At 41.3% G+C, this 130,243-nt stretch overlaps 4 protein-coding genes across 6 annotated transcripts; 2 read left to right on the plus strand and 2 right to left on the minus strand.

Annotated features, from left to right (window-relative positions):
* Positions 1 to 15,600: 15,600 nt before the first annotated feature.
* USP44 (ubiquitin specific peptidase 44) lies at positions 15,601 to 33,146 on the plus strand. The gene is made up of 6 exons (XM_075274460.1): positions 15,601 to 15,752; positions 18,285 to 19,785; positions 29,131 to 29,329; positions 30,161 to 30,269; positions 30,463 to 30,668; positions 32,565 to 33,146. Exons 2-6 carry the CDS (start codon positions 18,355 to 18,357, stop codon positions 32,741 to 32,743), a joined length of 2,124 nt encoding a protein of 707 aa, XP_075130561.1. The 5' UTR covers positions 15,601 to 15,752; positions 18,285 to 18,354; the 3' UTR covers positions 32,744 to 33,146.
* A 3,461-nt stretch (positions 33,147 to 36,607) lies between these two features.
* Positions 36,608 to 43,875, minus strand: METAP2 (methionyl aminopeptidase 2). Its single transcript, XM_075274461.1, has 11 exons — positions 43,691 to 43,875; positions 42,735 to 42,839; positions 42,487 to 42,552; positions 41,383 to 41,485; positions 40,473 to 40,634; positions 39,321 to 39,502; positions 39,141 to 39,235; positions 38,746 to 38,842; positions 38,496 to 38,599; positions 38,298 to 38,413; positions 36,608 to 36,873 (listed from the first exon to the last, which is right to left on the minus strand). The coding sequence occupies exons 1-11, from the start codon at positions 43,839 to 43,841 to the stop codon at positions 36,621 to 36,623; spliced, it is 1,434 nt and encodes a 477-aa protein (XP_075130562.1). The 5' UTR covers positions 43,842 to 43,875; the 3' UTR covers positions 36,608 to 36,620.
* A 2,237-nt stretch (positions 43,876 to 46,112) lies between these two features.
* LOC142204979 (uncharacterized protein C3orf20-like) lies at positions 46,113 to 82,223 on the plus strand. The gene is made up of 20 exons (XM_075276322.1): positions 46,113 to 46,181; positions 47,245 to 47,299; positions 48,692 to 48,736; positions 49,653 to 49,715; positions 52,821 to 52,924; positions 53,127 to 53,683; positions 54,831 to 54,905; positions 55,568 to 55,667; positions 60,611 to 60,835; positions 61,376 to 61,519; positions 62,089 to 62,209; positions 62,852 to 62,983; positions 63,072 to 63,182; positions 66,720 to 66,873; positions 67,400 to 67,646; positions 71,163 to 71,252; positions 75,475 to 75,799; positions 76,856 to 76,972; positions 80,041 to 80,183; positions 82,165 to 82,223. The coding sequence occupies exons 4-20, from the start codon at positions 49,668 to 49,670 to the stop codon at positions 82,175 to 82,177; spliced, it is 2,706 nt and encodes a 901-aa protein (XP_075132423.1). The 5' UTR covers positions 46,113 to 46,181; positions 47,245 to 47,299; positions 48,692 to 48,736; positions 49,653 to 49,667; the 3' UTR covers positions 82,178 to 82,223.
* A 4,660-nt stretch (positions 82,224 to 86,883) lies between these two features.
* Positions 86,884 to 121,232, minus strand: VEZT (vezatin, adherens junctions transmembrane protein). Of its 3 annotated transcripts, none has more exons than XM_075274465.1 (12): positions 121,150 to 121,232; positions 113,771 to 113,899; positions 106,785 to 106,870; positions 103,059 to 103,234; positions 102,043 to 102,324; positions 97,092 to 97,241; positions 95,115 to 95,262; positions 92,871 to 93,202; positions 91,905 to 92,098; positions 91,100 to 91,200; positions 90,758 to 90,965; positions 86,884 to 87,989 (listed from the first exon to the last, which is right to left on the minus strand). In XM_075274465.1, the coding sequence occupies exons 2-12, from the start codon at positions 113,844 to 113,846 to the stop codon at positions 87,469 to 87,471; spliced, it is 2,274 nt and encodes a 757-aa protein (XP_075130566.1). In that variant the 5' UTR covers positions 113,847 to 113,899; positions 121,150 to 121,232; the 3' UTR covers positions 86,884 to 87,468. The 3 variants fall into 3 exon arrangements, with proteins under 3 accessions (XP_075130566.1, XP_075130565.1, XP_075130564.1); XM_075274464.1 differs by having other exon boundaries at positions 97,092 to 97,229; positions 106,785 to 106,874; positions 121,150 to 121,207; XM_075274463.1 differs by having other exon boundaries at positions 106,785 to 106,874; positions 121,150 to 121,207.
* Between the last annotated feature and the right edge of the window lie 9,011 nt (positions 121,233 to 130,243).

Raw genomic sequence — 130,243 nt, forward strand, 5'->3', positions numbered from 1 at the left:
CGTACTCTTTGTAGTGGCTGAGCCAAGTCACTGCAGCTTCCCTCCCAATCAGATGAATGGAAGCTGACTTGCAGTAACCTGGTCTGTCCACTAAACCGGGAATAGAGCTGTCTGCTTCCTACTCCATTTTCTGTGTATCATGTGACATTGTAATAATGTTTTAGATTGCCTATACTATTACGGGACCTGACTGGAGATTGTTATCTCAAATAGTGGATGGAAGAGTGTATAGGATTTGCACTTCATAAAGACCCCTGTAAGGGTTGATATGTGGTGTTTTTTGGAATCCATTAAAGAACCTCCATTTGTTTTTCAAGATGTTGGCGGAGTGGTGTCTTTGTTTTGTATACATGCCCTGGGAGGATATTGTGCTATATGCAATTGTTGGTGCTGTCACAATTTCTCCAATTTCTCTGGATACTGACCAATCTACCTGTCTAAACAGGTGTAAACAGATGTGATGCTCCTGCAGTAGCTGAGGTTCTAGAGCTATATCACTTGCCTTAATATACTAACGATAACTTAGAAATCTTATTGTCCTATGAATACTGTATGTGAAGAAACAATATGAGTACTTAATAGCCATCAAGGCATTTCCTGCCAGGAAAATCAGTTTTCTTACAGGATGGAAATTATCATCCTTTAACTGTAGCTGCACTATGGACGTGGTCCCTATAAATCTAAACCCTGTCTGATATGATAACAGTTAATAGAAAACTGGCATATTATGGCAGATAAACTAATATTGTCCATGATTTAGACTTAAACGGGGCCAGATTTTTCTAATGCCTGTGTCTGATGCTGTTCGATAAATTTGGTGTACTTTTACACTGTCTAGTCTCTCTTCATATCACTTATTAGTGGGTTTGGTTCCCACCAAAAAAATACACCAAACATCTGGAACATTTTTTGGTATATTTAAAAAAAAACAAAACACCACAAATCCTCCTTTTGACAAGACGAGCCCCTTTCCTGGTTAGCTCCATCCACTTGTCAGACAAGGTACTGTATATAAACTGTTATAAAGTGCCTAAAACAAATGAAGTGTAAAGCATGTAACCAGTTTTATGGCGCAAATTATGGCAGAATTCTGGGCACTCTCATTAATTTATCTGCCCTTTGTATATAGTTGGATGCTAAATAAAATCCCTGATGTCATAGATTTCCTGGATCCCAATCTTCAGAAAAATTAGAGTCTGTACAAGTGTCTGGCTACTGCTTATCATCACACCCCAGTATCATTTCATATAATAATGGAATGTATTTGGGTGATAAATGCTGGGTGTATACGGCTGCTTTTCGTTATCGGAAGTGGAATACAACTTTATATACAGGCTGAACTGCACAAATACTGGAGGCGTACAACATATGCAATTGCACCAAAACCTCTCAACTAAGCATGCAATAAGAACAGTATACACATACAATAACAACAGTATACACATACCATAACTACAGTATACTCATACTGTATCTGGCTGTCAGGAGGAACCATAATGTGCCCTAAGGCCAAAGAAGATAAAATATTTTCTCAAAAATAAGATAAGTAGGGGCCACACGGTGGCTCAGTGGTTAGCACTGCAGCCTTGCAGCACTGGAGTCCTGGTGTTCAAATCCCGCCAAGGGCATAAAACCATCTGCAAGGAGTTTGTATGTTCTCCCTGTGTTTGCGTGGATTTCCATCCCATATTCCAAAAAAAGACATGCTGATAGGAAAAAATGTACATTGTGAGCTCTATGTGGGGCTCACAATCTACATTTAAAAAAAAAAAAATAAATAAATAAGATAAGTAAAGTAATAAAATGTGTCCTAAAGAAAACTAATATAGCATGAATCTCAAGGCTCATCTGGTTGCCAAAACTCATCTCGGTTTTGAGAGAGTTAAAGAAGACAACTTGACAGGTTTTTAATAGGGTCAGAGTAGCCTCCTTCTCCACCTGTAAGGAGCCGTGGCAGGAATGTTGTAAGCAGAAGTCAATACAAGGTGGCGATAACTGTCTGCTGCTTGTTCTTCTGCAATTTCACATGGTCCTTGAGCTCACAGTGTCTTCTTTCATAGGTTACTTGCTGTAACAAGCTGCACATTCTATAGCTTTTTGTATGTGAGCCCTTCTAAATCTGCCGTCCTAAAACTCCTATCAGTATTTCTATGTATTCCATCGTTCCTGTAAACCATCCTTGTTAGAATTGCCCTGGTGATTGGATTTCACTGTAGCAGACACTGGAAATGTGACATTATCCACTTTCTATATTTAGCCTTTAAATTGAATTAATTCCACTTTAACAAGAAACATGCATCTACTTTCCTGTAATACTGAGAGCTAATACCATCTCTTTATGAATCAGAAGGTAAAAAATATACAGTATAGTATAGTCTCTATTAGATTTCATGATATAATAAGCATTGTTCTTGCAAATATATAGGATTTCATTAATTAATTACTACCTGAACTTCCAAGATAGAGAGGTGTTTTCCTGTCTATGCCAACAATGGAGACCCATTCTTTCTTTTTTTATGAAAATATCTCATATTGTACAGTTTATTCAGATGGATGTATTTCACATCCATGTGCAGTCCATGCGTATTTCACAGACATATGCATAGACTAGACTCCATTATAGTGAAGGGCCATTTCTTTCTGCATTCCTCAATAGCCTATGTCAGTGTGAGATTTCCTCCGACTACACACTGACAAGAAATAATGCTCATCTTTTTATTGTACTTTGTTTTGCACACATCACATACATTATAGAAAAACATGCATCTTAATGTATCCTCAGGCCCAGAAACAGAGCCAAAATAATAGAACAGAAAATCCTGCCTCAGGACAAATGACTTAGTGGAGATGACAAGTTGCCGTTTATTTGTTGGATCTCACTTCTGAAACTTCTACACAATGGGTGAGTCCCCAAAGCAAGTTAGCAAGTAAAAGTGACAAAATCCAGAGGGATGCTAAATGGAGAGATAACTATATACAGGGGCGTAACTACTGGGGTAAAAGTGGTAGTGGCTGCCACAGTGCTCGGGAGATTAGATGGCATGGCCACAGCTGCTACTGCCACGTTTTTTTTTTTTTATTAGGCTGTTATCTGCTGGAGTAACTATTTACCTATTTATTTACCAATCCTGAGCAGGAGCCAGGATCGGTAAGTGAGGCCGCAGGCCCCACAAACACTATTATTATACTCGGGGGTCTTTTCAGACCCCCAAGTATAATGATCAGAGGACCAGGGAAGATGAGGGAACATAAAAAACACTGTTACTTACCTCTCCGGCTCCAGGCAGGCTTCAGGCCTACTTGTGTGATGTCCCTGAAGTCACATGGGCTGGGCTTGCGTCTTTATGAATCACGATGCAAGCTTGGGCTCAAGTGATGTCCCATACATCATTCAAGATGGCCGACATCACCAGGGAGTGCATCAGAGCCCAGGTGGAGGTAAGTAATTGTGTTTTTTATGTTTGCCCTGGCGCTCCGATTATTATACTCTGAGGTCTGAAAAGACACCAGACTATAATAATTGTTCATGGGTGTCCACAATGGGGCATAATACTGTGTGCAGGAGACACTATGGGATGTAGATGTGTTGGTCTAGAATCACTTCACCAGTCAGGACAAGGGTGGGACTGATATCTCGCTGTTGACAATGGACAATATGAATACATTGTACCTGCAGCATACACATCATTGTAATACATGCCATAGAGGTAAACAGCAAAACTGCTATGGGTGGTTAGAAAGAGACCTGTCACTGGATTGCCTCCAATCCAATCTAAATCCCATGCTTTGTGACATGCCATGTGTCGAGTCACCACAAGAGGGAGAAAACTGAACCCAGATTTTTTAATTTATGTCCAACCCCTATAAAAATATAGTTTGAAATTATGGTGGACAATAATTTTATTAAAACCTGATCCTAGCTATGGGGCCCATTGAACTCTATGTACTCTCCTGACTTGTAAACTTCAATGATCACAATAACATTATACTTTGACTACTAGTATACAGCTATTCATCTAATTCTACTTACACACCAGTTTTAGATAGCGAATAAGTTTTTTGTTTTTTTTTTGCTGGATGAAACAATACATTGATCTGTGGAATCTTTTTTTTATGAAAAAAAAGAATTATTTTTTACTGGATGGAAAATAGCGATTTTCCTGATATTTACATAATTTAATACATTTACAGAGAAAACTGAAGTTTAATGATTGCTATGTAATAACTAGATGTGTATATTCAGAGCAATGATACAACAGTATACAAGTAATGGAGATAATAATGTCCAGAGTTATTATATCTTAGTACATTTTTAAGTCATAATGTTTGCTAACACTTTGTAATTGTGTGACATTGTTGACTATAAACAAATTATAAAACCAATAGCCCCTAACTACTGTATATTAGCGAAACATATTACACATATCTGAAGCGTCTTACAAGTTTATAGTAATTTGAAAAATATTCATTGCTCTAAGGTAAGCATGTGCATTGTAAGAATAATTGTGAAGTGCAACTCATCTGTCAGATTAGGGTATTGTGCCACCTAGTGTTTAATAGTGGTAATAGTGTCAATAATAGTGCCACCTGGTGTTTAATAGCGGTTTTCAATAAATCAGAATGCTTATGTATTATGTGATTTATAAAATATACAAAATGGGAATGTTACTACATTAAAATAAACAAAAGATGTTATATTAATATGTTGTTCCATAAATAGTAAGCTTGTCAAATATTTTTCTTTAGCAGAATATGAAAAAAGAAACATCACAAAACTGGAACAGAGATGTTGGGAAAAAAACCCACAATAATAACTGTCTGATAATACAGTCATTCCGGCTCACGGAAAAAAGAAACAAGCTGTCCTTTCTTCAGGCGGATTCCGCGGCTGAGTCAGCCCCGGCGTCTGCCTCATGACAGCACCCTCCGGCCCATTCATTTGAGCCTACTCCAGAGCGGGAAGCCGCGACTGTCGGGAGCTTCCCGCATCAGAATCAAGACCAAAATATGCTATTCTGTGCCCCGTGTGAACTAGCCCTTACATTACATAACATTATAAGGACTGTACAGTAGATTTTGTTTTCATAAAAGTAAAATTATGAGACATATATTAACCCCTTCCCCATCTTTCAAAAGCTACTTGCAAATGCAATTTTTTACTTTTCAGTTCACATAGCTGTATAATGTAATGGCACTATTGAATATTCTGTATGCTGTACGGGGAAGCTTGTAAATAAGTGTGAACAGGTGACATGTAGATATGTTATCTTTTTTTGTGGGTCACTAGGATTACAGTGATACTAAATTTAGATTTTCTTTAATACTTAAAAAAAAAAAGATAAAGGAAGTCTGTCAGCAGCACATACCCTGTTAATCTATAAGGACAGTCAGATAGTTTGTGCTCATGTGAATAAAATGCATTTGTCTGCTTACCTTTCAATTTTCCATTCTGAGCATTGGATTAGTTTTCATTCTGATCTGCTAATGAGCTGTTTTGTGCAATGAAGGCATCACCATTGTTCACGTTGGACCAGTGATCAAACTCCCTACTATGAATGACAGAGACGGGCAGTGTATATGGAAAGCATGGTACTTTGGTGCAATATGAGCAACAAAGACATCTCTATCTACATCTACCATATATGTACAGCAGATTCGGGTCGGGTCTGGTCCTTACGCTCTGGCATCTTCTCAAAGTGAAACTGTAAACTGTGACATCCTGGATCCCTTCCGCTGATGTCATGTGACCTCTGAGGCCTAAGGAAGAGACCGCGGGACATTAAGGTAGTGACATGCCGTACCCTTTGCTGAGGTCGCTAATTTTTCCTCAGCAGTAATTTGTGGTGGGGACTGCCACCAGAAGACAACAACAGACCATAAGGACTGCACCACACTGTGAGGCACTGATGCACTGGTGAAAGGCAAGTATGGTTCTTTTTTTTGTTTCTTTTTACCACCCCCAGCTGATTTAAAAAATTATTTTTGAGTCCATTTTTACCTGGACAACCCCTATAAGCTGTCCTCTTGGTTCACAAGTTGTATTTTAATAGGGATAACACAACTTGGAGCCAGATCATCAAAATATTCCTAGTTGTTCTGGTGGCACACTGGATGAAGGGACCGAAGCCTCATATAAGTTCTCCATTCCTAAAAAGAAACTTTAACTCACAACATTATCTTCTTGTAATTCAATGCCAGGCTCTGGGAACTGTTTTATGCCATATGAAATTGAAATGTAAAATTTATGACCAAGGGTATCACTTTATTGTTTGGTGGCTAAGCTGGACCAAGAACAATCAGATTAGGGTATATCATAGTGATAGCTCATCACTTACTATAGTGGGAAAAACCCTTTACTATTCTTAGCTGTCAAATTCATCACCATTCTTGCACTGCTGTCTGCCAAAGCCCACTAATCATATTGAGGAATCTCTACTTACTTTCATTCAGAGCAGATGAAATAACTTTATAAAGAAAAGTCAAGGAGTCATATACATTTCTTCTGCCCAAAAAACATGTATGATGAAAGATATGTGAAAACAAAATAAAGGTTTACCTTACCAAGATCAGCATGGCTATCATGCTCAAGTAAACCAAGGATTTTCAGCCTGTTGCCCGAGAACCATATACTATCTTCAATACCATTCTGTGCATCCTACAGACCAATAGTTCAGAATGAATGATTAGTCATAACATTAAAGGATTTATCCCATTTTTAATATTGGTGGCCTATCCTCAGGATAGGCCATCAATATTAGATCTGTGAGGGTCCAACAGTCAGGACCCCCACAAATCACTAGTACCAAGACAGCGTATTGTTTGCTGCTCACTAACCATGCAAACTGTATCAGCGAGTGTGGGTGCTGCAGTGCTGCCCCATGGATATCAATACTATGGGGCTCGTGGTATATAAACAATACTGGTTCTTGGGTCTAACACCTGGAACCCTAGCAGATGGAATTTTCTCTCTAGCCCCCACCATTCCTGAGCAACAATCACAGTTAGGGTGAATTCACACTGAGTAAACGCTAGCTTATTTTGTAGAGTAAAATTACACTTGTAAATTTTGCTATCCCATTGACTTCAATGACATTTTACAGGCGTATTTTTACAGGCGTATTTTTTACAGGCGTATTTTTTACAGGCGTATTTTTACACTTGTAAAAAAATATCATTGAAGTCAATGAGATAGCAAAATTTACAAGTGTAATTTTACTCTACAAAATAAGCTAGCGTTTACTCAGTGTGAATGCACCCTTAGATTTATGCTATTTAAGCTCTGTAATGTCAGGCTACGTTCACACCTGTGCCTGCTCTCCACTCTGGGATTCTGTTCCCTATTTGGGTGGACATCGAGCAGAAACCCGGCAGACCTCATTGTAGTTTATGATGTCTGCAGATTAGAAGGGTAACCACTTTTTTTAAGAAGATTAGGTTTCTGTTCGTGGAGTCCTCAAGCGGACCCCCCTCCCCCATGAACGGAAACCTGAGCGCAGGTGTGAACTTAGCATCAGAAGAGCCGTGACAGGCAGGGGGTTTGATTAAGAGTCCAATCAGAGGCAGCCGCTGTCAGAGCTCAGAATCACACGCCCTGCCTAACATCAAAATCCTGACAGTACAGAGACTGAATAGCAGATCAGGCACCAAGCTAACAGCATTCATTTCTAGAGAAAAAAATACTGCTATTGTAGCACATGGAGCACAGGGGTACTTCAAAGGTAGATTTTCCCCTTTTATGTGCTCTTAATACAGTTTGCATTGCCTTTGGGACACTGTGGGAGCCCTGAAGATGGCAAATCTTATAGAGAGCAGATCCTGATGGGTTTGGCAGTCTCTGTCATTGTGTTACTCTGATATTTTGGTGAGTTTTTGCTTTAATGCTCTGATGGATATGGCTGTCTTTTAGTCCTAATCGCATTGATATGTCTAGACTAATAAATATTGTAGTCTTCTTATTCTTCTTATGGTAGAGTTGGAAGGGACCTCAAGGGCCATCGGGTCCAACCCCCTGCGAGTGCAGGTTTTCCTAAATCATCCCAGCTATATGTTTATCCAGATTCCGCTTGAAGATTTCCATTGATGGAGCGCCCACCACCTCCCGTGGCAACCTATTCCACTCTCTCACTACCCTCACTGTCAGAAAGTCAGGTGGTCTTGGACCCCCTTTAAGGTACTGTATGTTCACACAGAGTTTCTTGCAAGTGGATTTTGATCTGCCTGCAAAAAAGGCTCCCATTCATTTCAACGGGAGTTGCTCGCTTTTTCTTTCTCCAGCTAGCGGGAAAAAGAAGCACCATGCCCTATCTTCCTACGAATTCCGGCGTGTGCGACTCAAGACTCCCCCCCCCCCCCCCCCCGATTAGGCCCATTCATTCAGATCTAATCAGGAGTGGAATACCGCGATGGGATGCCGATGCACTGTATCCCGTTGTGGCTAGCTGCGCGGAGAACTCACACGGCAGAAAATGTTTCCACCATGTGAATGGTCCCTTAGATGTCAGTAGCACCACAAGGACTCCTGCCTCCCTCCCTAGATGCCTGCAGTACCCTGAGGAACCCCCCCTCCTTATACGCCTGAAGCACACCAAGGTCACATGCCCCTATATTTAGATGGCACACCAGGGACCTATGCCCCTCCCCCCCCCCCATTTACAGTAGATGTCAAAAGAACTCCAAGGTTCCCTGCCTCCCTTACATTCCAGAATCCATACGACTTCTGTCCCCCCTCCTCCCTTTAGATCCAAAAGGACCCCTCCTACCTTTAGATTCCAGCAGCAACCCAAGGACTTGGGGACCTCCCCCTTGATGTCAGCAGCACCTCCCTTATTTGCCAGCTGTACAGCAAGGACCCCTAACTCCCTTTAGATGTCAGAAGCACCCCTAGGATGCATGCCCCCATATTTAGATGCCAATGGCACCCCAGGGACCTGTATCACCCTATGCATACCAGCAGCCCCCCATGGACAACTGTTCCTCTTTAGATGCCAGCTGCACCCCAGGGATCCCTGCCCTCTTTTAGATGCCAGCAGAACCCATAGGACCAGTGGTGTAACTAGGAATGGCGGGGCCCCGTGGCGAACTTTTGACATGGAGCCCCCCCCCCATCTGACGCCGAAGACCTCGACCGACCCCCTCCTCCGCACTCTATTATATCCCTTAGTAAGCCCTGCACACAGTATTTTTTTCCCTTAGTGGCCCCTGCACACAGTATTATGTCCCTTACTGGCCCCTGCACACAGTATTATGTCCCTTACTGGCCCCTGCACACAGTATTATGTCCCTTACTGGCCCCTGCACACAGTATTATCCCCCATAGTGGCCCCTGCACACAGTATTATCCCCCATAGTGGCCACTGAACACAGTATTATGTCCCTTACTGGGCCCTGCACACAGTATTATACCCAATAGTGTCCTCTGCAAACAGTATTATCCCCAATAGTGTCCCCTGCACACAGTATTATGTCCCATAGTGGCCCCTGCACACAGTATTATCCCCCATAGTGACCCCTAAACACAGTATTATCCCCCATAGTGGCCCCTGCATACAGTATTATGTCCCTTACTGGGCCCTGCACACAGTATTATACCCAATAGTGTCCCCTGCAAACAGTATTATCCCCAATAGTGTCTCCTGCACACAGTATTATCCCCAATAGTGTCCCCTGCACACAGTATTATGTCCCTTACTGGCCCCTGCACACAGTATTATCCCCAATAGTGTCCCCTGTACACAGTATTATCCCCCATAGTGGCCCCTGCACACAGTACTATCCCCAATAGTGTCCCCTGCACACAGTATTATCCCCAATAGTGTCCCCTGCACACAGTATTATCCCCAATAGTGTCCCCTGCACACAGTATTATGTCCCTTACTGGCCCCTGCACACAGTATTATGTCCCTTACTGGCCCCTGCACACAGTATTATGTCCCTTACTGGCCCCTGCACACAGTATTATCCCCCATAGTGGCCCCTGCACACAGTATTATCCCCAATAGTGTCCCCTGCACACAGTATTAACCCCAATAGTGACCCCTGCACACAGTATTAACCCCAATAGTGTTCCCTGCATACAGTATTATCCCCCATAGTGTCCCCTGCACACAGTATTAACCCCAATAGTGTCCCCTGCACACAGTATTAACCCCAATAGTGTCCCCTGCACACACTATTATCCCCTATAGTGTCCCCTGCACACACTATTATGTCCCTCTGTGGACACCCATAAACAATCATTATACTCTAGGGTCTTTTCAGACCCCAGAGTATAATAATCGGAGACCCGGGGAATAAAAACATTAAAAAACCCACTGTTTCTTACCTGTCCCCCGGCTCCTATGCTGTCGACCGCCGCTTACGTCCTTCTTTAATGACGTCGGACGTCACATGACCCGGGAAGCATGCCGAGTTCATGTGACTTCAGAGACGTCAGACAAAGTAGGACGGAGGCCTGGCAGGATCGTGGAGAGGTAAGTAACAGTTTTTTATGTTTCTTACCTCTCCGGTCCGCCAATCATTATACTCGGGGGTCTGCAAAGACCCCCGAGTATAATGATAGTCTTTGTGGGGCCCGCGGTGTCACTTGCCGATCCAGCCAGGATCGGAAAGTGAATAGGGCCCGTAACGGCCTATTTAAAAAAAAACACAGCGATAGCGGCTGTCACCGGGCCCCCTAATGGCCCGGGCCCTGTGGCAGCTGTCTCCGCTGCCTCTACGATAGTTACGCCCCTGCATAGGACCCTTGATGCCAACAGCACTCTAGGGACTCCTATCCCTCAAACATAAATCCAATTCTAGAGACCCACCAGGATATAGTTCCATGTAAAACATTACTCCCTCCCCTCAGCCTCCTCCAATATACAATACTTTCACTCCCATTGCATTATACAGTTCTCAATGCTTTCTGTTCTCTGTCTACACATGCTCTGCTCTACAGAGCACCGAGCTGTGTTACAAGACCTCGCCCTCCTCAGAGAGGCTCTGTCCCTTCATGCGACATCTTACCTACCAGAAGCAACTCCATTCTAGACACTGCTGCTCAATCTCCAACTCTGCAATGATCGCTAGCACCAAACTGTTGCTCATTGCTGAATAAAGAGGTTACCCACATTGCAGGATCTACTTCAGAACTCTAACAAATGCTAGTGTCTCTATACTGTCCCTGTATAGCAGGTGCAGCCCTAAGGAACATTAGGGTTGCTATACTTCTATAGCAGACTCTCTGTTTCCCCCACCTCCATATTCATTAAAGGGACTCTTATCAGCAAAATCATTCTGATAGAGCCCCACATATGCGTGCCTTTAAAAAGGCTATTCAGGCACCGCTAAAGTTATATTAAACTACCCCCCAAATAATACCCTAAAACAGAATGTGATCTACTTACCCATCGTGCACGGTGGGCGGGCATTCAGGGTCCGCCGTCTTCTTCATCCACGCCTCCTCTTCCTGTGATGTCCTTGGGTCCCGTCTTCCTCCGGCGCTCGCGAACTGACATTGCTAAAAAAAATGGCCTGGGCGCATGCGCAGTAGCATGCTGCTTCTACTACGGCTACTGCGCATGCGCCCAGGCCATTTTTTTTAGTGTGCTGAATTCAGTGCACTGTCAGCTTTCCAGCAGTATATAAAACTGCATGTGCCCGATCTGATGAAAGGTCCTCTTTAAGAAAGGCTATTCGTCTCCTACCTTTCTTTGTCTTCTCTGCGCCACCGTTCACCTGAAATCCCGCTTTTTCTCAGTATGCAAGTGAGTTCTCTCTCGCAGCACTGGGGGCAGGCCCCAGCGCTCAAACAGCACTGGGGGCGTCCCCAGTGCTGCCAGAGAACTCTCTCCAGCACCGCCTCCATCTTTGTCAGCATTGGCCTCTTCACCTTCTTCTTCCAGCGCACGGTGGGTCAAAATTAAACACATGCGCAAGTCGGCTTTGCCAGCGGGCCTCGGACAGAGCTGACTTCACATGTGGGCGGGCATTTTTTTGTGGCCGCTTAACCGAGCATGCGCAGAACGCTCCTGTAGTTCTATGGCCGCTTGCATGTGAAGTCAGCTGGGTGGTGTGCTTTCTTTCAATAAAACTTTTATTTTTAAAAAAATTTCCATGTCTTATTAATATTGCTGTATGTGGGTCTTATTGTTAGCCATAGACCCTATGCAGACCAGTGCCCTCAGTTAAAGGGGCTCTATCACTGGGAAAAGTCATTTTTAACTAATCACATCCTTGCATAGCCTTTAGAAAGTCTATTCCACACCTACCTTTAGTATGTAGATTGCCTCAGTGGTGTCTGAATAAGTCCGTTTTTATTCATATGCTAATGAGCCTCCAGCCAGCTCAGGAAGTTCCCAGCAGCCTCCTCTCTTCTATTATCTCCTATGTGTGGGACGCAAACAGGAAGCTGAGTCATCATCATCAGCCTCCCATAGGAAACAACAGGAGAGGAGTGCATGATGTATCGTGCACCAGTCTAATTAGCATATGAATAAAATCGGACTTATTCAGAAACCACTGAGGCAAACCACATACTAAAGGTAGGTGTGGAATAGATTTTCTAAAGGCTATTCAAAGGTGTGATTAGTTAAAAATGAGTTTTCCTAGTGATAGAGCCCCTTTAACAATTAAACGAGGAACTCTTTTAGCTTTAATTGGACAAACTACGCCCTTGGTGGTCAAAGGACATCAATCCAATGGGTGGTTATGATAGAATTAATTTTATTGGTGGATAAAAGCACAACGTGTTTCAGGATTTACATTCCCATTCTCAAGTGCAATAAATCAATGGTATGCCGCGTATACAGTCATAAAGCTCCCGGAATAAGCAGACTCTGCCTCAAAATCCGCCTCCCATTCCTTTCAGTGGGAGTCACTTTTTTTTTCCCCACTAGCGATTTTTTTTTTTTGTAGCTAGTGGGTAAAAGAAGCGACATGCCCTATCTTCACGCAGATTCAGCCGCGGCTCGAGACTCACTCCTGATTAGGCCCATTAATTTGGGCCTAATCAGGAGCAGGATGCAGTGTTGCGGCTACCTGCGCAGGAAGTCACACGCTGGAAAAGGTTTCCGTCATGTGAACCTACCCTAAAGGGGTTATGCCATGAAAAGTATTTATCCTCTAATCATAGGATAGAAACTTTGGGTTTGCAATATTTTCTTTTAATTTAATGGGCAATTAAAGATTCCACAGCTGATCAATTTTGTTTTTTTTTCTCTTTTCCCTATCAGTATGTTTTTGGAGTGTGTGAGGAAACCCACACAAACACAGGGAGAATATCTAACTTCTTGCAGGTGTTGCCCTAGGCAGGATTCAAACCTAGGACTCCAATGCTGCAAGGCTGCAGTGCTAACCAGTCATGCTGATCAGTGTTCATGTCAGTGATGCAGCCTCTTGAATTTTTAACCAGCACAGTGCCATACATGTGTACAATGGCTGTGCTTGATTTCATAACTTAGCTCATTTATTTGAATTTATTTAATGAGCTGAGATCAGGTCATGTGACTTACATCATAAGGCCTGTAAAATAGAAGCCTCTCCCAGTGAGCGCAACTGCAGCTTCAAACTGCTGATCCAAGCCCCAGGGATCTTACAGAGGACCTTTCATGTCCTCTGGTCACATGCAGTGTAATACACCACTGGAAAGCCGCCGACAGTGAGCTAAATTCAGACTTTCACGTTCTGTGCCCCCGGTTAAGAGCTATCGGTGCCAGTACCGTAGCTCTTCACTGTCAGAAGGGCCTTTCTGACAGTCCGTCAGGAACACCCCTCCTCACAGTAGCGTCTATTGCGCTGTAGTGTGAGAGGAGGCGATCCTTACTGCCCAGTCATGACGCTGAGCAGTGAGAAATGCCCCCCAGTACTCGTCTATGGATGAGTACTATCAGGAGTAGGGGAGGCGTTCCTCACCACTGACTGTCAGAAACACCCTTCTGACACTGAAGAGCTACGGTAACACAGAACGGGAAAACCCTTAGTACACTGAATTCAGCGCACTGTCAATTTTCTCTCGGTGTACTACACTGCATGTGCCCAGAGGACATGAAAGGTCCTCTTTAAATTGATCAATAAAAAGGAGTTAGATACCGAAACTGCTTTGGAATATGTTGGCGATATCCTATCCTACTAATATTAAATGTGAAAGTTTGTGTGTTTGGATGTTTGTTCCTGAATCATGTAAAAACAGCTGAACGGATTTGCATGAAATTTGCCACATACATAGATAGGAACCCTGATTAAAACATAGGCTACTTTTTATCGCGGTAAATGACATCACTACACGACCGCAATGAAGGAATGTAGGTTCACACAACAGTAAAGGACCTGTGATGATGTCATCACAGGTCCTTGAGCCATTCTCGGATAGGATCATCCTAGACAGTGGGCAGAGCTACAGGCTATTTTGTGGGCGGAGCTATAACGGATGAAGCTGGATAGTGTGAAAGCTGAAGAAAATGGAGTCTCATAGAAGATCAGGAGACTACAGAACATGCAGGCTGTGTGTGGGCAAGAGGAGTATATCGGGTGTAGAGTTTCAGTGAGTACTACAGGGAATGTGTTGTTCTGCCTCTAATGGGGGAGAACTTTGGCACATTTCAGCAACATTTGTTCAGCCCTTTGTAACACAGAAGGTGCTCAGACAGTCACATAACTAAACCCCTGTAATCACAATTGCTCGATATAGCAGGGTTTAGACAGCACTGTAGCATACCTCTATAGGCTCTCCATATGCAAACATGTACATACAGCTGGGTATCCTATGCATATGCATCAATGTAGCAGAGCCAAGATGCGGGAGCAGGCTGATCGAAATGTCGCGAATTTCTGCAACATCCGTTTCCAACACAAAAGCAGCTCAGACACTGACATAAGAACACCCCTATAATCCAAATGGCCAGATGTAGCAGAGCTTAGACAGCGCAGTAGCACAGATGAGTACGCTCTCCATATGCAGAGATGTACATACAACTGAGTATGCTGCGCATATGCAGCGATGTAGCAGAGTCGAGACGCGGGAGCAGGCTGATCATCCACAACAGCAATTGGCTAAATATAAGTGGCTCAGCGCCAACACCAACCCGCAGATAAAGTCACGGGCAGATGCTAGTATAATTATAAATATACCATTATGATGATTAAAAAAACAACAACAAACAAAAACACCATTCGACCTCTACATACATTACATATCATTTAGCCTAATGGGATTTAGTTTTCTCCTATACAGCAGGTTAAATCCTAGTGATCAGAGGCGCCTGGTCGTTTAGCCCACTAGGGTTTGGGCTCTACCATGTAACCAGTCCTGCAGCATCTGTCATACATCTGCTTTCTAATTAGAAGCCCATAGACCAATCGATGTAATCTGGTCGCTCGCCCCACTACACCCGTCTCCGCTGAGCTGTGTTGTGTTCCATAAGGACAATACACGTTACACAAGGACACGACTCCTGGTGAGCTCTTCAGCACCGCATGGCAGCCGGTGCCCTCACTGAATATGGCGGCGAGTCTTGTCACTTACAACGCCCCTACAGTTCACTGTACCAATAAGAAAGCCATGGTGTTGTTGCTCAGACTCAGGCCACGCCCACCCCCGGCGGCAGCGCTGCTGTGTGCCCGGATTCCCCCTTCTCGGCCGTCCCCAGACGTCATCTTCTTCGTCACCGTCGAGAAACAGCGAGCAGAGCGGCGGGCTGAGTGAAAAGCCCACTTTGTTGTTATTGTTGTCCCTACTCCGCTTCTCCCTCCCCGGGGAGCAGCAACACGTCTGCGCGGTGAGTGCTTCTTCTGTACCGGCTGTAAGGCAGCGGCTCCAGCGGACAATGGGACAGACGTCTTCCCGACTAGTGCGGCCGAGCCGGGCACATGTCACCGGCTGCCGGTTGGCTTGGGTTAGAGGTTGCCATTCTGCTGGACAAAGCCCCTCGCAGGGCACATGTCCGGGGTCTCCCCTCATACTGAGGCAGGGGAGCCTTGGTAGTCCCCACAGACATGGCTATAGCTCTGGGAGAATAAAGTTACTGGTAACACAGCAGTGGGGGTCCTTACATTCTGCAGCCATTGTCCCATAGCAGAGGAGACCTGCTAGCTGGTGGTCATGTACAGGGGTCTTCTGGTCACAGTGCAGCTCAGTGTGCTCTGACGTCATCATACTGTACATGACATCACTAAGGTATGTTAGCATTTTTACATGAGACTGGTTGTGGGGTGACTTCATCTGTGTCTATAAGGGCAGTGCTTATAGAAAAGCTGATTTCAGGGACTGAGATTACAGGGGGGGGGGGGGGGGGGGATCGGTTAGTCACATTAGTTATGTCCGTAATTGAATCACGTGTATTTTGCACATAGTCATGTAGTGATGTCCATACTTCCCTGTAGGTAAGGTATGCCAGTGACCTGTATATCATCTGCATGCCTTGTGAGGGTTAAAGTTAAGTCTAGGGCAAAATAAGTGTAAGGCAAAACTTTCTTCTGTTATCTCTGCGGTATTTTTTTTTTTTTAGACTCTATACTGCCAGTGTATGGAAAGTTTTTGGTTTATATCTCATACAATACAGTAAAGCCTCAGCTCTTAGCACGATCAGTCTTGTAGGAGGTTTCCGTCTTTAGATGTATGTTTGTGTTCAGTGACGGTAAGAGAAGAACTGAAAACTGTAAGGAACAGAAGTACACCGCCAAATTTCAATATAGTTCATCTTCCTTGTTGTTGTTCTTACAAATTTCTGGCTTTCCAAGTATCTTCCAGGGTCTGTGCTGCAGCTTTCTGTTAGTCCATTAACATCTGTTATTCCTAATGGATGCTTGTTTCACGCATCACCATATTGAATAAGGCTCTATTCACACAATCAGAATTCACAGCTGTGTGCCCATGACCTGTGAAAAAACAAGTGCGTGTTTCACTTCATGGTTCAGAAACACGGCTCCATTTTTGCAAACATAACCTGAAAGTTAATAGAGCTGTAAAAAAAAAAAAAAAAAAAAACTCCACTGGAATGGTCCAACTGTGTGAATATAGCTGAAGGAAGCTTTAGTTCGTTCACATGCCTCAGTTGTGGATTTTATGTCACATTTAGCAGAAAAAAAATGGCATGCTTCTTCCTAGGGTCCTTTGGGTGCTGTGTGCCTAAGCCATGACGCATCTGACCTTGTATTGTGCGGTTTCTGTTATCTATCTCTCTGTCTCTAGATTTACAGCTTACACTAGATTCACACTAGCGGTTTGGTTTCTGTTCTTCGAGTCCGCTTGGGGACCTGAAAAACAAAAACCCTATCTGCTTAAAAAGTGATTGCCTGCGGATCCTATAGACTATAATGGGATCCGTCTGGTTTTGCCTATTTTAAACGGAATGGGGGTCTGTAGTCCCAAAATGCTAGTGTGAACTGACCCTTACGCTGCATACAGCATGGACCCTAGAGGTACAGCAATAATATCTATGCACATAAGAGGAAGAATTTAAAACAAGCTTAGTGTGTACTAGGTCTCTTTCAGACTCTTGATGGTTTTCAGTACAGGAATAGTACGTATCACACTATTCATGAGAAGACCCTAAGGCCCCATGCACAAAACCGAGTGAGACATCTAAGGGGGCCTCCAATCCTCCATTCCGTTCCAATGATTATTGAGCAGATCATTTCCTATTGTGTTCATGAGGCTTTATTATCAAGAGAAGTAAAAACCCCGGAGTTGTTGGAGGTGGTAAACGGTTCTCATTATTATTATTAGTTATTTATTATAATATTCATTTCACAATATATGATATTTTGTAGGCACAGATTGTATGGTTAATTTTACTGAGCATTAAAGAGCACTTTTCACCCCTCCAACAACTCCAATTCTTTGCATCACCTAATAGGTCGCACTCCACCGTTTCTAGCACAGTAGGGAGTTTTTTCCCTTGGACCATAAACTCATATTGAACAATGGGAAGTACATTAGGACAGTGCAAACTGAATTTTAGTATATCCTAGAGTGGGAGCATGGTTACCGATATTGAACACAAGAAAATGAGTCCTTATATAAAAATAGCGATAGGGACTTGTTTACGTGAGTGGATAATCCTCTAGTAACAGCTGTACATTTCATCAGGGATCATCGTCATAAAGTAGTCATGTGTTATTCAGTTATGGCCTAGGACATATGGACAGTCTATCGGACACCTGCCAGTGGCTCTTTGTGTTTATAGGTAAAACACCCCTAAAATAAGTAGCCAATACTGTAGTATGAATCTAGTAATTTTATTCTACAGTAATGTATTGCCTGTGTACATCATTTTAACTTTTTTTTTTTTTTTTTTTTTGGTTTGTAGGCCAGAATGTACAAGCAAATAGCCACAGACCAGTTGCAGCGGAGCTGACCCGTAAATCTCAAAAATCAAGATGGATAAATGTAGGCATGTGGGCCGGTTACGGCTCGCTCAGGACCATTCAATATTGAATCCTCAAAAGTGGCATTGTGTGGATTGTAACACTACAGAATCTGTGTGGGCCTGCCTGAGCTGTGCACACGTGGCATGTGGTCGATACATTGAAGAGCATGCACTGCGACACTTTCAGGAAAGCAAACATCCTATGGCACTGGAGGTGAATGAACTTTATGTATTCTGTTACCTTTGTGATGATTATGTTCTCAATGACAATGCCACTGGTGACCTTAAACTTCTAAGAAGCACATTAAGTGCGATAAAAAGTCAAAATTATGACTGCACAACACGTAGTGGTCGGACTTTGCGGTCAATGGTAGCCGTTGATGACTCGTATAGTTCCCATCAATGTGCTAAAGCACTTCTCCAAACTGAAGACCTCACATTTACTGCGCTTTGGCATCGAAGACACGCTCTCTTAGGGAAAGTGTTTAGATCCTGGTTGGCTTTGACACCAAGAGGTAAAGACAGGTTAGAAAAGGAACGCCTCAGGGAGGAGGCTGAAAGAAAGAGGGAGGAAGCAAGAAAAAGGCGCCAGCTGCAAAAGCACAAATTAAAAGAAGAGATGGAAAGTACCCCTCCAAGAAAGAGTTCCCGATTGCAACAGCAGATGCAAACCCCTCCTAAGATGGTGACCCCTACAATGCATAAAACCTACCAAAAAACTGTACCTACCACAAAACGAGCAACATCACAACCTACCTCTAATGATGTACGTAAAAAAAAATTGGGTGAATCTCCCATAAAAAGGAAACCCACTGTGACCCCTGGGGTAACGGGACTGAGGAACTTGGGGAACACTTGCTATATGAACTCTATTCTTCAGATCTTGAGTCACTTGCACGTGTTCAGGGAGTGTTTCTTACAGCTTGATCTCACTCAAACTCAGGAGTTATTGGCAGCTGCAGCCAATGGTAAAACCCGAACCTCCAGCCAAATCCCTCCTGCTGCAGACAGCACTAGAATAGCAAAAAAGCACACAAAAGTGGAGAGGTCTTTGGTAAAGCGCCAAAACTCTTCATCTGGCCTTAGTGGCGGAGCATCAAAGAGTCGAAACATGGAACTCATTCAACCTAAACCTAGCTCAACTCACATTTCTCTTTGCCATGAGTTGCATACTCTCTTCCAAGTCATGTGGTCGGGCAAGTGGGCACTGGTCTCCCCCTTTGCTATGCTACATTCTGTCTGGAGGCTGATACCAGCCTTTCGTGGCTACGCACAGCAAGATGCTCAGGAATTCCTTTGTGAACTTTTGGATAAAGTACAACAAGAACTGGAGACGACTGGGACCAGGTACCCAACCCTGATTCCCAGCTCTCAGAGGAAACTCATTAAACAAGTCCTGAATGTGGTCAACAACATTTTTCATGGACAGCTTCTCAGTCAGGTATGTCAATTAGCAGGAACCTAATTAGTAATTGTTCATGTGACCTGGTGTAGGCAGTAGCTGTACAGTCATATATTGTTTCTTATGACTGTCACAGACATGGCTTTAGTGCGTGTGATTTTTCACAATCCTAACGGGGTACCTTGTTTTCAGCAATTAGTTTATTCTCCTACACAATGTGTATCAGTTTCACAGTTCTCAGGATCTCTGCTTGCGGTTCTTTAGTAGGAAACTTCATTATTTACTTTCGGATGGAGAAAATTTGTCCTGGTTGTGGGATAGACACGGGTACACAGTGTCAGCTATTCTCTGTGTGATCATAACCGACTGTCTTCATGTAATGGAAGTAAACCTTATTTCATTGGCTGGAAGGGGAGATCTCTTCAAAACTGCCAGGGTATGCTACACAATGTATATTGGAAAATCGTTTAACTCTTCACATAAGAACCTTATTGCAGCCAGAATACCCTTAACGCTAGGTTCACATCTGTGTTGGGGGGTCCGCTTGGGGACACCCCTCAAACGGAAGCCTAATTTGCTTAAAGTGGTTACCCATAGACTATAATTCAGTCTGCTGGGTTTCTGCCAGAAAAGTGAAAGCGAAAAAAATGGAGAGAAAAGGGCTGCTTGCAGGACTCTTCTCTCCACGTTTTTAAAGTAAAATGGTGAACGGATTCCCCCAGCAGAGAGCCAGAGCAGTTGTGAATCTAGCCTTAGGCTGAAGCCCCACATTGAAAAAATACACTACCTGCAAAATGGATGGGATTCTGGCTAATCACATCTACAGATTGCAAGAAAAAATCTGCCGCGGAAAAGCCACGATTTCAAAACTCTTGCGTGTGAAGGTCTTAGCATTTCAATTATACCTGTAGAAACGCTGGCGGTTTTCGTATTGGTATAACATGGACAGAAAGTCTGCAGAGGAAAACTCTGAAAATGCAATGAAAACTGCTGTGGGGGAAAAAAACATGTGCTTTGTTTTTTTCCTCTACACTTGGCCTGTAACCTCTCCCTTTTTAGCATGTTAGTCCTGTCCTTCTGCTTACCCTGTGCAGTTCTTCTGAACTAACCCTAGATCACCTAAAAGGTTGAGACCCGTAAAACAGGGGGTTAACCACTACAAAATATGTGGAGCAGGACTTTGTAAACAATAGGAAACATGAGCATGGACCTTGTAGTCAACTGAGTAACTACAAGGAGTCGCCCTCACCAATCTGTCGTTGTTGGAAACCATGTTAAAGGAAAATGCAGTCAGCAATATGTCACCAGACCTTGCCTTGTCTTATGTATGGAGTCAACGGCCATTCTGCTGCTAGTTCTCCCACTGAGATGCCTTTCTTTCTATTTATCTCAGTGCTGACATATTGGAATGTGCTACCTCCTTTGTGGACAGGTTATCTTTTGTCTGTTGTGTGAGGTCAATTTCTCCCTTCCTTTCCTGTAAGACATCAGCACATGTAACAGTGGCTGGGTTCTTGTATAGCACTGCATCCATGTAAGGCTGGCTCCCATGTATGTAGCATATCCTATCTATATTCTCATGTTTCAATAATGTAGTATCATTACTTTAGTGTTTCATAAATTAGACCCCTCCACACGCCGAACTCTAAAGGATGTTCTATCCATTTGTATGTGCTAATCCTGTTTTCTATATTGTTCCTGGCCTTGCTTTTGCTGATCCCCCATTGGCTGTGGATTTTAATTGTTTAACCTTTTCTTTAACAAAAGGCTCAGAGGAGCCTTTTCTTGTGTCTGTGGTCATTGGGAAGAAACCTTTTCACTTGCTTCGAAGCATAACAATGGAATCCCACCAAGGGCAGGCTGCATCAATGCAAGTTTCTGAACATTTTACCAGTGATCTTTGGACTCCTCCTTTACTTTGTGCCTTGTGATTGAAGTCTTACTGGAGGGATGTGAAAGCCGCTTTGATTCTTAATCCTTAGAACTGCGGCATAGGTTCATGTAGGATGTATATATTGCACTGGACAGACTGTAGCATTATCGACTAAATAGTATTAATGTTCTCAAGCATCAAAAACAGAGTTAGGATAGGCCAGAGCAACAGTGTAGTCGTCTATATGTGTTTTGTAACATGTCTTATATGATCATAGTGTATGCAAAGCTTTACAATTGATGCTTGCAGGGCTAATTCACACGGGGGGCAGTATGGCGTATTTTGGTCCTGATTGTGACGTGCGAAGCCGCGTCACAATAGGGCCAAATTGCGACTGTCACTGCAAATGAATGGGGCTAGTCTGGAGGGTGCTGCCATGAGGCGGAAGCCAGGGCTGAATCAGCCGCGGAATCCGCCTGAAGAAAGGGCAACTTGCTGCTATTGTCTGTGAGCGGCAACATGCCGATCACAGAAAAAAGTAAGCTAGTGGTCTACATAGACCTCCATTGTGAGGGGGCAGATTCTGACGTGGATTCAGCGCCAAAATCCGCCCCCTCCTGCTTTTATCAGACTACTCCAAGTGGGGAGGAGGGTGTTGAAATCAGGGCTGTGGAGTCTGCTACTGCTGCCTGTTATTTTAATACAGTCCACCTCAGACTATTTCATAACTGTCTGACCACCATGGGCATCCAGAAGTCGTAAAAATCTTCCTAATTCCTAAAAAAGCCAGCGATTGAATTCCTTTGACAGTAAATACACATCTAGTGTATTTTAGTCTATGGTGTCTGTGTGTTTCTGCTGTAAGTATTTTTTTTAAGCGGATTGAGTTTCCATTTTTCAGGTACTGAAGCGGACCCGAAGAACAGAAACCCAAGTGAAAGTGTGAACCTAGAGTAAATCTGCATCTGATTAATCATGTGATTTATTTGGAAGCGGAAGTAATTGACTCCACAGTCACAGTCCTGGTTTAAATATGGGGAAAAAATGTACATGCAGATTATTCTAGGCTTCCACTTGGGGGGAGGAAACCTGTGGACTAGCTATCATCTTGTACAGATCCATTCGTACAGCTGCTGCAGATATCAGATATCGGCCTCGATGCTTACCCTCTTGTGAATACACAATGAATTTTCATAGGCAAATTGTTGGCTTGTGAATATAGTGTAATGTGGAATATTTACTTTGACACTTGTAATTTTAATGTCATGATACTAAAATAAGGGAGGAGGACTGTAATAAACAAAAATCTTACAAGATTGGTTATACCAGTGTAAAGATGCATATAGCAGGAGACAGGATTCTGTTTAGAAGACATGTGCTTCCCCAAAAATTCAGAATTGTTCATCACAAACAGAAAATAATTTTTGTGAACTCTTCAATGAGTTGGTTATAAAGAGGTTGTCACAGGTCAAAGCTTCTGCAAACACATAATACTCTACAGGACGTAGACGTAATGTAGTATTTTCAGGTTTAGAAATTCAGTGTCAGGTTCTGTTTTTGTTCTTTGTGCTTTTTCTTTGTGGGTTTTTTTTTCCCCTCTCTCTCTCTAGATTAGCAGGGATTTCTGAACCTTTCCTAGGGAAAGACTCTTCCCCCCCCCCCCCCCCATGTCATCCTACCCTCTGATTGGAGCCTTTAAGACCCCAGAAGACTTGTCTCTGCAATATACTATCTCCTCCTGCGGAGAAGGATACCCGAACAGAGATTGACATGCAAAAACAAGACATGTTTGGGGTCTATGGTGAGTCTCCCAGTTTCTGAATTACAACCCCCCCCCCCCCCATCCACAATTCCAATGTAGTTTACGCCACAGATTCTGTGGGTGGGGGGAAAGGAAGAAAACCTGATATATGACGTGGAAAGGAAGTCAATCAACTTCAGTATTTTTGAGCTATTGCTCATTTCAAATTCTTATTTGCATATAAATGAACTGCCATTCTCTTTAATGAATTTATAACTCGATTTGTATTTTGCAGTGCAAATTATTGTAGTATACAGTTATGAGAAAAAACAAATACACCCTCTTTTGAGTTGTATGGTTTTGCATACTAGAACAAAAATCTGGTTATTAGAAGGTGAGCAGATTGATAGATTTTGTGGTCAAACCATTCAGTATAACTTGTAGTTATTCAATTAGATCTCTGCTCTTAAGAGTCCACTGAGATGTCCTATGTAGTAACTGACAGCTCCCCTTGTGTGACTGCTTAGGCTTAGTTTACATGTGGCGTAATTTGGTCCGGAAAAAAAAAACACTTCCTAATTAGGAAAAAAGAAAAAGAAGCCTGGCGGTCTCCATAGACCACCATTGTGAGGGGGTGGATTATGACTTGTATTATGTGCCATAATCTGCCCCCTCTGTGCCCGTGTGAACGGGCCCTTACAGAGATGGCTAACACACTGTGTAGGACTGCCCACTGGACTCCTAAGCATATAAAGGGTAGGAACAATGACAGGTCTTGTCATGTGGTGGTCATCAGAGTTTGTAGTCGCCTAATTTTAAGACCTTTTGAGGACCAGACTTCTCACTGATACTTGAGCTTCCGATGTGAACTTAATTTCTGCGACTTGTATTCAGAAGTAGATAAATACAGATGAAATGTACTGCAGGAGAATATATATTAGCCCCTTATTTCCTATGATGCTGGGCATGTTGGAATAGGACTAGCATATTATACAGATTGTACAAGAGCAGGTAATGAGACTACATTGCCTTATATAACTCATATGTGCATTGTAGATATCCAGGGGTCTGACGCGTCTGTAAAACTTATCATGTTATCTGCATGGTATATGGAGAGTCGCAGGCGAATGTGACTGTGCCCTCTTAGTGGATCACAGATGTTTGTCAGTCCAAAAGAGGAGATCTTGTTCCATGTGCCCCCTGTATGTATGGCCAAAGCTAAAATTTAGCTTTTACTGTCCTGATAACGTCAAGTCTGAAATGACTAGTGAGAAGAAAATCTGCCATAAGTATCTAAAAGAAATGTTATTACACCATGTTTCTTTGTGTTCCTCGTAGTGTCTGGTGTGTGTCACAAGTACTCATTGAATATTTATAGAGATATGACTATTAATATGGATAATCCGTGCTGTACAGTGGTCTTGGATCTGGGCCTGGGGAACGCTGGCAGAGTTGAAGTCTTCTACCTTACAAAGTTCATTGAGTATGGTCGTGTAATAGTTTATTGATCTGAAACCTTCACATAATATACTCTTTAGCGGTATGGGAATATTATTACTAAACAGATCAAAGTCCCTGCTTAACTATGTAATAGAAGCCTGGAATATTATTCCTAAAGTTATTTACGAACTAGATTTATTTACTAACATCAGCATCCTGTTGCAGCATTCCGCTCCGGGTTAGGCCCAAAGAATGGGCCTAATCGGGAGGGAGCCTCACGCCGTGGACGCCGCAGCTGAGTCGACTGTGGAATCCGTGGCAAGATAGGGCAGCTCGCTTCCTTCTTACCACTACTAGCTAGCAGAAAAAAGAAGCGAGCGGTTTCCACTGAAACACAATGGGAGCCATTTTTGGAGCCAGATTTTGATGGGGGTTCCGAGTCGAAATCCGCTCCAAAAAACTCCATGTCACCATACCCTTAGTTTGCATGTTTCTAGCCCCTGTGCACACTATTTAGCTGTAAGTATGAGAATATCACCTGTCCATCTGCTCTTCTTCCATCACCTCTCTGATACTGGTCAGTTGTCAGGAAACATTCAGGGTGCCAGTATATATTTATGGAGTTGTGCCCAAAAACCTAAGTCTGAGTCAAGATCAATTTTAACAGGAGTCACAGTTGGAAAAAGTTACAGACTCTGCATTAGGTACATGGTAATGTGATACGGTCTGTGGTCATGTGATGGACACACAGGTGCACGGCTTGTTACAGGACAGATGATTTTTGCTATGACTGTAACATGCTGACAGAACACAAATGGATGCAACAGTCATGGCTGATGAAAACTTGGACAATCTGTGCTCCACATATGAAGGGGATTTTCCAAGCTTTGTAGATGGACCCTCCCCACAATAATCCAATCCATTACTATTAGGACCAGTTTTTTGTTACCAGTTTCTTGCTCTTTAGCTGGTTGTATGCTGGAATATTCAGTGTCGCCTTCCCCATGTCGGCATGTGACATTTTATGTTCTGTCATCAGAGGTGTCCTTTTTCCTTAAAGTCTCTTCTTGGTAATCTACTTGGAAAGCAGCAGCTGGTGTTATGCAAGTCCGATAAGACTGAAGTGGCTCCCTGTGAAAGTGCTTTGGGTCAGCAGTTGTGAGGGTGCCTTGTCTCCATGTTGTGCTTGGATATGAAGCATGATAAGTTCTTTTTGCTTAAAGGGGTTGGCCACTTTCAGACCAATATTGACAATCAAATGTACAATAAAAAGATATACAATTTTGCATTATACTTTCTGTATCAATTCCTCACGGTTTTCTAGATCTCTGCTTGCTGTCACTCATTCTGTTACATCTAGAGGATAAAACTCTGACCATGGTCATGTGATTTACAGTCCATGGTCATGTGATGAGCGGATCGGACCACAGCAGTCTCCATTGTGGTCTGATCTTAGACTCTGCCTCCTCACAGACGAGCCTCCAACAGAACCAGCGTTGATTGGCCGAATGCTGTACACTGGCCAATCAACGTTGGTCAATGCATTCCTATGACAAAAAAAGTAAGCTCCCTTGTAACAGCAAGCTGTCAGCTCTCCTGACTAGCAAGGACGAGCCTGCTGCAAAACCAGCGTTGATTTACCGCAGGCTTGTCTTTGCTAGACGGGAGCTTGCGGTTACGAGGGAGCTTACTTTTTATCAGCGCAACTGTAAGCGCTGTGCAGTTAAAGCGTACGGACCCCATAGACTATAAGGGTCAGTTCACACGTGAACTGCCCGCACGGGTTTTGACACCATCGCGGTCGCGGCTTTCCCCTCCGTTGTTGGCTCAAATGAATGAGCCGACATAGGAGGGAGCTGCCGGGGGCAGAAGCCGCGCGGCTTCCTCCTGAAGATAGGGCAGGTCGCTTCTTTTCTCTGCTAGCGGCAGCCCGCCGCTAGCGGAAAAAAAAAGCCCGGTGGTCTACATAGACCACCGTTGTAAAGGGGCAGATTTTGAAGCGAAATCCACTGTCAAAATCCGCCTCTTTGCCCACGTGTGAACTAGCCCTAATGGGGTCCGTGCGCTTTAACTGCACAGCGCTCCTCCTAAACACTCTCCTCCTGCTACTCGTGGACTTGGTGACTCTACTTTAGTCGAATAGCGGATTCCCCTGAAACGAGCATTTTTTTTCCCATAGACTATAATGGGATTCAATATTCGATCGAATAGTCGAATATTGAGGCTCTACTCAAAACGAATATCGAATCTTGAATATTTCACTATTCGCTCATCTCTGGTTGTAAGTAAAGGTATTTTTCAATCAGTCATCAAATCCTCCAATGTGGCTGAATGAAAACCATTCTGCAAAGAGTGGCTCAGTGAAAGGCTCCTTGCCAGTTATCATAAATGCTTGGCACAACCAGTTTTCACATGGGGCCAGGTTGGTTTGGATCACTTTTTGTCCCTTAATAAATGAAATCCTTATTGAATAAACTGCATTTTATATTCACTCAGGTTATCTTTTTCTGATCTTGAAATTTATTTGATAATCTGAAAAATGTATGCATGTCAAAAAAAGAGGTATGGCTTGCATTCGCTGACTTTCACAATGTGACACAAACTTCAAAGTATCCCAGTGTCTTGTAAGGTGAAGCTTGTGGTTTGTGTTTGGTTATGTCTTCTACTAGAGTGCCCCCACACACACACATTTCTCCCCCTTTCCACATCTTGAGAATTTGGAAAAATTCTGGTTTTATCAGCATGTTGTAAAGATGTGTATCCCACAGATGGCCATGAGGTCACTAGCTGGTCACACTCTTGTAGTTGTGTCTGCCTAGTTTGGTTACAAACAACCAGTCATAAAGCAATGAAATATATATTATGATTCCGTAACTATACTGTACATACACAAATGGGCTCCTTTTCTTACACTATAGCACGCCTGGATGGTGAACAAGAAAACTTAAGAGCTGACTGTGGTTATCAGCTGATCAAATGATCCTCTCTACTGCTGGTCTGCCTGGGCCCTCCAGGGGTTGTTAAACATGAGTGCATGCCCTCTCACAACCACTGCTCCAAAAACTGCCTAAATGGTTTCTCTCAGTTCAGTGATGTGACCCATCTCAGTCAATGATCACTCATCAAGAGGTACACTACCCAAACACAGCCTCCGAGAGCCTTTTTTGTAGGGACCGCAGGTTAAACCCTTCTGCACCCTCTGGCAAGATCCAGTGTCTATTTAGACCATCCCTGTAAGGATTTACACTTCTGATGGAGACTGAATGCTTTGTTTAGCAGCAATCTGACATTTTGATCTGGGTGAATTGTTCCCATTATTCTGGGAGTTTTAAGGTTTGTCCTACTGATCACCCTAAAGAATCAGAACAATGAAGTGTGAAAGTAGCCAAGGCCTGGATTTAGCAGAAGAATTTGGAAGTCCTAATCTGTATTGGATCCTAAAGAGTGTTGAATTGAAAAGATTTATACTTCTTTTCCTTAGCTTGTAGATACTGCAAAAGACTGTCCAAATCTGCAGTGTGTAAGGCTAGGTTCTCATAAGCACCCGGGTTTTTGTTCGGGGGTCCTAATACGCTTAATAAGTGATTACTTGCAGAAACCCACAGACCCCATAGACTATAATTGGATCTGCATAGTTTCCAGCGGAAAAGGGCGAAAAAGTAGCAGCACTTTTCTCTCTGCATTTTTCATGTGGAGAGGGGAACTGAATCCCCGTACAGCATACAAGCGCAGATGTGAACACAGCGTAAGCGAGGCCTTAGCAACGTCAATCTGACAGTAAAACCTGGAGAGAGAGAGGCTCTAGTCATTTTTGTTCCTGTCTATATGTGTACATGTACAATCTGTGTATTGTTGTGAGTCCATGTCCTGATAGCTTTGTATGCAGAAACACTTCTACCTTTCCTTTGTAGAAAACCCTTTCTATCCCTGCCCCACCACCTGACTGTCTCACTCTCCAGGCTGCTTTCATGTATACTGCCCTCATATACCTACAGTTATCAGACACCATCTTGACTTTTATATTTCTCTGTGCTCTATCAATCAGTACAGCACCACATAGACTGCTGTACACGGCATTATATATACCTGATGTGGGGCAGTGGCTAATGAATTAGTAGCAGTAAAATCATCTATCTATAGCCATTACTGACAGCCGGAGCAGGACTCTGGCTGTGGATAGAGAGGAATCAATGGTTTGGCCTCCGGACTGTAGCAACACTGTAGTTTCTTTGGGGGACGAGTGTGTCTCTATGCAGTGTTACCACTCACTTGGTTACTAAACCCTAATTTATATAAACCAAACTTTTTTCTTTTCTCTCTTCGTATATAGGTCACTTGTCTTGCTTGTGATAACAAGTCCAATACAATAGAACCCTTCTGGGACTTGTCACTGGAGTTTCCTGAGAGGTATCACTGCAATAGCAAGGAGACGGCCTCTCAGCGACCTTGCCTGTTGACTGAGATGTTGGCAAAGTTCACCGAGACAGAGGCATTAGAAGGAAAGATCTACGCCTGTGACCAGTGCAACAGTGAGTAAATGCAGTATGTATTCACAAGGATATTTTGTTCTAAATATTCTCCAAGGAATACTATAATGTCCTTCCTGGGTCTTTTCCCCACTCTGACTTTGTTTCATATTCCATACTATGACTAAATCAAGAAAGGGGGTTTCCATGTTCTCTGTATGGTGATGACTTAGTACGTAGTGTATCGGCTGTACACGGTGCAGAGCTGATAAGTGAATCAGATGAGGGGGTGCAATGCCTTGGAGATTGGTCCTCCACCAATCAAACATTAATGGGCTAGTTCCTTTTGGCTAGAGTTCGATGGCTTTGACAATCATTGCATGTAATGTGACATTGCAGTCTTGATGTCACACAACCAAAGTGGTTATATTGTCACTGTCGCCATAAATCCAAACCAGATGGATTTTTGCCAACAGCCAAATCGCAACTCTAAAATGGCACAAGAGCAAATCCCAGCCAAATCACTAACTTTTGTGTCATGCAATTGTCTAAAACTTCATGTCCTAAATCCAGAGACTATATGTCCTAGCCTGCCTTAATAACATATGCTAATCCTATATAATATGGTGGGGGGAGTGAGAAGTGCTGAAAGGGGGGTTAAGTACAAAACGCTCATAAGTAAATGTTCAGCACACTCTAAACTACTTTTTGTTAGTGTAAGCTATCTGTGTGACCCAGCACTGAGATTATTGGTGTTTATTGTACAGCAGGTCACTGTATATTTAATGCCGTATCCCTGCATCTGGCCGCTACCAGCGATTCATAGTTGCTGCCTCACCAAGGAATGAGATGAAGGCAATGTAAAATGGTGAACATACTTTATGTATATTACAGCAAAACGCAGGAAATTTTCATCCAAACCGGTTGTCCTTACAGAAGCTCAGAAACAGCTGATGGTGTGTGGGCTACCTCAAGTTCTGAGACTGCATCTCAAGAGGTTCAGGTAATCGCATATATTATGTGACAATTTACCTTATATGTTTGTCTTACTACCTTGACTCTGTCATGTTTTTGGGTTTATAATGATTTTAGTCTTTGTCATTTATAAATTTTCAGTTTTGCATATGATAGTACATTTTATGTATGAAGAGCAATACAAATCGCAAATACAAAATTTTTATTTTTTTCCCACTTAGGTGGTCTGGCCGCAATCATCGTGAGAAAATTGGGGTGCATGTCCAGTTTGATCAGATGCTAAACATGGAGCCATATTGTTGTAGAGAATCTACTGCAAGCCTAAAGCCAGATTCTTTCATTTATGACTTGTCTGCTGTAGTGATGCACCATGGGAAAGGATTTGGTTCAGGGCATTACACGGCCTTCTGCTACAACCCAGAAGGAGGTAATGAATGTGTTTTTTCATACATCAGTCATTATGCTTCATATATTTCATGGTTTTAGAAAACCAAGTCTGCTCCAGCAAGCCAAATGTAAGGACTTTAGAAACCGTTGTACAAAGTAAAATTTGGACAGTCCCAAACACTGAAAATTTCCCAGACCAACTCTGGTACTGGTACTCAATGGGGCAAATTCACTAAGAATCTATGCCATTTTTTTGCCGCAAAATATGTTGAAAACCAGAAGTTTGTGATATCTTAATGCTACTTGCAGCTTAAATAGTTTCAAGTGGAGTTTTAAGGCCGCCCTCATCACTTTCCATTCTGAAAACAGACAGGCCACTTCAGCATCGTAAGTTACACCAACTCCTAGAGTTTAGCTAAGTTGCAGGCACTTCCGGAGAATGCACTTAACTCATGAAGAGGCTTCCGCATTGTTATGATTTAAGTACATCCTCCACATACCCACAGGATAGAAGAAAAAGATGACTGGGGATCTGACTGTTGAGGAGAATGTGATTGAAGCACTAGGTTGCTTGCATGGCTGATGCTCTATATTCGCGTTTGTGAGGCTTCCAGAGATTCTGGTTCCAGCATCGTCTTAAAGTTAATGGAGCACCAGTCAAGCACAGCGGTGCTTCTTTCACATGGAACATACAAAGGGGACTATCGTTCATAGTTCTCCTGACCTCAGTGGGTCCCAGTGGTCAGACCCCCAAGTTGATCTGACTTACCCCAACTTAATTTTGACAGTAAACATGTCATAGTTGGGTAGTTGGTGCATAATACATAAAGATATATCTGCTGAATTTGTTGTTACTATCCAGTTTAATGGGTCCTGTAACAGTCCATGTGCTTGCTGTTAAAACATCCACTCTAGGCTAAGGCCCCCCACTGCTGCCTTCTGCTCATTACACTTTAGGCTTGGGTTTAGAAGGCGGCATAAAAAAGTAGGTTTTCTACAAGGTGGGGGCCTTAGCCTAAAAGTGAGACTCCTTGTATCACTGTTATTTACATGCAGTGAATCAACTACATTTCCATGATGCATCTTCCTGCTCTCATTTTGTCCTCCCCTCCAATGAAATCACAGGTAAGAAATCCCTCCCACAACTGAGGTCACATGATGCTGTGATGTTTTGTTTGCATCCTCACTCTCCCCTGTGAGCTGTAAACACAGAGTGAGAGCAGGGAGATGCATCATGGTAAATGTAGTGGGCTATAACAGCATAATACGACTTAAAACTTGTTTTTCTCCAAATCTACAAAACCTACATAACAAAGGTATATTTACCAATGTAATATGCTCTGTAATGGTGGTAGACTCCCTTAGAGATTAATGGAACAGCTTGTCAGTCGCAGAAACTTTTTGCAACAAGTCTGTTGACTATCATTAAAGCAAACATTTGTGATTTCATGTTTCTTTCATGTGAGCCTTTAAATACAGACCCTATAGAAATGTTTCAATTTTTCCAAAACATTGTACACCTTAAAATACACATTCCTTGTGCTTATAATGCATATCCAAATTGGGACACCATGATTTCACTAAATGGAAGATATTTTCCCTGAATTATAGTAAATTTCACCTGGATACTAAAATCCAGGACACTGGAGATCGATTACAGCAATGCTAAATTGACTTATTCCTATCCACTGGATGTTACAGGACTGACAGAATATTGCATTCTGTGATCTGCACCAGTCCCTTAACCACGTATGCACATCACTTACTGTATTCACTTGGGGGACTCAAGGACCCCCTTTCACTGGGTATCAGTAGTCAAACCCCAAATAGTCACTAATACTATATCCTGTGTGAAACTCTTTTTGGTATGCATGTATAGACTAGAGATGATCTCTGTTGTACCGTTAATACCTTTATTTTTTTTTGTTTCTATTAGGATTCTGGGTACATTGTAATGACTCCAAGTTGCATACTTGCACAGTTGAAGAGGTCTGTAAGGCACAAGCTTATATTATATTCTACAGCCAGCGTGTCACTCAGGAGAATGGACACTTGTCTAATAGACCTTTGGGGCATGGTACCCCACCAAGCAGTCCACCGTCCACACCATGCTGAGATAATAAATGCCTACAGGAAACGGAACATAATGGCAGCTTACAGTCTGTGTTGGTGTGAGTGTTTTTCTGCATACAATGGACTTTGATACCCAGTTACGTGGAGAAACAAAGTTCTAACAAGTGAACAACATTGTCCTGTATGATCTGGGCAGAACAAACTTGTATGAACTTTGTTTTTAAGCAGGTTGCATATAGTAAATGTCATAAAACCACCTCACCAGAAGGTGTCAGCACCACAAACTTTATGAATGTGATATTTCTCATGTACATGTTTATACAGTTTTGTATGGTATTAAGCACTCTAAAATAGAATAAAGTGATTTTAACATTTGTATATTGGCAATGTATAACTTTTTATCAAACTTTTTTACTGTTCTCGTGTAAATTTTATAGTTCATACCTCAGGATGTGTTTTTTCACTTTGTGATTTCTGAATGTCATTTTCTGGTTTTAGAAATTTTATTTCTCCTTTTCATTTTAATACATCATACATTGTATTTTCACAATTCTGTGCTCTTGTCTGTTCTTGCCGGATGCAATCCAGTCTGGTTATTCATCATCGGTTGTTTCACAGAAATAATTCTACTCGCAATCTTCTTCCAGCTAAGAAATTGTTCGACTTTGAATTCTTATTTCAGATAGCACTTTTCAATGCTTTAGCCTAATGCACACGGCTGGGTTAGGTATTTACAGTATGGCACACTTAGCCTGCTATTAGCCTATATGAAAGATGCAAGCAGAAGACATATCGTACTGTAGAGTTATTCCTCTAGATCAACATAGTAGGGTTATAGGTTGAACTTGATAGATCCGTGTCTTTGTCCAACCTAAACTACTATGTAAATGAAAAACTGCTAAAGTAGTAACAATCTTGTTCTGTAAGACAACTTGTGCCATTGGACTTCTAGGTGTACAGTGCTTGGTTAAAGCAAGGAATGAGGCTGGAGCCAGGTCTTCACATAGCAGTTTCAGGCTTCAGATGATGGGTAGTACTTGTACCGTAGGTTCTTTTGGGTGACTCCCAGAAGAATACACTGACAGAAAATTTGCAAGGTGTTCACCCTGTGTGGCTCTAGCCTTAGAGAACCACACATGGGAGCTTAAAGTTGTCTGAGCCATAGGCAGCATGAACTCCTGCCAGGCTTATTTTGCTACCAACTGTTTGAGTTTAATCAAGCTGGGCATGGGGAGAATATCCCTCAAGACAGAACCCCCTAAAGCATCTCCACACAAACTAGCAGACTTTTTCCTATTGCGACCTGACAAACTAAGCCAGTTCTTCCTGATTGGTGACTTTTTTCTCCTGATGTGCTAATGAGCAGTTTGTCATAACGCTATGCTTTCCAACACACCCAGTCTTTCCATCCCTGGCACTGATCAGGAAGAAAAGAAAAAAAAAAGTGACTGTCACCTGCTTACCTGAAAGGGGGCACAGTGAAGGTAGGGGGGCACAGTGAAGGTAAGGGGGCACAGTGAAGGTAGGGGGGCACCAGCCCTGCCACATTTATGATCTTTTACCCCAGCTATGAGCTAGTGTAGATCTTCATGTAGGTGCACAGCCCTCTGCAGGCTATGTCTGATTTATGAATTCATCATATGAGGCGTACCTTCTGCCAGTGAAGGCGATATGAAGACTGGTGTTAGACACAATAGGGGACATTTATGAAGACTAGTGTTTAATAGTATGGCACATGACATGTACAACAACTCACATGTTCTATGCGGAAACTTTTAAATAATAAAAATGCCTGCTTGTAAACAGGAAATCTGTATCAAGCGGCATGAAATTAGTACTGTTTGAGCTGAAAATCCCATCCTGCCTATTAAAGGGAATTATTGATGCTTAAAGTTGTTTGTTCCTATACTAAATGGCTGTAGTTCTTAAACACAGCATAATAGTTATACATTAGTTACTTAAAAAGGACCTTTTTCCACATCATCCATAGCTGCTCCTCCAATTCAACTGTAATTCTGTAGCCCCTGCCACTCCTGAATAATCATTTGTTAGTTTAACCCCTAAGTACTATCATGGTGTCTATCATAATGTGTATGATAGACACTATGATAGTACTTAAGGGTTAAGCACCCAATATGTTAATTAGCTGTCAGGTGGGCAGGCCCTGTCTGTCTGCTTCAGCTTAGGACCACCCACCTAAGAGCCTAATTAACATACTGGGTTCTGAATATAGCAGTGGAGGCTAAAGAAATAACTTCAGTTCTACTGGAATCATTGAAGTGGCAAATACTGAAGGATGCTAAAAAAATCTTGAGTTGGTGGAGACGGTAAAAAGTCCCGTTCAGAAGGGCTTATTCCAAAACCTACCATTTTTCTTTTAATAATCCCTAAAACTACTTAATAGTTCAAGTAAATGGGTTTGAAAAGTAAGCACCTGTAAGCGTTTTGTACCTGTCCGCAGCAAAACAGGTTGTTTTTTTTAACCAGGCACAGTGTCTGACATGCAGGACTGTGTCTGGTTAAAAAAAAACAACCTGGGGGTGTCTCTTCTTCTCTGGCTCCCAACTCTTCTCTCGCTCTCCTATTCAAAAATCACTAACTGCGCATGCCTGTCGGTCATTTTTCCTGATGCCGAATGGGAGAAGCCACAGGAAAATGGCCGATAGACATGTGAAGTCGGTGCTTTTTGAAGAAGAGGAGGAGAAGACGACAGTAGCCATCACTGTAGAGCTTTCACAAAGCAATGGGGACACCCCCAGTACTGCAAGAAAACTCAATTGCATAAGGAAGATAGATTTTTTTTTTTTTTTTCAGGAACAGTGGCACGGATCAGAGTAATAAAGATAAGAGAAGAATAGTTTCTTAGGCCGGGGCCCCACGGGACGTAAATGCTGCAATTTGCCCGCAGCAGAGATGCTGCAGGAAAAATCGCGGCATTTTACAGTGCAAGCAAAGGGGATGGGATTCATCAGAATTCCATGCCCACTTTGCGGAAGAAATCGCAGCACAGACACGCTGCGATTTGCAAAGCAGTTGCGGCTTTGCAAATCGCAGCATGTCAATTATATCTACGGAAACGCCGGCGGCTTTCCCGTAGATATAATGTTAAGGGAAAGTCCGCAGAGGAAAACTCTGAACTTTCTCTTAAAAGCGCTGCGCAAAGAACCGCAATGCGTTCACACAGCGGTTCTTTCCGCAGTGCTTTAGCGCTGTGATTACAGCCCGTGGGGCCTTATCCTTAAGGCTATTACTACAGGTATTCTAGTGATATAACATGCCTTAAAGGGATTCTATGCCAAAATGGGATGACCTTTAGGGTATAACAACTATAGGCCTCACTCACTAAAATCTTTGCATATATATGTGTTTAGTTACAGAAGTATAATATTCTAACCATTAAAACCTTGAGAAATGTCAGAAAATATGGTTTTACACACTTGAATGAGTAGTTTGTGTTCTGCAACTGAAATAAATGTCACCAACCATCTAAAATCAGCGTCTTGAGGAATAGATGGTTCTGATCCGAAAATTCAACTTTATTCTTTTTTACAAAATTGTTTCCAGGGAATTAAAATGCAATGCTAGTATTTGCAGAATCAAGTTTTAAGAAACTTGCAGTAATTGAATATAAATATTTCAAAAGCTTCTTAAATGCAAAATAGTTTTAAAAGTAAAAGGTAACATCACATATTCCCCTAAACCAATAAGCTAAAGAATGAGACATGTATTTCTCCTTAAGAAAGGTCAGAAATTGAGCCTTGTCAGATAGTTAGTAAAGCTATACCTTTAACCATGTTCAATCCATTTCCATAATGACATCTGTTAAAGCCTTTTTTTTGTCTTCCGAATTAATATTACATAATGGGCTTCAACAGAAGCAGTATTTTAGGGACAGACCGCACCAAGTTCTACAATAGTTTTAATAATCATCTCCTCTGCTCACAACTTCCTTGCAGGTTGGGCGCAATAGTATGGTGTGCTCAAATTGTGCTGTGTAAGAGCCTTTGATGTCACAGAGTGGTGGGTAGGGGTCTACTATACCCAAATCACACAGGTTCTTTAGTGCCATTAGGTATTTACTCTCTCCAAGACGATCTAGCCATCTGCGGCAGAAAGCAAGGGTGCCAAAATTCTCGTTGACGACATTCAACAAGTGCTTTGCCCGTGGAAGCCTGGGGAAAAAGAGGGAATGTCAGCAACAAGACTAAAGTATGAACACTCAGGAGCCTTTTACACCAAGTAATAGGGTTAGGCAATTATATCAGGCATTTTACCTCAATTACGATTAATGGTGATTATTTAGCTCATGTCACTCACACCACTTTTACAATATGATTAAGTGTTGGGCAAATCCTGCGAGGTTTTTATCAAACAGAAAGTGTTATTATACTGTGGGGTCTCTTCAGTCCTCAGAATATAATAAGCAGAGGGCCAGAGGAGGTGAAGAAACATAAAAAACAGTGTTACCTCTGTTGCCTGTCTCCCTGCTGTCTTCAGTGTTTCTGGTTGACATCAGGGACCGCTGATTGGGCCTCAGTGTCACATGGCATCATGATTCTTAGTCACAAGCGTCACAACACTACATGACGTCAGCCAGAAGCACTGAGGACTGCAGCAACACTGTTTTTTATGTGTCTTAACTTCCCCTGGCCCACCACTTACGGGGTCTATACTCTAGAGACAAAAGTATAATAATAGCAGTCTCGGTTCAGCCATGTTTGGGTCGAACGAAAAAAACAACTATTGTAATAAACAAAGTGAACAAAATCATGTTGGTTATCCTGGTTGATGTTTGGTTTTGGTGGTTTTTCGATAAATCGCCTAGCCCTACTAGGTGATTATCATATACAATATTGAGCTAACAATTGTGTACCCTGAGCTCTAAGCTTTCAGATGTTACCTCACTCTCAAAATATCTAAACACTGTAAGGTTATTTCCATGTGCTGGAAAATGAAGAGGAATTAGTCTTCATTTTACGCCGCTGTATATTCGGACGTGATCTAGCCGCGACAGGACCCAACTCTGATTGTATCCTGATGAACCTAATCATCAGGGAGTCTCAAGACGTGGAATCTGCAGCAAGATCAAGCAGGACGCTTATTGTTTCAGGGTCCTGCTCAGATCTCTGCTTCTGATTGAAAACAATGAGAGGAGATTAAACTGTGTGAACATACCCTAAGTAGACACAATGTTTCTGTATTAAAACAGTTTACATACAGCAAAAAAATACAATGCAAGCTAAGGATACATTCACACCTGTGTATGCCTGTTTGTCTGGGCCACTGGATGACCAGAAAAATGAAAAACTGAGCCCCATTAGATTCATTCTATGACTGATCCAAATGGAGCCCAAGGGACCCCCCATTGACTATACTTTCCATCAAGTGTTTTGAGGTTTTTTCGTTTTAAATAATTAAACTGCTGGACTTTAATCATGTATACTGAGACGGAATCTCTGCATAGAGAATGTGATGCAGATATAAACCCAGCCTCAGAGGCACGGAAAGGGAAAAAAAATTTAAGTGAAATGAAAATCATCTTTATTGAGCCATAATATCAATCAATCTACAAAAAAATTAAAAAATACAGTCATACCTGATTGGCACATGTCCAACATCAAAGTTCTTCATGTAGTGAGAACATTCCATGTCATCGTGAACAACTCCCTTTCCAGTACTGCCGAAAGTTTCTATTGCGTATACCTCACCTTCCTGCAAGACAAAACGCCACACTATAGATACTGGGATATAGTACGGTAAATAATGGGAGACGTTTATTCCACCAGCAATGTACCTCCATTCTTGTTGCTTCACCACCTTTCACAATGGGCACTGTTTTTCCACCATGAATTCTATAAGGTCCAATAGAATGGCCATTCAAATTCCGTATGGGTTTCACTGAAAAAACATTTACAGAAAAAAATACAATGAAATATATGTGAATTAAGCTATTAACCTGTATTAATGTTACATTGTTTATGTATTTTTGTCTTGATGTGATAGCAGTAGGCCGTACAGATTGCAACGTATAATAACCCACTCACCTTGATAAGTCTTTCCATCAATTTCAACCTCATATGACTCCATAACTTCTTGGACTGCTTCACCAACATCACATAAACGCACATCAATACCAGAACACTAAAAAACAAAAACATTCTTATATCTATCCTTAATATTATGGTAGCCTAGATGGAATGTAAGACGGCTAAAAGTGGTTGAGATTCTCTAGAAGAAATCTTCAAACAATGCAGATCTAAAGAAACCAGTTGAGACAATGTTCTCCTCACTAAGGGAATCCCTAGTGTCCTTTTCAGCTGGATGCCAGACATATATAATGAATATATACACATTGGTAAATCTCTGTATTATGCAGCTAGGGCCTTTTCTCTTGCCAAAGTTCTATAAACAGAAATTTTCCAACTGTTCATCTTTATACCTTTATTCCAGTGTTTGTTGCATCTTTGACAGCTTCTAGCAACTTGTCGTACTTTGGATTGAATGTTACAGTAAAAGCACAGTCAATTATGCGACCTGTAAAGATGGAACAGATGAAAAACTTTAGAAAACACTTTCCAAGCTACATTTTAGTAGATATTAGTTGTTCCGCAATATTTACCATTGATATGGGTTCCAAAATCAATTTTGCACACATCATCATACTGCAGGACTGTGGTATCGCCAGCATTAGGAGTGTAGTGGGCTGCACAGTTGTTTAAGGAGCAGCCTGTGGGGAACGCAAGACCGGCATACAGACCATTCTCCTTAATAAGCTTGCGGGAGCAATCTTCCAGCTTTTCACTGAAAGACACACATCAAAAACAGCAGTGTTTCAATGTTGTATATCATGGTTTTCATGTACATGCCAGACACACCTAGTAATGCTACTTCTTAAAACTGATGGGTTGTTCCCTAAGATAGGCCATTCACATGAGTCCTGCTGCTCTAAGTATTGCAGTGTTGTCCCATTCACTTGGGCTTTGCACTACCCAGAACAGCAGTAATGATATGTACTAAGTACAAAGCAATGTAAAACAATAAGGAAGCTGCAGAACTAGCACAGACTCTGCAGCCCCTTCAAATGACTGATCACTGGGGTGCAAATTGGTAGAATCCACCGAGTAATATAAGCATTATTTCATATAAAATAGACTATAGCAACAAAACAAGTCAACCACACAATTGTACAAAAATATAAAAGATAACTTTTATTAAATACTACTAAAATAGTATAACAACATGACACATGTAAATAATACAGGGATTACAGAGAGGTAGACAAGACTACATGTACTAATATGTTAACATAAGGATATGGAATGGATGGCTCCATGAACAGGACTATATATCAGGCAAACATACCATGAGGTTAAACCTCATGGTTTAACCATGTTGTTATACTATTTTAGTAGTATTTAATAAAAGTTATCTTTTATATTTTTGTACAATTGTGTGGTTGACTTGTTTTGTTGCTATGGTTATATACCCACACATAGGTTTCTATATATGCCTCAGCTGTTGTTTATATAAAATAGACTATCAATTATAAACTGTTGGACATCCACGTTAACCTTTTACTGCTTGAAATCCTGAAAGGGGCAACAGTGAAAATAAAGTAATATTTGAAAGCGTTCCACTTTTTGGGTAGCTTGTCAAAAGTTACACAATATCTACGTAATATCAATGTCACAGTACCTTAAAGAACCACTAACTAACAAACAAACAAACAAACCATAGACAAATATACCACCGCACAAGAAAGAGAACTTACCAAATTTCAATCATGGTCATGCCTGGCTTGATCCAACTCATGACATATTTCCTCACTTGTCTATGGGCTTCAGCAGCTTGTCTAAAATCTGCCCATATTTCCTCACTGGCCTGATCCATAGCTTTCTTTTCATCGCTGGTTGTCCTCCATGCAGCAGATCGACTACAAAAGGCAATACAGGAGATCTTTACAGGTCATACTCTATTAGCCCCCAAAATACCCCAAGAGCATCATTCACAAACATGTTAAACATCTGCAAACTATTCCTGTGGTGTGAATGACAAATCAGCAGGATCACACATGCAGTAGTGTGGCAGTGGATCATGAGTAAAAGGATAGACCTAGAATTTGCTTCCTGCTGGGTTGGCTTTTCAAAAAAAAAAAAAAAAAAAAAAAACTGCATATGTGATTCCAGAGTCAGACACAAAAGTTACAGGTGTATCGGTGCAGTATGACCACCACCATACAAGCCACATGTTTAGGCTGCTTTCACACAACTGTGATACAACCAATAAATACAGTCCTTTTTTTCAGTTAAACCACAGCTAAATGATTAGGAACAAATTACAGCACATGTAGTGCACAGAATTCACATGAGACTATTTTATTTATTTTGCTTACTTGTATAGCGCAGACATATTTTGCAGCATTTAATAGACATTGTTGGTCACAGTATCAAATAGGGCTCACAATCTAGACTCCCTATGGGGATATCCTGGGAATGTGGGATTAAACCCATACAAACTCCTTGCAGATGATGTCCTTTGTCAGAGTCAAGCTCAGGACTTCACCACTGCAAGGTAACAGTACTAACCACTGAGCCACCATGCTGCCCCATCACACAAAACTGGTGTCACAGATCAAACAGAACACAAAAATACTACACCACTTACACATATCACATACATACCCATCCTGAGATGGAGGATACTCGCATTCCTGTCCTTTTGGAAACACACCATTTGAATAGAGATCACAGATTGGAATAGATGGTGGGTCAGTCTGACATTTGGCTAGAAAGAAAAACATAGTTCCGGGATATTCATCAGCATCTGAATTTAACAGCTTCATTAAGATCTCTTAATAGTGAAATAACATATATAGCATCCTGTTTGTTATTCACTTGACCTCAGTAGTCACATGTGCATGAATATTGTAAGACCACTTAAAGGGGTTGTCAGGGATAACTTATTTTTATTTATTTTTTTTAAATATGAGGAAGCCCCCGCTGCATGTGACCACTGAGCGATCTAAGAAAGACCCAGGATGTCACTACCTGTGACATCCAATGTCCTTTGCTGATGCCGCCGATAGGCCTTTGCGGTCATATACAGTGGGAACTAGCGAGTATCGGTTGTTGTTTTTTTCCCCGGCTTCATTATAATTTAAAAAAAAAAAAGAAAAAGTTATCCAGGACAACCCCTTTACTGAACAGGACCAGCAGGACATTTAAAAGACAAATACAGGTTACTTCATGGGGCTGAACAATAAGTCATCTCTTATACGGTTTCTAGATGGATCATGACAATTGCTGTCCAACAGCATACATGCAGGCTAAAAAGCTAAAGAAAAAAACCTGTGTATCTGACCAAAGTATAACTGTGAGGCTGAGACAACAAGTTGCAGAAAAGCCATATTTTTTTGGAGCCAAAGCCAGAAGTGGATTTAGCAGAATGAAGAAGTACAAGTACATCCTTTCCCATTCCTTCTGAAGCTATGCTTGGATTCATAGCTAAAAAATAAATCTAGGAATTGCTAGGAATTGGACCAACAATCTGCTTAGGCTACATGCCCACAACAAAATATGGAATGGATGGCATCCGTGTATCATTTGTACTTTTCACAGACCTATACACCTGAATAAATGACCTGGGACTGCAAAATGGAATGGAATAGAACCTGTCCTGAGTTTTACAGCCCAGGTTCACGGTCCCCACACCCAAATGATTGGGTCACTGTGCTACCCAGTATAAAACAGCTCATGCAGTGTCATATGCCTGATAGGAATACATACCTCCCTTCTTCTTCTTCTTTTTCTTCTTCTTCTTTCCACCTGCACCATCTCCTTCACCATCTCCATCTAGTATAGAATAGAGGAATATTAAAATTACTTTCACAAAATAAGTTGTGTAAAGAGATACAGGACAATCCCATAGCAGTAACCGAGCCCTGCAAAGACTGGATATGGATGTTGTATTAATGCACCCACCAGATGCCAGCCCCGTGTACTGATAATTTACAGTCATTAGAGGAAAATCTTACCATCTTCCTCCTCGTCTTTGTTCTCCAAGGTTTGCTTGTCCAGCTGTTTAGTCACCTCATCAATGACAGGGGCGGCAGCTCCGGCTTCTTTCTCAGCCTCTTGCCCTGTAGTAAACACATGAAACGTATGTAAGTTTCCACATAATATCTGTATACTGGAGCTTATCACCGGCCCTAGGGTCTACCCTACTATATAAAAAGATATGGCAAACATTTGTAATTCAATTTTCTTACACAAAGAACTCAAAGCTCAGGAAGCATTCAGGAATAGGGGAGTTACTACCCTTGCACACGACTGAGGCCCATCCTTGGAAACCACTCTGTGTTGGGCCATAGTACCTGGACTGTACTCAGCTGTGTGTATAGGAGTCACTGTATCACAGTCAGCTCCATAATGGTCGACTGTACGTGACTATAGTGCAGTGACTCCTATACACACAGCGGTGTGCAATGCAAATGGAGGAAGAACATACAAACACGCAGATTCCAACCCAGGACGGCAGCGATCCAAGGTAACAGTGCAAGCCACAGTGGAGCGGAATAGGACATTATAGTCTGTACTCAGCAGTACCATAAGCAACAACTAGAAGTGACAGCGGTAACAATATACTACTGAGGAGGTCTACGGCCATTAAGCCCAAGAGAACCCGCACCAGTCTGCACAGAAAAAGCTCCATCAGTGCCAGCTTGCTGATGGTCTCCATGGGACACTTCTGATCTATTCCCAGAGACCATCAGCCTATGAGGAGCAGAACTTTATTCCAGACGCCCCTCTTTTGGCCGCTGGTGACACCACTGTAATGGCCGCTCACAGGCGGTCCTGATGAGCCATCTATGAGGAGAGAAGCGGCAGTATGGAGGCAGATCCACCGCACACACGAGGAGGCGCTATCACCAGCCATGACACCGCCGCCACCATGCCGTGTAGACATGCTGAGGCCAGCAGCTTCTCCTACCGGCTTTACTCTTCTTCTTCTTCTTTTTCTTCTTCTTCCCAGCACTGCTGTCCCCTGCAGCCGTCACATCCTCCTCCTCCACCTCTCCGTTCACGTGCACATCCCCGTTCTCTACCCCGGGAATCTCCGGTTTCAGCACGACGCTCGCCATCTTACCAGAGAAGGAAAGAGCGTCAGCTGCGCATGTACAAGCAGCTCCGTAATGCAGCAGGGTCGGCGCGGTGCAGTCTGGGATATTGCTGGAGGACTGCACTTTCCAGGGTCGATACAGCTTATGGGATCGTCAGTAGAGGGCGCTGTTACTATGAAGAAGAAATTCTTAAGTGTTGAGAAATGTGATGTAAACACAACGTATGGGCGCTGCTGCTTGTAGCCAATCTAGTCAGGGCATAAGGCAGAAGGGTCTTACTGCGAAAGAATACAAATCTGACCGAGGCCGACCGAGGCCAGAAGGCTGGGCTTCAATGGCGTGCTAGACAGAACCCTGCCATGTGTATAATGCATGTTCTAGCTTGGCACTGTGGTGTCATTTTAACCCCTTCCTGCCACAGCCATTTTTGTCTTTTATTTATTTATTTTTTAAAACTAAAACAGCAGAAAAAAACACAGGGGTGACTAGTGTGCGGGGATATTTATTCTAGAGAGTCCAGGATTGTTCATACATGCTCGTTTGAGGTCTAAAACATTGTTATTATTACCGTATTTTGCTCAGGTTATTAAAATCATTTTTCCATCTTTTTTTCAGGGACACAAAGCACGTCATTATTTCGTTATTATTTTTGAATATTTTATTTTAAATATATATATATATATATATATATACTGGAAAATATATGCACAAAGGGAAAATGTGTCTATTTTTCGAAAAAAATTTAATTGCACAAAGTGATCCTTAAAAAACTATTTAATGCTAAGGCCCCATGTAAGCGGGCCACAGCAAAAAGGGCTGCGGGACAAATGCGGTAGCACCGGCGGTTCCATTATACCTATAGGAAAACCACTAGCGTTTCCATAGGTATAATTGGTGTGAACGCAATCCGCTCTAAGTATAACTCTATTGATGTCTGAATTAATAAAGGTAATGTATAAGCCAGTTTAGAGAAACACGCATGACTATTATGTATGTAGTGGGTTCTGCTTTAAAGGGGTATTCCCATGACGCTTGTTCACCAACCTGCAGACTGTTGTGCTCTCTTCACTTCCTGCTTCTCTCGACACATAGGTGGGCAGGGTTTCACTTGCACGGGATTGGTTGTAAATGAATTAGCGCAGTGTGAAGCTGATGTAGCAGAGCTGGATTTGAGTAAATTTGCATTACATACAGAGGTAACTCCCTATCTCAGCCCTTATCAGCCAAATTCAATTAAACCGACTGATAAGAGCTCAGAAATCCCGGAGCTTCTCAAGCTCCGCTACTTATCAGACACAAACAGCTCAAGAGCTGCTCCCATCCCCTCCCACCCTGAGAGCAGGCAGCTACATCACTTGACAAATGAGCAGATAATCCCAAGGGCCATAGAAATGAGTGTAAACAATTAAGTGAATAAATTAAGATAGTGGCCAAACAAAGCAGTTTTGATAAAGCAGTGTATTTAGGAAAAGTCTTAAATCCACATAAACTGGCAGTATAGATAGGATCCTTGTGATGGGACAACCCCTTTAATGGAGAAAAAGAGGTAGTTTAAGTACAGTTTGTAGACAAAGAACAGGTTGGACTAGTATAATTAGCATATCATGATTAGTGGCAAAGTTGTAAAATAGTTCTGGCAAAAGGCTATTGGATAAGAAGCTGGAGAGGATTCGCATTCCATTAAGGATGAGGAGTGATGAGCTCTCCAAACAAAGAGGAATGTAAATTGGCTGCAGGCATGGCCCTGGAATCCAAAATGGAGGATAAAAAGGCTGACATCCTCCACATTGGTATACTATGATTTCCAAAACCGTAATGCTGCAGATATTTTTCTGCAATGTAACTTTGCTGTGACTGTAAAACACCACGGTTTTTGCTGTGATGTTTCCACCGCAGTCAAACTACAGTATTTACGCCACGTGGGGCCCTGTCCTAGAATTATTTTCTACGGTAATTTTTTTGTTACCTGGGGCAGGGCTAAAACACGTGATGTGGGTGTAATTTTAACTTTAACTTCTTTTTTATTATTATTTTATTAATTTTTTTTATTTGCCATTAACTTTTTTTTTAACATTCTGCCCCTCATAATGTCCTAATAGACCTTTGGGGGAATCTTAACTGTACTGCAGCCACTCCAAGCACTGTGGTAACAGGGGCCTCCTCAACCACCCCAGATCAAGCGGGACAGTCCCACATTTCGGGAGCTGTCCTGCTGTTCTCAGAAGATAAATACAATAGCAGAGAACGGAGCTATCATTATTCAGTCTTCGGCAGATGATGTCTGCAGCAGGGAAGCGCAATGAGCTCCAAACTGTACATATCATTACAGCCAAGCCTTCAGGTTCGTGGGAACACAGTCTGGTGAGAATTCTTTTTTTTTTTTTTTTTTTTTGGGGGGGGGGGGTTTGTGTAACATTGGTGGTTGAGCTTTGGCAGGGGAGATGAATTCATATGGAGGGGGCCACTTACAAAGAGTTTGAATAGGGCCCCATAATCTATTAAGGGTTCTTTAACTGGGGCTGATCCATTTAGCCCCAGTTACTGGAGGTATGTATCCTCCTGATCATAACTGCTGAGATGATCTGCGTCTTCTAAGGCAGTCTTTGGTTCCCTGTGCCACTTCACTGAAGCTCCCATAGCTGAGTATACAGTGCTCATTGGTAGTAACCATCCTTTCCTTCTCTAGAGGAGTTCTGGCTGCAGTAACAGCCGGCTCCCCAGTTCTGCAGCTGCACGATATTGTGTAGCTCCTTAACCCTGCAAGGATATATGAGTATATCTTTGCAGAGTTAAGAGCGGACTGCCCAGACATATATAGTCGGTCTGGAACTGGTTAAAGGGGTATTCCCACGTCGCATACTCACCCGTCTTCGTTTCTGTGAAATCTTCTGTCTTCCGGCTTTGTTGCGTCATTGGTGGGCGGGGTCACATATGCAAAGCCAAGCGGTGAGATGCCGCCGGCCCTGCGTGCGCGCTCATAGACCAGTCTAGCCTTCACAATGCGAATACAGTCCCGACTGCTCTATGAGCGTGCACGCAGGGCCGGCGGCATCTCGCCGCTTGGCTTTGCATATGTGACCGCGGAGCGGAATAACAGCATCGCTTCTGCCGTTGCTAGCTTCATGCAGGGCAGAAACATAGCGATGTTGCTGGCTTCACCTGTGCCGGCGTCTAACCCTGTATTGGCGGCCCCTTCCCCCCAAAGCGTAAACTACCCCCCCCCCCCCCTCCAGGCTCGCTCCCTTGCACTTAGCCCCTCCTCCCTCCCCCCTGAGAGCAGGCTGATACATCACTTGACTCATGAGCAGCTAGGTCAGGGCTGTGGCCACAAAAAAATGAATAAAGTAATATAGTGGACAAACAAAGCATTTTCATGAAAATCAGTGTTTAATTCTTATGCAAATTAACTGAAAATTATTTGTAGAATGGCAGTCCTCTGGTCCGTCTTGCCTGGGAATGCGGGTGTCAATATTGGAGAGGTAAGTGCGCATGTGTGCCTCTTTCTGTTTACTTCTATGAGAGTCCTAAAAACAACTGATCACTTAGGGGGCGTTCACACTTCCGTCGGTGTCCGACATGTAGTGTCCGCTCCTAGTGTCCGCTCAAAATCTGGCACGGACACTAGGAGCGGACACTAATTGTGTCTGTGACACCTGTCATTCATCTCAATGGGCATCGGGTGCGTTCTTTTGCACTCCGTGCCTGTCCTTCCCTGTCCGCAAGTGAAGATGTCCGACTTCTCAAGCGGACAGAAGAACCATGCAGGGTTTTTCTGTCCGCTTGTGAAGTCGGATATCTTCACTTGCAGACAGGGAAGGACGGGCACGGAGTGCAAAAGAACGCACCCGATGCCCATTGAGATGAATGACAGGTGTCACAGACACAGCTAGTGTCCGCTCCTAGTGTCCGTGACAGATTTTGAGCGGACACTAGGAGCGGACACTACATGTCGGACACCGACGGTAGTGTGAACGCTCCCTTAGGCTCGACTATTTTGGGGGAAACTCCCATAAAAGTGTGTATAGATAGCTACTTCTCTGTTCACTGTGTCACCAAGCAGGACACAAGCCTGGGAACACTCGGTCTAGAGGTAAATGTAATGAAAATACCCTCTTAAGGGGTCATATAAACAACTAGAAGAAAATGACAAAACTTCAGGATAGTGAATACATTCTGTGTACATCGCTGTAGGCAATCTCTATGTTATAGAAATAAAACAAGAAAGTGCAGAACATATCTAGGTTAGATGTACTGTATACACCAAGATGTTCTTTTGGTATATGCTTGGCTGGTACACATCACTATAACTTTGCATACAATAAAAAAATTACTTGACTTTGCTTTTTAATACAGATGAATGGAAAAAATATATATGTTTGTTTATATTTGTCCTTTTATTTTCCATGAAGAAAGTCTCCAAGACATAAGTCACTTGTTAACTCACATAGTCAGAACATAATGTAGAAACTAAATCCACAGACAGGTCGAATGTAACTAAGCAACCACCCTCCAAACTTTGCAGGGCCAGGCACTGTGTAACAGTAAATGCTCTCCTGCTATCACACAAAGATCACGTCATTGTTAATATTCAGAAAGTTCTAACAGGTTGATCTTCACAAGGTAAGTCATATATTTTTCGTATAAAGTGTCTTATATTTGCTAAGCATTGTGCATTGTAGCAGAAAGCAAAATAGAGAATTGCAAGAAGTACTGTGTGTGTAGTTGTTTGCATACCAACAGTTATATTTGTAGGGATACAGGAGTACACATGCGCAAAATGTCATTCTATAATGCCTAATATATTTTTTACGTTTCAAGTCGTGTATTATTGAAGTATATTAATCCAATTGTATTGCTTGTATTTTCATTAGACTTCAATCATATCTCTAGGATCCTACACTGTACAATAATACTAGGTATGTTTAAAGCTCCATCAATAGATAAACCTTAGGTCTCAGCTTATACCGGGTTCACATCTGCGTTTGGTAATCCAGTTGGGGAGTCTGCATGGGGACCACCCGAATGGACTACTGAACGCCCTGGCAAGCGGTGTGCAATGAAAGTGCATGGACCCATAGACTATAATGGGGTCCGTGTGCTTTCTGCGTGCTGCCCACACAAATCAAGTGGACATGAAAGTAGATCACAAAGTACTTTTCTGGCTATATGTTCCGTGCGTACACTTCGCGGAGAGCACACAGACCCCATTATAGTCTATGGGGTCCGTGTGCTTTCACTGCAAACCGCTTGCCAATGTGTTTGGAATTCCATTAGCGGGGGTCCCCATGCGGACTCCCCGAATCGATTACCAAACACAGATGTGAAATAACCCTTAAGAAATAATTGATGCATTGTAAATAATACATGCATTTTCTATTATACACGTGAAGACAATAGTGCACATAGTGGCGGCTTTAAAAACTGCTGCAAAATTCTGGATTTGATGAAATGCCTGTTTAATACCTAGAACCACTTACAGGCTCTAATAGCATAAGTAAAAGAATACGTAATTTAAAGTGAACTATGAGTTGTTGGTTTTTTCACCTCCCCCAGCCAATTTAAAAAAATATTTTTTCACTTAGACAACCCTTTAAACCTTAGAGAAAATCTTTAAATCTCTGCAAAATTGTTATATTTTAAACACATTTAAATATGGTTAGGTTTGTAATACACCCCTTTAATTTCAATATTAACTCATTCCAAACCATTTTTATTTTAAAACTCAGGGATAGTAGCAGATCGATATACCATATACAGTATATCATAGGTATTGTAAGTATCGTCTACGCATCTTGTATTTAAAAAAGCTTCTATTATTTAATTCTTTTCTAGTGTGGTATAGAAATAATGTCATCCATGATGCTGAAAACAGGACCTCTGTATTTCTACGACCAGGTACATCTCATGCTCACCTCACCAGTTCCTCTAGTTCTTAGCAAATTTAAATATATCTGAACTTGCTAAAAATATTGTTAGACAAGTTTGTGTGTGCCACATTGTTAAAGGGGTATTCCCACATCGCATACTCACCAGTCTTCGTTGCTGTAAATTCTTCTTTCTTCCGGCTTTGTTGCGTCATTGGTGGGCGGGGTTACATATGCAAAGCCAAGCGGCGAGATGCCGCTGGCCCTGTGTGCACGCTCATAGACCAGTCTAGCCTTCACAATGCAAATACAGACCCGGCATCCGCCTCTCTCTATTACAGCGGATGCCGGGTCTGTATTCGCATTGTGAAGGCTACACTGGTCTATGAGCGTGCATGCAGGGCCAGCGGCATCTCGCCGCTTGGCTTTGCATATGTGAATACAGACCTGGCATCCGCTGTAATAGAGAGGCGGATGCCGGGGAGTGTAGACGCCGGCACAGATGCCGGCACAGATACCTGCAACATCGCTATGCTCCTGCCCTGCATGAAGCCAGCAGCGGCAGAAGCGATGCTGTTATTCCGCTCCTCCGCCTTCCCGGAATAGCAGCATTGCTCCTGCTGCTGCTGGCTTCATGCAGGGCAGGAGCATAGAGATGTTGCAGGCATCTGTGCCGGCGTCTACACTCCCCAGCATCCACCTCTCTATTACAGCGGATGCCGGGTCTGTATTGGCGGTCCCTTCCCCCCAAAGGATAAACTACCCCCCCCTCCAGGCTCTCTCCCGTGCACTTAGCCCCTCCTCCCTCCCCCCTCAGAGCAACAGATACATCACTTGACTTATGACCAGATAAGTCAAGGGATGTGTAAAAAAAAAAAAAGAATAAAGTAATATAGTAGACAAACAAAGCAGTTTTGCTGAAGCAATGTATTTAGGAAAAGTCTTACATTCACATTAACAAGCATTATAGATAGGATCCTTGTGATGGGACAACCCCTTTAATTCTATGCTCTGCTTGGCATTTTTTGTTATAGTGGGCAGAGACAAAGGAATATCAACAAATTTACTATACTTCACCCTATGATACTGCAATGAGCTGTACTAGAAATTTACTCCAATTCAGTGGTTCTTAACCTTGTTTGAGGTACCGAACCCACCAGTTTCATATGCATATTCACCAAACCCTTCTTTAGTGATAAATCAAATATGTTTTTTTTCCAAATTCAAGACATAGGTATATGTGTTTTTACTGGTAAACGAGATGAACCGTGCATATGGACTAGGGTTTGATCGTACCCTGGTTAAGAACCACTGCTCCAATCCCTGAATGGCATAGATCTCAATTCTGGTGCAGCCTCTTAATAATTGGTAGAGTCTCTAAGGCCAAGGCCCGACGTTGCAGAAATGTTTCTTTTTTTTTTTGCAGATTTTGCTGCATTTTTTTTTAGTCAAAGCTAGGAATGGATTGAGCAAAAGGTACAAGTATAAGTACTTCTTATATACTTCTCATTCCTTCTGCAGTCATTTTCGGCTTTGGCTCAAAAAATAACATAATAACATAATAAAATCTGCAGCAAAAAAGCTGTGTTTCGGGGGCAACATGGTGACTCAGTGGTTAGCACTGCAGCCTCGTAGCACTGGAGTCCTGGGTTCGAATCCTGCCAGGAGCAACATCTGCAAGGAGTTTGTGTGTTCTCCCCGTGTTTGCGTGGATTTCCTTCCATTCTACAAAAGACACACTGATAGGAAATTTTTTTTTAAAAAAATGTACATTGTGATCCCTATATAGGGCTCACAATCTACATTACAAAAAAAAAAAAGCTGTGTTTCTGCGATAAATATACAAAAAACCAAAAACATATACATTGTAACAGGGTCTGAGAAAGCACGTTAGGACAAGTGCTTTTAGGATTTACCTAGCCACATACTGGATTTTCAAAGATCTAGATTAAACCTGTTTGCTCATAAATTGTAGTAACATTCTATTGAATTTTTCAGCACTATTTGATGTGCGGATTTAGCGTAATAAACTTGTCCCATGAGAAAATTATATGTTTACATATCAAACAGGTTTTCTTTATTACCTGTATAACAGAAATGGTTTGCTTGGGATTGTATACAGTCTTTGATAGAACAACTAATACAGGAGTGTCCTTTCATTTCATACCACCACATTGTTTGTCACAGCTGGAAATATTATTTTATCAGCAGAGTAAATTGTCCTCGGTCGGATATTATATGATATGTAAGAATTATCAGTGAAACTCAATTTTTTATTTCAAAATTACTGTTATTGAAAGATAAGATCTTGCAGTATGACATCCTGAGATTTGACTATTCATGATTGTCATCACTTAACTAGTGAGAACCTTTCACCATCTCCACTAATTCAAGATCTTAGCATCTACTAATAGGTGCTGCTCCACTGATTCCAGCATAGTTGGATTTTTTTTTTTTTTGCTAACCCTCACCATTCCTGAGCAACAAGTGCTAGTTAGTTTTGGTGCCCAATTTGCTATTTAAGCTCTCTAATGCCAGAAGGGCAGTGTCAGGCAGGCAATAAGGCAGCCACTGTCAGAGTTTAGAGTCAAATTGCTTGTCTGCTCCTGCCTGACACTGCCCTCCTGACAGTAAAGAGACTTAATAGCATCAGGCACCAAAACTAACAGCATTGGTTGCTCAGAAATGGCGGGGGCTAGAGAACATTCCAACTGTGCCAGATTCAGTGAAGCAGCAGCTATTAAATGATACAAAAGACTGGACTTGTTGGAGTTGGTGAGAGGTCCTCTTTAACGGGCATTCTATCCTATGTACAAGAACAGAGGGTCAACCAGCCTGGATGCGATTTGTCTATATACATTTGGATGAACAAGTTCCTCCTTTTTTAATTGGAGCAGAGGTAGACGCCTGCTGCAGTTCTGTTCTATTCTATTCAAACATATGGGACTCTTGAAGATAAGCTGAGTAAAGTGTTCAGTGTATGTATATTTATACATATATATCTGTAAAATTGGTGGAGGTTGCATTCCACAAGACAAAAATCACCTACCCTGTGGCTAGGTGATATTATTGGTGCTGCAGTATGTATATTAGTGATCAATTAGCATTTTCTTCAATTGTTTGAGTTATATTTCAGCTGAAAACAAGGACAGTTAAGAGAACTAAGAAAGTGCCTGAGGAGTTACCATCAGATATGAAGTACATGAACATCAATCCACGTCTTGCAAGCTTTATTAACAGGTAGGCTTCTTAGCTTTTTGTTGTTCTGTTAGCTGCCTATTGCTGCTATGTGCACACGATTCATGTGCCTTTTATTACGTGGTACGTATACTTATATGTGAATCGAATTCATAAGCATTTTTCTTTGGTTAATACAATGTTACTGTAATACTTCTGAAATATCTGTTAGATGGAACTGTTGATATTCTGTGTTTTACACCAGCCTGAACAAAAACAAAAAAGGGGTTTCTTCTGAAAAGAAGCAAGTGACTTCACCAAAAGAAGACAAGCTGCATAAAGATAAGTATGCCGTGCTACCAGAGATTGGTGCACCAAGCTTTGTGAAGAGCAGCGGAGACAACCATAACCAGAAGATCAGTCAGGGCATCAATGATGAGGACCAATTTATGAATCCATTTGAAGACTATAAATATGTTGCTCCAACCTTACTTTATGAGCTTGGGAAGCTACTGCATTTCTTCTCACAATATGAGATTTTTTTCCCTCAAGGTGTGGTGAATGTGCTGAACTATAGTTGGCAAGAGCTTATTGAAGGAGCAGTGTACCCCAAAAAGCTGTGTCATTCACCAACTTCCAAGAAGGTAGCAGACACAAGTGTTCAAATAGCTGCAGAAGAGAATGACTACAAAACACCTGCCAATATGGAAAATGTAGACAATATCAAGAATCATAAAAATAAAGCCAATGCTACACTGATGGAGGGCAACAAGGATAAAGCAGGCCAAGATATCAACCATGCCAAGCATACAGGAAACAAATGTAGGTTTTCACTAGTCAATATTAGTATCAACACAGGAAGTTCTATGATTCAACAAACTCTTTCCACACTGGAAACTATTATAAGCAGGGAATAGACAATGGTAAGGTTAATTCTATGATGTTCTAACATAGGTAAAGCAAGGCCAACTGAGTACTCACTGAAATTAGTGAAGCTCCATTAATTTCTTTGTAACCATGTGGTTATCTAGCATGGCTCTTGGCTGCACTTAATAATGGACCCCATACTGTTAGCAAAGCTTTCTGCTTTAAAGGGATTTTCTGGCCTCAAACTGATTTTCCATACGGATGACCTACAGGATAGGTCATCAGTATGTGATCTGTTGGGGTCTGACACCGCATATATCAATTGTTCTAGCAGTCTATGGAGGCTGGAAGCTGCTAGTGGAAAGGGAATAAGTGCAACATCGTTCCAATTCAAGTAATAAGAGTGCCACTGCAATGCCCCAGAAGCACAACTATGCAGTGGATGAGGCTGTTGTACCACTTTTATTTGAATGGGAATAGTGCTGCATACATGGCTTGTCTACTAGCACCTTACAGCTCCCAGAGGCTGCTAGAACACCTGATCTGGTGGGGTCCAGGTACTGCACCCAGACAGATCATATATGTTGTGGATAGGTCATCTATATCAGCAATCAGTATGGAGTATGAAAAACCCCTCTACGCCGGGGTCCCACTTAGCAAAAAAGTTACAATTTGGCCACGCAGAAACATATTTTACAATATCTACAGAATGAATGGGATTCTGGCACATTACAAAATTATATGCAATGTGCTTCCACCACCGTGTTTTCCGCAGTGCCTTTTTGTCGTGGCTCGCTATGTGAGGCCTTAGCCTTAAGAAGTCAAAATTCTGTTTAGCCATTCTTAGATATATCTGTCTCAGGGAAAGCTGGATAGCAAATGATTTCAACATAATTAGAGCTGACACAGTTTTTCCAAGGCTCCTGGGCAGTAAATGTGCCTATACCATTTGGTATTTTATGGGAATGCTTTATATCCAATATCCGAGCAATGTCTTGTTTTATTGATATATATATATATATATATATATATATATATATATATATATATTACACATTTTTACATACATACTAACTTTTTCTTTTCTTTTTTTTTTGTCTAGCCCCTCAAAATGTTGTAGCCCATTTACCAGTTACTATCAGTTTCTCAATGTCATCGAGAACTTGTGAAGATAAAGGTAGACCTTTAACCGTACATGGATCTTGATAATAATTATACTACTACTAATAAGTTAGGCTATTTTCACATTGCCATTGCAGTGTTGATTGTTCTTATCCATCAGAGGATAAGAACAACAGACAGTAAAGCTATCAGATTAACAGATTCAGTAGTAAGACTTTCTATTTGTATTCATTATCATTGATGGCAATGGAAAAAAAGCACAGAATAACTAATGATCAGAAAAACAGACTTTGATGGCAGTGAAACAAGGTTAATATGACTATGGCAAAGCAGTGCATTTTGCAAGTTTCTTTATCGGTAATTTTGAAGAAAAAAAAAATTGTCATCAAGGGGTAAATAATACCATTCACAAATGGAATGACAAGTATAATGTGCATTGTTTCTGCTTTGTCTAGACTTGGCCTTCCCATGCACTAGCATATTAAAAAGTTAGTCTTATGACACAAACCCCTACCAATATGTCCAGTCCATTACTGTCACATTCATAGAGTTGATCCCAAACTGGATAGGCTAATGTATGTGCTGGAAAATAGAGCATATATATATATATATATATATATATATATATATATATATATATATATATATACACACACATACACACACCACATAGTATGAATACTTTTAAAACTAACTAACTAAATGTATTTGGTTCAGGGTGGATTTCACAAACAAATGAATCTAAATCTAAGGATTTGGAGTGGCAAGGACTGATTTCATGGGCCCTGGAGAGACTGCAGCTTATACAGATCCAAATGTAAGTAACACAGTTTAATACATTATATGGCTACTGTGGAGAAATAATGTTCTTTTGGTGGCATCTTCCAAGTATGACTATATTGGTGAAATGATTAAAAGTGTCTCGATAGGCCAAAAGTTGTGTTTTTAAGGTTAAGATATGAGGAATAAACGCAAACAATCTGACTTTATCCAAAGTAGGACCTGAGTGTATGAATGTGTCCTGTGTGGTGTATGGGTTAACTTAGTAAAACTACAGTTGTGGCCAAAAGTTGTGAGAGTGATACAAAGTTTGATTTTCACAGTTTGCTGCTTTATTGTTTTTAGATCTTTTAGCCAGTATGTTATATATATATATATATATATATATATATATATATATATATATATATATATTTTATACTAAAATTAGCATTGAATATTTATTGACAAATGTATAAAGTTTATACAAAGGCTTAATATTTACAATATTCACACTTATTTTTCAAGACTTCTGAAATTTGCCTTGGCATGTTGGATATCAGCTTCTGTGCTAAATCCTGACAGATGACCTCCCATTGTTACCCAGTCAGTGCTTGGAGTTTCTTTGTCCACTGCTTTTTGAGGATTGACCACAGGTTCTCAATGGGATTGACATATGAGGAGATTCTTGACCATTTACCTAAAATTTCAATGTTATCACTTTTGCCTTGCTACATGGTGTTTCGGCATATTGGAAATAGCATTGCTGTTGCTCTTGGATCATTGGGAGAGATTGCTCTTAGAAGATTATAGGATACCATTCTTTATTCATGGCACTGAGTGAATGAGCCCACTGCCCTAGAACAAAAGAATGGATTGCCATTTGTCCCAGAAGTTGATATCCAGCATGCCAGGGTGAATTTCATTCAGTCTTTAAAAATAAGTATCAGCACTGTAAATATTGAGTCTTTGCATAAACTTGATGTTTTTGTCCATAAAAGTGTAAACGGTAATAAAATTCTTGGAATTGTACTTCAGTATACCATAGAAGCATCAGACTGAAAGATCTAAAAACACTGAAGCAGCAAATATTGTGAAAACCACAATTTGTGTCAGTCTCAAAACTTTTGACATTGGTTATGTGAATCTCAGGCATGGGATATGTGCAGTAAGCAGGAACGGGGATTGGTGAGTAATTACGCCATGAGCATGTTGCTTCTGTTTCCGGGAGCCGGAACAAATGGCTCCCTGAAAAAAAGAACTGACCGGCTCCCATTGCTGAGAGCCGTCTTTTTGGCTCAGGATTTTGAGGCGGATTCAGCCTCAAAATCCTGACCAAAATACCCTGTGTGAACTCAGCCTAAGGCTTTCAACTGGCTCTAAAAGACTAGGCTCGACTATAGTCTGCCCCGCACATGTTCCAGGCATGGGGTTGCAACTCCATAGGTCCTTGTAGCCACTACGCCACTATTACTTTAGAATTACCAACATTTAAGAAAAAGTATTTTAACATCAAAATGTAATTTAAACAATACGTCATTTTCTCATGGTACATTCACTTGAAGCAAATGGGATAACTATGAAATTGCCTCCTGTACCTCCCTTGCTCATCATTAATAGGATTGCCAGCAGCTCAGATACAGTGCTCAATTGTTTATACAAAGAAATGTAAATGCAGAGTACTGTGTAAGAAAAAGAAAAAAACTAATTCTGTACTCCCTTTAGGGTATATTCACATTTACATTAAAAGAAAACTAAGCATCCTATTGTTTTCAAACCTAATGTCATGCTGTGGCTTTCTGCCTCAGGTTCTACAGCCAAAATACTGTTCATATTTTTCTGCCAAGTATTTTGGCCTTGTGAATACATCTATAATACCTTTTCCTCATAACCATCTTCTTATCCTTGAGGTCAGATGAGCGGTTGAAATTTGTCTTAGGTTAGATTCACATCTGTGCTTGGGTTTCTGTTCAGTGGGTCCGCTTGATGAACACCCAAATGGAAACCTAATCCACATCTAAAAGCAGTTACCTTAGGAAACCCGCGGACCCCATAGACTATCATGGGGTCCATGTGGTTTCCATTTGGTTTCTGCCCATAGAAGGGCAAAAAATGTGGAAAGAAAAGCGCAAAAAATACATCTGCACATTTATGGACTGTCACATATGAAATTTCATGCATATTTTTGCATGCTTGTTTAGGCTATTTCTCATATATATATATATATATATATATATATATATATATATATCTATAGTAGCTGGTACCCGCGACTTCGTCTGCGGTGATTGTAGAAGTGGGTATATACAGGCGCGGGTAAGGTTTTCGTACTGTGTATAAGGTATGGGATATGAAATGTAAGTTTGTATCTTGTTTTTGCTGTAATTCAGAGAATACGTGAGACTTTTGTGTTGAAGTTCATTTGTATTAGAGCTGCTATACGGTGTTGTGAGAAACTGTACATAGTGACTTTGGGACAGAAGTATTTGAAGTTAACCCTTTCCCGCCGATGGCATTTTTTGATTTTTGTTTTTGACTCCCCTCCTTCTAAACCCCATAACTTTTTTATTTCTCCGCTCCCAGAGCCATATGAGGTCTTAATTTTTCCTGGGACAAATTTTTCTTTATGATGCCACCATTATTTATTCTATATAATGTACTGGGAAGCAGGGAAAAAATTCAGAATGGGGTGGATTTGAAGAAAAAATGCATTTCTGAGACTTTCTTACGGGCTTTGGTTTTACGGCGTTTACTGTGCAACCAAAATGACATGTCCCCTGTATTCTGTGTTTCATTACGATTCCGGGGATACCAAATTTATATGGTTTTATTTACATTTTGACCCCTTAAAAAAATCCAAAACTGTGTTAAAAAATTATTTTTTGAAAAGTCGCCATATTCCGACAGCCGTAACTTTTTTATACGTCCGTGTACGGGGATGTATAGGGTGTCTTTTTTTGCGCGACTGGGTGTACTTTGTAGTTCTACCATTTTCGGGAAATGTTATTGCTTTGATCACTTTTTATTCAAATTTTTATCAGAATCAAAACAGTGAAAAAACAGCGGTTTGGCACTTTTGACCATTTTTCCCGCTACAGCGTTTACCGTACAGGAAAAATATTTGTATAGCTTTGTAGAGCGGGTGATTTCGGGCGCGGGGATACCTAACATGTATGTGTTTCACAGTTTTTAACTACTTTTATATGTGTTCTAGGGAAAGGGGGTGATTTGAATTTTTAATCCTTTTTATTTATTTTTTTATATTTTTTTCCTTTTTTTTAAAACTTTTTTTTTGCATTTATTAGAGCGCCTAGGGGTATTGTCATGGGTGGGCGGTGTCACGGATTGTCAGAGCGGTGGGGTCGGCAAACATGGCTGCACCGGAGCGTTAAAGAGAGCCTCCTGGAGTAGCGTTAAGGTGAGGGGCAAAGTGGTAAAGTATATGTATATGAGATTGTGTGGGCTTTAGGGGTGAGGCTGTAGAGGGCAATATGAATTTTGGGACTTGCTATGGTCCAAAGTGTGTGAGATTGCAGAGATGGTGGTGTGAGTTTGGGTTTTGTGGGGGTCCTGGCACAAACGTATGTGTGCTATTGTGACGAAAAGTAGCCTATTGCGCAATCGGGTGTATTAACTATGTTTGTGGAAAATTTTAGCCAAATCGGTCGAGCGGTTTTCCCGTGATTGAGGAACAAACATCCGAACATCCAAACTCACAAACCCACAAACTTTCACATTTATAATATTAATAGGATATATATATATATATATATATATATATATATATATATATATATATATATACTAGCTTTTACCCGCGACTTCGTCTGCGGTGATTTGAGAATTGGGCGGACACAGACGTGTGAAACTGTAAAAGTGCTTTAAAAAGTTTGGTGGGATAGCAAATGTGATGTGTTATATTGTGTATGTAGTGATACAGACAATGTGATGTGTTATATTGTGTATGTAGTGATACAGACAATGTGATGTGTTATATTGTGTATGTAGTGATACAGACAATGTGATGTGTTATATTGTGTTTGTAGTGATACAGACAATGTGATGTGTTATATTGTGTATGTAGTGATACAGACAATGTGATGTGTTATATTGTATATGTAGTGATACAGACAATGTGAGCTATATGTAAATGTGAGTGAGTAGAGTGAGGGCTACTCCTGAGGTGACAGTAAGGAGTGTGCAGGCAGGTTGAGGCAGGAAATGCTAGGCAGTGTGTGTGTCTATAGCTGGGGCTAGGAGTCCTGCTTTTGTGAGTCTCCTGCTAGGAAGCCATGTTGTTTAGTGGCACCAAAAGTAGCCTATAACTCAATCCTAAGGGAAAACTATGTTTGTGGAAAATTGCACGCAAATCCGTCCAGGTGTTTTAGCGTGATTGAGGGACAAACATCCAAACTCACAAACATCCAAACACACAAAATATTAGTAGGATATATATATATATATATATATATATATATATATATATATATATATATATATAATATAATATGTAACAAAATGAAAATATTGAGAAAGTATTTTCATAAATATACATATTTGTGACAGAATATGCCATAAATGTCCTATAAATGTTATATATTCCCACCCTTGGAACCTGTATCCATCTACTGTCTCATAACTGGAATAAGCAGAGAATATACTGCATATGCTTGGCTCTCTCCATTGACTTCTGTGGGACTTACAAAAATAGCTGAGCCTTCCCTGCTCCACTATTCTCAGAAGCCCTATAGACAGGAATGAAGTGAATCGGGCATGTGCAGCATATTCTCTACTCACTGCAGCTATGAGATGGGGGTTGGGTACCCCCATTCTTGAGGTAAATAAGGGTCCCATAGGTGGGATCTGCATGTTCTAGACATGTTCTAGACATCCTGAGGATGTTCCATGAATATTCCCTTAAATATTGGCCAAACTGGTTATATAATGTTATTTTCCAGATCGTGATTTATTCTTATAAGACCCACATTTTTCTTTTCACAGAAACAAAGAGTTGACATTGTTAAACGAGAAAGGATTCTGCAAACCAATCATCCTGCGACACTATGAAAATACTAAAAAAGATTTAACAATAAAACAAAAGAAGCACACAAAGCCTCCAGTATTTGTGCTGACCAATGGAAAACCACGGATCCCAGACATCATACGAGAAAATGCTTCTATGCGCAAGCTCCATTATGCTCTCATTGATGGCTCTGCAATGGTTTAATATCCTCTTAGTGTAAACACTTGGTTCTCATGAACAATGTGCAGTATTTCATTCCCAATAATACTGTTAAAAATATAGACGAAGTAGCGATACACTGCTGAAGGTTACTACATCGCAGCAGAGATTGTGGTACAATGTAAGGTCGATGTTCTATTATAGGTTACAATAGCAAAAACAAACATAAAAATCCCATTGGTGCAGTGAATGATACAGACAACAGTAATATTCATATAGGCAGAGTTTAGTTATATCACACATTCACTACAGTCATAATAGAGGCTAGCATGGCACAAATACCAAAACTATATAGTGGCTCTGGCACACAAACACCACAATGCAAAGATTGTTTGGTAAGTCCATATTTACCTTCTAGATATACTGTATTATTGACTGGTCCATCTACACGCTGAAAAGATATTATAGACAAGTCTAGCCACATATATACCATGAGTATATTATAAATCATCCTCGTACATATGGCATGTATTATATGAGTATATCAACGTTTTTATAACATTTTTCCTTAACTCGCAATCTATTTATCCTTCTGGACATCTGGCTGTGTGTCAGAGCTATTCTGGCTTGTCATGTGGAGGATTTTATACCAATATATTTTCCCCAGATCAGGGCATGCTGGGCACATTCACACCATTTGGACACGGTAGCATTTTTTCTCCTGAGAGGTTAGTATTGGAGAATGTTTCTTTAGATGGTAATTTTACCAAACTACATATAGCACATGTATTGGTCTTCAGTTCTACAAGTAGCAGTTATATAACCTTTAGAGTACATCCACACTGAAAGCAAATTGAGCAGAAAAAATCCACTCTGTATCCATCCCATGTGAATATATCCTAAGGCCACATGCACACGACCATAGTTGTTTTACGTATAGTGACCACAATTATGGATAGTATACAGACCTGTTAATTTCTATGGGGTTATACACACATCTGAAGTCTTTACTGATCAGTGTCCGGGTATCTGCAAGTTTTTGAGCACATCCTATTCTTGTTTGTATTTGTTGCACAGACCAACAGATACAAGTGTAGAGTCTGCATTGTGGATGACATAATCACACAATATGGAAATGTCTTTGTGAGTTGCATTTGCAGACAGTAAAAATCACTAGGAACGTGTACATGTGGCCTTAGACCTGACTTTTTGAGTTAATGTAACATATAGCTAAAATGACTGCATCAGTGTACTGTAATGTTTTATATGGTGACATGTTGGTTCTGATATTTTGTAGTCATGGCTTTCTACTGCAATACAACCAAGTTGGAGGAGTGCTGAATAATAATGAGGGAGACATAATAAATGAATGGGACTGGCCCAAAAAAGGAAAACTGTCTGATCCCTTTACAGTGCAGGTAATATGATCATTGAATGCAAAGATAAATAAGGTGATCATAGAATGCATTGTGTGTAATGGTGTTTGTATTCCATTGGGAGTTGAGATTCATTGATGCTGCCTGGCCACTATGCGGGACATGGAGCCAACTTCTTCAGTGCTGTGTATAGTACGTGCGTTGAAAGCAGCGCTGTACAGGTGATTCTTGTTGGTCCTACACCGATCATATGTTTATGGCCTATTCTAATGATAAAGAAAAATCCATGACGACAAGTATAAATAAGTAAACTATACTGAATCTTTACCAGAAAATTATATATCAATCTCTTCAGCACATCCTGCTCTGTAACCTTCTGCTGGTAGATTAGACTCTATATTTAATATGTGACAATTTCCCTTTAACACTTCCAGGTTTCTTCATAGATATCATCTGATTTGGGGGAATATTTTGACATTGAACACAATTTGATTAGATTAACATTGGGGTAGCCTTGTATCACAAAATTATTGTTCAATGTAGATATCCATTTTAAAATCCATAGCCTTAGAATCCTATAAAGTGTACCCAACTATAAATGGTGTATAAGTTATGTGCATAGACATATACAAAAGCAATATAATGTATTTACAGAATACTAAAGTATTTTACCTTCATATGTAGATTAACGAACACATCTCTGTAAAAATTGCTGGCCAGTATGCCATCAGCCTAATCTTCAGATGCCAGCATGAGACTGTACGTTTATCTCTCTCACCGATCCTAGATGTCCCTCCTCCACAGACTGAAGATTTGGTAAGTTTATATGACTATAGGAAGAAACTCTTTAGAATCATTTTGGTCACAACGCTTGATATTTTATATATTACACCCTTTATTAAAGGGCCAACTTTTGACTAGTGAGAATTTTTCCTCTAAAACCGCAAGAGAAATGCTCAAAGCAATCAAAAAGAAAACAAAGGAAAAGGATACAAAGAGGAGTCCAAAGAAAACGGTGAGTAAAATTACAGTTTATTATGTAGCCTGCAGATTTCCAGCTCATGGCATTGACATTTGTTAGATTATTTTTATTTGTTGATCTAGGTATCATATATTAATGGCACCACATTTTTACCTATCCACCAACAAGGATTTATTCACTGACCCCCATAAAATACATCATTGTCCTCCATACAATGTAATGGCCACCGTCGCTGCCTATGTACAGTATAATGGTCCCCATTAGTGTCCCCATACAGTATAATGTTCCCATCAGTGCCCACATACAGTACAAATCCCCCATCACTGTCTCCATACATTATAATGGCCCCATCATTGTCCTTTTACAGTATAATGCACACCATCGCTGCCCCTGTACAGTATAATAGCTCTCATTAGTGTTCAAATAAAATATAATAGTTCCCATCACTGTTGCTAAAAATATAATGATCTCCATTGTTGTCCTTGTCAGGGGCGAAACTAACAAAAACTGGGCCCCACAGCAAACTTTTGACTAGAGGTCCCACCACAGCATAGCGCCCCCTTTCCTTGCCCCCATATAGTATAATGCCCCATTTAGAAACACTATAATATCCCAAAGTGGCCTTTACACAGTATAATGTCCAAAAGCGGCCCCTACATCTACACACATTATAATTAGAGATGAGCGAACACTGTTCGGATCAGCCGATCCGAACAGCACGCACCCATATAAATGAATGGAAGCACCTGTGACGCCGGCCGGCCGCCGGCAAAGTCAGCGTCACAGATGCTTCCATTCATTTCTATGGGTGCGTGCTGTTCGGATCGGCTGATCCGAACAGTGTTCGCTCATCTCTAATTATAATGTCTTATAGTGGCCCCTCCACATAGTTGAATGTGATATAGCAGACCCTCCACACAGTATAATGTTCCTTAGCGGCCCCTCTACACAGTATTATGTCCCATAGTGGCCCCTCGACACAGTATAATCTTCCATAGCAGCCTCCAGCAGGTAATGGCCTATAAAAACAAAAAAAATAGCAGCAGAGGCCCATCAGTAAACTAAGTTCACAGGCCCTGTGCAGCCTCTACGACTGCTACGTAGGTATTTGCACCATTGGTCCCTTTACAGTACAATGGCCCTAAACATTGTCCCCATTCAGTATTATGGCCACCCCACACAGAGGTGAGTGCTAGATCAGCACTCTGATCCCCAGCCCTGCTCTGCCTCTGCTTAGGGTACATTGCTGTGACATGCAACCCTAGCCCCTCCAGAACAGGAGGAGCTGGGGAACTGAGAGGTGAGTATTGCACTGACACTTACATCTTGCTCCCCACAGCTTGTAGACTGAAGGCCTAATATTTAGTGATCCGACTGTATTTTTAACAAGTAAATAGGCAGAACGTGGTAGAACTGATTTAGCTGCTTGCCACGGTTGGTTACGAGTAGAGATGAGCAAGTAGTATTTGATCGAATACCTCCCCTTCATAGTTATTGGTGTAAAATAAGCACCAGGGAAGGTGGGAGTGGAATCAAATTTTTACTGCATTTACCACGTGGTATTCGACCGAGTACACCAATAACTATGCAGGGGAGGTATTTGATCGATTGCTACTCGCTCATCTCTAGTTACGACTCGTCACAATATCAAATACTGGGGCGGCATGGTGGATTAGTGGTTAGCACTGTAACCTTGCAGTGTTGGAGTCCTGGGTTTGAATCCAACCAAAGACAACATCTACAAGGAGTTTGTATGTTTTCCCCGTGTTTGCGTGGATTTCCTCCTACACTCCAAAGACATACTGATAGGGAAAAAAAAGAATACCAGATACTGTGGAATTGTATTTCTTTTTATATTATGCATGAGTAGAATCTTGGTAGCTGATGTTAGTTTACAAAACAGAGAGGGATCCAACACATTACATTTATATCTATTGCATAACTATAATGCTATAATGCCAACTGGCTTTATGTGTAGGTTAAGGAACATCTAAAGTTATCCTTGTGTCACCTTCCTTTTTATCAGATGTATGTCTTTGTTTTCACTGTGGATACTATTACTGACCCCCTGATCTTGTTTGATACATTATTGATGACAGCTTTGTTGTTTGTTGAATTGTTGTCATATAGAACAATTCATCTTCATGATACACGCTAACTTTGAAAGTTCAACTTTGCTACTGACATCCTTTTGCAGACCACTCTCTTAGGTGTCATAGCTACGAACAATGTCACGAACATAATCCTCTAAAGATGCGACACGGTTGACGGCTTACAGATAGGGGACACACTTGAGGACCATTTCTTCATTTACATTTCTCTTTCAGTAATGGTCTTAAAGGGAATGTGACATTTTATATTTTTTAATTCTAATATATTTTTAAGAATGATGATTTTATTTTTAATTTTCCATGTCTCTACCTTTATTTTAAAAATGTACTATATCCTGCAGTTTATTTTTTTTCCACTAAGCCTTATAAAAGACTGACATTTGCCAATTCGTTGTGGCATTCATTTTATTTATATCATAGACAGGATTACAATAACGCATCTATAGATAACCGTACTGAGCCAACATTACATCCACTACTGACAATAGATGATGTTACAGCTTATCTACTCCCTCTCCCTGCACAGAAAACTCATAGACCCATAGACCTCAGACGACTGCTGCCTATGGCCATGACTCTGCTGTAAAGCATATCATTAAATGCTGTGCAGTGATGGCAAACCTTTTGGAGAACGAGTCCCCAAACTGCAACCCAAAACCCATTAATTTAATTAAATTAATTTAATAAATTTTTTGTAAAGTGCCAACATGGCAATTTAACTTTAATACTGTACGAATCCAAAATTGCAGACAGTTACGGACCCACAAAATACAGTCGTGTGAATGGGGCTTTAGAGAGCTTTCAATAATACAACAACTTTGTACTGAAAGGTAATAGTTTGCATTTGGCATAATTTTGAAAAATTATTATTCACTATTTACATCGCACAAGACAATGTGCAATGTTATTACGGCCTGTGTTACAAATACTATGTAACATAAATAGTGAAAGGCCCCCACTCAGAACAATCTGCTCTACAGTAGCCCACAGCCAGAACAATCTGCTCCACTGTGGCCCCCAGCCTGTACAAGAATAAAGATGGCCGCCGAGCATGCGCAGAGCTGACAGCACATGCTTGGCAGCCATCTTTGTTCTAATCCTACATGAGCTAGGAGGACCAGGACATTGCAGGGGGCAGGAGGCAGCATTCAAGTCATGAGGAAGCTGGGCTTGGAGCTCAGGGCAACGCCCCCTGTGCTTTCTGAGCCTCATTTGCATAAATGGAAAAAGCGATTTATTTAAAAAATGGAAACATTGAGGACTGAACCACTGTAGAGGTAGAATAGCCTTTCTAAAGGCTTTCCAATGTGTCCTTAGTTTAAAATGCATATCCCCAATGATGGAGCCCTTTTAAGTTCTTTAGATATGCAATTTCTACATAATAGATCATTGAAAAGGCGGTATATGAACTTAAGAGGTCAATGATTTCTAACAAATATTTATTCATTTTCTAAACAAGACAATTTTGTCAGAGTTGGCAAAGACACTTGTAATTCCAGAGGATCATATTAGTCCTTCAAATGACTTCAATGCAGCTATAGAGCTCAGAAGACTTCATAGGAAAATCAGAAATATTGTAGATGACTGGATGGAGCATTATCGATTAGCCTCAGGTAAGTCTTTTATTGAGAACTTCTGAAGGAAAGAACTTTTTGTATGATCTAAAGTATTGCTGTGTCAGCTGAATTGTCAATCAAGTTTGGGGGTAGGCCATTTCAATCTTACTTTGTAAAGTTAGAAATGTATTTGCACCCTAGGCAGCTACCTGTAATTCCTACTTGGTTTTCTTGCTGATATCAGCTGATCTCTCGGTTCCTAGCAGTAGGACATCCTATGATCCTGTGTTTGTCCCTGGGATACCATGTCACCTTTTACACCAAAGTCTTAACATCAGAAACTTGATGCTTTGCTCCCTTGCGACCATATTTTAAAAAAATGGACTAGTAGTTTTTAATTCACAAAGTCTATTAGTTTTTAATTTGGGGAGCTTCAGGATGTCTACAAGTATTTTTAGGCCATTGTCCTATTGTACCTGTATATTACTATGCATTGTGGCGGTATTGTCCGTGTATATAAATAATGTGACATTGTAGAAATAATGTGAAGTTGATGTTAAGGCCTGTAATGTGATTTTTACAGGCATTGATTCACCGCATATACAGAAGATGTCTGAGGCACCTCCAAAATTGTCAAGAAAACGTAAAGTCCAGTCTGCTGCTCCTTTTCCAGTTTCGTCACCCGTTGTACACTCCCAGCCTGCCACGGAGCCAGATGTAGAACGTGCACTTCAGAAAGAAAGTGCTCTTTTACATGGCCGCTTTCTATCCGCCCCTGCGCATCCTTATAATATGAGATGGGATAGTTCACTGAGCTCTGCCTCGCCTAGGTATGGAAACCATTTCAATCTTATGAAAAGATTAAAGGGGTTGCCTGACATTTTAAAAAATGGAGCTAAATCAATTGTATAAAATGAAAGGAGCATTCTTTATGCTGGCCATACATAATAGATTTTGGACGGTCAATCATACAGATGATCCCATCATAAACAAGAACAGGTTCATAAAAATAAAGTGCAGTGAGTTGCGTGACCAATATTCTTTTGGTTGTGAACAAACACTCGCAGCATTTATATATCCAATAGTCTATATCAGCCATATAAGACTGTTGAAAATCTATGTATGGAAAGTTTTACTGAATCCTCCACAATTGAAGCCAATGATTAGCTATAGCAGACGCATGTTGTCAATGTGATGTCCCAGTAAAAATAAACAAAACTGACCAACAGGGGGCAGGATTCCTGCACTAGGAGGCATTCAAGTGGCAAGTAATCCTTTTTTTTTTGTTATTTTGTATCTTTAAAAGAACCTGTTAAGAAGTTGTTGTAGATTTTAAATATCGTTCAGACTACTTTCTGGAGTCAATTATAGCAAATTTGCCAGGCTGTAACATTTTAAAAATGCCATCTAAACCTCACAAAGAACTTGTCTGTGAATCCAGCCTAATGTTTAGGAAAATGTCCATTAAAGGAAACATGTATATCTCTCTGTTTTGCTCTACGTGAAATGCATCTTTTTAGTTTGCTTTCTTATTTTTTATTATATACTGTTTTTTTGCACACACAGGCAGAACACTGAAATAACAATTCCTATTTACCATAGAGCAGCGTTTCCCAAACTTTGCTCCGTGAACCATCTACAGGTGCTCTGCGATATGGCGATAATAAATGGTTAACAATAAAAAACAGCTAAACGTGAAGAGTTTCAAAATTAAAATACTGGTTCACATGCACTCCTAATATTCTACTGGCGTAGCACTATGGTCTGTTTGGCGAATATACAAGGTCCGCGGACTAACGCTTCACGGTCGGACGGTACTTCCAAACTGGTCTCATACCACCCTTTCCAGCTTAATACGCTGGTCTCGTATAGTCGCCAAACAAACTCTACCTACGGACGGAAGTGCTTTAGTCATCTTTCACGCTTGTATTGTGCGGTCACTCGATCCTTGCTGTGTCGGCTTAGTTCGTGCAGTATTTGCAGTTATTCGCCACATGCTATTTGAAAAACATTCCTAATTTGGTTGTTCAGCAATAGAAATACTATGATTCCTACTTGGAAATTGGATTCGCAGAAACCAGTGACAACAAACCACAGTTAAGTTAAGTTCCTTATTAGAGATGAGTGAGTAGTATTCGATCGAATAGGTATTCGATCAAATACTACGTATTCTAAATACTTGTACTCAATCGAATACTACTAGCTATTCGAATGGAAAAATTTGATGCAGAACCAATTTTGATTGGCCGAATGCTATACAGTTGCCCAATCAATGCTGGTTCTTCTCCTACCTTTAGAAGTCTTCTCCGCGCAGCTTCCCCGCGGCGTCTTCTGGCTCTGAATTCACTCTGCCAGGCATCGGGCCTGGGCAGAGCTGACTGCGCATGCCCGCGGAACAAGAAAATGGCCGCTTTGACTGTAAGCGGCCATTTTCTTGTAGTGCGGGCATACGCAGTCGTCTCTGGACAGACCGGATGCCTAGCAGAGTGAATTCATTGGCGGAAGACAACGTGGGGATGCTGCGCGGAGAAGACTTCTAAAGGTAGGAGAAGAACCAGCATTGATTGGGCAACTGTATAGCTTTCGTCCAATCAAAATTCTCGGAGAATCCAGCTTGACCCTCACTCGTGGACTTGGTAAGTTCAATGTGATCGAATGTTGCCTACCCCTGAAATGAGCATTTTTCCCCCATAGAGTATAATAGGATTTGATATTCGATTCGAGTAGTCGAATATTGAGAGGCTACTTGTAACGAATATCGAGTATTTAACTACTCGCTCATCTCTATTCCTTATTTTTTAACTGTGACTGAGAATGAAAAAAATTTTAATAAAGGTAATAGAAAATATAATATCTAATATCAATTCGTTAGAAATCCCCCTCCCATCATTAATCTTGCTCGTTATGTTTGGCAGCTATGTAGGTTTTAGGTAAAATATGTTAAGTGCTCCCTACAGAATTTCTGTCCCGCATAGTGCTCCTCGGATCAAAAAGTTTGGGAATCGTTGCCATGGAGCAATGCATTGTGCGAGTTCAGATTACAGTTACATCTAAGCAGTAAAAGCTTTAGGATATCCAGTTGATGGGAACCCCATAGATCAGCCTCACTTTGTCAGGGTACCTTGCAACTAATGTGCAATTTTCATACAGTATCAGGCAGACGTAGGCTGCGTTCACACAGAGTTTTTTGGTCAGAATTTTGCGGTGGAATCCGCCTCAAAATCCTTACCAAAAAAACCAGCTCCCATTGAAATCAATGAGAGTCGGTTATTTCTTTTTTCCATGAGCGGTCTGTTCCGGCTCCCGGATAAAAGAAGCGACATGCAAATTCTTCAGGCAGATGCCGCAGCCAGTTCAGCCTCGGACGTCCGCCTGAAAACACTCCCTCCCAACTAGGCCCATTCATTTGGGCCTAATCCTGAGCAGAGTGTCGCGACTGGATGCCGGTGCACTGCACCAGCATCCAGTTGCAGCCACCGTTTTTCGGTCCGGAATCTGAGGCAGCCTCCGCCTCAAATTCTGGACCAAATATACTCTGTCTGAACTCAGCCTTAAAGGGAGTCCGTTACCAGGGTGAAGCATATTAATCCAGCGACACACTTAGATAGCACAGGCTCACCTGATTGTAATGCCTTTTTGGCCGTGTAAACTCCTGCCTCCATTGCTGAGATATTAATTTATTCCACAATATGTAAATGAACAATCTTCAGCAGTGAGGGCGGCTCACTTGCTCCAAACTGCTATGCCCCACACTGCTTTAATATACCAGTATGAACACACTGTCACTCAAAGAAGTGAGGAGGAAAGGGCGCTGTATTAGAGCAGTGCGGGGCATAGCAGTTTGGAGCAATGAGCTACCCTTGGCATATTGTGAAATAAATTAATTTATTGGCAACAAAGGTTCAGATGGGGAACAGGGCATCTTATTCAGGTGAGTCTGACCTATCTAACCGACATCTAATATGCTTCACCCTGGTGACAGATGCCTTAAGGCTGAGGCCCCACGTTGCAGAATTGCAGTTTTTTTTTTGCAGATTTTGTTGCGGGGTTTTTTTTTTTTTGTTTTTTTTTAGCAAAAGCCAGGAGTAGCTACAAAAGGAATAGGAAATATATAGGGAGCTCTTTCTTATGTTTCCCTTTTGCCTAATTCACTTCTGGCTTTGGTTCAAAAAACTGCAACTTCAACTGTCCTGGTTTTTCCCAAATAAGTAGCACCATAGTGTGTGACATTCACTTATCTCACTCTCTATGGTAGTTAGAAATTGGACTTGATACCACAAAACAGCTAAATGATGCCTTTATTTCATTGCATTTTATTCATTTGTATTACTTGTTACATGTTGTAGACCTTCATCTTTTTCAAGCATGAAGAGGGAACAGACTGCTGATCCAAATTCAAGTAAAAATGTAAATGAATTAAGCGTTAATAAATCAGGGTAAGAATCTTAAGGTTCACATAAGTTTACATTTTGACTTTAGCATGTAGAAGGAATAATTTATATTTCTAATGAATAGCATGTTGTAATGGTAAGAATGTACTGTATGTGTAGAGGTCTACATAGTACCATTTCTGTATCGTAAATATATAGATACTAAAACATGGGTTATTGAGCGGCCGTGTGACCTATGCCCTTCCCCTCAAGGGGGGATTCCCATTCATTGGTGGCCCGGGGAGGGGAGCCGGGTCACCCACAGGATTATCCAGGGCAGCGCTGGGCGGGGAAATTCCTTTGAATCCCTGCCAGCGCTGACAAAGCAACTCCCCATCCACCCACCCCTAAGCCAAGCCGCTAAGTCATTTCTTTTCATTTATGATTGTACCCCTCTTTTCAATAGGGTCTTGGATGCCTTTCTTGAAGAGTAAAAATATAACAGGTTATGGACAGGTTATAGAATTTTAAGGACACGTTGATCCAGGGTTTTCATACTGACTGCCAGATTTGGAGTCGGGAAGGAATTTTCCCCCTGACGTAGGGCAAATTGGCATGAGCCTCATGGGGTTTTTCGCCTTCCTCTGGATCAACACTGTAGCGTTTGTAGGGAATAATGTCCTTATCCAACCTGATTAACTATGTAACTATGTACCGTGCAGATAAAAGTTTTGTTTTCTTTCTTTCTGTTAGCAAATGATATGCTGTAAATATATATTTGCATTAAATTGTTGTCACAGCAGGCATAGTAGCAGGACCTTGGCCCCCTTTCTCAGCGATGAAGAGTACCAGCGACATGCCCCACCGGAAACAAGTCCAACGCGTGCCCACCAGGAGGTGGGGCACTCCGGGGGGCACACACCACAACGTTCGCTGAGGAGGAGGGGAACAGGGTTACTGCTTATGTCAGATAGATAGATATATATATATATACATTTGCCATATATATGTAATAAAGCTGTGGCTGACCCCACCCATTCAAAGGTAACGTGGTCCGTATTTATGTGAAGATCACACACAAGGGGTTTGGTGGAGGGGAAGGGGTTTTCAGATAAATGCTCAAATACGGCCGGTCTTGATTTGTTCCAGGGGCGATCAAGAGGCCAATCAATATCCAATACAGTTTTGAAACGTGAAATGAAAATTCAGTACTGGGCTGTGCCCTGGCAGGCCCCAACAACGGAGATCCTGTCTGCTAAAACAGTGGTTCTCCACGGACCCCTGCAGACCTCATAGACTACAATGAGTCAGCCGCGTGTCTATAGGGTTTGTGCCATTTTTATACTGAAACTGGGAGAGAGAAAACTCTTCTGTGCAGGACTTTTCTCTCTCTGCTGATTTTTGGCAGTTTCTGTAGTGGATTCTCCAACGAGACTGCAGTGTAGATGTGAAACTAGTCTAACCTTCCACTGCACTTAGTTTTTGGGTTGTCATCCTTCTTCAAGATTTATGATTGAAAACTTTCATATATTCCCAAAAAGCATAAAATGCAATGGGGATGATTAACGAAAAATGAAGCAGTGGTCTGTAGCAACCAATCCGATGTCTGCTGTCATCTTATCAAGGCCCCTTTGGAAATAAAAGTTCTAATGTGATTGGTTGGTATAGGTGACCACTCCACTGTATCTTGAAATGTGGGATTATGTTATATATATTATATCTCTGAATACAGCAGTCCCTCAACTTACAATGGCTTCCGTACCAAATATTTCAACATACAGTCCTATGAAAAAGTTTGGGCACCCCTATTAATCTTAATCATTTTTAGTTCTAAATATTTTGGTGTTTGCAACAGCCATTTCAGTTTGATATATCTAATAACTGATGGACACAGTAATATTTCAGGATTGAAATGAGGTTTATTGTACTAACAGAAAACGTGCAATATGCATTAAACCAAAATTTGACCAGTGCAAAAGTATGGGCACCTCAACAGAAAAGTGACATTAATATTTAGTAGATCCTCCTTTTGCAAAGATAACAGCCTCTAGTTGCTTCCTGTAGCTTTTAATCAGTTCCTGGATCCTGGATAAAGGTATTTTGGACAAACAATTCAAGTTCAGTTAAGTTAGATGGTCGCCGAGCATGGACAGCCCGCTTCAAATCATCCCACAGATGTTCAATGATATTCAGGTCTGGGGACTGGGATGGCCATTCCAGAACATTGTAATTGTTCCTCTGCATGAATGCCTGAGTTGATTTGGAGCAGTGTTTTGGATCATTGTCTTGCTGAAATATCCATCCCCGGCGTAACTTCAACTTCGTCACTGATTCTTGAACATTATTCTCAAGAATCTGCTGATACTGAGTGGAATCCATGCGACCCTCAACTTTAACAAGATTCCCGGTGCTGGCATTGGCTACACAGCCCCAAAGCATGATGGAACCTCCACCAAATTTTACAGTGGGTAGCAAGTGTTTTTCTTGGAATGCTGTTTCTTTTTGGACGCCATGCATAACGCCTTTTTTTATAACCAAACAACTCAATCTTTGTTTCCAAAATGAAGTTGGCTTCTCCAAATGTGCTTTTGCATACCTCAGGCAACTCTATTTGTGGCGTACGTGCAGAAACGGCTTCTTTCTCATCACTCTCCCATACAGCTTCTCCTTGTGCAAAGTGCGCTGTATTGCTGACTGATGCACAGTGACACCATCTGCAGCAAGATGATGCTGCAGCTCTTTGGAGGTGGTCTGTGGATTGTCCTTGACTGTTCTCACCATTCTTCTTCTCTGCCTTTCTGATATTTTTCTTGGCCTGCCACTTCTGGGCTTAACAAGAATTGTCCCTGTGGTCTTCCATTTCCTTACTATGTTCCTCACAGTGGAAACTGACAGGTTAAATCTCTGACACAACATTTTGTATCCTTCCCCTGAACAACTATGTTGAACAATCTTTGTTTTCAGATCATTTGAGAGCGGGCTGTCCATGTTCGGCGACCATCTAACTTAACTGAACTTGAATTGTTTTGTAGAAAGAAATGGTCCAAAATACCTTCATCCAGGATCCAGGAACTGATTAAAAGCTACAGGAAGCGACTAGAGGCTGTTATCTCTGCAAAAGGAGGATGTACTAAATATTAATGTCACTTTTCTGTTGAGGTGCCCATATTTTTGCACCGGTCAAATTTTGGTTTAATGCATATTGCGCATTTTCTGTTAGTACAATAAACCTCATTTCAATCCTGAAATATTACTGTGTCCATCAGTTATTAGATATATCAAAATGAAATGGCTGCTGCAAACACCAAAATATTTAGAACTAAAAATGATTAAAATTAATAGGGGTGCCCAAACTTTTTCATAGGACTGTACATGCATAATGGTCTTTTCTGGGCCATTATAACCTGAAACCAGATTCAACATACAGTGCTGCAAGGTCCAACAGATTGTCATGGTCATTTAACTGGTAAAACCAATGTATTACTGAAGTATATGCACTGGATAACTGACCAGATACTAGTTTCCCATAGAGTTATAGTCTCAGGTTACAATGGTTGCAACCAGATTTCAATGGTCATCCCGGAACCAATTAGTATTGTAAGGTGAGGGATCACAGTGTATCTACAATCCTCTGATGACATCTGATAATGGACAACAACAGTAATAAGGACTAAATTGTCATGGTTGCGGTCACATCGGTGAGTCTCCATTGCAGAAATGGACAAAAATCGTTGGAGAGAAAATTCCTGTACTTCAGTCAAAACTGAAGGCAACAGACACCACTATTATAGTCAATGGGGTCCGCTGACGTATGGATTTAACCGCTCTTTTAGTGGTCTAGCTTTCCATCATTTGGGTCCACCATTGGGCATGAATGACGGAAAGCACAGTACTAGTGTGAAACTAGCGTCAGCTCACATGCTGGTGGGGCAGTTGATAAAACTGAGAGGGCAGAACATGAAGATATTGTAACTAGTTGGAGACTGTGTCATGGCCTGGTGACATACAGCATGGTTGTGACCTTTATGAACATCTTCCTGGCCACTCAATTTACCAGTGTGCCAAATTTGGGGTTAAATGGTTAGAACTTTTGGATACCTATAGAGACCAGATAGACATTTGCTTTTATAACATAGATATTTTCATTTATTAGTTTAGTTGGGTATAGTTTTTGATATTTCTTATGTCACATGACTTGCCAGTTCTATAATATTGCATAGTAGCCAAATTCTTTTTTTATGTTTATACTCCATCTAAACTTCGCTTTACACTTCTAACATTCCTATAGGATCCATGCAAGCCTTTCAGGTCCTCTACTATCTTTAGAACAAGAACCAGAGAAGCTTTGGCACACATCACATCATACCTGTCCCGTCGTCTTACAAAAAATGTTGCTGGGTAAAGAGAGCAATATATGTCGGTGTAGTAATCACCAGATTCCCTATGTGACAGACCTGGAGTTTGACCTGCTGATAGACAAGACCTCATCCTTGGAGCAGGTCATTGTAGTGTGCATTGTGTCATCCCTGGGCTCTGCAACAAATGACAGTAAGGATTTGCTAGACCAACTATATGAAAAAAAGAACAGATATAGAAGTATGCCATGTATACAGGTAGGTAACACAAAGAAAATGATATCTGATAACAGCTTTGACTACAGAGTCAGGTGAACTGCATAGTAACAGGACTTCATGCAAATTCTGAATATGAGAAGCAGTAATAACATTTTACTGCTGGGTCAGGACTCAAAAATAGCTTAGTCTCCAGACTAATAGTTCTGTAGCTTTCTAAATTATCAGTTCCTTAGCCAAGATTTTGGGCAGCCTTCTGTATGAATGTGTATGTTTGCTTACTGCATGTGCAGCTCTGCCACTCAATAGCAGACATATGTGCTATCTGTGCAGATCCACATGTATGCAAGGCAGGACCCATCTACCTTCAAGGAAAAATAATATTGTTAATTTTATTTATTTATTCTCATGTATACCTTTTAAAAACTGAGACTCGACATACTATTGAGAGATGCAGACAGGGCCTTGTAGCGCAATAAATTCATCCAATTAGCATTTGGAAACAAAGACTTCGTGCGCGGTTACTGTATAGAGTTTCTCTCTCGTCCCTAATGTCACTATAGTCTGGGGGATTTGCTAAATAAATCTTACTTCCTATATTGGTACAAATTTATATTTAAAGGGGTTGTCCGGGCAAAAGGACAATCATTTTAACATTAAATAAGCTCGGGAAGTGAAAAATATATATAAAAAAAATGTATACTCACCTGTCCATGCTGCTCCAGAGTCTTTCCGTGCCTCCCTTTTTATCTGCTCTGGCAGGTCTCTTCTGAAGTTGTGCTGAAGTCACTGATTGGCCTCAGCGGTCATGTGACCACTGAGGCCACTGAGCGACCTCAGCATGCCTCAGGAAGAGGACACGTGATGTCACAGGTAGTGACATTCAGGCCCTTCGCTGACTAGCCTCAGTGGTCACAGGGCCGTAGTGGACTCTCCTGCTCCCCTTTGGGTCAGTCCTTTTAAATATATCAACTTGGACATAAAGAAACAAAATCCTCTTGTGAATACTATTTGAATAATTCTGATGCCATAGAGATTACAGATTAGATTAGATTGCCATTGTGATGATTGTATTCCTTAAATGTATCTTTGTTACAGTGCCGAGTGGATTCATTCCGTCTATTAAAGTATGACATCAACACGTCTCATACTGTCACAGGTCATAAACAACCTTTACTGGTACAGCGACACAATGTAGCTCCAGGAATGATTCTGGTAAGAATATATGATATACTGGTGCGTATAACACATAGAGTACCGAGGATTTAGGTAGTTGTGGAATAAGTGCTGCGAAGGGGTTTCAACTTGTATTACAAATATGTGTGTATATACGCAGCATAGTCCAGACAGCCACAGACCCCAGTCTCAGAGACTGAAATGAGACATAATGTAAATTACCCTACAAAACATATCAGCATATATAGTAAACTAGCCTTTGCCCACAACTTTGTCTGCGTGTTGTTGACATCGATGATCTGCCTATATTCAGCAAATTGCTGCCGTCGATGGTTTGCCTGCTCCGGCATTTCGGCAGCTCTCAAGCTGTCCTGCTGCTGAACTAGTTCCTCACACCGTGCCTATGATTGTTCCGGCACGTCAGCAGCTAGCTGGGATGCCATATAATGAGCGTGTTGTTGGTGTTGATGATCCACCTGCTTCGGCATTTCGACAGATGTTTAGCTGGCCTGCCACTGAACTCGTTCCTCACGCTGTGCCTATGATTGTTTTGGCATGTCAGCAGCTTGCTGGAAAGCCATATAATGAGCGTGTTGTTGGCGCTGATGATCCGCATGCTCTGGCGTTTTGGCAGCTCTCAAGCTGGCCTGCCGCTAAACTTGTTTCTTGCGTTGTGCCCATGATTGTTCCAGCATGTCAGCAGCTTGCTGGGACGCCGTATAATGAGTGTGTTGTTGGCATCGATGATCCCCCTCAGCTGCGCTTGAGGAGAACTGTGCGTCTTCTGGCTTCCTTCATAGCTGTCGTTGTTTGCGACAAATTAGATTTTTCTTATTCCAGGCAAGTTTAAAATTGACATACTGCCAATATGGATTAAAGGTGTTTGCCCATGTTTGGGTGTCAGCACTGCAGCAGATCAGATAATATGCAAATATCTATACACACTGAGAGTTAGCGTGTGTTTACACAGAGAGATAACAGCCCTGGCTGAGATAAGGTGCTGCTAATAGCTATTTAACATAGTATGTGAACATAACTTCATAACAGTCATGAAGCCATGTCATTTACCTGAATAAAAAGTAGCCTATATTTTAATCGAGGTTAAAATCTATCTGTGTGCCGAATTTCATTCAATTCCGTTCAGCCACTTTTGCTTGATTGAGGAACAAACACACAAACATCCAAACTTTCATATTAAGTAGGTTAACACTTCTTACTGTGTCCACATGGTGGCAGTGTAATCCTTCATCAGTCACTGCTCACAACACACATATTATTATTAATATATTATTTTCTTTATGTATTTTAGGCATTGAAGTGCATTTCTGTTGTTTCTTTAACACTCTTTTCTATGTTCAGTTCAGAATCTCATTGTTTCTCTCATACATTAGATATTTGTACATCATTTATCATCAATGATGTTTCATTTAATATATCATTACTATTTTTATAATTCTGTACAGATTCCATCTTTGTATATGGAATATATACGCTTTATATACAGCCATAAATCCATAGGCTCCTCACATAGAATGGACATATTTTCATGAACATTTCTAAATGCATTCTTCTGTCAAGGATCTAATGTTTGGCAGCAATTCAGCAGAAATTGTCATGAAAACACTGTTTACTGTAGACAGAGGAATGAGACTTAGATGTACTGACCTCATTTCAGTCCCATTGTGCACTGTTTAGACCTCGGTCACAGAAGGATACACAGAAAACATAGTTATTTTTTATGCTATGTCTGAACACTACTGCTGCCTGCAGATACTTGGAGATATATTCAATTACATGCAACAATATCGCTAAATACATCTATTGTGAACAGGATTTTATCCTTTCCATCTATGAAATTTCTGTATTTTTCTTAGTAATTGTTGGTCCACACTTTTCAGCTGCTACTTCAGACCGAACAGAGTATAGTAAGAAGTCATTGGGAGAATGTGTGGCAAAACTCACGTAAAAAAAACGATGACCGTGTTTTATTTCTTGTGCAAACTAAATACATAAATGAAGTTTGCTGTTCTGCACCCTGTATGGGTGGGGCAGGTCTTATTAAGGTGGGTGACGGCCTGATGGATAGACTTAATTTGTGCTAGAGATGAATAGTTACACGGTCTGGCAGCTTGTATGATAAATCTGGCACATAGGGGGAGATTTATTATGTAAGTTTTCTGGCATACAAGTCATGAAAGTCTCAATTTTTTGTGCAAATCCATGTTTGACTTTCTTTCTCTTTTATGTTGCCCTTGCTCTTTTCTGACATGGGGCATGGCAAGGTGTCTGGCCACATCAGATTATGGCTGGTCTTACACGACCTTATTTAATGTACGGTCCGCAAGTTGCTGATCAGGAACACTAGTTGCTGATCGGCATCATAGGCTCCGCAGATATCCGTGTTCTGCCGCACTCGCCCATAGAGTTCTATCGGCGAGTCCATGCAGTGCCGCAATTCACGGCCATTACGGACATGTCCTATAAATTGCGGACCACGGTTGCGGCCCGGCCACACCACAGACAAAATATCCGGTGGTGTAAGAGGCTGCATTGAATACAATGTGTCACAATTGAATACCCTCAATTGCGGACCATTTGCGGTCCATTATGGTCATGTAAAACCAGCCTTAGGATAATGTATGCCATTTTAATGGTTTAGAATTCAGTGTGGGCGAAGGTCCCATTGGGGGATGCACCTGATATATGACATGGCATGTGCCACTTGATAAATGAGGCACATCCTCTTAGTGGCACAGGAAATATCAAGAGTGATGCACTCAACGCTAAGCTTGATAAATCTACCCCATAGACTTCTACAAGGTCCATTGGTGTCCATCATGAGACTGATCTAGCACTGAACACATCTGGAATGAACAGCACACTGACAATCCCATGAGTGTGGATTTCCTATGCTGGCAGTAGACGACTGTGCTGTAACCGACTGGATATGAATTAAAAGCGCGGACTGCACATGGGGGACACAGGGATGGGAACACGGCCACGGTCGTCTGCAACCAGCCTTATAGTGATATCACTTTTCAGCTCTTATGAAAATGAGGGGATTAGTAGTAATGAAGTGTTCTACATTTTCTGGTCTTTTTTCCCAGATGTATGTTTGTGGAAGGTTGGTGTTTGCAAACTACATTTTTAATGGATATAGCAGATCAATAAAAGATCTTCAGAAACAGATAATAAGAAGCAGGAGTGACTACCAAACAGGATACCACTTGCCCAAGGATTTCAAATTTAGGTATTTATTCCTTCCTTCATATCAAGCAATGTCATACATACAAGTTTCTGTTAAAATTTTTTGTCAAGGGCATATGCTATGAGTTGTTATATTTGCTAATTTTTTAACTGGTAGAATTAAGCATCGACTGGGGTTCTTCTTTACATGGGGTCCTGCAATTTTTTGTAGTTCCCCTAACACTTTGATACATGCTGGCTGCCTAAGGCATTGTACGGGAAGCCCAGAGATCAGAGAGCTAGGACTGTGACTTGGAGATACCTATTACTGCCCACTGCAGAGTCACAGTGTGACTCAAGCCAGGAACCAGCGGGTGGCACATTACTCAAAGTCTAATCTACAGACTGCAGAAATGACATTGTAACTGCTCCACAGTCAGAATTTACGCCACTTATGTGGAGTAAATGGCAGCAAATATCTAGAGTAGCAGCGAGCGCGCACAGATTTTCATCTCAGCGCAAACTTTTCCAAAGGATTTGCCTGACTTATGACAAGGCGCCAGCCTCATCATGAATAAAGTGCTTCATCTACTGGCTTAGAGGACATAAAGACTGGCATACAATACGGCAATCTTTATCAATCGCCCATTGTTGTGGCTGGAATCCTGAGTCCTAAATACCTGCCAGATGTTTAGTGTAGGCTGCGCTGTGAAACCCTACAAGTATGCTCACGCTGCTTAGTTAAGAATCACATACAAACAAGACTTGTAGCTCTGTTCTAGTTCGCCACCCACATCATATGTTTTCCTCTTCTCTGTACTTGTGCACACTTTCCATTTGCATGTCTGTAAATGACACAAGTGTGATACAAACAATACATAATGAATGTGTCTACTCCAACACTAGGATGTGTTCTCTGAGACTTTGAACAGATGTGCCAGTTGGTACTTGTAAGACTGTGTTCACAGTGTGTCTCCAAATATATGTCAAAGGATAATCTGCCTAAACACTTTATTGGTACAGGTCAGTGTGCGAAATACCTTTTATCACTGTATTCAATTACAAGACTTGTGGACTATCCAGAAAGTAGAAGAACTGGGAGGAATATTAATCATTCCAAAATGCAGTCAGGTGACCGACGGCTATGGTGGAGCTGCACCTCTATTGATCGAATGTGGTGTGAACCTAACCTTGGACCGCATTGAGGAATCCATAATACATTAAACAGGAACTGTAGATTTAGGTCCATGAATGACATCTGGTTGAATCATGACAAAGCAGAGAAATCATACCCAATCGTTACCTTTGAGGTTTTCTTCAATGGATGACACACCACTCTTGTTGAGAAGGTTGTGCAGTAGATTGTGAATTTCTTGTCAATGCTTCTATGTAATGAATCATTATACAGTCTGCAAAGCCAACATTTGTACAGTAGCAACTACTGAATGTCGTATAAGGCCAGTCATATAGCTAGGAAAAACCGAGGGTCTCTTTACAGTCTCGACAATGGGGCATTCAGCTAACGCTTAGAGAAAGATGTCATTGTGTTCACCACTCCATGGACCTAAATCAGCCTATCAATTTATGGGTCACGTTACATAAACAACTTAATAAATGTAATATTGACTTTCATAGCTATGAAGGACACATGGAATATTCCTCTCTTGATATAAGGCGGACAGATACGACTAATGAGCTAGTGCATTCCAGGTATGATAAATCACCATAGACAATATTGTGCATCTCTCTTATTTCTATTTTTCATCTAATATCTATTTATGTATCTAATCTACCTATCTCATATTTCTATATATCTCTCCATCTACTCACAATTTATTGGCCTTATTGCCACTGACTGTAATTTTACGTGACTGGCCACTTTTCCTCTTACTGGAACAAGCTGGCTGAGGAATAAGTATTTTTAGCATCTGTATTTTAGACTGCTCAAGTGACAGCACTAAGGATCTTCAGAAGAACAACGTGTGGTCACCAGAGACTGAATCATGAGGCACGAGGGTAACTTCTGCTTTGTCATCTCACCACAGGTTGCTCCATTAAATCAGCAGACATAGTAGAGAAGAGGATCATGAGCGCATGAAAGCACCAACCTTATTGGACAATAGAAGTAGAGCAGTTTTCTGAAACATCACAAGCTACTTTTGGACCCAAGTTATCACAATATTCTGAGTTTTGGTTTATACTTTTCCAATGTACAAATCATATCTAGTTTATGTGTCATGTCTTGTGCATGATGTCATTTAATGGATTGACCACAGGCCCAATGCTGTTATTCGCACCTAAGCTGAGCATAGGACTATTATTTCTATAAGAGCAGAAATCATGTATCATTATATAACCATTAAGTCTCACATCTTTGTTATGCCTTGTAATTCCTGACAGAGAGCAGCAAGAACTCTGACCTCCTTGCACATAGATGAAGATTAGCCAAATAAAGTTTTTTTTCCAATATGTGTTTGTCTAGTTTGTGTCACAAAATCTGTCTTCTAGAATGTATGAGTCGACACCTCTGATCACATAGAACCGTGGTGGCGAACTTTTGGCACTATGGCAGAGGTGGCACCCAGAGCCCTCTGCGGGCACCATCTGTGAAACAGATTATTCTGTGTGGGGGCTATTTTACATCAGATTGGACCATGTGGGGGCCACTTTAGAGCAGATTGGACTTCATGGGGCCACTTCACTATTTATGTCACACAGTATCTGTTTTACAGCAGACGTGATATTAATACAGGCTGTAATAACATTGCATGGTCACCATACACTGTAAAACAGATCTGTGCAATGTAAATAGTGAACATTAATTGTTCAAAATTATACCAAATGCCAAAACTACCTTTCAGTACAAAGTTGTTTTGTATTATTGAAAGCTCTGTAAAGCCGCATTCAGAAAATGGTGTTTTGCGGGTCCATCACTGTTCACAATTGTGGATCCGGTCAGTATTAAGGTTAAATTGTCATGTTGGCATTTTACGATAAATTAGTAAGTTTTAGGTTGTAGTTTGGACACTCAGTCTCTAAAAGGTTCGCCATCACTAGCATAGAATAATGAAGGTCAGGGCTTTATCATGCTGCACTACTACATGAAGGGAAAAGTTACAAGTTTTTTCTCCACTAAGAAACATGAGGTCATACAAATTGGACAGTGGTGCCATAGTCTAATAGAAAATAAATATTACATTTCTGTGTATATCCCATGAAGAAAGGTTGCACATTTTTCAATAGAATATTTAGAGAAACTTTGCCGTCTAAATCCACTTGTTACTTGTTTTAACAAGAAAAAAAAAAAAAAACTTATCATGCCTGCGTAGGGTTATATAGCTGAGTTCATCATTCCGAGTGTATGCAGGAAGTATTTTAGGTGCTTGTCAGCCAGGCGAACATGTACGTCAGCTATGACCTATAGAATGGTTACTCAATATTAGCTCCCACTTCCTTCTATAGTCAAAGATCATCTGAGGTTAGTGTTTACTACGTAATGTACTGTAATGTTGGTATATTGTGCTAGTACCAACATGATATCAGTATCTATATTCCACAATGACTCCAGGACCCTTGTAGAGATCTAATACAAATCACAATGTGAAGGATTCTATCTGCCCAATTATTTCATTCATGCACAATGGACAGATCACTCTGAAAAGATGGAGAATATGCTGTTATCAACCACTCATGCCTGTAAAAACTGAACATTCTTCTGTGTGCCAGAATGAAGATCTACGGCAGTGAGGAACTGTTGTAGATTCCTAGTGTTAGGCTAATTTCACATGACTGTGTCATCTATGTGCCTCCCATGCTTCCACAGCCCCATTCATTCAATGAATAGGAGTTGCAGAAGAACAGCTGCCAAACTGGACCTGTCCTGAGTTTTGCGACCCAGACTTTAGGCCCAAATAGAGAACTGTATAATACACAGTCAAGTGCGTGGACCAACAGAAATGTACAGGTCAGTGTGCTATCTGGGAAAAAAAACTTGGATAGTACACTGAACTAGCACATTGTCCTGTACAAGGGGCCTAACTCATGCCAAGAAACACATTTGTGCTGCCAGTATGTAGAGTAGCTTTTTCCAAAGGGGGAATGGTCACTTCAAATGGCTATATCTCTGATTTTATACAATGTATAAAAAAACAGAGATTCACAGCTTTCATATGGTTCAGTACTAGCTTTAAAATTACCTGAGATATCACTAGTTAAAAACACAGTCGGGAATTTGAGCTTTATATACAGCAGTTCATGTTTCTACCCAGTGATATCTCCCTTTTACGTATAGCTAATAACACAATCTGAAAATCTCAGCTTTCAAATCCATTTTTTTAGGGAGTATAAAACTGGAGATACAGCCAATTGAAATGACCATCCATTTTTGGCAAATGCTACAGCTATACATATTGTATTGAGGACAGGTGTACAGGATAGACTCTCTCTATCAATGCTTAGAGCATTGCTAGTGGGAACTTTACAGCGTGTCTTCTATTAAAAGGAAGTTATATAGGTTAACTAAGTATATTACAAAAATGTTAACCACTCGCACCTCCCCAACACAATAGAGAGAAAGAAAAAAAAAAAACGTTTTTTTTTAAAAAAAACAAAAACATGGACAACATGGCACATTTTTTTGGGTTCGAAACAGCCACTCCCAATTAACATCATATTGTAGTGGTAATATTCCCAATTATGTAACAATAAAGGGACACTCTGTGTATACAATGGGAGGAATATTCTAACATAGCAGACAAACAAATCAGCATAGCTAAAGCAGTGTATTTCGGAGTACTCTTGAATTTACATAGGCTAGCAGTATAGATCGGATCCTTGAGATGGAATACCCCTTTAATGCTTATTCGGCACAGTAAACGGAATCTTCTGAGCTTCTGGCACTACATCACTTATTTGATACAGATGTCTGTGACTTATTTCTCCTTCACAGAACATTGTGAAAAGTTTTAATCGCTAAAAACGTTATATAGGTCCCTGGTTATTTATTCAGTTCTGTTTACAAGGCTTTAGCTGGCACAGGAAGTTTCAGTTTTCTCAGGACAGCGCAAGTTGTTTTTGTCTTCTTCATCGCCTAGGAAGAATAATTTAGGCCATGTGACAACAAGAGACTATTAATTCTCTTTACTAAATGAATTCACCTCACACAACCTCAGCGTAAAGATTTCCTTTCATTCCGGTCACGTCCTGCATTTTACTTTTCTTAAATAAGATGGTAGGAAAAAAAGGGTGTTTACAAAAATGCTGTTTTTCGTGATCCAATATGTCTAGCCCAGTGTGTCTATGTGCCCATACAGCTCCTAGCTTCAGAATTACAATAACAAAAGCTTCTCATTCCTGGCAGTCGATAAGAGAAAACTGTGCTAAAGTCTGTAAACAGAAACAATACTGAATGCCACAAAAATAGGCCGGAAACCCTTTTTATTTGTATCTCTCTAGGTTTGTAAGTCTAAATAAACAAGGATATATTTGTGCCCAATTTTTACCTAAAGCGTACTGCCGACTGTAAAACCACTTCTGTTAAGTGAAACAGGAGAGATGAATAGAAGAAACTTTTAAATATCGTATATACTCGAGTATAAGCCGAGGCCCCTAATTTTACCACAAAAAACTGGGAAAACTTACTGACTCAAGTATAAGCCGGGGGGGGGGGGGGGGAATGCACTATCCTATGGATAGGGGATAAATACTTGGAAAATCACTCTTATTACCATTATCACTATTTTTATGAAGCACGTCGAGTGCAGGCCTCAGCTTATGTGGCGTGTAGTAGAGCAGTCAGAGTGGGGGGGGGATTAGGAGGCAGGGAGCCCTGCTGACTGTCTAGAATAGGGGGCGGCCGCTAGAGCAGCACTGCTGCCGAGAGGTGAATGGTGAAGCAGTGCTGTCTCCATATGGCCGCCCCAAGCCATCTCTCTCCTCCCCTGCCGAAAACGCAAAGCCAGCCCAGGACAGATCGCATGCAGCTTTTTTTTTTTTTTTTTTTTTTTTTTTTTAAAGCGGCCTGACTTGGGCTGGCTTAGGTCAGTAAAAATGAGCCCACCACCACCACCACTGCTGAAATGCTAGCGCCTCATTAGAGGTGTGGCACTGACCCACATAGACCAGAGAACCGGACCCTAACTCGAGTATAAGCTGAAGGGGGCTTTTTCAGCATAAAAACTGTGCTGAAAAAGGTTGCCTTATACTCGAGAATATACGGTATATCTTATTTAAAAAATAGGTTTCCTTCTCCGCTTATTAAAGAAATAGGTTTGCTTCTCCACTTATTAAATTGCTCTCCTCCTCATCTTCACTTAGACTTCTTACAGCTGGTGAAATAAGTATTGAACCCTCACACCAAGTAAATATACAGTATTTCTGAAGGTGCTACTGAAGACATTCTCACAAGATGTGTATTAGCAGTATGTACAGTTGTAGCAGTGGCAAAGTGGGGAAAGGTGTGTGTGTGTGTGGGTGTCAATTCAAATAGCGGTATCTCAGTTTTATGTAATCTAGACCCTCAGCTTTCATATGCCATCAGGATGACAGATCTAGCTGCAATATTACTAGTTGCTGACCCAGTCAAGAATGTGATTTTACATGCAGCATAAAGATATCAGAAATGTTCACCAAATACCCCCCTCCATACGCAATATTAAAAAGAAAAGTCAACCAAGACTTTGAAAGACAGATTGTTATCTGAAAATACATGGTCATCTATCATAATGATAAAAAAAAAAAAATCAAATAAACAATTTAAGTTAAGGTTTCTTGTGTTGTTTTTTTATTATAAAAATTACATTCTAAGCTTAGAGAAGTGGAATAATTTAAGAAATATAGTATAGTCACAAAGGAACAATGTCTTCAGCCAGTGCACACTGGACAGACAGCCAACGTGGCATGGATACCACACGCGGTAAAACAATTCAATCAGCCTGTCTAGAAAGCAAGACCGCCAAAGAGGAGGACACCATATTAACACCTGAAACAAACTGGGTCTTGGTTTTAATAAATAACGTTAAATATTAAAATAACCCGAAAGACAGGCAGCTGCATTGGTTTACAATTACCACATACTGTAGATTGCCTGCATTGAACCTGTCTGGAGCTAGAGGCGTCTCCAGCAGTCGTCAGATCCTTGTAAGACACACATAGTGTAACATGGAGGAGGGTTCACTGAAACACTGCAGAGCTGAAGGCTGCAAACTTTCCAGGCACAGAGGATACTAAATCACCATGTGTTATTTCAAGAGTAAATGTTTACCTCTAGCCTGCCCTTACATAGTGAACAGGCTAACCAGTTTTATGTTCTTCAAGAGTTCAATGGCTTGTCCTTTCTTAGCTCAGTTTGGTCATTCTTTATTTTCTGAAGATCTGTCTTCATTCCCTTCATCTCCAATATAAGCATCACTGTTTTCCGTATCATCTTCATCATCATCATTGCCCCACTCATCGCCAAAAGTCTGTTCTTGCAGGAAGGTAAATGTTAGTGACCGGGCAGCTGCTTGTGCCGCTAACCCGGAGGTGAAGTGTAAATCTGATGCCTGATGGATTCGAGCAAGTCTCTCTTTGATGGAGGCAGGTAAGACAGTCCTGGGTGCAGGACATGGAGGCTCAACCTTCTCATTGTCGGTAGTTTGCTCAGGTCTGTCCAATAGCCGAAATGTTTCTGTCTCTGCTTGATCCTGATCATGGACAGGTACCTCTGAGGTTTCATCAATAGTGGCTTCTTTATGGAAGGCTTCTGTCCCATTTACCTCCCTGGGGACATCTTCATCATTCATTTGTGTTTTGTTTTTGTAGTCCAGGTTGGAGGCTGGAGGAGACAAAGGATTATCCACGATTTCCATATGTGTGAAAGGTTTAATTACGGCTTTTGGGGGAGAAAAAGAGACCAAAACAACAGTTACTGACTTTATACTTTTCATGTAGTAAATGACAGTAGAGTAGAATAGATAAGTAAATCATTCTGCAAAACAAAGGGCAATTCACCCAGAAGTATATGGAGTACTGGTCACGTGTGCATTCATATGGCATGTTTATGGCAACTTCTGGGTCTTTGTTCTCTTGATCACTGGGGGTCCCCACATCTGCTCCCCAATAATCACACACTTATCTCCTATCCTATGGTCACAAATGTCCATTAAGCAGCTCAAGCCTGATCTGTCATTTGGGTGATGCTCGCCTGCTATCTATTTCCTTCTGATCTGTTTGTTTGTAGCTCGGCTCCATTAGTGCAGCACTGTAAACTGTGACTACAATTCGGGTACATTGCCTACAGGGAGTCGGAGATCTACCTCTTATTTAGTCATTGGTTGACTGCTGCTGTATACTGTATAAGCACAAGTCTATTGAAGTCAATGCATGGAGAGCTGAATTCTATTACACGTGATTTCTAAATCAACTGCTAAACCAGCAGTGAGGAAAAGAAGAATATCGGGATAGGGGATACCTTGCAGATAAGTAAGAACTCAACCGCTCAGACGGTCACCAATCTGCAAATTATCCTTTACTCCGTTAAAAGGCCATAGCTTTCCCAGATAGGAAAATCCCTTTAAGGTTGTATTAAAATTATTAGCCTAAATTCCCATAGTGGCCGCATTATTAGAGACAGGCGGTTATATTTTCTAATATGGGGAAACACATCAAACATTTAAAGACATAATATTTGGTTTCTTCAAGCTCTGATGACCTGGCCAATATCATTTCATCAACTTGGAGAGACCTATCTTTCCATAAATTTCCATATTTTCCACTATAAAGCAGATAGAGAGAACATATTTATCCCAATATATTACCAAATTAACTGCAGCCTAGAGTTTAGTGAGCCACAAAGAATGGAGTACTGGCTGCAAATATGTAGAAAACATACAATATTACCTTTCATAGGGAACGACACAAATGATTTTAAAGGGGCTCTATCAGCAAAATCATGCTGATCGAGCCCCACATATGCGTGAATAGCCTTTAAAAAGGCTATTCAGGCACTGTAAATGTTATATTATATTACACCCCCCCCCCCCCCCCCGTTTTAAAATAATACCCTAAAAAAGAATGTGATTCAGGGTGTGTCTTCTTCTTCATCCACGCCTCCTCTTCCTCCGATGTCCTCCGGTCCCGTCCTCCTCCAGCGCTCGCGAATTCACATTGCTAAAAAAAAAATAGCCTGGGCGCATGCGCAGTAGCATGCGGCTTATACTACGGCTACTGCGCATGCGCCCAGGCCATTTTTTTTTATCAATGTCAGTTCGCGAGCGCCGGAGGAGGACGGGACCTGAGGACATCGGAGGAAGAGGAGGCGTGGATGAAGAAGAAGACACACCCTGAATGCCCGCCCATCGTGCATGATGCGTAAGTAGAGCACATTCATTTTTAGGGTTTTATTTTAAAATGGGGGGTAGTTTAATATAACATTTACGGTGTCTGAATAGCCTTTTTAAAGGCTATTCACGCATATGTGGGGCTGTATCAGCATGATTTTGCTGATAGAGCCCCTTTAAAAACACTGCATAAAGTCTAATACATTATATGTATTTATAGGGGATAAATCACCAGATATCACAATACAAACTGCATACATTATTAGGACAGAACTCATAGACCAAGGGTAGGAAACCTCGGCTCTCCAGCTGTTGCAAAACTACAACTCCCAGCATGCATACTTGCTCTGCTTTTCTTGGAACTCCCATGGAACAGAATGGAGCATGTTGGGAGTTGTAGTTTCACAGCAGCTGGAGAGCCAAGGTTCCCTACCCCTGTCATAGACATTCTGGGGTTTATGTCCTTTGCGATCACATCTGTCTCAAGTTCTAGATGGATTCATGTCCCTTAGTCTGAGACTGACCAATATCAAGATTATACAGTCATTCTGACACAGATTTTCACCAGAGTCATTGGGTCTAAGAGATGTACCCATAATGTATTCAGACTGAAATGTGTAACCCTTATCTTTATATAGAGGATTAATGGCTTTTATTTTTAACCCATTTGTGGGTCACTGACACCAATTATTAACCCGTTTAATAACATTGGATGAGAATAAACAGACATATTTGAGAAACACCTATCAAATACTACAGCTGGACTAGACACGGCTGATGCTACAGGTGTCAACATAGTTTAGTAAAGCTGAAAGGGCAACAATGGGAATTTTTAATCCTTGCAGAAACCAGCTTCATAGTGCAGAGAACTGATCTAAGGCTAGGTTCACACTTGCACCTGCTCTACGTTCAGGGTTTCCATCTCCGAATCCCCTCCGCATTTTTTCACTTTTTTTAGGTGGAAACCCAGTAAGCCCCATTATAGCTGGATTAGGTTTCTGTTCATGAGGTCCCCAAGCGGACTCCAAAAACGGAAAGCCAAACGCAGGTGTGAACCTAGCTTAACTGAGACAGACTATTATCAGGAATTTGCTAAAAGACGACCTCCTAATACTTAGTGAAATTTAGCCTGGTTAGCAGAGAGGTCCTTTTATGAGGAGACTAATAAAATGAGACAAACCATTATTTGACATTTAGGAAAATTCATGCTCTGAAAAAGAAATGTTAATAAATCATGAATTGCACTTATTTCTGACATAAAAAACACATTAGAAAGAAGACGGTATCCAGCAGTATAACCGAGAGGATTGGGATAACACACCATGTTCACTAAACAGCAACTGCTTCCATTTCTGTCTTTCAGCTTCAGATGCCTTTAAGCCTAGGACAGCCTTCAGCTCCTGCAATACTCTCTTAGATTCCTCCCGTTCTCGCTTCTGTCTCTCTCTCTCCTCTGGAGAAAATAAATACACATCATCTCTGCTAAATTCGTCATCTGGAGCTATGTCTTCAACATAGGCCTCAAATTCCTGAAAATAAAAATGGTTGTCATTCCATTGACTGCTATGCTTTGTGGAAGTACTGCTGAAGAGAACCAGAGACTTTGCCATGTGGAGGAAAGAACCAGTCCTGGGACTCTTGAGGACACAAAAGTGGCCATTACCTGCTCCTCTGGGACGGGGTCTTTATCCTCAATGCGTAGTGCAGGAGGCACAATGGGGATTACAGGGCAATGTGAATTTTCACATGTTGGGTTAGATGTATCTAGAAATGGAGACAAGAGAAGTATTTACACAGGCGCTGGATGTAATTGTATGATAGTCATATTACCACTACAAAGATTAAATTTCCTGTTGAAATAGTATTGAAGGTCTGTGGTTGCCGCAAAGCACCTAATGGTCTAAACCAAGCAAGCATCTAAATGTTTGCTTCACATACTTAGTTTCTTTCTTAAAGGGAAAGGAAGCAAATCCTTAAAATCCTGCAGTTCTGACTCTGGCTACTAGGCAAAATAATATGCAGAATCTTCCTGTTTTTCACAGCAGCTGTCTCACTTATCAGCACACTGATGACCACAGCTTTCATGTATATGTAGATAAAATACAGAATCCAACAATCACAATAGGTGATTCACAGCTCACACAACATGTCTAAAAAACTCTTTGATAGAAGTTAATAGGGTCTGCTCCAGAACACTGTATTTATGGCCAATGGTCTACCTCGGGGAGACAGGAAGTCACTAACTATTTTAGGCTTATTGGTAAGAGGTGGAATTGCAAGTTTTTTTTTAAATTATAAGAGAATAACATGGAAAATAATAACAGCTAAAAATCAGTGCACAATTTTACCAAAAAAATGTAATTCAAACAATCGGTAATGTTCTTGGTGTCACTTTCCCTTTAAATCCTTTATATACCTCAGATCAGAAAAAGTCCTTCTAAATGTGAATATTAAGAAGTTGGTTGTACCTCTCCTTCCTGGAGGTTTCCGAACCATTCTTTCCACCTGGCACAAGGCCTCCTCCCAACATGTGTTACTGGCCTGTACATGTGGTTGTATCATCTTTATCTTTTCTTCCAGTATAACAGAAGCTTCAGGTGTCATGCCCTGGGATTCCTTAAGGGCAGTAAGTTTTTCCAGCTCATCCTCAAGTATAATTACCCTATGCAAAGAAGATGGAAATTGTTAACTTTTAACACTGTATCTCCCTGTAGCTTTCTGGATACCTGCAGTCACTGCAACAATGATATAATTCTTAATAATAATAATAATAATAATAATAATAATTATTAGTATTATTATTATCTGCTGCTAGAAGGAAGTATTAAAATATTTTGTTTTCAATTTAATTTTCTGCTCTTTTAGTATTTCTAATAAATAATCGTCCAATCATTATGCAATGGAAAGCTTAAGAGAATACAGAAGAGCGAGCTTCTTATTCCATTCAGTGTCAGCAGCCAGCTAGGTGCAATAATCCTGTTAGACACTTCCTATGATAATCCTTGAACATAAACAAAGAAGTGCTTTATCTCTGCGCTGCAGTTTTTATATGCATTAGATTCCTGCTGACAAAATAATACAGACTTCAAAACTGTTTTATCCATCTGGACAGAACCGCAAATCTGTGTTACTGATAGCTGAACACATCACTTCCACTCTGAATAAAATATGTTCAGGCTTATCTTAAGAAGAAACTCACTACAAGGGATGGCTAATAGGGAATTTAGGATTTGCATTCAATGGGTTTAAAGGGGGTCTAGGATTAACGAAACTGGGTTATTTAAAAATACTCAATACACCACTGTCCAGACTAACCCATACACTGTACACATGGCCGATTGCTTGTGCTTGTAGTATGTAGCAGGGAAGCTAATACAGAGTGACAATGAGTCTTATGGTGGTATTATATGATAGAGCTGCGGTTCCACACTTACTCATTGAGTAGCGCCTTTAGATGTAGTTGCAGACTGCGGACAGCTCCATGAAGGCTGTTCAGCTCTCCGGTCTCTTTCTTCTTCCTCGATAAGCGGTCAGAGCCGGATTGGTGTTGCGTTTCAAAGTAACGGTAAAATTCATAGCTGCGCTTCAGTTCTGCTAAACAGGCAGCTTGAGTATGAGGTAGATCCTGTGCCACATCACACCAAATGTAGTGTGGAAGCATCTCCGGGCCAGTAAGTGGTCCTACGCAGGCATTCTCGGGAGAAAGCAGAAGGGCTAGGCGTCGAAAGAACTCTGAACTTTGCCCGATCCAAAGCTGGAACAGAACCTGCCAAAGCAGACAATTACGGAAAAGCATATTAGACAATATTAGGTCAAAACAGTGGACATTTGTCATACATGCGCTGTCTATGACAAACTATATAGTGGCACACCCTTATGACAATGTGAATGGTAACATCCAGTTTTAAGTTCATTCAAAAATGTCTAAGTGGAATAACAGAGGAATTATTGAAATATCCAGACAACCGGAGATAGCCCTTCACTAAGAAACATAGAGGTTTTGTTTCAAATATCTGCTGCATCAGTGGAGCACACATAGTGTGAACAGGGCCTTACAAATGTCGTCGATTTCATAATCACTGTAATAAGTTATACCTGTAGCTAATACAATTTTGGTTTAGTTTCTTGTGGTTTTAAAGATCTTTGTTTTTAATGATTGATAACATTCTTACGCTAGGTTCACACTAGCGTTCGGCACTCCGTTCTCAGGTTTCCATCTTCTACATGCATAAGACGGAAACCTGTCAGACCTGTTCCGGCCGTGAGCGTTTTATGCTCTCCGCCGTGAAACCGTTTTTTAAAAATCGGACACAGAGTACTGCATGTCCGACTCTGTGTCCGGTTTAAAAAAACGGTTTCGCGGTGGAGAGCATAAAACGCTCACCGCCGCTCACGGCCTGACATCTTTCAAACCCATTCAAATGAATGGGCTTGAAACATGCCAGCAGGTTTCCGTCTCCTGCCTCTGTTTTGTGCAGGAAAAGGAAACCTGCAGAACGGAGACCGGGCGCAGATGTGAACGAGCCCTTATAGGTAAAGCCCACTCTCATCGTGTTCAGCAGACTCAGATACATCTTGTTACATCACTCTGGTACATTTTTTGGCTCCTCTGTGTGTAGAGTAAAGTTAATGAATATGTACAGACAGCTTTATAATGAAGTTACGTGCACCCTTCCAGAGGAGTAACCTCTGCTCTGCCTTGTACCCATTCCTGTATCAACAGGAGGTCAAATGCAGGCCTATGGGAGTCAGAGAGAGGCTCTAGAGACTTGTATTGTAAGTTTGACCCATCTACACCAGCTTTCTGTCATAGATGTGGTGCATTTTTAGCACATAGCCCTTTTTGGGCCAAAGATGCACCACATTATAGGTTCTTCACCCGCTCCCCACTTTTTGTGAAAATAGGTGGAACAGGAATAGGGACAGTAACTAAGGTAGGCTGGGGTGGAAATGCTGAGCTGGACAGATGTACTATAATTCATGCGAGAAAACGTTTGTGAACGTTACACCTGGAATCCAGGGCTGTGCATTTGGTAGGCCACACCACTAACGCCTACTTCTCCACCGCCTAACTCCGACCTCTGCTCTGGTCAGACAGAAGCAATAAAGAAAGCTCTTCTTGTGCCAGCAGGGGAATTAAGACTGACATCGGAAATGCCAGTCTTAATAACTTCCCTCCACTGTGTGCAACAGAGGGCCAGAGATGAAATCTGTACTTTGGAAGGGAGCACATAACTTGACAAAAATGCTGTAAGTTATTGATCAGGAAAGGTTTTCAGTCTCTTTTTTTGTAATTGATAATACTTACACTTACTAAATCTAGGTTTTCAGATTTTTTTTTATTGCAGTTTTTGAAGATAAAACAAGGAGTGGACAGTTAAAAAAGGGAGAAAAGTACCATCTCCTTGGCTTTAAAAAAAAATAAAAACCTGAGCACACCCTAAAGAAAAATAGAGCTTAGAAACTGAAAAAGAAAATCAGAAAGTAGTAAAACATTCATGGCAGAATGAATGCACATTAATTTTATGTAACAACCTAGCTATTTCAAATAATAAAAGTATTTTATTCTGCCAGTCTGCACAGCAGGCAATATAGAAACCCATTTGTGGAAACCATTAGCCTTTAACGGCAAATAATAGAAAATCACTTAGTAAATACAGAATAGTGACAGCGATTACCTTCAAAGCAGGGAGGCTGAAGCCATCTGTCAGATTATGGGCTTCCTCCTCAGAAACCTGCTCTTCACTTAATCCCAGACCCAGGTCTTTCAAGGGAACGACACAGATGTAGTTAGTCACATTGTCGATTTCGGTATTTAAAGGATAAGTTTAATAAGAGTTAAGAAAAACTAATACCATTCAATTAAGCAAGGTTAAAACAGGCAGAAAATAAATATATGTAAAAAAATTAATCTTATCATCAGATAACATGTGACATGCCTGACCCGTCTTTTTCCAGATATTTGCTATCAGAAGTGGGAATACCCTGATGCCCATTAGATGGTCAACGAGTCCTGCCAAAACCGCAGGTTTAACAAATATTAAAGAGGTTGTCCAGGCTTAAATTTTATTTATTTATTTAGGCCGGAGGATGTTTATAAAAAAAAAGAAAAAGAAAAAAAAAAGACACACACTCACCTGTCCCTGATGTCCTCCCAGTGTGGCCCAATCCTGCTGCTGGGCAGTCTCTTTGCAGTGGAATTCCTCGCGAACTGTGACATCCTGGGTCCCTTCCACCGAAGCCACTGATTGGCCTCAGCGGGAACGTATGGCGGGACTTTCGCTGGAAGACGGCGACAAAGCTGCAGGACCAGACTGCACTGGGAGGCACAAGTGCACTGGGTATCAGGAGAGCACCCCCACATACACACCTTCCCTGTTCGAATTAAAAAATTAAATTTCAGCCTGGACAACCCCTTTAATGTGACATATATGGCTATCTAAAAGAGGTTTTCTGTCCCCGAAAGGAACGTTCATACTGATGAACCTCTTGATCACATATTGATGGACTATCGTGTGGACAGGTCGATACCCAAACAGATCAATTGTTCTGGTAGGCTCCAGAGGTTACATCAGTGGACAGGGAATGTACATAGTCTGCTCTTATTCAAGTAACAAGATCAGCGCTACAATTCCCCAGAATTACATGAAGAGAAGTAGTTGCATGTGCTCCTTGCCAACTGCTTTAACTTTCGGCAGTCAGAGCCTGCCAGAACAGCTAATCTTTGCAGGGTCTGGGAATCGAACCCCAACAGATCACATACTGGTGACTGGTCATCAGTATGAAAAATCCTTTTAGGCATGGACTACCCCTTTAAGCAACCAGTCCACACAAGAGATTGGGGACATTAAATCATTGGACATCGCGATTATATCGTCCTTGTCTTTGAAAAAAAATGGCACATCATTGTAGGGTTGGTCACATTGGATCTTATATTGTATTATATAAAAAAAGCTATCTTTTTATGTCTGAATTTATTGTCTGTAGGCTCATGTATAGAATAACCTATCTCAAATCATGATACATGGCTGTAGAATAGCGCAAGACATTACCTGTGAACATGCGTTACCAGTAAACAGGGTTAAATTTAACTATATATTATTTTTCAGGTGAACAAAGTACCATTTATATACAATGTGCCCTGAAATACTTGTTTCCCAGACAACTAATGGGAAATAAAGAAGTGCTGCTGTGAGCTTCTGTATCCCATGCCACAGCTTAGTCTTCCATAGATAATCTCTCCCCAAGCATTCATATGCACCACCTGATCCCCTGCATATCTGTATGTGCTGTGTATAGTTCCCTGCCAGATGGGAAAGTGCTTTAATACGCACCTGACAGATGTGCAGTGTCTATTACTAAGAGCTATTCACTCTTACCATTGAGAATATATTGTGTGTGACGATATAATATCTGAACATACGACCTAGGGATTATAAGTAAAGACAACGATGGTGCAAGAACTGGATATAACTGTATACAATCTAGGCAATGCTCTGTGAGCTAAACACATCAGCTGCAGCTGGAAAGATCTTTATGACAATCGTCTACAATATATCACACTGGATTCTAGTCTGGTTACATGCATGGATATCTTGATACATAAGAATACATCACTTCCTTTTAGAATCTGCTACTATGTATACAAAGGATATCTTTTCAGCATATACAGTGTAGCAAGCCTTGAAACTCGGAAGTTAGTTCTGACAGCTCTGTAGACAGCTTTGCGCAATCCGAGGAGGTGCTGGCTAGCATGTTTTCCAGCCTTATCATATGGACAAGCAGCACTGACCCTGTCAAGCAAACTTGAAAAGTAAAATGTGATACATCTGTACAGATGTCCCAAACCACATACACCACATACAATATACAGTTAACACAGGCCATTTAGAGCATTTCCGCTAGAACTAGTCATGTCTAACCAAATTACATTCTATTTAGCTCTATTCTTTGTAGAACAACTTGTGATATTAGTATCAATGGCTTAGATACCTTTGTTTAGCTGATCTCCATCACTATCGTACAGCTAAAATTATAATTCTCTAACATATAATTGTAACACAAATATCACAGACTTATTTTTTCATAACACGTAAAATCGACATTTCTCCTGTGAAATGTACTGTAAGCTCCAACGCTAGCTTCTCTATGGAGAGAATATATAATTTATATAAGGACATGGATACTCAGAACTGCAGAACGCAAGCTATAAAACATATGGTAAATGAGCTGAGCAACATGAAAGCTATTCATTGAATCCTTTATGACAGCTTCTTTGAAGAGGATTGTTCAGATAATGCTAGTCAGAATTTAAGATCACAAAGTAGATTTTGTGCTACACAAATGGAGATAAAATCGTAAAACTGTGTTAGGCTAAGTAGCGAGCCGCAAAGGAGAAGCATCACTGCAGTTTCCCTATTATATCTATATGGAAATCGCCAGTGTTTCCGTAGGTATAATTGACATGCTGCGATGTTCAAAGCAGCAAGCGTTTTTTAAATCACAGCTTTTCCGCTGTGGATATTTCCTGCTATGTGTGGATGGGATTAGCTAGAACCACATCTACTTTGCTGGGACTGTATAATCCAGCATTTTTGCAACGTGGGGTCCCGGCCTTAAGGTATATGTTTAATGGGGTTTTCCAGGCAAATGATAATGATGACCTATAGGATAGGCTATCACTATCAGGGTGATAGGGGTCCAACAGCCAGAACCTGAGCTGTTCTCAGCTATCATTATGCAGAGATCTGAGTTAGAAGAAGAAACCGGTGTTCTCTGTGTAATGGCCATGTTGAGTTACGATGCCCTAGCTTGTATCCAAGTGATCGAGAGCTGAGCTGCAAGAAGTCAGCATAGCCACAACATTAAAAACAAAGTTATCTACTTCTGTTCTCTATATAGAGACAGGTGAAAACTGCTGACTGGTTGGGGTCCCGGTTGTTTAGGATATTGAGGACTTATCCTTAGGATAGATCATCAATATCATTTGCCCAAATAACCCCTTTAACATAATTGTCACGGGATGGTTAGAGTCCGGCAATAGGCAATGTGTAATATATATTTCATGTGGAATGTATTCTCTAACCTGTTGTAAACATCAGTGTGTAGTTGGCTGATTCGGGTCTAGTGTGTTAGCACATTGTATGCAAATCCCTCTAACTAGTGAGGACCAGTGAGGACAATGGGTGGAGATAATCTGATCAGTGTCTCCAAGAAGATGTTGGACTGTGCATTGTTCAAAAGAGACAGGGAGTCTGCTCTCCTTGGTATAGGTGAGGGGGGAAGGATCTGTGACTCAGCCCTTCCCACCCCCAGATATAGGAAGTAACAGTTTAGTATATAGATGTAGCTAGCAGTTAGTATGTGTTAGCCGGCCTGTGCACAGCTCTGCAGAGAGCCAGGACTTAGTTACAGGACCAAGGAACCAAAGCTATCATTGGATTGTGACTTCTGTGGACTTATTGTTATTACGGTTGATGTGACCGCCGCCGGCTACTAACTTTGTGGATTACAATAAATTGCTGTTGTCTCCCGACCTCTTGCGTCCGTGTTGATTCAAAAGACCATCCGGAGGAAGACGTATACCTTAGCTCCGTTACAACTGGTTGGCAGCGGTGGGATCAACAGCGGACAGCGAGATGGACTACAGCAGCCCAGCGATTAATGGAGCCACAACCTCAGAATACAGGAACTGGACTATGGCAAGTCTACAAGTAAGGGCCCGGGAACTAAACCTGAGTTACCAGGGAAGAACGAAAGATCAACTGATCGAGGCACTGGAGGAGATGACCCTGCAAAGCGACCATGAGGAGGGCTGCCCCCAGGAGACTGGAGAGATACGGGAGTGGCAGGTACAGACCCAAAAGAGCAGATGGGTTGTTTTGTATGAGGAGGAATTGGCAGTGCTGGGGCTAGGAGCAACTGCAGAGCAAAGGAGTAGAGCATTACAGAGGGCTCAGGAAACGGAGAAGGAGGAACAGAGAATGGCGTATGAAAAGGAAAGAATGGCGCATGAAATGCGAATGGCTGAGATAACTACGCGGAATTATAATCAAACGTCGACCCCCAGCCCAACAGTAAGAGAACCACCATATGTCTCCCATAAACACTTCAAGACCTTTGATGAAGCGGCTGGGGATGTTGATGGATATTTTCAGGACTTCGAACACCAGTGCCACCTGATGGAAGTCCCAGAGAAGGATTGGGTCCGGTATCTGGTGGGGCACCTACGAGATGGGGCTGCGGAAGCTCTCAGAGCTATGGACCCTAGTGATCAGCGGGACTATGAGGCCATTAAAAGAGCGGTGCAGAAGTATTATGCCGTCACTCCAGAGACCTACCGAGTTCAATTCCGCTCTTTGTCTTACAATGGGGGAAGCTCCTTCCACATGTTCGCCCACAAGTTGAAGCAAGCATGCAAGCGCTGGCTAGAAGGAGAGGAGGCTGTCACAGTCGATAAGATCCTCCAAGTCATACTTAAGGAACAGTTCTTTTCCCAGTGCCCCGCTGAGATCCGTGAGTGGGTGCTGGAACGGAACCCAGCCACAGTGGAGCAAGCTGCTTCCCTTGCAGATGAGGGCCTGACCATCAAGCCGCAGTGGAAGAGGTTGTTTGCAGAGGAGCGGAAAACTACCACAGTCCGCCAGACACCCTTCATCCAGCCACCCACCTTTTGTGCCCGGCCTCAGGATTACAATTCCCCCTCTACCCCTGCCCCAGCCCATCGGCCTCCAGCTATGAACAACCCTGTCCCTAGACAACGACCTACTGGAAGAATGCTAGAGCGCAGATGTTTTGGGTGTGGGCGGCCTGGACATTTGCAAGCTAGTTGCCCTGTTAACATGGGGGCACGGGCCACCGTGGCATCCCGGCCTATTCACTACCTGGGAACCACCCCTAGGACTGAAAGTTTGGCCCCATTTCCAGATGACTCCATGAATGACCCATCTGTTCCACCTCCAGGGGTCTATGGGATTCAGCCTTCCGCCACACATCCCGCAAACCTTCAGCGGAAGCACTTGCAGGAGGTCCTACTGGATGGCCGAACAGTTGTTGGATTCCGGGACTCGGGAGCTTTCCTAACGGTAGCGGACCCCCGAGTGGTTCGACCCGAGGCCCTAGAGGAGGGCCCTGGCCTTTCTATCGAGTTGGCAGGAGGTACTCGGAAACGTATTCCTAAAGCTACCGTGGAACTCGACTATGGTTATGGACCAAAACGATGCACAATTGGTGTGATGAGCGGGCTGCCGGCCGATGTTCTGTTAGGCAACGATGTTGGAAATCTACAGTGCCACTTTGTGGGAGCAGTGACCCGAAGCCAAGCTCAGAGAGACGCCAACATGGATCGACCGGATTTTTTGCCAGATGCCAGCCCTTCAACTCTACAACTTTACCATTCAGTACCGCCGAGGGAACCAACACCAGAACGCAGATGGGTTATCCCGGCAGGAGGACATATGAGCTATAGAGACTGATGTGCATTCCCCAATTTACCTGTGTAGGCCAATTGTGTCATGCACATGTTTTGAGAGGGGGAGGGGTTGTCACGGGATGGTTAGAGTCTATACTATAGGCAATGTGTAATATATATTTCATGTGGAATGTATTCTCTAACCTGTTATATACATCAATGTGTAGTTGGCTGATTAGGGTCTAGTGTGTTAGCACATTGTATGCAAATACCTCTAACTAGTGAGGACCAGTGAGGACAATGGGTGGAGATAATCTGATCAGTGTCTCCAAGAAGATGTTGGATGGTGCATTGTCCATAGTAGATAGGGAGTCTGCTCTCCTTGGTATAGGTGAGGGGGGAAGGATCTGTGACTCAGCCCTTCCCACCCACAGATATAGGTGTAACAGTCTTAGTATATAGTTGTAGCTGGAGTTAGTATGAGTTAGCCGGCCTGTGCACAGCTCTGTAGAGAGCCAGGATTTAGTTACAGGACCAAGGAACCAAAGCTATCATTGGATTGTGACTTCTGTGGACTTATTGTTATTACGGTTGATGTGACCGCCGCCGGCTACTAACTTTGTGGATTACAATAAATTGCTGTTGTCTCCCGACCTCTTGCGTCCGTGTTGATTCAAAAGACCTTCCGGAGGAAGACGTATACCTTTGCTCCGTGACAATAATATTCACTAACCTGAATGTTTGCAATTAGATAGACTGCCACAGTGTTTTCAATAACATTTTTTAATGACTTTTCATCTTTTTTTTTATCATTTTCTGTTATAAGATATCAGGCAGATGACAGTGTCTCTTGAGACGCTTGGCTTATCCATTATAACTACTTTAAAATCACTGTAACTTGTCTTCATGACATTTTTGTAATGCCCACATATATTTGTGAATCCTCTGCTCTAGTGGATCATAAAAATCTCTTTAAAAAAATAAAATCCTATAGTTGATCATCAGAAATCGGTGGCATGTAAGGTTCCTTTCTATCATCTTGTTGTACATGTAGTATCCCGATAGTTATGATATTTATTACTGTGACAACTTCATAAGAACATGATTGACCCTTTACATTGTGTGTTAACATCAGCATTAATGTACAATACTACATTGTACACAGAACAGCTAGGTAATGAACGGAAACCACTTACAGGGTAAATCCTCGAGAGATGACTTCTGTCTCTTGAATCAGACGCAGAGATTTTCTCACAAGGTTAGTAAAGGCTCGGCTGTTTGCTACAGTCATTTCCAACTGGTCACAGTATCTTTTCAATTTGACCTGTAGCCTGGCAGCGCCCCATGTTCTCAGCACACGCTGGACGGCAAAAATGGCAAAGAAAAGAAGACTGGGCCCCCAGATTAACAAGGTAGGAAAGTGCCAAGATTTCAGTGCAGCCATGGCACTGAGAAATGCAAACACTACAGACATCTCCCTGCAGGATGAAAGGAAATCATTCAGTCCTCAGCATCTAGGAAAACCATGTTCTAATAGTTGTTCTATGGGACCTTGTAACATACACAGTGACTATGTGACCATTAATAAAACAGTGAGAACCATCTGCTTTAAGACTTCAGCAACATGACTAATGAATAACATTACTTAGCTCGTAGTGATACAGAGATGAAAGGACCACAACCACAATTCTGGAGGTTATAAAGCTGAAATCTCCCATATACCTTTGTGTCTCAGTGCTTAACACAGAGATTGTTCTGATGATTTGCCTTTAGGGGAGTGTAATCCTCCTACCAGGGCCTGTATAGCATTATAGGAGCTTGGCCAAGCCTAAAGACCACTTCCAGCTCTGGACTATAAGGATCTGCTCACATGTAGTGGATTTTACAGAGATTTTGGAGCAGATTCTGCATCGTAATTTTCATTAAAAAAAAAATTATCAGATTATCTTCATACAGATTAGCCCAGTGGATTCAGCCAATCCTTGTGGGCATGTGTAACATAGTAGACTGTACGTCCATAGCAGAAATGTCAGCACTGGATTTGTGTAGTGGATCCTGTTGTAAAATATGTTTACATACGTCACAGGCAAATCTGATTGTGTGAACACACCCGACTACCTTGGGGCTAGCAATCCCATGTATTTTGCAGTTATGTATAGCACAAACTTAAAGAACACAACGTAAATCAATGAAACCATTTGCTGGACTATACCAAATATTAGGTGTTGCTAGGGAGCCTAGGGATGGAAGATGTCGTTTCTGTTGATTCTGGGTCTGACCAGCAGACAGGATTCCCGGGTCAAGCAACTCAATCAGCTCCACATCCTCCTGTATCAGAACTTCCTGCAACAGGATTGCGCGCAGGCTATCGAGTCGGAACCCAATATCCTAAGAGGGTGGAGAAAAGAAAAACAGATGAAAATTAACCCTTCAATATACATGCTGACAAAGAAACAAAGGTCAATTCTATTTGGTTTACCCATATGTATACTTCACAATAGAAGTCAATGTATTTTTGTACCCTTCCTGCGATAATTTAAAATGCATTTTGTAATTTTTAAATGGCTTCTATGAAAGCGTTGCTATCCAGAAGACACTCCTGTGTCCAATAGTAATGCCTCAATATACACACCAATAATATCTGATTAGCTAAAAAAAAAGTGTAAAAAAAATGCAAAAACTTGTATCAAAAGGCATATCATGTCAAAGTTAGAAAAACTTGTTCATGGATAAGTTTATGATTGCAGCTTAAAGAGGTTATTTCAGCAAAAAAAAGTTATTGTTTGTATAAAGAAAAAGTTCTACAATTTTCCACTCTACTTTCTGTATCAATTCCTTATGGTTTTCTAGATCTCTGCTTACTGTCAATTACCGTATATACTCGAGTATAAGCCGACACGAATATAAGCCGAGAACCCCAATTTTACCTAAAAAACTGGGAACACTTATTGACTCAAGTATAAGCCGAGGGGGGGGGGGAAATCCACCATTGCAGATAAAAAGTCTAGTCATGTGCATTGCATGGGGATCATAGTAATAGCAGTTAACCCCATCATGTCCCTCACATTAACCCCCTGTGTGATTGATACACAAATTGTATAGCTTTTCATAATAAAATTATAATATTCATCTGTTGAAATTGGACAACCCCTTTAACTCCACTCAAGTCAACAGAGCTGAATTGAGCAGCTTCAGCCCAGGCCTCTTACCAAATATTATTTACTTTAGTTGTGGAAGCCTTTTCATGCTAGAGTAAACCATCCACCATGTTAATCCCAAAGGTCAATGTTAAAAACCATAAAGTCCAAATATAACATTGCAAGTGTCTTTTGCAAAACTATCAACCGCCTGAGGCACAAAAGTACATGATACCGCCATACTACTTACGTTAGGGTTTTGTGTGCTCTTAGGCTACAGATCATTGTCTATAGCAGAATATTTCTGCACCTGGTTAATATGGTTTCACCGCCGTGCTCTCCTCTCTCACTTACTATTGCGGATTAAGAAATCTGTATACTTTTACGGTTACGATCATACAAGAAAATTTATTATTATTATTTTTTTATTGAAGTGTAAATCTAAATTCCTTTGCACAGTGGAAAAACATTCTGCCATGTTGGGACAAGAATCCACTCCCCCACAATGTACCGGTAGTCATTGCTCTGCAAGTATGGCAACATATCACTCAAGCAAAGGAAAATTCATAGTTTTTTTTCTAATACACCTTTTTATGCCTAAATGAAGAGTAAAGCCCACAAAACAACTGTATGCAAAAACTGTATGAAAATGCAATAAAGCGCCCAAAAAGTAGAGACCATTTGAGCTACAATCCAAAACAGGATAGATGCAAATACAATGTAACACAATATACGTGAAACAACTTTTAAAAACATAGATACCTAGTGAAAAGTAAAAAGCGTTGGTGGGCTACTAGCAGGAGATGGGCGCCAAGCATGCCATTTATATTTACTTACACATATTAAATGAGGATTATATGCAGCCAACAGACTTTCTAGGGCAAAGCAAGATCTTACAAATGTACAGATTCAACAACAGTAGACACAGTCAACTGCATCCCACAAACCTAAGCCATCAACTCTAGCTTCAGCAAGCAAGATCTGCGCCAAGGGTGAGCAGCCGTTTTACTGCCAAGGTGTTACTCTCTCTATGTCCTTCCTCAATGATGGCATTCATAAGGAAATATCTGGACACTCACTTTATTTAGGGCTGCACATCAGAGACGGAAATCAGCCTGACCTGCCTGTCTGTCTGGTTTTTAAGAAATCCAACAGTATCTTCCTATAAAGTCTATATCCTTTCAAACACCTTAGAGATTTTAAATCTAGAAAGATTTAATGGCCTGACATGGGTGAAAATAATAAGTGTCAGCATACATAATCCATATGTGTGATCACTTCCATGTAAAGTGCTGCAAACTGATTGACCGGCTATTAAAAAGACTACATTGTATTCCCCCAACTTCAATAGATCAGATGAGATATTACATACAGTATATATGTAGCATAAATAAACCAATGAAATCTGCCAAGACCAATGGTCTGTTTTGGAACTAGATTACGCTTTATAGCACAGTATCTATGGTTGTGAAAAAGTAACATATTGCCAAATTGATGACATAATGCCAAATCCAATCCCGATCACAAGACCATCTTGAGTTTTAAATTTCTAGAAAGAGTCAAATCTGGACAGAAAATTTGCAGTTCCACAACCCAAGAAGACGTATCCTCAGAAGTACTGCAGTTCTAGCAAATAAATTCTATATTATGTATAACAAAGTGAATGGAAATCGTGTGATGGGTCAGGTATCTCTTGAGACCTTGCAGTGAGGCAGAAAGTATTTTGGAAAATTGGAATTGGAATAATGTGGAAAAATATACAATTTGGAGGAACTGTAAGAACTAACTATAGAGCCCATTTATTATGGAAATCACCAGGTTTCTCAGACTCAGAGTCGTCATCAATGTAAACCTCCTATATTTAGTTATAAAACGTGAGAAATATACAATTCTATACATAGAAATAATAAGATCAAGAAAGAAAAAGAAGTAAACTATAAAAAAAAAAAATATATATATATATATATATATATACGGTATATATATATAAAAGGAGATATATTGATGTACACGAATGCTCTATTATTTAAGATCATGTTCTATCAGCGAGACCTTCAAACTGTACGCAGCACCAAAATCTGTGATATCTGCAGGCTATTGTTTCCAATAAAATCCATATAGCCATTCGTACAGCCACGCATTTGTCTTCTCCTTATACCGAACTGGACTAAATTTTTGTGCAGATCTGCTACGTCGTATAGTAAGGCTTCTCAGATTCAGATTTTTGATAAGAATGTCGACAGAAAATAAATAAATAAATCAGCCATATGAACATGCCCCACAGGATCATATAGGATTATAAACCTTAAAGGCTGTTCCCACAAAGCTTTTCCCAAAAATGTTCTCCCTTTCCTGGAAGTTATGTTATCAATGCAAATGAGAAATATAGAAACAAATTTGGGGAACTTTACTTCCCTTTTCAATCATTTTCCTTCACAAAACTAAAAGACAAATATTCTTAGTGTTGGTTCACACTAGCGCTTGTATTCCGCAAGTAGTCCGCATGGAGACCCCCCCGGACGGAATGCAATTGCAAGCGATGTGCTTGCAAAGCACACGGAGCCCATAGACTATAATGGGCTCCGTGTGCTTGCCGCGCCCTGCCCGCACAATTCATTCGTGCGGGCAGTGCGTGGCAAGCACACGAAGCCCATTATAGTCTATGAGCTCCGTGTGCTTAACTGCACAACGCTTGCATTAGTGTTGGTATTCCGTTCAGGGGGTCTCCATGATAACTCCTTGCGGACGGAATACAAGCGCTAGTGTGAACCAACCCTTAGACAATTGGATTATTTACTCACCAATAAATGGACCTTTTCATCTTTTTTCTTTTCTTGAATAAAAGGGTTCCAACGCTGCCATATTTCAAGCACCCTCTTGTATATGCCTGGCTGAATATAATAGGAGAGTGTAAGGCTATTGCTCCTGACACCGCATGCTTTAAATCTTGGTTACAATGTAACCTTAAACAAATAATAGGAAGCATTTCTGATATTTTTTTAATGAACTAGTCAGTAATAAAACCTAACGTTCTGCTTACACAAGTAAAGGTTTCTAACTCTTCGGTTTTTAACAGTAGCACATTGTAGCGGGCTAAACCATTCAGCGGCCAAAAACCACACAGACCTGATGGAACACGGGTCAACGGATGCCAAGTGATGACACTGGCCTTTAGAAAAATCCTACTAAGATCAATAAGGAACAAACTTTTTTTTTTCTTTTCTGTGAAAATGAAAAAACAAACAGAATAATGGAAGAATAAAGTAGATGTGAACGCTACTTTACCCAGATCACAAAGTCCTCAGAAATAGTGTAACATCCTGAAAATACTAAGTTGTACTATACTGAGTAACACTATATACTGACTCTTCTACATTTGGACACAGACCTAAATTCAGAATTTTGGGGCTTTTCAGAAAGCGATGTACTTTTAGAGATCAACTATTGAGTTGGCCTATACAGTTAGTATAGTGTTAGTGTATACAAGCCCAAGAGTCAAAAGAGTCAAAAGACTGACTACAAATTGTTGTCTGTTACTAAGGGCAACCTGTAAAATTTTGAAATACCTGAATGCCGCTATGGATAGGAATGTAGAAAATGACATAACACAAAATGATACGGTAAGAAATGTAAATGACATTTTTCTTATGGCGATTTAAATTGAAATAGTATTATACATGTATTTTATTGTGAATATAAAGTAGATCCTTTTAGTGGAGAAATGTATTGGACTAATCTAACCAGCTAAAAGTTGTACTTCAAAGCAGGATAGAGTCACTGCTCATATAGGAGCAACCTACAAGGTGTATAAAAACAGCACAAAACCTTTGCAGATGATACACCGTAACTACCAAAATGGTTACAGAAAGGAAGACAAATAAGCTGCACCACCCTCGTATACTGCCTGGTGCCAGGAAAAACACAGATGTCTCCACTAAAGGTGGGATAGTTAGATTTTAAAATAAGGTTTGTGGATCTTACACTTGCAGGAATGGACTTTGTAGTCAGGGGAATAGAATAAAAAAGTATGCAGAGTTTGTTGAACATTAGGGTATGTTCACACTTTGCTGTTATCCTGTAATGGACCCACCCTAAAAGAGAATATCGAAAATGAAAATCTTTTATGTGTGTAGGAAAAGAAGTGACAACTGTTGTGAAGACACAACAGACCTTGGGTCTTTAATATATAGCACACTAACCAATTTAGTTTGTTATGACCCTATACATATGGAGGTCATATTCCCATCTGTCTTGCAGTCCAGGATCAACCATTAAAATATAAGGTTCTGTGGGGGGCATGGAGGGCACACATAGCAGTTTTGTCCTAAACCTGTATATGTATATGTAGCTCTAAAGCGTAACACTTTGACAACTTTTGGTTTTTGTCAATATTTGCATTAGTAATAAATTTCATAATATACTTTATCAACAAAATTTGGATCCTTTCTGTGAAATTCTGCATTTCTTACTCTTTCCCTTGCTTCTGTACTGAGAGCTGTTCCTGCCTCTCACTCAATGTTACTGAGTATGGGTGGAGAAAAAGAGGGTAAGGGAGGGTGACTTCAAACAGTTATATCTCAGATATTATAAAACATACAGTCTTGCTTGTGACACTAAGGCTGTGGTATCTAAATTATTTCCAGAAGTTTCACTGATTGAAAATACAGTGGGGATTAGGATTTTTACATTATTTATATTATACAGCTGCATATAAATATCCTAATCCCCTCTGCAGCCTTAGAGTCGCATGAAAGAAGAGAATCTCCTCTTTCATATGAAACATAAATCAAGTTTGTAGGTTTTATGATGTCCGAAATATAAAAAGTGCAGTGACCCTCCTCTACCCTCATTTTCTCTACTACATGGCCACGTGCTCCACACACAGTATCATTCAGTGACAGGCAGGAACAGCTCTCAAGACAGAATCTAGGGAAAGAGTGAAAAATCGCAGGATTTCACAGAAAGGAGCCAACATTTGTTGACAAAGTATATTACAAAAATTTTTAATGACACAAATACTGCTAGAAAATCAAAAGTTGTCTGAAAATTTTGTTACTCTTTTCTTCTGTTTCTTTGACAAGACCAGTGCTGTGGATGAAGCTGGGGTTGTCATCTAGAGAATTTCCTAAAAACCCACAACTGCTCAGCTCCGTTACTGTACCAGGGCTTCTCTAACTGGTAAGGACCTCTCTAACAGTTGTCGGCAAGGTACTGCATTGACAAGAGCAGAAGGATGAGCAGAGTGGCAGGGGATTTATTTTACTACTGAAAACCAAAGAAGTAATATTAGGCGAGACAGCGTATGAATGAACCTCCAATTCCCTAATCTTAAGAAGACCACTGTAAGGTTACAGTTCGTAGTTGTCCATAATTTTTTCTGTCATGTGACAATCACCAAGTTACCTTAGCCTTATAGTCTACCGATACGTCTGTGAGAAATAACTCATTTATTGCAACAGTCATCCGAGCCACCAGCCTCAGAAAATCGCAGGTTAACAGCAGCTCAGATTAGAGAACAGGTCAATGCCACACTGAGTTCTAGCAGCAGACACATCTCTTCAACAACTGTTAAACGGAGACTTTGTGCAGAAGGACAATGGCAAAAGGAAAATAGGAAGGGCACACACCCACTCAGAGGCTCATCTTCATAAAAGAATTTCCTTTATTAGGGTATCACATCTTTAAAAGCAATTCTTGTAGGGAGGGAAGTACAGCATCAATTGCAAGAAAGGCTAGCAACTAGCAACTACACTTACAGACCCAGCAGTGCCATCCTGCTTTTCTTTTTTGCACTTTGTGCAGCAGGCCTTCATGGTAAAATAAATGCTAGAAAACCATTGCTAAGGACAAGCAACGAGCAGAAGAGACTTGTTTGGGCTAAAGAACACAAGGAATGGACATTAGATCAGTGGAAATCTGTGCTTTGGTCTGAGGAGTCCAAATTTGAGATCTTTGGTTCCAACCACCATGTTTTTGTGCGACGCAGAAAAGGTGAATGGATGGACTCGACATGCCTGGTTCCCACCGTTACGCATGGAGGAGGAGGTGTGATGGGGTGGAGGTGCTTTGCTGGTGACACTGTTGGGGATTTATGCAAAATTGAAGGCATACTGAACCAGCATGGCTACCACAGTATCTTGCAGCAGCATGCTATTCCATCCGGTTTGTGTTTAGTTGGACCATCATTTATTTTTCAACAGAACAATTACCCCAAACACACCTCCAGGCTGTGTAAGGGCTATTTGACCAAGAAGGAGAGTGATGGGGTGCTACGCCAGATGACCTGGCCTCCACAGTCATCAGACCTGAACCCAATCGAGATGGTTTGGGGTGAGCTGGACCGCAGAGTGAACGCAAAAGGGCCAACAAGTGCAAAGCATCTCTGGGAACTCCTTCAAGACTATTGGAAAACCATTTCCGGTGACTACCTCTTGAAGCTCATCAAGAGAATGCCAAGAGTGTGCAAAGCAGTAATCAAAGCAAAACGTGGCTACTTTGAAGAACCGAGAATATAAGACATATTTTCAGCTATTTCACACTTTTTTGTTAAGTATATAATTCCACATGTGTTAATTCATAGTTTTGATGCCTTCAGTGTGAATCTACAATTTTCATAGTCATGAAAATACACATGATAGTTGTTAAGTACCCTGGGCACTTTATATGCAAAAGTATGGAGTCCTAAATCAGCTGTCCTAAGGATAGCCAACAGTGTTTCAGGCCTGGTAAATAGATTTAACATTTTTTTGGTCAATGCACAACTCCACTTCTGTTTTAACATGGATTTGATAAATTTACTATTATGCTAAAGTCTTAAATTGTAAAAATGTCCAAACTTCATATATAAACATACCACATGAAAACTACACAACAGTGTTTCGTAGAGTGCTGTGTCAGGTACCAAGTATAGCCTCCACAAAATGATAACACATCATAAAATGAAGCCATAAAACAGAAGTGTAAAACCACTGGCATTTGTTAAAGACTTGTGGTTTACTGTTTTTGTGGGTTTTTTGTATACTTCAAGAGTTACAGTATGTGCAGAAAAGATTCAATAGATATCCTTAACAACTGCATTAAAAAAAACCCAAAAAAACAAACATATAAACCACAAATAGTGGTGCATGTGACGGACGTCATTTCATATAAACTGCTGTAAAAAAAATAAACTATTCATTTGCACGGTTTTAAATAATCTGCTAAAAACTTAAAGTACCACCAAACAAGCATCAAGGCCCCGCGAGGCTTATTGTAAGCAGTGACTTTCTGCTAAAAAGTAGCTACCTGATGTGTAAAATCGATCCAATGGATCCCAAGAAGTGCCAACATAAGAGGGGGGATGTATGGGAAAGTCCTATAAGTGTGGCTCGGGTTCAGCCAGAATCTACAACTGACCACAGACTGTTAGGTTGTGAGTTATGAGAAAGGACAATCCCGGAGAAACCCTGCGCCAAATCCTACCCAGTTCGCTTCTCCAGGTCTCAAGTAGCTTTGATGAAGAATCCTCTTTCTCACAATCTAGTAAAAGGTTGTAGACCAGAGACACAGTAAGTGTGGGAAAATACATTGCATTGAAACAAAACACTACAGTAGCAACAGTCGAGCACTGATCTTTGTCATGCAAACCAACCTGAAGTCATTTAGTGAACAGAGTAGGTCAGTGGCAGAGTAGACATGGCTGCTGCAGTTGCACTGAAGAGCTTTTTATAGCGGTCTGTATTGTTTATAAGGCAGCTTTACAGCTGTAAAAGAAATTGGTCAGCAGATTTCAATGGAGCCTGACCGGATATATACCTCCATTCAGAGAAAACAGGCTGCCATAAATGCAACCATAGGGAAGCAGAGGGAAATTTCTCTGCCATTTTGCAGCTGTGTTAACAGTAATGCTCTCACTCATAAATATATTATTACAATAATATATTACGAATAGTGATCGTCTTTAAATATTATATCAGAGAGTCAGACCAGCTGCACATAGGCTTTTTACATCCAGGAAATAGGGTATATATACTGGCTGTATTTCCATCCTGTCCAGAGACCTGGACTAACATTATTAAAATTACCTATAATGCTTAGAGTCATCGCCAAACTGCAGGACTACTGTCCCATACAATCATGATTACAATATGGGATAGCAGTCCCGAAGAGACATGGACTATAACTATGATATTGTTAACTCGGGTATCTGCACAGAGTGCAGGCCAGGAAATCCTGATAGATTATAGACTGTATTTTCTGGATGTAAAAAGCCAATGTGCAGTTAGCCTTAGGCTATGTTCACACAGTGTAATTTGCTGGATTCAAAATTGGTTCCAAATTTCATCCTGAATCTGCCTCCCATTGCTCGAAGGAGGAAACTGAAAAAATCCTGCTTGATCTTGTAGCAGATTTTGTGCCAGATTCAGTGGTATGAGCCAACTCAGTCAAGTGAGGCAAATCAGTAAGTAAAAGCTGCAGCAAAAAGCCAGAGGCCTGGAGAGTAGAGAAGGAACTTAAAGAGGTTGTCCCATCACAAGGATCCTATCTATACTGCTAGTTTATGTGGATTTAGGACTTTTCCTAAATGCATTGCTTTATCAAAACTGCTTTGTTTGGCCGCTATCTTAATTTATTCACTTCATTGTTTACACTCCGTTTCTATGGCCCTTGGGATTATCTGCTCATTTGTCAAGTGATGTAGCTGCCTGCTCTCAGGGGGGGGAGGGAGGGTCTGGGAGCAGCTTTGAGCTGTTTGTGTCTGATAAGTAGCGGAGCTTCTCAGATAGGAGAGGTGAGAGCTCTGAGCTTTCTGAGCTCTGGATTTCTGAGCTCTTATCAGTCGGTTTAATTGAATTTGGATGATAAGGGCTGAGATAGGGAGTCCGATACCTCTGTATGTAATGTAAACTGACTCAAATCCAGCTCTGCTACATCAGCTTCACACTGTGGTAATTCATTTACAATCAATCCCGTGCAAGTGAAACCACGCCCACCAATGTGCCGAGAAAAGCAGAAAGTGAATAGAGCACAACAGCCTGCAGGTTAGTGAACAAGCGTCATGGGAATACCCCTTTAAGACAATTTCTACCAAGGGAACTATACAAAGTGGTACATTAACTAAGTCTGCCTAACATTCAGACAGCACAAACTTAGTCTAGACAGTAAATTGTGAAAAAAAAATACATCTGTCAAAACACTAAGAAGTATCCAAAATGTATATGGAAAATAACAAATTTTTATTAATTGAAAGCACATAATACAAAAGGAAAAACACTGGCAGTGGAATAGATGTCAGGTTACGCACAATAAATGTATTCTAGAGTAATATCCTATAACACTCACTCACATAGAGAGTATATATAAAGTGACCAAATGGGGATATATATATGCGGGGGTTACGGTATATCAACCCTTCAAAATAAGCAAATAATCTGTATACCTTATATCAGTCTATACCAGAGTTAGGGTTTAGGATAAGTACACTCCACTTAACAAAGGCCTTCTATATTTTATATACATGCATCATTGTCATGGTGGGATAATGGTTTGGATGCCTACGCCATGTACTATATGTATGCTTGACTATGGCTATTCCACTGGGCTAACTGAAAGAGCAAGAGGCTTCATTTCACTGAATATCCACAAAAGCATGACAGGCTTTCTAAGACAGATATTGTGTCATGATCATTATTATTATCTGCTCATTTATGTGTAATGTGACAAAAACGCAAAGTTCCTATTTACAGCCAAGACACTTGGTAGATATGCTACATTTTCAGTCCTTAGATCATCCTTAAAACATGCCCACCTCCGGGGTTTTGTGAGCCTGTCCATGACGTCCATTCTCTAGCAGGCTCTCTTCCTCCTGTGAGACTGCTGGACATATTTCAAAGTCTGTGTGCCCCAAATCTTGCAGATACTGGTAGAGTGGTGAATTCTGAAAAGTACAAAACCGTATAAAAGTCATTACTACAGACAGTGAAGATAGAAAGTGCCACAAAAATGCTAGATTTGTCTTGGTTTAGCAGGAATAGAAAAAAATGGATTCACAATTATGGCAAAACCCCAATAAAATATGGAGCTGTAATTTTTTTTCCTGCAGCACTATAAATGTGCAGCTTTCTTCTCCTTATCCCTTTAGGTTGGGGTCCCACGTAGTGTAAACGCCGCTGCGTTTTACAGTACCTTCAAAGTGAATGGGAATCTGGCTAATCCCATCCACACGTTGCAAAAAAAAATCCACAGCGGAAATCTTGCGATTTTGGTAAATTGTAGCATGTCAATTATACCTACGGAAATGCTGACGTTTTCTGTATAGGTATAACTGAAGCAGAAAGTCCACAGACTCTGCAGACTTTCTGTGGAAATCAATGCGGGAAAAACCATGATGTGTTTCCGCCGTGTTTTTTCCCACAGGGCATTTTGGCTGCGACTCGCTATGTGGGGCCTTAGCCTTCAACTTCCTTTAAGGAACAATCAGAAAAATATGCAAATCTGTTTTCCAGGATGTAATTAGGAAAACAGTGCCTCTGTTAGCTGCCCTCAAACAGAGGCTCCGTTTTCCTAATTACATCCTGGAAAACAGATTTGCATATTTTTCCCATAATCCCCCAGTGGACGAAAATGGCTTGTAAGTCTCCATACGCCTGCGAAGGTGCCCACTCCCTAAGGAGTGTTATTATCCCCTGATCCTGATTTAAGGAGCAAGTGAGATAATAAGGGAAATTTGAACAAGTCATATGAAAAGTTGAATATGAGCACAATTTTATTTCCAAAATAAACAACTTTGTACTAGGCCCAAAATGAATTTTTTCCTACTAAAGACCTTCCCACAATATAGTCAACAGTATTTGTTCTGTGGGGGTCAGGCACCTGGTCCCCACAAAAATGATCTTATCCAGCTGTCTTTGGGAACGGAAAGCTATACCGTAGTAGTAGGTGAGGAAAAGAAGCAGTCTACTCCTATTCCAGACTGCTTCTCCTCCCTGTCCACATCTGTAGATTTCGGCGCCTGGAGGCTGTGGATTGGATCTGTGCGGGGCCCAAGTGATAGACCTAAACAAGTCAGGTGGCGATTACCTATCCTACAAATAAGCCATCAGTATCAAAAATGCATTTGAGGCCAGAATTCAATGTCAACAATGGATGTCACCAGACACCCTTGTTAACCCAGTTTATAGAGTGAACTCCTCCAGAGCTGAAAGTGGGAGGAATCTATTAAAGCATAACCTGTTGAAACAAATGAGGACCGGATGGCCTACTTTTACAGTTAAATTCCCAACAATGACCTTTAGTGAAGTTGCAAAGCAGAGTTTTGTGACACTTTAAGCTGATTTGTAAAAACATTTTGCAACATTTACAACACATCTGAAAGTGGGCATGTTTAGCGGTCCGAGTATCGAATATATAAAATTTAACTCTTAGAAAAAAAAGGCGATTATAGCCAAGAGCTAAACTTTTCTTCTGTTCTGCAGTCCTATAGAAAGAAATGGCACACATATAAGACTGCCGTTTCATTAAAATACAGGGACCCCAGAACACATGCTCATGGTCAGTGGGGGTCCTAGAAGACACACCATCACCGATCAGATACTTATTGCCCATCTTGTAGATAACTACATTAAACAGTACATTTCTTGATATCGGTAGCTGAAATTAACAGTACCAATATCTTTGAGCAGATATTGGCTAAACAAATGCTTCCCTGCAATGGTTAAGCCTTATTACTGATATATACCCCATACTCTCAGAACCCAGTTTATTACATATGCAGACCGCAACTCTTCCCCTGTCTCCCCTATAGACACTGCAACTCTGTAGGCCTATATGTTGGTTATATGTCATCTCCAAGAGTCAGAGCATCAGCTGGGGAGGCAGAGGATTGAGAGTTCTAGCCCCCCCAGCAGCCCTCTGCACAGGTAATAAATGGGGCTCCAGGGGACTAGGAGGTATATCAGTAATAAAGCAGGGACACGGGTGCTTCATAATGTATATTCCTGCTACAGAATTTATAGGTCTGTCACTATTATGCTCAGGACAGCCTATCTATAAAAGGAGCGACTATAGGCACTTGGGAAGAAAGAACAGCCCTATATGCAGATATATGGCCGACCCATCTCAAACACCTCCAAGAGCTATGGCCTTAAAAGATAAATCTGGTGTAATGTACAGGTTGTAACTGAGGAATATATATGTAGGCTCAAGGTGGTTTATACCTGTATATACCTCGGTATATAAATTTCTAATGATCATAGGATCTCAAATGTTCCACTGCCTACTCTGACTTTTGGCATATGATATGGGAATGTCCTATTGTAAAAGAGGTTGTGAGTCTCCTGTCTGAAATACAGAACACACCTATTCCCTTCACCCATGAGATATGCCTGTTTGGAATTTTAGATGAAGAGATATGGTTAAACCATATATCAGAATTTTTCAACCTGAATCACCACTTTTAACTAGAAAAATCATCACATTACGAAGGATGACTCCCTGCTCACCCCCTCTATTCATGTGGAGGAAATGAGTTAATTCCATTCTGCCATACAACCAATTGGTGTATAAGACAACAGGCTGCTCTCAGAAGTTTCAAAAGGTCTGGGCCCCATGGTGTAACTGACCCTTGACCCAGTACACTGCTCCACCATGTTGCATAGCCTGTAGCACACTTAGGGCTCGTTCTCACGGGACAAGAGGGGGCGGATTTTGACGTCGAATCCATCTCAAAATCCACCCCCTCATAATACAGGTCTATGTAGACCGCTAGCTTCTTTTTTTCTGTAAGCAGTTTGTTCCCGCTCATGGAAAAAAAGAAGCGAGCTGCCCTTTTTCAGGTGGATTCTGCGGCTGATTCAGCCGTGGCGTCCGCCTCACAACAGCACCCTCCGGACTAGGCCCATTCATTTGGGCCTACTCCAGAGCGGGAAGCCGCGACTGTCAGAAGCCGCAACAGTCGCATTTTGGTCCTATTCTGACGCGGCTTCCCGTGTCAAAATCAGGACCAAAATACGCCGTCCCTAGCCCCGTGTGAACTAGCCCTTATAGTTTAGGCTAGTAGGAGTATGAGGATTACCCAGCAACTGTACTGAACGTTGGGCCTTTATATTATCCCTGCATTTATACTGTTTATTGTATATTACATTGTAGTTAGATTCAGATATTGCCTTACATTTTCTGCCTGTTTGCCTCTTATACAACACCTGACTTTATTTTGTATCTGGACTCCTACACCCAGGTATTCCTTTGGGATGCCTTGGCAACAGTGTCAAAGACATAGGTTTTTGAAACTGAATACAGAGGCCTTGGTTAAAACAGTTCATCTAAGGCGGGTCCGTGACAAAAAGCAACAGATGGCATCTGTGTGGCAGAGGATATCTGTGTGCCAGGCGTGCTTTCCACTGACCCTTACATTTTAATGAATATGCCTAGACTGCAAAATGGACTGGAATAGGATTTGTCAAGAGACTTGCACCCAGGCTCACAAACACAGATGTGTGTATTGGTCCATAATGGGTCAATGTACTTTATAAAAAAAACAAAAAAACAGATTGGACGCTGGCCACAAATATGGTCATGTGCATACAGAGGGTGGCTCAGCATGATGCACTATAGCTGCTGTGAGATTGATTTTTTTTTGCTGACAGACTCTTTTTAGAGACACAAACAAAGGTACTCCTAGGTAAAAAAAAAAAAAAAAAAAAAAAAAAGAAAATCTTAATTGTTATGACTCATATCTATTCATAGGACTTTCCTTTAACAAGTCTGAACTCAATTTGTGAGCAAGAAACAATGTTTGCTTTGTCTCCCATCCCACCGTTGTTTACTCAGCAGTATAGACTGTTTCTGGAATCAAGTGTCTGAACTATACAAGTTTATGGTCCTTTCTGATCATGATAGAAATGTTACAAGGAAACAATATGACTCACATCCATGTAAGACGTTACAGCACCTTTCGCTAGAATGGAATATCCTTCAAGGGCTTGTCACTGGCTTCACGTATATTATATACCGTCATATATTAATCACTAGAAGCCACCAGACAGACAGTCCACATTCCTCAGTAATTCACCTGAATAGCGGTAAATTTCCCAAAGCAAGTTCACACTTGGTTATCGCTGCACATCCTGTAGTATCTGGATGTTCAGACTCGCTATGAACTTTTCACACTTCTGGCCAAGACAACGTCTTCAAATTGTAATAATAAAGGGGCTCTATCGCTGGGAAAAGTCATTTTTATCTAAACATGCTTGCATAGGCTTTAGACAGTCTATTCCACACCTACCTTTAGTATGTAGATTGCCTCAGTGGTGTCTGAATAAGTTGTTTTTTATTCATATGCTAATGAGCCTCCAGCCAGCTCAGGAAGTTCCCAGCAGCCTCCTATCTCCTATTATCTCCTATGTGTGTGAACCAAACAGGAAGCTGAGTCATCATCATCAGCAGCAGTCTCCCATAGAAAACAATAGGAGAGGTGTGCACGATGTATCGTGCACCAGTCTAATTAGCATATGAATAAAAACGGACTTATTCAGAAACCACTGAGGCAATCTACATACTATAGGTAGGTGTGAAATAGACTTTCTAAAGGCTATGCAAAGGTATGATTAGTTAAAAATGACTTTTCCCAGTGATAGAGCCCCTTTAAGAAAGTGTTGTAGTTTTGCAACAGCTGGAGAGCCGTACGTTCCCTACCACTGCTCTAGAGAATTGGCCTGTATACAAATACACCATTTAGTGACTACTGTTTTCAAAGCGTTCCTCTCCATCATCCCTAAAGGATCTTTACTTACAGATTCGGGAGACTAGTACTCTCGAGAACCTGACAGTCTTTATGCATAACGAGGAGCAGACATCTGATAAGATCTGGAACCATTTTTGGTTTTGCCTGTGGTTTGGAGATAAGCCCTTCCCTCCCCGCACGTTCCTCCCTCTGGTCCCTGTCTTGTGTCTTCCCCTCTTTATTTACTTTATTGTCCTGTTATCTGTATCTTCATATTCATGTTTTGGGCTCCCCTCTTGTGGGCCTACTTATTTTATCAATGCTTTACCTGCTTATTTTTCTTGTATAAAAAAAAGTTATAAAAATTGCAATTGAAAAATAAATAAATTGAAGAGTCCATATAGTTTAAACTATAAAGATGTGTAATATAACTGAAGATGGTCAGAGTGAGACCATTAAGGACCCTGAGAGATTCATACGCACTTGTAGGTGCTTTGCATTCACAACAAAACATTTCCATTAGCTTACCTCGCCATGGACAGAATTTGAAAGCATGAAAATTATATGGAAATTACTCGTCTGCTCTTCCAATATATTCTTTCCTATTATGGTGCCTGTGGTTCCATTTGGAGATTTGTACTACCTCTGATATCTGAATGCTAGGCACTAATAGCCAAGGATTTTCAAGGGGTTTGGAGATATGGGAGGGGTGCAAACTAAATTATCATCTATGGTCAAAAGAAGTTTGATGCTGTTAGGCCATATTGAGAAATTTAAGGTAAATGTTTAGCGCAATAGCGTGACCAATAATCGCCAGTTTTACTTGTGATTCCTTCAATTAGATTAGTATATGGAATTGCACTGCTCTTTTTTTTTTTTTGCAACTTGAATTTGCTCTTGCAGCTCTCTTGGGCTCGAAATGCAACTTAATTCACTAACATGAGTCGCGGCCAAAATCACTGTGTAGTCCTAGCCCAATAGTTCTTCTACAGCTACAGAGTACAAGGTAAAGGAATACTGGCCAATATATAAAATAACTACAGTTATTAATAATGGACACTAAAAGAGCCGTCAAAAATCTGTTAAAAGCCTATTGATTTCAAAGGAATTTGATCTGTTCATTATCACCTGTTCTCGCCAAATCCATCACAGGTCCATTATTTTGGTGGACATAAGGTGGGGTGCAGGACTTTTGGGTCTATTGAAAATAACAAACTTATTATGGGTGTGAAGCGTCTTATTTTTTTTCTATGGCTAACAGATGGTAAAGGACAGTCGTCCATTATACTGTCTATTTTTTCTGCTCATGCTCAGAAAGCAGAACAAAAAAAACAGACGGTATAAAAACAGACATTAACTGATACATTAAGTGGATCAATTAAAAAAATCTGACACATTAAGTTAGTGTCCATTATGATGGGCGTCTTTTTAGCGTGAGCTAACCCTTACTATTACTAGTATTATTTTTAATACACCTCAGAATTCACCTTACTCAATTATTAATCTTGCACTGCATTATAGTCTTGAGTTGATGGCTTCAGAGCTGTAATCTCTGTGTGCACAGGTGATTTGCATTATGGGGAGTGGAGTCTGTACTACTGTAATCTGACTTAAGAAAAACCTAACTGATCCACTGCATTGCAGGAGCTTAGCCAAGATGTTAGGGATGTGTCTAATGGAAAGCTTGTCAAGTGTTAGCAATGACAACCAGCTGAACTTTGAATGCAGCTCTGGAATATAACACAAGTTGCAATACACATGCTGCAGAATGTCAGGTCCATGAATGATCAGGATTGTGGATTAAATTGGTGGCCAAACAGGACAAGATCCAGAAGAATGCTCAGACTTCATCCAAGGCTTGTAAGGTGGATGTGGCATGAAGTTCAGTCTTCTGTGGTCACAGTGATAACCCTCAATGGAGATGATGTGATTATTCATCATGGAAGCATTGCCAATGCCTGGCCAGATCTTCTGTATTAACAATGACTATGTGAGTTCTAGTTCCATATTTTGCATGTGTAGTGCAGCAGATGAACTTTCTAATACTGGTTGTATATCAGAATAATCATCTAATCACTGCCTACCTTAAAGGAATTGTCCAGTTTAGACAACTCCATCCCAGATTGTGGGTCCACAGACACATGCAGGAGTGTCACATCACACACGACATAGCACTATGTGCGCAGATAGCGTCAGGTAAATATACTGAAGGCTGTAGACATAGAGGTAGAGAAATCGTGTGAAGTGCAACCTCAGATCAGCGATCCACAAGTGCACAACTCCTAATGTACACACATGGTATACAGGCGGCGTGACAAAGATCATTCAGCTGTCATTCTGACTATACGGCTCCTTCAAGACAGCGGCCCCGCGGTGGTCACTGTGAGACCCAGCAGTACCGGGCGGCAATGCCCCGGCCATACACCCGCACACTGCTAAACAACACTACACAGGCTATTGTCACCCACCTCAAACACCACTTCTTCATCAAACTCCGCAGTCATTGCTGTCCGCCATGCCATACAGCGCGGCACTCTGGGAAACTGAGTCCACAGCCAGTGATGTCACTATAGAAGCTGATACACGTAGCTGCCGACTGGGACTACACTTCCCGAAGAGCAACGCGGCTCCTCCGCTCAGGCCGCTTAGTACAGTCTTATCGCTGTACGAGGGCTGTGAATATGGCTATTGTGCTGGCGGCTCCTACGGAGATCTGTGTAAAGCATAGCGGTGGCAATGTGATATTGCCATGGAGCACTCACCATGGGTCACTCAATAGAGGACAGCAGTGGTATCAGTGGTACACCTTTGTATATGACAACGCCATGGCCTGGGGGCAAAGGTTAAAGGGATTGTCCAATATCAGTACATAAATGTTATTGTTTGTCTAATGAAAAGTTGTACAATTTCCCAATGTGCTTTCTGCATCAATTCGTCACAGTTTTCTAGATCTATGCTTGCTGCTATTCATTCTACTTACTGTCAGTGAATAAAAACCAGTCTATGGTCATGTGATGTACAGTCCATGGTCATGTGATGTACAGTCCATGGTCATGTGATGTACAGTCCATGGTCATGTGATGTACAGTCCATGGTCATGTGATGTACAGTCCATGGTCATGTGATGGATAAACAGGTGCACTGCACAATAATCAGCCATCTGCCTGGTAACGCGTTGTGCACCTTTATGTTTATTACATGACCATGTGGACATAACATCTGCAGCAATATCTGCCTATTCCATGTGTATGGATACCTTGTGCGTACCTGCAGAGGATGAACCACATATCCCTTGATTCACATTTACTAAGACTGTCGTTTTTATGTCAGAGTGAAGGAGACCACAGCAATTTACAATAACAGCTAAGGCTAGGTTCACACTTGTACCAGGTTCACTGGGGTATCCCGAATGACGGAGAGCCCATCTGCCAAAACAGCAGTCACCCAAGGACCCCGTAGATTCTAATCTGGTCTGCCACGTTTCTGTCTGATTTTCAATGAAGGCTTTTCTCTCCGCCAATTCTGAGTGGAATCTGTGGAGACTCCTATGGGACTCTAACGCAAATGGGAGCTTAGCCCTAGTGGATAACATTTCCACGAATCTCATCCACGTGCTGTGACTAAAACCCAGAGGATAAAGTGACTTTCAATGCAGCATGTCAATTACTGCAGATTTTACCCATGGATTTCAACATATGCACTGCAAAGGGAGAACTAAAGAGAAATGTGCAAGTCATGTTTGATGCAATGATTTCACGGTGAGAAAGAGAATTTTTGACTCAACCTCAAACCATTATTTTTATCACATAAAGAGATTACATATCTCTGGGCTACATCATTACACTGTAAATGCTGGGAATCTGAACTTTATGCCCAATCATGAGAATGGGTTCTGGTATTGCTCTATGGCCCCTTCTCCGGCTGTGCAGGGAATGCACTACGACCCCCATTACTATCATACATTTGCACTTTGGTACCCTGCACGGCCAACGGCGGACCATTGTGCATGGAAAATCTGTGAAGGGCAACTAAACAAGCTCTGCAAGTGCTTCATTCTATGGATAAGTTCACAAGGGGTTCTTTGAACCAGAACCTGAGGCGGAGACCACCTCAGGTTCCGGTCCAAAATACAGGTAGCCGCGCACACTCCACTCCGGATTAGGCAAATCGGCCTGAAGAATAAGCATCTCGCTTCTTTTTACGGGAGCCGGAACAAACAGCTCCTGGAAAAAAGACCTGACCGGCTCCCATTGATTTCAATGGGAGTCGTCGTTTTGGTCAGGATTTTGAGGCGGATACGGTCTCAAAACCCTGACTAAAAAACCCTGTGGGAACTTACAATTGTCAAGGACATGTTTCAGCCCTTCTACCTCTGATCGGTGTCTTCCAAATTAAGAGTGTGCGCTGGTACCACGGACACAGAATAATTCACAATATAGTCAATTATCAGTTTCCTTGCGCACAGAGCTACTCGCGGCAGGTGTACCAGAGTAGACTGTCTCACAAGCATTTATTGTTATCTTATAGAGAATATGTTTGACCAATCATCATTGTACTCGTAGCATTATGCGGCAGACATGGTCCAATCATCTTTTTTGGTGTAACAACTGAAGAATGTCTTTGTGATATTCCTCGGACTCTCTGCGCAGGCTCAAGTCTTACTCCTTATCATATACTGTTTCTTGATACTTTGCACAAACTTGCTTTGGCATGGCGCCCAGTGTCTTCTCATTCTTCTCATATCAGAAAATAGTTTACCTCGGCGCAAACAAAAGGACATTATTAAAGAGGACCTTTCACCACTTTTGGGCACATGCAGTGTTATATACTGCCAGAAAGCCGACAGTGCGCTGAAATCAGCGCACTGTCGGCTTTCGCGATCTGTGCCCGGTGTAAAGAGCTTACGGTGCTGGTACCGTAGTGCTCTATGGTCAAAAGGGCGTTTCTGACAGTTAGCCAGAGACGTCCTTCTGCCTCGCGGCGCCTATCGCGCTGTGCTGTGGAGCCGGGAGGAACGCCCCCTCCCTCTCCTGATAATACTCGTCTATGGATGAGCTGTGTGAGCAGAGGGAGGGGGCGTTCCTCCCCGCTCCACAGTACAGCGCGATTGGCGCCGCGAGGCAGAAGGACGTCTCTGGCTAATGGTCAGAAACGCCCTTCTGACCATAGAGCACTACGGTACCGGCACTGTAAGCTCTTTACACCGGGCACAGATCGGGAAAGCCGACAGTGCGCTGAATTCAGCGCACTGTCAGCTTTCCAGCAGTATATAACACTGCATGTGCCCAAAAGTGGTGAAAGGTCCTCTTTAACGAGTATATGTTCCCCATAGACTATAGGACACATCTATTGAATATCTTGTTTCATAGTCCCATATCTACCGTATATCTAGCTTGAGATCATGTGAAATGTTTTATATCTCAAAATAGGTGTAGAATGTACCTGTGAACATATGTTGTACGAAATTGCTTTATTATTAGAATTTTCTAATGGGTTGTATTGTTTTTCAATCATACTGCATATTTATTATATGATATTTATTATATGTCAAACTTACACATATTCTACACTTACCTTAACAGTGTTATTGAATCGGTCCGACATCTGACATTTCCATTCCATTCATCAATAAGAGAATATTAACGTCCAGTGGGCTCTTGATATACTTCTGTATAAGAGGATATGTCGGTGTGTGATGTTCATCTTCACTCCGGGAACGTACTTAGGAGCATCAATGAGAACGTGTCATCCAATAGAAAAAGCGGAGTTTGATCACGTGATTTATTTATGTACATGCGCATTCCCATATTCTGTTCAGGAAGTGGCCATCTTTGAGTAGGGCATTTTTCAACTGTGGGGATATTCCACTGGAGTTAACCCGTTGCGTGTATACAGGTAGAAAAATTGTCACAGTCCATTTGGGTGTTATTGTACTTTGCATTTTATATTTCAAACTCTAGCATTGTGTCAGTTAATGTTTGTTAAATGTATATATTGTATGTTGTATCTCATATCTCAGTTTTTCTATATTGGGTAATTTTGTGTCTATGCATTTCTTGTGAGGATATGTTTATTATGATCTATGTGTAATAGAGTGTTGTTTTTAACATATGTGTATTACGATTATTTTGTGTGTTTTTTGTTTTTGGTTTTAACTATGTATGTGCTTGGTGTCTCCTTTGTGTTAACATCTGTTGTGTTAACATCTAATGGGTTTGTTATATTGAGTCAATCACCTGTGTTGGGGTGTGTTCAGATACTATATCAGGGGAGACACAAAGCGGAAGTGATCAGACTTCGACAAAGGAACTAATCCGAAACGCGTCAGTCTGACGCCCATGCTCCTGTTGAGATGTGTGCTGTCATATATGTTATGTTATTTTAAATAATAAAGAAGAATTTTTCAATTTTCCACGAAACCTGGCTGGAATCAACTTCTATTTTGGATTTCCTCATTGCCAAGCTCCGAGCCGAGGGAGTGTATTCCGAGCTGAGCTTCTGAATTGGGTGGAAAAAAACTACATGTTGGAGATTGATTTGATGCTGCGAGTTGGCTGAGTATAAATTCCGTTTCCCCCATTTCCTCTATGTTAACACCCTAAGGACTGGATGTCTTGACAGTCAGACTCCTGCTGTTTACAAAAGTGATAGTGTATCATGTGTGTTAACATTTATGTATATTGTTTTGTTTCAAATCTGACAAGTGACGACAAAAGTTAAAAATAAATACACGCCAAATACATGCATGAGGCCTGGTTCACATCTGTGTTCGGTATTCTGTTCGGGGACTCTGCTTGGGGACCTCCCGAATGGAAACCTATACGCATTAAAAAGCGGTTAGCTAACAAACCACACGGACCCATAAACTATAATAGGGTCTGTATAGTTTCCGCACAAATCATGCAGAGACATATCATATCAGATCATACAGACATTTTTTTTTAAAATAATTTTTGCCCAGAGAACCCCTTTAAAGGGATTGTCCCATGAAAAGCATCCTATCTATACTGCTAGTTTATGTGGATTTAAGACTTTTCCACTACCAATATGCATTAAAGGGGATCCATCAGCAAAATCATGCTGATAGAGCCCCACATATGCGTGCATAGCCTTTAAAAAGGCTATTCAGGCACCGTAAAAGTTATATTAAACTACCCCCCCCCCCCCCCCCGTTTTAAAATAATAACCTAAAAAAGAATGTGCTCTACTTACGGATCGTGCACACTGGGCGGGCATTCAGGGTGTGTCTTCATCTTCGTCCATGCCTCTTCTTCCTCCGATGTCCTCCGTTCCCGTCCTCCTCCGGCGCTCGCGAACGGACGTTGATAAAAAAAAAAATAGCCTGGGCGCATGCGCAGTAGCCGTAGTAGAAGCCGCATGCTAGTGCGCATGCGCCTAGGCTATTTTTTTTTATATCAGTGTCCGTTTGCGAGCGCCGGAGGAAGACGGGACCGGAGGACATCAGAGGAAGAAGAGGCGTGGACGAAGATGAAGACACACCCTGAATGCCCGCCCAGGGTGCACGATCCATAAGTAGATCACATTCTTTTTTAGGTTATTATTTTAAATCGGGAAGGGGGGGGTGGGGTGGTAGTTTAATATAACTTACGGTGCCTGAATAGCCTTTTTAAAGGCTATGCATGCATATGTGGGGCTCTATCAGCATGATTTTGCTGATGGATCCCCTTTAATGCATATTGGTTTCCGTTTGGGGGGTTCCCAAGCGGACTCCCTGAACGGAATACCGAATGCAGATGTGAACTGGGCCTAAGCTACTTAGTAAATAATAGTCAATGTACTAGTATATACAAAGTAAGGGTGCATTCACACTGAGTAAACGCTAGCTTATTCTGAACGTAAAACACGTTCAGAATAAGCGGCGTCTAAAGCAGCTCCATTCATTTCTATGGGAGCGGGGATACGAGCGCTCCCCATAGAAATGAATGGGCTGCTTCTTTCACTCCGTGCAGTCCCATTGAAGTGAATGGGGAGTGCCGGCGTATACGGCAAGCTCTGCTCATGCCGGAGCGTACACGCCGGCACTCCCCATTCACTTCAATGGGACTGCACGGAGTGAAAGAAGCAGCCCATTCATTTCTATGGGGAGCGCTCGTATCCCCGCTCCCATAGAAATGAATGGAGCTGCTTTAGACGCCGCTTATTCTGAACGTGTTTTACGTTCAGAATAAGCTAGCGTTTACTCAGTGTGAATTCACCCTAATTTAGACAGGACAAGTCTAGCGCTTACTTAGCTTATATGCAAGAGAAAAATTAAAAAAAGGCTTCTTTGTTTGTGGTCTTCATATAGTACACAATGCGGTTGTTATTTATGCTAAGCATAGATAAGCGATACACTAAAAATACATAGCATAACAATATGGGCCAATATACTTTGTTGCAGTACACTACATTGACATTATGCTATGGTGTATTTTGGTGATTTGGTAATTTTGGTATTTGGTGGAGACAGCATGCTTTGGACTATTATAGGATGAGGACATTTATTATTAATAATAATACATTTTATTTGTATAGCGCCAACGTATTCTGCAGCACTGTACAGTTTGCAGGGTTCAAGTACAGACAAAACAGATACATTACAAAGAAATAGTCATTTCACATTTTTTTGCACACCTAAATGTGATCTTCATATATAGAACATTCTTGTTCTTGCAAACATCACTTAAAGAGGACCTTTCATGGTTTGGGGCACAGGCAGTCTTATATACTGCTGGAAAGCCAACAGTGCGCTGAATTCAGCGCACTGTCGGCTTTCACAATTTGTGCCCCGGGTGAAGAGCTAGCGGCCCTGATACCGTAGCTCTTTACAGTCAGAAGGGCGTTTCCTATTGCGCTTTGCTGTGTGAGCGGGGAGGAACGCCCCCTCCCCTCCTGATAATACTCGTTCTATGGATGAGCACTGTGAGCATTCCTCCCCGCTCACACAGCGCTATTGGTGCTGCTTGTACAGAAGGACGTTCCTGACAGAGTGTTAGAAACGCCCTTCTGACTGTGAAGAGCTACGGTACTGGGACCGCTAGCTCTTCACCCGGGGCACAGATCGTGAAAGCCAACAGTGCACTCAATTCAGTGCACTGTCAGCTTTCCAGCAGTATATAGAACTGCCTGTGCCCCAAACCATGAAAGGTCTACTTTAAAGCCCCACTTTGTCCAAATTCATTATGTCATAGTCCTATAGTACAGGGCTTACTAATGTAAATTGAACATTGCAATCACTCACTGGGTGCATTGTTCATATATTTAGTCTTCAAATGCGTCCCCTGGCTGGTCATGTGATCAGCAGAATGAGCTACCGAGTCAAACATTAGTCACAAGTCATTTTTCTATGTAAGTCTAAGTCTAGTTCTATGTAAGTCTATGAAAGCCTTCTGGTTTGTGTTTGAATTGACAGGTTGGACCCGTCAGTTCTGGCTGGACCGTTCACAGGCTAAGGCTGGATTCACACTAGTGTTTGGTGTCAATTCAGGGATTCCGTCCCCCATCCCACTTGAAAATGTAGTAAGAAAGGTTTGCATTTTTCGAGCAGAAACCCAGTGGACCCCATTAAAGTCTCCGCAGATAGCTGCTATTTAAAGGGGCTTTATCACTGGGAAAAGTCATTTTTAACTAATCACATCCTTGTATAGCCTTTAGAAATGCTATTCCACACGTACTTTTAGGGTAAGTTCTCACTATGTAACGTGCCGCGCAATGTGGCACGTATACGGCGTGTGAGAGTTTGCGCGCCGTAAACGCTCCAATTGATTTCAATGGGAGTTAGGATCGTATACGCTGTGTTATTTTGCGGCCGCAAAATCACGGCTGCAAAATAACGCAGCGTATACGATCCTAACTCCCATTGAAATCAATGGGAGCATATACGGCGCGCAAAGTCTCACACGCCGTATATGTGCCACATTACGCGGCACGTTACTCCGTGTGAACGCACCCTTAGTATGTAGATTGCCTCAGTGGTTTCTGAATAAGTGAGTTTTTATTCATATGCTAATGAGCTTCCAGCCAGCACAGGAAGTTCCCAGCAGCACTCTTCCCTGCTATTTTCTCCTATGTGTGTGTGCAAACAGGAAGCTGAGTCATCATCAGCAGCAGCCTGTGCTGTATACTCCCATAGGAAAAAATAGCAAAGGGGGAGCACAATGCATCGTGCACTCAGTCTAATTAGCATATGAATAAAAACGGACTTATTCAGAAACCACTGAGGCAATTTACATATTAAAGATACATGTGGAATAGCCTTTCTAAAGGCTATACAAGGATGTGAAGCAGATTGAGTTTTTGTAATTGCGGCATTTCTGCAGTAGATTTTTTTTTCTGCAATGTGTGGATGGGATTAGCCAGAATGCCATCTACTTTGCAGGTAATGTACTTTTAATCTATTTACTTAAAAGGGCTCTATCACTGGGAAAAGTCATTTTTAACTAATCATACCTTTGCATAGCCTTTAGAAAGTCTATTTCACACCTACCTATAGTATGTAGATTGCCTCAGTGGTTTCTGAATAAGTCCGATTTTATTCATATGCTAATGAGCTTCCAGCCAGCTCAGGAAGTTCCCAGCAGCCTCCTCTCTTCTATTATCTCCTATGTGTGTGAGGCAAACAGGAAGCTGAGTCATCATCAGCAGCAGCCTCCCATAGAAAACAATGACAAAGGGGGTGCACGATGTATCGTGCACCAGTCTAATTAGAAAATGAATAAAAACGGACTTATTCAGAACCAACTGAGGCAATCTACAAACTAAAGGTAGGTGTGAAATAGCCTCTCTAAAGGCTATGCAAAGATGTGATTAGTTAAAAATGACTTTTCCTAGTGATAGAGCCCCTTTAAAAAAAATTTTTTTACCTTTGTCCAGATTGCCGGGGCAGTCATGTGACCGCCCCAGGCACATTTTCAGATTTTCTGGTGACACTCCATTTCCACGTTTCTTGAAAACCTAACATCACCAATAATACCCACACCTTCCTCTTCTAGGTATGAAACGTCACTTCCTTTATTTCTGCCACCGCCTGCCAATACAGCCGGTGAGAACGTGAAGAGGAGAAAGAACGGGCCTCCCATACATGCGCAATAATGCCGGAGTGGAGGCTGTGTCCACCAGGCAGATGAGTTAGATACAGGTTAATAAAGGGGACAGGTTAATTTGTGATGGACCATTATATTATTATTATATAGGGCCACTACTGCTGCGTTTTTGATCCTGGTTCCTGCCCACAGCCGCTTGTGGAGGCCGCTGCGAGCAGGAGCAGGGGGATCAGTAAATAAGGCCGCGGGACCCACAAACACTATTATTATACTGGGGGGGGTCTTTTCAGACCCCCAAGTATAATGGGAAGGTAAGAGAACATAAAAAAACATTGTTACTTATCTCTCTGCGCTCCAGGCAGGCTTCAGGTGTACTTGAGTGACATCCCTGACGTTGCGACGCAGGCCCGGATCACGTGACGTGTCATACGTCATTGAAGATTGCTGACATCAACTGGGATCACATCAGAACAATGGATAGGTAAGTAACAGTGTTTCTTATGTTTTCATCCTCCCCTGG

The sequence above is a fragment of the Leptodactylus fuscus genome, chromosome 5 (assembly GCF_031893055.1).
Source record: "Leptodactylus fuscus isolate aLepFus1 chromosome 5, aLepFus1.hap2, whole genome shotgun sequence".
Lineage (NCBI taxonomy): Eukaryota > Metazoa > Chordata > Amphibia > Anura > Leptodactylidae > Leptodactylus > Leptodactylus fuscus.

Bases quoted from the DNA above. Each gene is read 5' to 3' on its own strand.
- USP44 (XM_075274460.1), top strand. From the start codon at position 18,355: ATGGATAAATGTAGGCATGTGGGCCGGTTACGGCTCGCTCAGGACCAT. The intron at 19,786-29,130 runs GTATGTCAATTA...CTTCGTATATAG, and splicing joins ATGGACAGCTTCTCAGTCAG to GTCACTTGTCTTGCTTGTGA. The intron at 30,669-32,564 runs GTAATGAATGTG...TGTTTCTATTAG, and splicing joins CTGCTACAACCCAGAAGGAG to GATTCTGGGTACATTGTAAT.
- METAP2 (XM_075274461.1), bottom strand. From the start codon at position 43,841: ATGGCGAGCGTCGTGCTGAAACCGGAGATTCCCGGGGTAGAGAACGGG. The intron at 39,503-40,472 runs GTAAGTTCTCTT...TGTGTCTTTCAG, and splicing joins ATGACCATGATTGAAATTTG to TGAAAAGCTGGAAGATTGCT. The intron at 38,600-38,745 runs GTGAGTGGGTTA...ATGTTTTTTCAG, and splicing joins TGATGGAAAGACTTATCAAG to TGAAACCCATACGGAATTTG.
- LOC142204979 (XM_075276322.1), top strand. From the start codon at position 49,668: ATGTCATCCATGATGCTGAAAACAGGACCTCTGTATTTCTACGACCAG. The intron at 62,210-62,851 runs GTAATATGATCA...CTTCATATGTAG, and splicing joins CTGATCCCTTTACAGTGCAG to ATTAACGAACACATCTCTGT. The intron at 76,973-80,040 runs GTAAGAATATAT...CTTTTTTCCCAG, and splicing joins TAGCTCCAGGAATGATTCTG to ATGTATGTTTGTGGAAGGTT.
- VEZT (XM_075274463.1), bottom strand. From the start codon at position 121,203: ATGGCATGGCGGACAGCAATGACTGCGGAGTTTGATGAAGAAGTGGTG. The intron at 93,203-95,114 runs GTAATCGCTGTC...CTGCTTTGGCAG, and splicing joins TCAGCCTCCCTGCTTTGAAG to GTTCTGTTCCAGCTTTGGAT. The intron at 92,099-92,870 runs GTAAGTGTGGAA...TTCTTTGCATAG, and splicing joins CTAAAGGCGCTACTCAATGA to GGTAATTATACTTGAGGATG.